This window comes from Crotalus tigris, unplaced genomic scaffold (genome assembly GCF_016545835.1).
Source record: "Crotalus tigris isolate CLP2741 ecotype Arizona unplaced genomic scaffold, ASM1654583v1 scf7180000017646.2482762, whole genome shotgun sequence".
In the NCBI taxonomy this organism is placed as follows: Eukaryota; Metazoa; Chordata; class Lepidosauria; order Squamata; family Viperidae; genus Crotalus; species Crotalus tigris.
In genome coordinates, this window is record NW_024096538.1 from 1,844,554 (window position 1) to 1,988,732 (window position 144,179).

The 144,179-nt window shown below is 37.3% G+C and overlaps 1 long non-coding RNA gene across 2 annotated transcripts; it reads left to right on the forward strand.

Moving 5' to 3' along the window:
- The first annotated feature begins 27,230 nt into the window (after positions 1–27,230).
- LOC120304757 lies at positions 27,231–104,909 on the forward strand. Of its 2 annotated transcripts, XR_005555822.1 has the most exons (8): positions 27,263–27,338; positions 27,705–27,834; positions 29,738–29,898; positions 34,764–34,906; positions 49,103–49,281; positions 64,107–64,369; positions 102,095–102,204; positions 102,595–104,909. It is a non-coding gene; the product is annotated as an uncharacterized LOC120304757 (long non-coding RNA). The 2 variants fall into 2 exon arrangements; XR_005555821.1 differs by having other exon boundaries at positions 27,231–27,834.
- Positions 104,910–144,179: the final 39,270 nt, after the last annotated feature.

The following is a 144,179-nucleotide window of genomic DNA, read 5'->3' on the forward strand; positions in this document are numbered from 1 at the left end:
GAAAGGGAGTGTCTGGCCCAAAGTCATTCAGTGGACTTCATGCCTAAGCCAAGATTAGAACACATTTTCTGGTTTCTAGTCTGATGCTTTAACTACTTGACCAAACAATGGTTATATCTTTAAAATGGGACCACTGGATGGTAACAGTGATCCCATTTTAAAGATATAACCATTGTCATACTAATGACAGTTGGCAATATCTATCTTCATTACAGTTGCTAAGAGCAACAGCAGGAAAAGGTTCTTGTTCTTGAGTCTGTCTTGGAGGATTCATCATTAAGGATTTAAAACTAGCTAGGCCCATGGCTGTCACGCACAGAATATTATTTCAGGATTTACTACCATTCCTTGTACAACAATTTTAACATTTCATTAGGACATACTTTTTTGTAGCAGACTCTCCCTATGAAAAACTGTGGCTTCTGGATCCACATGCTGGATCATGTAAAGAATAATTTTGTTCTTGAGGTGTCCCTAAGCCAGACTGAATACCTTGTTCAGGACGTGTACGGTTTAATAATTTCTCCCCATAAAAAAGCCATTCTCTGCATGCAACCAAAGACCTACTCTTGCAGTTACTGTGACTAGCAGTGGATCTAATCAACTTTCACATGAGGTGGGGAAGCTTTCAAACTAATTCATCACATGGGGAAGGAAGCTATATCCAGCAGTTTCCCCTACTTTAGCTTTTCCCTGCACAGGGTTTTCCCTCAAGCCTGAGTCAGCATGACCAAAGCTTAAGATGGCTATGGAATTACAGAGGTCATAGTCCATCACACCTGGATAAAATTGAGTTGGGAATGTTGCCATATCATTTGAATGAGTTATTGCAATCTAAATACCTTACACAGGAGCACCAAATCTCAAATTTAGGTCACTTCCTCATGAATGATTTATTCCATCTTAAATGATATCCAGTCTTTGCTGTGGCAATATAAAGCCTGTCTTATTATTGTTATAGCAACACAGCAATGCTATAAATCACTACAGAGGAAACAACTTAAGTCTTTAGGCCTGGAAAAGCATTGAGGAAGTCTGTAGGGTTGTAGTTGACAATCCCGGATTTAATCACCTACTTGGCTGAAACCAAGGATAGTAAAAAGAACTCCATGTGTTCTTCAAACAAACATAATTGGAAAAAGCTCCTCTTCTGGTCTCCTGTTCCAAGAAAAATCCAGTTCTGTATGTTAGGAAATATAGCTGTGATTGTTTTGATAATCCTCGCTTGCAGCTGAAAGGAAACCTGTTGAGCATTTGTCAGTGGCCGGGAGAGATTGCTTTTCCTAACCTTGCAGGAATTCTTCCCTCAGCTCTTCACAATCCTTTTTATACAAAGTGTGTAAAACAGCAAGGTATTATGGGCTTAGGCACTTTTTTTTTGAGATAGGTTATTGGGCACAAGGGGTTTTTTTTATAGCTGGAAGATAAACCAGCTGCTAGAAAGGACTGCTTTCAAAAATATACTAAAAACACAGCTTGGTTTTAATTTCTTTCTTCTAAGGTGGATCCAATTGGCTCAGAGATCATAAAGAATTGATTCAGATATTCTCCCGGAACATTACCTCTTTGAAAGTGCTATCACCCTTTATGCTATATTCTTCTTGGGACTGGCTGGTCTCTGGGCCTGTCCTCACTAGTGGTTTATGCAATTCCCAGCCCTTGCTGTATTGGCAAAAAGAACTGGGCTGTCTGGACTGCAATCTCCATTTTGCATTTATAGTGCTTGGCCAGGCCAACAAGGTCTGATCAATAGTATGGCTGGGTGGAATATCTTATCAGCCAAAAACCAAAGCAAAAAAAGCTAACTATACCTTCCCATGGCTTAAAACACATCCCACTTGACTATAGTTATGGGTTTTTCCACATTTTGTTGCCGTAGTCATACTCTGTCAGCATAGGCCAAAGAACATGTCTTCAGATATAGGAAAGTTTAAAATTCTGAGTTAAAAGCCAGCACTTGATCAAGGGTGAAAAATGGGATTTTGTGGTGTTGATGATACTAATATAATCTGCTAATGAGGATGGGGCCTTTGGGGTTAGAATTAGCCTGATGCCACTTCAAAGAATATATGTGTGGGTGTCAAGTGCAAGGATCTCTACCATTAGTTCCAAACAAATTAAAAAAAACACACACACAGAGTTCAGGAAGTTTTAATAAGAACGGAAGGAAGAAAATATTGGCACTCAGTAACGGTTATTCTGCATTCCCTGTTGATGGAGCCAGATGAGATAATGCTTCTGGACATAGAACAAAACTTAACCTTTTCCAGCCTTTCACCTTTGTTTGATTTTTAAAAAATATGCTAGGTTGTGACCATATGCCTTCTTGTCTCTGAATAAGCCCAAGGGAATACTGTGCAATTAATTTTCAGATTAAAAACAAACAAAAACATAGCATTGACTGGAAGCTGACATCCCATAACCATCCACCATGTTGTTAATTATACTGAGTGACATTAGGATGGCAAATGCAAGGTTATTTCTTTTGTTCCTATCTTCTTCAGCTATCCAATCTCCAAATTATCAGATCTGGGCTGTATAAACCCAGAAAGCCCTTAGATGGCAGCAAATAAGTCACATTTTTTTGTTTCATTTAATAGTTATTTCAGATGAATGAAGCAGGAAAAAAAAGACGTGGATTTAATACACAGAAAAAGTGAAAAGATCCCAATTCTATCAGGTTAGAACAGGTAGGCAAGCTTCCTCAGAGATTTATTGATAATTTTGATTGCTAAACTGGCCACTTGTACAGATGCCCATTTGTACAGACCTTTGAAATCTGTACAAGTTGGTGAGAGAATGATGATATATTTTAAAAATAAACAGGAAACTGCTTGAATTTGAGCCTTTCTTTCCATTGAGTCCCATCCCTAATTAGCCTATCTTAGGCTGAGCTTAAACTTGATTTGTGATTATATCTCATTAAACTCGGAGGGAATTCTTGGAGGGTTTCTGTCCCTAATTCAGTGATACTTAAAAGTTGTCTCCTATCAAATAGAGGAATCCTCATAACCCAGTGCCAGCTTCCAACAGCAATGAATTGGAATGAGTGGCTATCTTGTATGAGAAATAACAATTCAACATATTTTGGGGATTCCTGAGATATCAGCAAAAGAGGTCCAACAAAGCAAATACTATTCAGAAAGTAGGGTCACCCAGTTTAGTGTGGTTTACTTCTAGGGATTGGGTCTAAGATTGCAGACAATATGTTTGCAGATGCAGGAGGGAGGAGGAACAGTTATTCTAAAAAGATTAATGGAAGGGAGGGCAGAAGGGTTGATCTTGTATAGATGATATTGAAACCTCACCCATGTTTGGCCTCAGTTAGCAACGCCTCTGCACAGATTCTAAAATGGGGAAAGTCCATTGGCTGGGATAAAGCAGGAAGAGATGAGCAGGGCTCTGAAAATATAGTCATTTCTTCAGGGTTTCTCATCCAGGCTAGAAAACAAGAAAAGAAAGATCTTGATAGGATGAAACAGGCCATCAAGTGAAATCTATCCTTTTTAAATAAACGGATTCCTCTGTATTTTCCCAGGGTTGCTGTAAATTGTTGTCTGCGATATTCCCCTGGGCTTTTCCCTCTGCTCTCTGATTTGGTGTATAAAAGCAGTCCTGAATGATGGATTACAGTGTCATTGCAGCCTGCAAAGGATTAATTTGTTTCATTGATTTCTCTTTAGGCAGATTGCCAGAATCAGCCGCTTCCCACCTTTCTCCAGACTTCCAGCAGTAATAGACAGTAACAGCCTAAGACAAATAAGCCGGTATTTGTGTAAAAAGAGAAAGGCAGAACTCCACTGCTCTTTAGGCTAGGCTGGTCTGTCAGAGGAACACTCAGAAAGTAATAGATCCGGGAATATTTTGAAGGTCTTTAAATAAGTAAACAACAACAAAAATCCGCGAAAAAAGGCCATATTTCTTGTGGTGACTGAGAAGGAGAACTCATTTCGATGAGGGTTTTCAAAGCGCGACCTCCCTCCCAATCTTGAATGTACAATTGAAATGAGAATTCACAAAGAGCACCCGAGCATGTGCAGAATGCCTTTCCTTTCCCCCGCAGAAGTTCTTGAAACAGGTACTTGGCGGAGACACCTTCAGGAAAAAACAAACACCAAACCTCTATCTACTCTGCCATGAAATGAATGGGACCAGCTCTGTGGTTCATCCAGGAGTTGGGCAAGACCAGCCCCAATTAAAGCTCCCACCCCCCTCCCCTCGGGCCGGTTGATCTTGGCTTGGGAAAAACTATTAAAAGGCGCTCTGAAGAACTCCAAGAAAAAAAAAGGGGGTGGTGGAAGCTGGAACTCGCTCTTTTTGTACTGCGCGCCGGCCTAGAGCTAATCTATTGTCGATCGGTCTCCCTCTCATCCGTCCTCGGCACTATTGATAGGCTCGTCGGGCTTCAGCGTTTTTTCTTGCGCGCGTCGCAGCCAGTGAGCCGTCGGGTCGATTTGTCTGGGAGCGTAAAGAGGAACTCGCGCCGGGGCGGGGCAAGAGCGTCTGGAGTGCGAGGTGGCAAATGTGCCCCGCGGGAGAGTCGTAAACGTTGTGTAAGGAGATCACTAAACTGATCATCAGCCTCAACTAGCCCATTCGCTCCCCAAGCGTGGGCAAAGCGCTTTCCAGAAGCCGCATGTTCCTAAGTTTTTGAACTGCAGACATTTAACAGCTTCCGTATACTGTATACTTTATCTGCCATTCGTAGGCTGTCGACCTGTTTTTTAAAAGTTGGTTAGCTGCCTAGCACTTAATTGACACATCAATGATCTCTCTGCCTATGCTTTTAAGGCAGCAGACAATTAAGGAAAGTACATTTTGGGATTTGGGAAAAAAAATCACCTCCAAGGTGATGGAATCAAAAGATGTGTATTGGAAGAAACAGACTTCTCAGTCCAAATAAATATTTTATTTTCTGAATAAAATATCAGGAAAACTCATGACTGCTTCTGGTTGTGCTTAATTGAGGGCTGTATCTACTTAATTCACAGGCTGAATTCCTGGTCTGCGGAGTAGTCTATGGTCTACTTCAGTGACCTAAGCCTCTTTGTTTTTCAAAATCACTTTCTTTGGCATAAGTTATGAATCGATGTTGTTCTCTTAATATATTATAGAGGCCAACTCCTTTAATGGTGGTCCAAGTCAGCAAGAAGCTACTTGCCCCATTTCAGTCCTCAGACTTTTATAAAGTGTAAAGGCATCCCTGAGTCTCCTCACTTCTGATGAGTTGAGATGCTGAAAGTTGATCCTACCCCTAGGAGCTGCCACTTCGTACAAAGCACAAAGAAAAGAAAATATTCTCTCCTAACAGACTGGCTATTTTGCAGACTCTTTGGTCTGCAAAATAGAGGAAGGATAAAACTGTAAAAAAAAAAAAATGCTGAAGAGGAAGGATAAACCTGTAAAACATTTTCTCAATTTCACTCCTGTGCATTTTTCCTGAAATCAGGAAATAGAGAAGGGATGAACCAATTATTCCCACCAAGCAACAGGATTAAAAAATATCAACAGGGCTTCAACACAGATAAATTTGGTTTGTAGTGGTTTCAACTGTGCTGCAGTTGAACTGAAAAACAAATGATCTCAGTTGCACACTGTTGTTGATATCATGGAAACAAAGTTTTCCTTCCCAGCATGGGAAGAAAAGGTAACTTATTCAGAGAAAGGGACTAGATTGCCCCTTCAAGCTTTCCTGTCTTTTCCAGCAGGGAGAAGAATGGCTGGTTGAAGGGCGTGGGCCCAACAAGTTGAGACAAATATGATTGTGTTTATGTGTTTACACAGATAAAAATATGCACAGCGTTGATTGCTCTGTTGCTGCTGACATCTTGACTTTATGAAGCACATCCTGAGGATAAACCTGGCAGAAGAGGAAAGGTGTGATGGTGCCTTGATTTTAGGCAAGAAGGAGTACTTCTTGTGAGAGTGGGGATTTAAAAGGGTGATGCTCATTTCAAAGTAGAGCAGTCATATCTAGCCTTATGGCTATAATAAATTGATTTGATTTGAATCAGAGCAGTGTTCCTCAACCATGGCAACTTGAAGATATGTGAACTTCAACTCATGCTGGCTAGGGAATTCCTGGAGCTGAAGTCCATATATTTTCAAGTTGTCATGGTTGAAAAACACTGGAATAGATCACTATTGTTGTTAGAACAATATTGATGCAGGATCTTCTTTAGAACTTTGTATCAGGTTACATATTGAGCAAAGAATAGATACAAACAAACAGGCAGTGAGAATAATCTAAAAAGTCTGCAGTTGTAATAATGAATGGTAGTGTTTTTGATTCTGGATGTTTGGTTCAGAATTGTATATTTTAAGCAATTCTCATTATAAACCCAATTGAAATGGGTTTTAAAAAAAGATTCCACACTTGATGTTCCCTGAAAAAAACTCTTAGAAAATAATTCAGTATTAACTGGAAGAATGCATATTTTTTAACATAAATATTTGAAGGCAAGGCTTTTTCATAGGTATTTAGTATACTAGGCTCAGTAAAATACAGGAGAATATTGGTGAAATAAACCATTTCTAAAATTGCTCTTTCTTTGGTTCTCTTTATAGTCAACCTAATTCCTTATGCTTATCTTTCTTCTTTCCATCATGGTAAATCGAAGCCATGAATCCAAATTATATATTTAATATATCTTCTGCACACCATTCTTCTGCTACCTACAATAAATCAGTAAGATCAAGGTGATTGCAGTAGATTCAAACCGGAAAATCTAATTGGTAGAGAAGATTAGCAAATATTAATCCATGATATACCACCCTTATGGAGTAAATTTATTGTACTTTTAAAATAGTTTAAAGAGTTGCTTACAAAGCACTTCCACATATGCTAGGAAAAAGCTACATGTTACATTACAATCTGCTTTCTATTAATTAGGAAACTTCTTCCCTATTTTATAGAAAATGCATGTAACTTTAATATTTAGCCCAAAGTCTAATATAACATGATACTACACATATCACGATGCCAGCTCTGATTTTAGGATCAGCTTGTCTTTGGGAAAAATTGACCATCTCTCTCCACATGTCTGTGCTGAGTCTGCACATTGTTTTTACTCATATGGTTCTTGAGATTGTATAGATTTCTTTATATTACACCAACAATAAGGCATCAGCTTTATTGTATGAGAAATTTACCTTTTATCTGGTAAGACTTTCTTAAGGATTCCCTCCTGAAAACACTGCCTTTGAAGTTACATATGTGAAACTCTCCAGTTCTACAATGATGGAAAATATTAAAAAAAATCCCTTTTCTGTGACATAAAAGATATTTTCAATGTTCAAAACAAAATCATATTATTTTGAATCTGGTTAAATGAGTTAAAGCCAAAAGCGGCCCCACTGAGAATTTTTTAAAAGAAAGACAATTCTATTTATATTCATTTAAGTAAATGAATAAAAGCATTGCTTTACTTTTTATGTGAACATAAAGAACCGTTTGAAAGGCCTGTTGATCTCTTGACCGCTAATAAAGACAGATCCGTGATGTGCAGTGAAAATAGTGGTTCTATTGAACCAAACCAAGCAGACTAACCCCAGGCACGGATCAGCTTGTTCAACCGACACAGACCAATGACCAGCATGTACTTGAATCAGACTTACTGTGGGAAATATATTGTGTTCAAAGCCAACCAGGGAGACTGATGATCAGGCTACTTCAATAGTTCTGCTGAGTATGATAAGCCCACAGGGGGTATCTTTGATAGGTTGTAGCTTTTCCTTGTGGACTTCGCTGTACTCTGGTCTTATCCTCAAAGGATATTTGGAATCATTTCCTCAGCCAATTCAATTGAAAAGAACAATATATTAGCAGAGATGTTTATTTCTATCAGCTTGAAGAAGAAAATTTCTTAGGAGTTTATGTTCTGGGCAAGGCACAACTTCTAATCTAGATTTATAAGAACCATTCGATAAACTCTGACATCAACATTTTAAAATTCTGTGTATCATTCAGTACTTTCCAACCACATGGAGAGTTCAAGTATAGTACTACAATTTTCAGCTCTGGAATCTTTTTGCAGGAACATTTAGAACTCAATAAAAAGGTGAGAAGATTCACTGTGGTTTTATGTCATTCCATACCATTTAAATGAAAATCACCCTTTCTAGTACAGAAAAAATGGCTTTTCAGAATGGGAATGGGGACTTCAGAATTCTTCTTGGTTTCAGAAACTGAGGACTTGAACAGCCATGATAGAATTAGATTTAAGAATGTTGCTACTATCTATAATTGGGAGCAACAGTGTCTTCTGGAATTGTAAACCAGCAGGCGTTGAGCAACTCTCAACATACAACAGCATGATTTGCATGCAACACAAAGCCATAGTGTTTGCTTATTTTGGTTTACAATTATGCACAAAACAGATCAGTATGGCTTGTTTTGACAAAATATGGCTTAAATTTTTCCCTGTTGTTTTGTGTGGATGTGTGTATAAATGCAGCTGAAATAGCATTAAGACTTTATGCTGATATAATTTAAGAACTATTATTAATAATTAGTAAGGGAGGAAGAGAACTAATGACCAACACAGAGCAATATATATATCGTTGTAAAGGTATGCAGTATATATATATATATATATATTCAAAAACTGAAACACAGATCAAGTGGGACGGAAACAACACAGCAATTAACTACAGGGGGGAGGGAGCTGAATAGACTGGTAACACGGTCGTTAGCCAAGCTTGGCGTTACAAAGACTATAAGAATGTGATTCTCAATCCTGGCTAGAACTCTGACAATGTCAGCAAATGCTGACAAAAGCTAAGTTTTTAAATAAATTTTTAGTCTCAGTGATCTGTGTTTTAGTTTTTGAATATGAATATATCTGAGACTTGTATCTTAAAAACTATTACATATATAGCAGAATTTGGAAGTTTATATTTAATGGGCTTAACATGTTCCAGTTACATTATACTGTATGTCAATAGCCATGAAACATCTAAATGTATATTTCAGCAGATATTTTGTCATTATAAACCAAACTGTAAAATCAAATAGCATTCTTAATATAATTTTTCACTGCTTTCTGTTGAACAGAAATGGAAAATAACATTGTTGTACTACTCATTTTGTTAGGACTGTGCCAATTTAATATAAGATACTGATATTACAAGTTATTTCCTCCCAAATTATCTGGATTTCAATTTACTTGCAATTATCTATAAGCAAAAGCCACAAGGACCCTCTGATTAAAATGTATCTTGAAAATCTAATGCCCTGATGGGTTTTCATTTTTAGGGAGATGGCATAATATTTACCATTAACCCAGAACTTTAATGGATTTGATATATATAAATGGATGTTTATATGGCCAATATGCAAACACTTTTGAATTATGCCTAGAGAGGATCTATGGTTTTGTGGATAACTTTTAACCTCTGCCATTGCAATGCTTTTATGGTAATGGTAGCAAAATCCATTTTCCTGTTATGTAAGTTGCTCTAGTACTATAAAGACTGAGATGTTGTATGCCAAAGTATATAATTCAGTCAATTTGTTTAGGTTCTGTTTGGGAAAAAAACCCTTCTTTACTTATTCTCTCTCTCTCTCTCGTGTGTGTGTGTGTGTGTGTTTGACACCAGACCCATACTCACAAAAACCACACAGGATGTCACCACCACACATCCACGCAAAAAGCAAACCCAAAGCCACACCGATGATGAGGCACGATCACAAACCAGAAGCCAGACCACAGCTGCATCATTAGCCACTTTAAACCCCTCCAATCCATACATGAAGCAAACTGACACCTACCGTGAAGATGAGGCACGACCACGAACTCGAAGCCAAAAAATAGCAATGCAGTTCACCATTTTAAACCCTCCTGCAACTCAGACTAACCTGAGCACAACAAAGCCCCCACCCAAACAGAACACTTCCCCATCCAATCAGAGCACAGCCAACCCCCCAGCCAATCAGAACACAGCCAAGCTCCTAACCAATCAGAACACACCTCCATCCAATCAGAACACAGCCAAGCTCTCATCCAATCAGTTCATACCCCCACTGGCAGTTAAAAGGAGGAAACAGCTACAATCACACATTGCTCCTCGAAGCACGAAGCCGAAAGCACTAACCTGAAGATGACGAATGAGACTTCGTCGAAACGTCGCCAAGACACTTCCAATTTTACGTGGGAGAAAACACGAATAACCAAAGACCTACATACAAACACCCGCGAAATCCTCAGAAAACACACACACACACACACACACACACATATATAGGTCTTTGGTTGTTTGGGTTTTCCCCGCATAAAATTGGAAGTGTCTTGGCGACGTTTCGACGAAGTCCCATTCGTCATCTTCAGGCTGGTGTTTTCAGCTTCATGCTTCGAGCAGCAATGTGTGGTCTTAGCTGTTTCTTCTTTTTAACTGCCAGTGGGGGTATGAACTGATTGGGTGGGAGCTTGGCTGTGTTCTGATTGGGTGGAGGTGTGTTCTGATTGGTTAGGGGCTTGGCTGTGCTCTGATTGGCTGGGGGGTTGGCTGTGCTCTGATTGGCTGGAGGAGTGTTCTGTTTGGTTGTGCTCAGGTTAGTCTGAGTTGCAGGAGGGTTTAAGATTTTGGGCTGCCTTGCTATTTTTTGGCTTCGCATTCGTGGTCGTGCCTCATCTTCATGGAGGGTGTCAGTTTGCTTTATGTATGGATTGGAGGGGTTTAAAGTGGCTAATGATGCAGCTGTGGTCTGGCTTCTGGTTTGTGGTTGTGCCTCATCATCGATGTGGCTTTGGGTTTGCTTTTTGCGTGGATGTATGGTGGTGACATCCTGTGTGGTTTTTGTGAGTGTGGGTCTGGTATCATTTTTTGTGTTAGGGAGTCGTTTGTCAATAAGGGTGGGTTTCCAAATGGCTGGTAGGTGGGAGGTATCATCTCGCTTGTTCATGCTGTGTGGGCGTTTTTTTATCTCGATGGCTTCTCTGATTATTCTGTTATTAAAATGTTCACTTTTGGCAATGGTTCTGGTATTTTTAAAGTCAATTTCATGTCCTGTGGCTTTAAGGTGTTGGACCAGGGAAGATGTTGGTTCCTCTTTTTTGACTGAGTCGCCAAGACACTTCCAATTTTACGCGGGAGAAAACCCGAACAACCAAAGACCTACATACAAACACCCGCGAAAACCTCAGAAAGCACACACACACACACACACACACACACACACACACACACACATATTAAAATCAATAAATAGTTGAACACCAAGAGAATAAAATTATACAAAAGTTAAAATGTTAAAACTTTTATTTACTAAACCTAGCTTTCGTCAAGAGCTCTTGACATCATCAGGGTGTAAACGGAAGTTGTTGGGAGGGCTTATATGCAGCTTCCAATCATTTGCGCTCGGCTCTTAGGTCGTGTCATAGGTCCCAGCTGTGTGCATTGTAATCCAAGTGTGTGTCCTGCATTAGGGTGTAGTTGTTTCTCACCCTTTCTACGTGTGCTGTTACGTGTGTCTTTCTCGCTAGTTCTAAAATTAGCTGGGGTGTTTCCCCTTTCCTTGCAGTTAATGCATGTTTCATTAGTTTCCCGTTTGTGATTCTGTCTGTCATGGGCAGTAGTTGCTGTTTTCTGCTTCCTTCTAGTTCCTCCAACCATCCCCTCCGAGCCACATTCCAATCCTCCTTTTCTCTCAGATCTTAGCCCCCGTGTGCCATCCCGTCCTGCACCGCTCTCCCTCCTATTCCTTTCCATCACTCCCTTAGATCTATCATCACTCTCCTCCCTATATTCTTGGGAGAAGTCGTTCTGGAGTGTGTGCCTGTCAGTAAGGCATTGCCTAGCTCGTAGCCGGTCAATCCGTTGCTCACTCCATTTGGGGCTTCTGTCCTCATCCCTCATCAGAGAATCTCCCAGGCATGCTCTGTTCGTAGTCTTCTGTCCTCCCAAGGGATCAATCACCACAGAGCTATTCCCCTCCCTCTCACAAACCAGCCCAACTAGCATAACGAGGGTTACGCCAGCTAATTTTAGAACTAGCGAGAAAGACACACGTAACAGCACACGTAGAAAGGGTGAGAAACAACTACACCCTAATGCAGGACACACACTTGGATTACAATGCACACAGCTGGGACCTATGACACGATCTAAGAGCCGAGCGCAAATGATTGGAAGCTGCATATAAGCCCTCCCAACAACTGCCGTTTACACCCTGATGATGTCAAGAGCTCTTGACGAAAGCTAGGTTTAGTAAATAAAAGTTTTAACATTTTAACTTTTGTATAATTTTATTCTCTTGGTGTTCAACTATTTATTGATTTTAATATGAACATACCCAAGAGTCATATTTTTGGAAAAAGGTATAGGGTTGTAGCCTTCCCAAACAATACATTTCTAGTCGTCTAAGCCGAACATATGCCACATTCTGGGAGAGGGGGAGGAGGATGAGGAAATGTTTAATTTTATTATAGGCATCTGTTTTTTGAAAAATGCATTTGACAGAGTGCTAAAAAGTTACTCTAGCAACACTTTGTTCTCCATGCTCCCTGTTGTTCGAATGGTGGGATCTTGAAAATGTATATTTATATATTTGACCAAACTATGAGAATTAGCTATATCCAATTGTATCTGTAACTCTAACTGCATAAAACATCTTAGCAGCTTTTTAGTTTTATTGCATTTGAGGAAAATAGATACCATGAACAAAAGTGGCTCTGAAGACTCTAGGGGTATCAGGAATGTTAATGTGTATAGAGACTTAAACATGTTAGTTCCAATTTGTTCAGGATAGATCGGAAAGTATCCCATCCTATTGCTGATTGGTAACCTTTGTATGAGTTCATACATTGCGTTTCTTAGCAGTCCTTTCATTTCTTTTTCCTTTTTTTTCCGGTAGTAAGCAGGGAAGCAGTTTGGGAAGCTTGGGATCCAGTTGGCAACTGAAATTTATATAAGCTGCATCTATTGTGTTGTACCTGAAAGACAAGAGCCTTCAAATATTATACTTCAGTTCTAAGGACTTTGATATGAAAGCCCAGTCCCACCAATTTCTGCAGAATTTGCTTCAAGTGCTTAGGATCAGAGTTTCAATCATAGCGAACACTTTACGCTAAACTGTTTTTCTTGGAAGTACATCTCATTGATTTTGATGGCATAGACTTGTAAGCAAATGGAATCAGGAAGGTACTTAAATAAATTCTTCGTTTTATTCCTGTTTGATAAAACACTTGAACGTGTCAATCACAGACATCAATGGGATGCAAGAGCATTTGGGAAACAAGCATCAATAATACAGCCATTTAAATTCATAATACATCAAAACTCTCACTATAATATACATACATTCCTTGCCAGTGTGTGATGGCAGAGGGCTGCAGATTATTCTTGCTTTGTGTTCTTCCTGTTCTTTCACACTTCCTGTGTTTCAACTGTAAATCTTCAAGATTATGATCCGGATGTATTGTAAAAGTATTTATTATGGTTACCTTTTGCTTATAACCAACAGAACATAGTTCAGAATATTTGATAACAATTTATGTAACCAAAGCTAAATATCAGTTTCAGATATTTACATTTAGTAAATATTCTTTCTGATTAGTTTTTTATACTTTCCTGTCACTTCCTTTAATTTAAAATACAGGATATTTGTCACTGTCTATTCATAATGTAGCTACTGTACTGATTTCTTAGCACAAATATCTCACTGGGAAAATGCATATTTCTAATAAAAAATAAATTGACTCACAAAAGTGCTTTTAAAGATGAAACTGTAAATTATTATTTCAAGTCTAATTGCAATTTTTGGGGAAAAAAATGCAAAAGTCTTAGCAAGAATTGAAATCAACAAATGTCTATGAACAGAGAAAATGAAAGCCCAAAACATTTAATTAAAATAGAATGTAATTTATTTATATTTTAAATATATTTCTTTGGAGAAAAATACTCATGTTCTATTTTGAAATGTGATGTGTTGTTTATATAATGTTAATAGTATATTTCACGTATTATTGCTGGAGTTAACAATATTTCGGATCAATTTTTATGGAACTTGTATTTAATTTTAATAGAAAGACTGGCTCACACACGGAGATAGCTGATAGCTGATAAGGCAGTTGTAGAATTTACAATCCTTCTGTTTAAAAGATCAGTGGTGCAATTGTAAAATATATTCTACTGAATATATCAGCCATGTTATTTTAAAGGCATTAAAAAATGCCATGTTATTTTAAAGGCATTTAAAAAATAAAAGGAAAAATAAGACTTTGTAGATATGTTTGCAGAGAGCACACTGTAAAAGATGTTCACAGAACTCTGTATCTGATTATTTTTAAATCAATTGCGTTTAGTCCAGTTATGGAAAAACATAAAAACTATTAAAGTAATAATGCAAAAAAGAAATACTTTAAGGTGCTACATAATGCACGAAAAAATAGTAGGTAATAAATAATGCTTTGCTAAGATTTTCCTGTGAACTGTCGGAATCATAATTATCAAAATCTCTTACCCTTGTATGAAAAGAAACCAAATAAAACCAAAATGTTCTTGAAAATACATGAGGGGGCAACACGTGGTCATGGAGTTAAGCTTTCTCTCTCTTTCTCTTAGTTGGAATATTGTTTTTACAGAAATTTACATTTGGAGGGTACATGCTATATAGCATATTATAATAGAATTGTTGATCTTTAACTAAGAGAATAGGATGATGATCTGTAAAGCTGAAGAGGCATGGGAAAGGATGCTGCTGTTAAACAGATGGCATGCTATACAAATTACCACATTTCTATACTTAACACTTGAGAAAATGTACTGCAGAAATATGATCCATGCTAAGATTTATTTCCTACAAAATACTTGCAGAAAAAAAATGGAGCTGAGTTGAAGGTAGTCTGCTTTTCTATCAGTTTTGCATCATTAAAAGGCAGCAGTTTTCAGAGAGGAAAATCTACCTTTGTGTCTTAGTTGAATGATTCCCTTTGAATATATGTTAAATAGCCAGATAGATTTATGCAAACAACTCTTTGGTGCTTAATTGGTTCTACTGAAGTAGAGACAACTACCAGAAATAGCAGTAGAAGTCACATAACCGAAATAAGAATACTAGGAAATCAAGGATTTTAATATGGCCCATTATTCATTCAGTTCCTGGCAGACTTTATGATTACAAATCACTTGATTGACTAACTAGACATTCTCAAAGTGAATTATGAATCAGGTTCATTTTTTCTGGTTGATAGTTGGTACATGTTGTAACTCTTTCTCGTGATATATCAAGTACTTGTAACAGTAATAAGAGATATAATCAACTCTTTATTTCAGAACAAATAAATTGCCTTTTCAAAAAAAAAAAATGAAATGTGGTTGTTAACATTTTAACAGGGCAGCAGTGTAATTCTTGCCTGCTATTCCATGGTGGAAGCTAATGCAACAAAATAGTTTTAAGTATTTTAGCTGAATAATCTGAAATTATTTGGTGAATATTATATTTTCAGTCCATATGTGGCACTGTCACAGACATTTTTGGAAATATTCAATATAGATAAAGAGAATAGGTGATTTTTTTCTGTTGAAATATTAAAACAATCCTAAAAAAACCCCTGTGCTTTTTATAAGGTGGCATATAGAAAGTCTTTGTATGTCAACATATCTGAATGACAATGTCAATTTTGGAATAACGTCCCTTGTTAAAATAACAATTTTAAATTGTTCTACTCACCAGTCTATCTATTATATATTTATCCTATAGTTGGAATATATAGTTACAAATAAAAATATGGAAATAAAGGTATTAATGCATAGAGTATACTTTGAATATAATTTAAAAAATCCACTATGTAATTTTTTATTTAACATTATTATTATTGTACTTTTACAAAGTCAGAGCTGATTCTGATTGTTGCAGCATAGGTTATTTCATATCAGTCCTTTCAAAGTAAGGTTTATGATCAACCATGCTTGGCTGCTATTTAGCCAATATAAAGTTACTTGGACCAGAGAATATATCTGCCTCATCCATTTTGTGAAAATATTCCAAGAAGTTTCAGTAAATTTCAGTGTAGTACGCTCATGCATTCAAGTCAATGTATCTTATATTAATATCTATCCATCATAATTTATGATTATCTAGAATGATTGCAGGTTACAATGTCAGTAATATTGTTTTTGCTGTCCAAGAAAGCTGGTGTTCTTGAAAGATGTTCTTGACAGATGCAAGCAGTTCTGCTGCTGCAAGGCAACTAAAGGAAGGTGACACAATTGTCAGAAATTAAATTGCAGAAGAATTGTTTTTGCATTCTTGATAAATGATGTGATCTCACAATTTTTGTACATCTGACCCTAAAATCTAAAACAGTGCAACATGCTTTGATCTGGATTAGTGACAATTGTTTGTAAGACACTAAAAATGACAGTTGGGTCCTGCCACAAAATGATATGATGTAAAATGCTCTGTTCTGGGTTCCAACCAAGTGGTTAAGTTTTCTTCTCTGCCAAAACACGTTAGTTGTCTAATGCTGATTTCCTGGTTCTTCCTCCATGGTTATTCATTATTTTAAGGACACAGTATGGTCAGTCCTTGATGGATTCTTTTGTTACCCCTCCCATCTTTAATCTCTTTCCCGTAAATATTGTCTTTTTTAAATAATTAAAAATTAACTATTTTGGTTTTCTTCTGAGCTGACAGAAAATCCCATTATATAAATGGAGGGTAGCAGATGTACTGCAAAAGGACGGGAAATGTAGAATGAATTTTCTATTCTGACAGAAAATTTTTACTTCTCATATGGTGCTCAGAAATATTTCATTTTCCTCTGATAAACTTGCAGATACAATCTGTTCAATCCCCTACAAGCATTTACTCCTTACTGTAAACTCTACAAGCTCTATAATTTTTATGTCTGACTACTATGGACAAAGGAGAGCCAAACTGGAGTTCACCGGACTTGGGCAGCCAATATGTTTAAATAAATAAATAATGATAAATATCTTTTATGGAATCATTATTTAGGAAAAAAATATTCCAGATCAGAATCTTGACTTGAGAATTCAAATTATTATTATGTCAAGATAAAACTGTAGACTACCTTTATTACTCTAGGCTAGAAAATAGAGAATACAGTAGACAAGATCTGAAGTGAAAGAATAATGTTTTATTGGATCCAGATGTTCACTGTTCTACTAGCATCCATTCCTAAGCATGAGTTCATCAAACGACAAAACATGCATCATGATATTATGACACAGGCTTTCTTCTTTTTTACTGACATTAGAGTTTTGTTCATAAATATGCAGAGTGGAATGTGCATCAGGATTTTGTAATGCATATTTCATCATTTGTCCCCTCTTGACTGCCACCATGGATGTCTATGCAGGTTCTCCAGACCTTCCAAACCAAAACATAACACTTCTGGAAAATTTTTCCAGAAAAATTACGGTAGAAAAAGTGGCTTGTTCTATCTTTTTCTAAGAATAGAAACTGGTTTAGTACAATAACATTTGCACTAAATAAAACTGCACATAGCGAGCTTTTATGTCATGTTTTATCTTCAAGAAAACAACTTTAATTATTAAATTGGGTTTTTTTCTTCTTCACCTGTTTAATTTTTAAAAGACTCAAATATAAGAGCTTCAATGTATTTTCTCCTGGCAGAAGAGAAGCAAAATGGCTGACTCAGACCATATATTTATAATGCAATATTATATTAGCTTGCAGAAGTAGGCATATTGATTTCCATAGGATTTTCTCCTAAGTGAGTAGAGCCTTAGACTGTGCTCTGTTCAGATCTGAGTGTAAGTCACATTAGAATCAATTGGGATCCTTCTGAGCAAACATATATAAGACTGTGTATTATAGATGTTTCTAGCCTGTTGAACATGGTGGCCTGTGTGCAGCTAGCTATTAGATTGTTGTCTAGTTCCAGGCATGAGTATCTTTCATAAGTTTTTAAAAATTATATTTCTAATTACTATTTGGCCATTGTAAAATGTTGATACTGGTAATGTTAATAATGTTGTAATGTATATGCTTGTTTTGGTAGCAGTTACGGAGTAGGTATTTCATAGAAGATCTCCTTGTCATACTAATCCTAACATTAATTTGTAGATTTGCCATACAATTTTCTTTGCAGGTAGTTTGCTATTGCATTTATGTAGGATTTTATTATTATTTTTTTACATTATGTGTCTTCCTGTATTCCCTTCGGGTCTTCTATCAAAATACCTACTATGAATGAAATAAACCGTACAAATCAGATGGAGTTTACACTAAGAAACAAAAGCATATTATAATTTCATTAACTTTGCCCAGCTAGTATTTTAAAACTATATTACTGTTTAGAGAAAAAAAAAACTCCCTATACTTTTGGAGCTATCATTTTATCAGAGAAGTAAACTTTGCCATGTGTAACAAACCTCACACATTAGAATACCATTGAGAGGTTTAGATTAAAAATTGAAATCAAAGTAATTATACTTGTAAAAGTCAATCAAGCAGTGGTTTAATATTTGAAAAACAAAAATATACCTCTTTATTGCAAAAAATAAATCTAATGGGAAATATGTGCACACTTACATATTTTTTCAGATATGGCAAAAAATCAGAATAGTGTGAAGTTATGATGCACTGAATTGCTCTGTATTGTCTTTTAGTTCAAGTCAGAAATTTGTATGGAAATTTTAGCTTTTCATAATGTTCAGAACTGAGGGTTTATAGTATTATGACTAAAGCTGTGAGTATAACAACACTTATTTTTGTCTCAGTCATGAGTTCAATTCAGCACTTCATACTTTTGTCTTTTCTTTCCTTTGAACAGGGAAGAAAATATTTATTTAATCTACAAGGCTATCCAATTCCAGAATAAGTTTGGGGACGTCAAAATTAAAATGAAAAGAGAAAAACAAGCAAACCAGAAAAAACATATACCTAAATTACCACACAAAACCTATTCAGGCTGACATATATTCTACCCCAGGCCTGGGATTAAATGCAAAAATCTTTGCTTCTAATTTTCTGGATGTGTAGAAATTAGCCAATCTGAGAAAAACTTAAATGTGATAAAATGGTATAACTTGTTTTCCAGAGTCACATATGTTTGAAGACATAGACAATTTCTTACATTTCCAGTGGCCATTTTTTTTAAAAAAAAATTTGATGTGGTCATTTTGTTTCTCTTTAATAAATTGTTTTATGGAAAAAGTCTTGTTAGGATTGTTTTCTTAACTAACAGAAGCTAAGTTAAGGAGTTTACTTTGCTTCTTGGGCCAAGAGAGACATAGCAAGTAGAAATGAGTTCAGGGAAAAGTATAAATTTCTATTGCCTGAATCACTCAAGAGGGGCATAGCTTGTTCTTTGAGAACTTTTGAGTGTGAGCTTTTTGGGTTTGTAAATATGTAGTGTGTGTGTGTGTGTGTGTGTGTGTGTGTGTGTGTGTGTTGTATGGCAACTTCCACCTTCCTCTGGCAACTATCTTATTATATCTTTTGATTTGTTCTTTTGAAGTATTTTGAGTATCTCAAATCCATCTGCAATTGGCGAAACATTTATACATCACTTTAAAAAAGTATATGTATACTGTATGTATTCATATATTATATTTCATTGAAAGGGACACCTAAATTCACAGATTAAAGTGTGTTAAAGAACTGTATGTTCTTTTCCCTATAGCATATTCCTTATTTTGTGTGGTTTCTCTATTTTTCCATTCTGTTATGACTATTTAGCCCTGTGGTTTTTTTCCCCACATTATTTGAAGTGCAGTTGAAGAAACAATTCCTCAGGAGCTCAAGATAATGGTTCTACAGAAAAATAGGTAGTATTTGCAATAAATGAAGTAATTTGTGTCATAAACACAGCAGTTGTTGACTTTTCTCTCAATATTATATATCTATTTCAAACTGAATGAAAACTTGATTTTTGTTATTCTGATGTACAGTAACAGATTACAGTAAATCCCATCCTGATATTTCAATTTTAGAACATGCAATGCTCATTGTGAAGCAAAATGATGTCTTTTTCCTGACGTTCAGTATAAATTGTATTCTTTTAGTTTTTTACCTCACTGTTACTAGCAGTAATTTTAGTACTTTTTTAGTTCGAGATTTTCAGATTCAAAGGAAAAAAATATTTTATCTGAAATTATATTATTTACAGTACATCATTTTCCCATAATGGATTTCTAGTCACCCAGCTATCATTGAGCTATCATTTAGTTATCATATAAAGCCTCTGGAGCTAGTTTAGGATTCTGTCTTTTGCTATCTGTTTCTTCTTCTTCTTCTTCTTCTTCTTCTTCTTCTTCTTCTTCTTCTTCTTCTTCTTCTTCTTCTTCTTCTTCTTCTTCTTCTTCTTCTTCTTCTTCTTCTTCTTCTTCTTCTTCTTCTTCTTCTTCTTCTTCTTCTTCTTCTTCTTCTTCTTCTTCTTCTTCTTCTTCTTCTTCTTCTTCTTCTTCTTCTTCTTCTTCTTCTTCTGTCATTTTCCCATGCTTGATTTACCACTCTTTCTTGCTCTTTCACTGTCCTGCTAGCTTTTTCTTACTTCCACTCTCTTGTTTGTTCTAACAGAATAACAAAGGTGGAAGGGGAATTGGAGGCTTTGTAGTCTAATCTCCCACTCAAGCAGGAGACCCTATACCATTTCAGAAAAATGATTACTCAATATCTTCTTAAAAACCTCCAGTGATGGAGCCCTCAACTTGTGAAGACAAGCTATTCCACTGATTAATTGTTCTAACTGCCAGGAATTTTCTCCCTGTTTCTAGGTTGGTTCTCTCCTTGATTAGTTTCCATGCATTGTTTCTTGTTCTGCCTTCAGGTGCTTTGGAGAATAGATTGATCCCCTCTTCTGTGTGGCAGCCCCTTAGATATTGGAAACTGCTATTATGTCATCTCTTCTTGTACATTCTGTTTCACTTTTTTATGTGCTAACTCTTGCTTATTTTCTTACTGTCTTGCTCACTGCCCATCTTGCTTTCTACGAAGCAAACTGTGAACTGAAGAAGCTTCTTGGATGAGAAGTGAAATGACTTCAAGGAAAAAGAAAGTCCAGTTGCCTCCTGAGAAAGCACCTTTGGGACAACCATGACCTGGATGACTGAGAATCTCCATAGTTATAGACTGGTTGATCCATTTGTATACATAGATTACAACAGATTCATGATGAAGCACGACTCCATTTTTTAAAATAGGAACCACAACAATAATTTTATCCTCTGCTTTTTCTCTGAAAAAGATTGTGCAAGGTACAATCTATAATGATTTATAAGAGAAATAAACATACTGAAATCAGTGGATCTTCTGAGTAGACAGAACCGTAGGATTATACTATAAAACAAAAGGTCAGAAAAAATAGAAATGGATTTAGGGTTAGTGTTCATGGAATACAAAAGTAATGATGATTATATTACCATTATATTATCATGATGACACAATGATGATGCCTGATGCAAGTATATAAGTCACAATATTTGCTTGCTGACATCATCACATAAAGATAATAATTTGCCCTTTGCCATCGAAGCTCCACCTTAGCTACAGCTCTCAAAAATAACTGTCAGAACTTCAATCACACTTTTGTGGTTACCATTTTTTCATAATACCCTGTGGATATTCTGTCCAAAAATTTGATAGTGTAGAAAAACAGAGCATCCTGCAAGGCTAAGTCAGGAAGAAATGACACTAGTTTGCCTTTTAATAGAACATGTGTCTTGTATCTTGTGCCTGGCCATGGCCATCATGACACCTACTTTTGTGGAAGTGCCTATTACCTGCCGACAAAATTTCAAATGTGTTCACTGACCAAGAAAGATTGGAGCTCTTGTTTTATAGATCTCCTTCTCCTAAAACTGGGCTCGCTATCTAAGACATAACCTAATTTGTTTGGTTTTGGCTTACTATGGTAGCTACATTTATTGTGGTTTATTGCATGAATCCAACTAATAGTGGTAAGCAACCATGGTTTCATTGATGATGAATCCAGTGGTCTGCTCTCCCTATACTTTATTTTATCATTGGCCCAGATTGGAGGAACTCAACTTTCTGGGGAAAAAAAATCAAAACAGATCCTGGTGCTGAAGTGTTTTTTTTTCCCCAACAGAATATCCATTTGGCTTAATTATATTTCAGAGCTTATGCTCTGGATATGTCTCTCCGAGCTGTTTCTGAAGAATAAATAGGTTGTTCATAAACAGGACAATCCAGTATTCTGCCAGACTTTCAATAGCATGAAGTAAGAGGAGGATGAAATGTTAGAAGTCAAAGGTCAAGCACCATCTTGGGCCTCTTCTTCTGAATCACTTCATATTGCTGTTTATCCCAAAAAACTTGGAAACAGACCACTGAGAGGTTTCCTGCCAGGAGGTTTATTACTGGACAAGTTCTGACTGCAGCAGGATTTCATTAGAAAAAATCTCTTTATTCTTTTGATGAGTTGCAAAACATCCCAATATCCGAAATATATTTTTAAATACTTTTTTGGGAAAGCACAAATTAATATTTCCAGAAAAACAAATAGGTACAATATAGGTGGTACTTTGCTCAATAGTAGTAACCATGAGAAGGACCTCGGAGTCCTAGTGGACAATCACTTAAATATGAGCCAGTAGTGTGCTGCAGCTGCCTAAAAAGCCAACACAGTGCTAGGCTGCATTAACAGAGGGATAGAATCAAGATCATGTGAAGTGTTAACGCCACTTTATAATGCTTTGGTAAGGCCACACTTAGAATACTGCATCCAGTTTTGGTCACCACGATGTAAAAAAAGATGTTGAGACTCTAGAAAGACTACAGAGAAGAGCAACAAAGAAGATTAGGGGACTGGAGGTTAAAACATATAAGGAACGGTTGCTGGAACTGGTATGTCTAGTTTAATGAAGAGAAGGATGAGGGGTGACATGATAGCAGTGTTCCAATATCTCAGGAGTTGCCACAAAGAAAAGGGAATCAAGCTATTCTCCAAAGAACCTGAAGGTAAGACAAGAAGCAACGGATGGAAACTAACCAAAGAGACAACCTAGAACTAAGGAGAAATTTCCTGACAGTTAGAACAATTAACCAATGGAACAACATGCCTCCAGAAGCTGTGAATGTCCCAACATTGGAAATTTTTAAGAAGAAACTGGATAGCCATTTGTCTAAAATGGTCTAGGGTTTCCTGCCTGAGCAGGGTGTTGGACTAGATGACCTCCAAGGTCCCTTCCAACTTTACTATTACTATTTCATGCAGTATATTTTAAATCTGAATCTATAAATCTAAATCTAAATCTAAATCTGCAGTTCTCCCATCCTCTTACATAGATCAGTGAGAACATCAAAATATTATGGGCAAAAGGCATGGCTGTCTCCCTATTATTCCCTGCTATGTTGTTACTACTATTACTTTTTAGAATCAGAACATTATTCCACAACTCTTGTATTTATTTGTTAAACATAATTAAGAATGCAGCCTTTTTCAGGAATACTTATTAAAAGAATTTTTTGGTTTCCATTAAAATATAAAAACTATTTTACTTTATATATCCTGTTTCTATTAGCAAAGCTCCACTACCTTTTTTAGAACAGACTCTCTGCTTTACCTTCTGCTTTTACTGAGGGGAGGAGCTCAAAAAAGTCAAGGTGGCAACTTCAAGCATGTTGTAGCTGCCATCTTGGCTTTTTAATGCCTCTTCCCTGACAAATACTTGTTACCCAGCTTCTCCCAAAGAAGAAGCAAAACAAAGCAAAGCAGCAATGTAACCAAAGCCAGCAGTTGATTAGCCTGCATCTCTATGCCCATTGGTTGGCCAGAAGGTGAAGGCTCATGCAACCTTTTTGAATCCCTGATTAGTCCATGGACATACAGCAGAATCTATTAGGGCTACTAATGCTGTTCCTCCCTTCATTTTGAAATTGCTTCCTAGGAATAATTTCATTAGATAGGGGAAAAAAAAGACCTCTGCCCCTAAAGAAACTAAAGACAAGATTGACCACCCTGTTGGGCAGGGCCCATTCTAATTGATCAGTCCATACTGTTTTCTGCTCTTTCAGACTTTTTATTATGCATACTGCTGAATTTTAGAACATGCCTAACTTGACCAATCTATTTCTTTTTAAAATGGCTACTTCTTTAATTTTCAAAGGCATCTTCTTCAGTTTGGCCTCTAAATACTATTGAGCATAATTAGCCTATGAGTGGACCTCAATTGATGGTTATTTTTGTAGAAATATAGTGGATTTTTGTTACTTTTCAAAATCACATTCTTTCATCACCATTTCTTCTTCCTAGTTCTTTTCTATACAATAATAATAAAATAATAAGAGAAGGGTTTCAACCAGTTAAAATCTTCCAGCTACATCAAATGTTATTGAGTCACATATCATTACTCAGTTCATTCTTGTTTAACCTCTCAAGGTTGCTATAAAGATTAAATAAATGCGAACAGTACCCTAAAATCTTTTGTAAATCAATTGTTCATAATATCTTTGTACTGTAAGACAGCAACAAGGTTGAAAAGTTAGAAGTTTGGCATAACTACCATATGTATCCCACTGTCCCCTTTGCTCCAGCTGAACAATGGACCTTCATTTTGATTTTCAGGCTGTGCTTTGCCAGTTTCCTGTTCCCACTGATCATTCGCAGGGAATCTATAAAAATGGCCAACAGGAAATCATCTGCATCCTCCTTTTGGATTATCAAAAACCAGTGTGTAATATTAATTCAGGTAAGCCTGTTTGTTGATAGTCTAAGTGTGATGAATAAATAAATAACAAGATGATCTGATGTCTTTCATTTTGGGCTATTCACATATTTTATAAGCTACTGTGGAAAAAAATAGATTATTTTACTATGTACAACTAACTGAACACGATAACATTTAGATATTGTTTCCTCATATAAACAAAACTCAGTTTTTCTATATAGAGAATAGAAGGTTGTAGTAAATTTCCAAACTTTGCTGAATGTGTAGATAAGAAAGAAAAGGAAAGAAAGGCATCATTCCACCCATCCCTCTGCCAGTCTAAATACAATTAAATGCCATTTTCTTTGACTTGGAGCTCTGCTTTTCAATTTTTAAAAATATTTACTTGAAAGTAAGTAAAACTGAGTTCAGTGGGGTTTATTCCCAGGTGAAGTAAGCCTAAGGTTCCAATTTTAATTTTTTATTTAATTTATTAATTTATTAAAATATTTTTTAAATTTTCCTATATTAAATGTTGGTGTATAGTTTTTGAGATGTCACATGTAATCTTACTTGCTTAGAAATCTTTAGATAAAACATTCAAACTTTTGCTTCATTTATATAATTTTATGGAGTGTCAAGATATTGTTATGTTTAATTTCTAACAGACTCTAATCTCAATTAGTTTAGGAGAGAAAAAAAGAATAATTGTAATGTAAGTTGGATTGGCAGCATTAGGACCATCTTCCCAAAGAATCTTTTATCCTTTCTACAGACAATTTTTTTATTTTCACGTGTAAAATTTAAGAAATATGTTGCATAGAAAAAATGGAGGACTTTTAAGCAAACAGCTTCTTTACTGAGTATAAAAAAGAATGAATGGAATGGACATACTGATTTATTTTCATGAAATATTTTCATATTTCCAGGCAGAAATATGCCAATTATGTCTTTAAGTACAATGGCTAAAACCCTATTTATCTCAAAAGGTGGTACTCTACTAGAATGTTTTGATAGCACAATAATGTTTAAAATTTCACTGAAGTTCAGTTCTGAAAATCATATAAAATGAACAGTACTTGCCCACATGCTTTGTACATGCTTTTCAAATAATAAAAACAAAATGAATGCAATTAGTGATTCAACAGCAATAACAACACTTGAAATATATGTTGTAATCTATAATAACTTTGATCAGGTATATTAGCATAAATGTGAAATTGTGTTGTTGTATAAAGCATGCAATTTATATGCCTAACACTTGTAGAAATTTACAAGGATTATCAAAATGATGATAGTCATTTTTTGGCTCTTATCAGTATAATACAATTGAAGTAATATAAACTCATGCTATAATCTATCATTAAACACCTAACTGAACAAAAATGTACTATTTAATGAGGATCTTCCTCCCTCCCTCCCTCCCTCCGTCTTTTTTTCTCTCTCTTTTCTTTCTTTCTTTCTTTCTTTCTTTCTTTCTTTCTTTCTTTCTTTCTTTCTTTCTTTCTTTCTTTCTTTCTTTCTTTCTTTCTTTCTTTTCCCATATCAACAAGTAACAAAATTAAAATAGCATAAAATAATAAGATTGTGGAAATGGACGTGTGCAATCAATAAATGATAAGAACTTGGATTAGGATTGCAGGGCAGTAACAGGAGCTATTATTACGGGTGTGCTTTTTTACTTCATTGTTGTTTTTCCTTCAGTAGAAGTTCTATCAGCTGGGGAGAGTTGTTCTGGTCTTTGAAGCTAGCTCTTGTTTCTCTGAAGTCAGATTCCTTATTCCCAGGACCCCACTCTGCAGTGCCAGCACAAACATACATCAGCAGCTGCACACCACTTTCAAAAGTTAGCGAGGAACTATCAAGCAATTACTTATCCCACTTTAGATCCAAGTCTGTGATTTTATGTTACGGATCTAAGATTTAAGGAATGAAAAAAATCAAAGACAATAAGTAAAGTCAACAAATGCAGAAAAAAAATTCATACCTGCATTTAATTGGAAATATCATATTCTGTAGATGAGTAATGCTAGCAGGATAACCTCAATTAAAAGTTTGGATTAGATGTTTGGATCTTAATCTACAGCTGGATTGGATCCAAATTTCATTATGCTTCCAAAATAGACTGCCAGGATTTCAGATTCAATATCCAGCTTAACTCTAAGTATGATTGAATTGAGATTCATCTTATTTCGCCTTATAGAAATTCATTCTATCTATCCAAGTTAATTCACAAATATTCCAAGTGCCATGGGCACTTTCACATCTATTAGCTTTTTAGTCTTCATCTTAGCTACTTATGCTAAGTGTGAAAGTTGTTAATATTTCCCTCCACACCACTATACCAGTGCAGAACTATATATATACCCCACACCACTATACCAGTGCAGAACTATATACATATCATCCATATACATACATACATACATACATACACACACACACACACACACACACACACACACACACACACACACACACACACATATATATATATATATATATATATATATATATATATATATATATATATATATGTAAGAAATGCCTTGGAGTGCAATGGGTCTTATGCCCACTTGTGTAATGCTGGATTGTTTTCCCTAAAATAAAATGGCATAGAATTGTAGACTTAAAGTCAAACATATTCTGTTCAACTTATTTTTTATATTTGCATTACAGATCAGCTGAAATAAAAATCAGTCTACAGTTCATGGGTGAAATAATCTTTTGACAATGTGAGTTATCAATACAAGCTGAATATTCCACGGTGACATGTGAACTCAAGAAAAGAACATGAGCAGCCATTCATTCTTAATTATATGTACATGAAAGATGTTACAAGATTTTTTTTTCATTAACTGTACATTTCTGGCTGCTTTACTAATTTATTTTAACAAGGAAAGTGAGACTTGAGGAATGCACATAAAAAGTCTGATAAATTGCAGGTGTTAATTATGGCTGCTGCAAGAGGGAGATTATGGTAAAGTCTCCCTTAAATTGAGCTTCATTTTAATTTCATGGGGAAATTCATGTAGTTTTCTTGGCAACAAGACCATGACCTTCTTCTGACATACTTTCTGACTTTCTATTTTTCTCTAAAGTCCTGAGATTCAATGGCATTCTCCTTTCCAAATATTAAGCAGGTCCAGTTCTGCTTATCTTTTGAGCCCAGACAAAGTTGGCCAGATGCTGTACCTGCTGAGAGTCCATGAAGGAAGGTGAATTAAAAATGTAAGACATAAAGTATATAAATAATAGACTTGGGGACCAACACCTTGAATTGCGTCCGGAATTGTATAAGAATAATTATGAAAGGCTGTGGGTCAGGGTACAGAAAGACTTGAAGAATTGGGAGAAGTTACAGTTATCTCTTATGGGAAGAATTGCAGTGATTAAAATGAATGTCCTACCAAAATTTCTCTTTTTGTTTCAAATGTTACCTATTTTAAAGAATGAGGTTAATTTAAATGAATGGCAGAAAGGCATTAATAAATTTATTTGGGCAGGGAAAAAACCAAGGGTAAAGCTTAAAATTATGCAAGACTTCCGTGAGAGAGGTGGACTCAAGGTACCGAATTTGAAATTATATTATGATGCTGTGGTTTTAACATTAATTAGTGATTGGGTAAATTTAACAAATGTAGAAATACTCCATCTGGAGGGTTGGGATTTACTTTTTGGATGGCATGCCTATTTAATTTTTAATAAAAAAGTGGATCGGGTTTTTAAATCTCATATTATAAGGATTTCTCTACTTCGGGTTTGGAGGAAATATTATAAAAGTGATTTTAAAATACCATTATGGGCTATACCTTGGCATGCGATAGAGGGGATAAGGAGAGGAGTTAAAATGGATAGGGTCTCTTATGCACAATTACTCAGATGGGATGGCCAAAATTGACAGTTAAAATCTTTGGAAGATTTATTACATGAAAATATTACCTATTCATGGTTTCAATATAGACAAATAGTGGATAGATGGAAGATGGATCGTAATATGGGCTTGCTTAGAGAAGATGAAAATCTTTTTAAACAAGTAAAGGATCAAAGACGAACTCACATTAAGAGAATTTACGGGGTTCTAGTGGAACTGGATTCAGAATCAGAATTAATCAAAGACTGTATGATTAAATGGGCACAAAATTTTGGTGAACCAGTTCTACTGGATACCTGGGAAACTATCTGGGTGAGGAATGTCAAATTTACACAAGCCCAGAACTTAAGGGAGAATTTTTATAAAATGTTTTATACATGGCACCTTGATCCACAAAAAATGTCTCTTATGTATCCTGACTTACAGCCTAAATGTTGGAGATGTGGTTGCCTCGACGCCACTTATTATCATATTTGGTGGTCGTGTAAAAATATAAAAGCTTTTTGGATTAAGATATGGTGGAATATTCAAAGAATTTTTAGAAAGAGGGTAAAATTTACTCCACAATTGTTTTTGTTAGGTATTGTTACTGATTGTGATGCTAAGGAGGTTATATTGATGTTGAATTTGATTACAGCCGCAAGGCTGTTAGTAGGGCAATATTGGAAGAAGGAATCTTTGCCTACCTTGCAAGAGTGGCTTTTTAAAGTTTCTTATCTGGCGGAAATGGCAAAGATTTCGGCTTTCTTAAAGGAGCAATCGCAAGAGAAATTTTTTGCCGTATGGGAAAAATGGATAAATTTCACACAATACAAATTGGATATAAAAAAATATCATTTAGCTTTTTTATAACTTGTATATAAACTTTGATATTTTATAGATTGCACTTTTTCTCTTTTTTCTTTTTTTTATCTCTTTTCTTCTTTCTTTTTTCTTCTTTTTTAAGTACTTTTTCTTTTTAATGCTTATGTTTTTTTTGTTATATATATCTTATTGTTAATTATTTTATAACTTGTTTAACTTTTTTTGAGGATTTTTAAAATTTTAATTAAGCCTATATTTAGCTCTGGGAAGTTCGGGGGGGATGGAGGGGGTGGTTTGGGAGGGGTTGGGTGAGGGTTGTTTTGTTTTTTTGTTGTTGTCTTTTCTGTTTTTTGTAAAAACTTCTAAAAATTTTCAATAAAAAAAAAATAATAGACTTGGGAAGCTTTCCAGAAAAGCTTCTTTAAAACTACCTTCTTTGTCATTTTGTCTGGTCAGTAGCAGTATGGAAGACACTAAAAATGGCACTTCTTGGGTTTGGTTCAGAGAAAGCCAAAGATTTCAAGCATCACCGACAGGATGCCTCAGTACTGTCATTGATTAAGACTGTCCACTGTCTACGGCGACCCAAGAATAATTGCAGTTATGAACCAAAACGTGTAAGCATGGAAAGTCTGAAAATGTTTCAGAGGTGTTTGATTAAGAATCCAATTTTAAGTATTAGTATTACAAGTGAAAGTAAGACAGAAGCATTATGTTAATATTATTTTCTAAGTGACATTTTCCCAATCTAAAGATGGCCTATATGGTGCTTCATTTTTAAAGTATCAGTGTACATAATAGGACTGGCAGGATTTCAGATTCAATATTCAAAATGTGATCCGGAGCTTTAAAGTGCTCTGGACATTTCTAGGGCAGATTAATAAAAAAAAATATGATAAAGACAAAAGGAAAAGCAAAGAGTTCTTCATTTAGTGTTGATGTGAAGTTCACTTTTAAAAAAATGAAGCAAAGAAAAAGTGGGTATAGAACTTCCAAAATAGACTCAACACATCCTATATAGGGATGTCTGGTGTGTTTAAAAAATTGTGATGACTGTGATTATAAGATCAAAAGCCCAATCTCTTTTTTTAATATGTCATATATTTATTACAGATAAAAAGAGGCATGGCTTTGATTGTGTGGCTGAAGCCACTTTTGCATCTTGAGAGTTTTGGCTGTCCCCTCTGCAGATATTCCAACCCTCAAAAGTAACAGTATCACAAAAAGAATCCTCCTCAGTTCTCAGAATTACGTGAAAAATCCTTGCACTGCCTAAGTTTATGAGGGCACTGTGTCACTGCCATTTCTAAAGCTCCTTTTGGTTGCTGATAACATTTAATAAAAAGCAAGTAGGCTTTGGCTGCTGCAAAGTTGGCCACATCTGATTTAGTTGGGCATTTCATGTGCTACTTCTTTTAAAACCTGCAAAAGTACACAAGATGAAGATGGAGAATTCTTTTCTCTTGTGGTGTGATTGATAGAAGTACTGGAAGACTTTTTTTTAAAGACACTGGTTTAAAGAGAAAAATATTGCAGGAAAGTATGATGTTATAACGTGAGCCTAATGCACTGCATGCTTAGTTCTAGGCAGAATCATTCCCTCAATTCTTCTGACATTTTCCACTACCATGTCTTAAAAAATGCACATTGGAACTGACAATTATCCTCTTCATTGTAGAGACTTTTTCAGCCAGTGAATTATAAGTGTTTGACTCAGTATATTTATTTGGTGAGTTGAAAAGATTTGGCACAATGATTTTTTAAAAGTCCAATTATTCAATTATGGTCACATATCAGGATCAGGTTGCTATACTTGGAAAAATGGCAAGATATTTGTCTGTCTATCACCTCTCTCTCTCTCTCTCTCTCTCTCTCTCTCTCTCTCTCTCTCTCTCTCTCTCTCTCTCTCTCTCTCTCTCTCTCTCTCTCTCATCTGTCTATAGTATCTAGATTTATTCTCTGAAAATTGGATCCATTTATTGCACATTCTCTTTCTCTTATGGCTATAAAAGCATATGTGCCATAGAGTACATCTGTATCTATTTCTACATAATCAGGGTGGAAAATAATTGAAGGCTTATGAGAATCATGTAAAAATTGTGCCATTTGCTGCCTATCAGATGCTTTTCAGTAAAATTACACTGCATTTCAAAACTGCAATATATATTATCCAGACACCAAAAATCAGAATATGAACAAGCTTTATCATCCATTACTGAATAATTACTTATTGTACCAATGTTCTGCCCATCTCATCAGCTTTGCTGGAGACAGGCAATGGTTCATCATAACTTGGCACTTCATTAAAAGCATTTTTACAGGGTCAGATAATTACTGTCTTATCATATCGTGGGGATGCAAATATTGATAAACACCTTGAATAACTGGGTAGCAATTAAAAAATAGATAGAAAACTACTGAATATATGACATAGAAAAATCAAAATATAGAGTTGATTCACATATACTTTGACATTAGTTTTAGCAGTTAGTTTGTAAATAGCTTCAGTTGATATGCTGGCTGGGGTCACAAACTATCCTAGGCTGTAATATGATTTGTTTCATATTAGCTTTGTGTAATATATTAACTCAGTCTCTATGCACCATAAATTATTGTTATAGCATGTAAATATTCTGATAAAAAGTTATGACTAAAATAAGACACAATTTAGCATGAGAATGTAGCTATTATGTTGGAGGCTGAATTTATGCAAACCTAACTATCATGTTGGAAATGCTCAAACTCTACCTGTGGTGGGTGATCTCTTTTTAGCATAGAAGACAGTGTATATTTATGCATGCCTCTTATTCCAAAGATTTGGAATATTTAGTAGCGAAAAGAATGGAGTCCCTATATATAATCCAAAATCCCATCTCTGATTTCTTCTGAATTTAATCATACTGTGCCTCTTGTAACTTTCTAACTAAATTTTATCATATAAGGTACCAGTTTACCCTTGTGAAGAAAATGAATAAAATGAATAGATGTGTACATATAGCATGAGTGAACGAAACAGTACTAGGCACAGAGACCTCAATAGGATACAATATCGGGCAGAGAGTTAATGTTATCATGAAAGACTGGAGGCCAATCCCCTGTAATTTTAGTACTCACTAGTAATCTTTATTGTATTATACTTATTAAAGTGACAATAAGAGATAGAACTGGAATGGAATGCTCACAAACCTTTCAGTTTCTTAATAAAAAAAGCTGTTGGGAGACCTTCAGTACAATTAGTAGATGAAAAATAAATGTGTCAGTTTGATTAGAACAAAAACTTGCTTAAAAAAAAGAACTTTTGTAAATCAGAGAAACAGAAGTAATTGGTGGAATCAAGGAAGTAAGGCAGGAGGGAAAAAAAGACTTGCTAACTTTACACTCTGGATCGTCTTGAAGATTCTTATAGACATGTCACTGTGCTATTCAGGTTACTCCAGATCTGTGTCAGTTCTCAGACATGGCTGTCACCATGCCTCATATATCTGTACAGGACAGAAGAGATCTCGCTCTTCTCCCCAAGCTTCCTGTTTCTGCAGATTAGGATGAGTTCTGGAATCCCAGAGTGTTACCAATAGAGAAAGCATTTTCCAAGTCTAATGGGTCACTATATAGTTGGGTGGCTATATAAATTGAATGAATGAATAATAAATAAATAAAATAAAATAAATTACCTGATATCAGTGAATTTAATGCATTGTTACCCTAAAGACATAAGATGAACCTAGCAGTAGAAGCAAGCAGAGGATGAATTGCAGATGGTACTTTGAAATAATAAGATTGTTCTTTGTTATTTGGCTTCTAATATTTTTTAAAGATGCACAAAATATTTATGTATGCCATATTAAAATAGCCAATATAACATGAATTGTATCTTACAAATCTTGTAAGCTTAACCTTTCTTTTTTTTTCTTTTTTTGCTTTTCATATATCATTGCAATTAGCCCCAGTAGGATGCTTTTTGAACTGATTTTGAAGGATGACATCAGGCAATAGCTTTTCAGAATTGTGCTCCCCCCCCTTTTTTTTTTTGCTAGTTCTAATTCTGTTTCATGAAAGAGAGTTTGTTTTCAAAATTTGTTTCAGAGGAGAATTCAGGGAACTTTAACATAGGAGGATTCTCATATATTCGATTTACTTTCAAAGGTAGTGTAGGAATAACCCTTTAGCAGACCATCTTCTGGCTAACACTATGCAGCTTCCCTGATTTCATTTCCTATAAGTCTAAGACATTGCGATCAACTCCTTCCATTGGACTTTTTCAGATCTGAAAGCAGTCAGTAGGAAGGTTTCAGAATGATAGAATGATGGCTGATAAAAAGCCGAAATGCCAGCAACAACAGTCAATAAAAAAATTCAAAATGTTTTGAGAAGTCAGAAGAAATGTGAAAGGAAAATTAGAGGTCTTAAAAATATGTTATAAAATCAGAAGCTTGATTTACAGAGCTAATTTTATTTTACAGAATAAAAATCTTGAGAAATTGCAAGGTACACTGGCATAATATTTCTTGTGAATGCATGTTTCTAGTTGGATGCACTATTTCTCCATAAAGGAGTGCATACCTTCAGCTTAACATTGTTTTAAATAATATTCTTTAAAGGGATACATAAAGGCTAGCTCTTTAAATATTATTACTTGTCGTAACTCTTGAATTTTAAAATAGAGCCCCAAATATATTGCCTTTTTCATTTATACTAGATTTATGTATTGTAGTAAATAACAGAGTCAGCTCCATTTATGGACACCGGGTTTCTTGCCACCTAACACTCTTGCTTGGTTATTTTAATTAAAGACGAAAAAACATTGGGAAATTGATAAGTTATTCATAGTAGTCCTTTTATGTAGTGCCTTTGAGATGCTCTTAAAATTTCAAATATGCCCATTTGACAAGGGAAATCCTAGGTCAGGCTCAAACAATGTTTGAAGAATTGGGGATTCGAACCCAGCCTCCTGATGTTTTGAAGGGCCACAGGAAGCCCTGGAGTGACATCATTCAATGAGATGGGATTAAAAAAAAAAGCTTGGTTCCTTTTGGGGGAGGTTTTAAGGCCCCTCAGAAGAATAGCTGCCCTCTTTTCTACTCTTGTAATCAGTGCTTTTTTTCTAAAAAAAAAAAAAAAAAAAGGTGCTGGAACTCACACATGTCATACAACCCGCCTTACCTACCCTACAAGTTTCCATCCAAAAGAGATGCTGGAACTCCGTTCTGGGAGTTCTATGAGAAAAAAAGCCCTGCTTGTAATTATCTAGTAATAAAATAAATGGAATGAAATTATGTTGACAAATTCTAGGCACTTTGCTGAGGTCTTTGGTAGCATGGTCTCAAAATGTTCAGAGACTATATTCTGTAACATAGCCATATGTTCTTTTAAATATAGTTTGGAAAACACTACAATGTTCTGAAAAGTTAAATTGGATTTTTTAAAAATGCTGATGAATCCATAGGGTTAATATCTGTTCATTTTTTCTTTTTCTATACACTAGAGCCGCAGTTACTAAAAGGAGTTCCATAATCTTTTCCCAGGCACTTGGATAAAGTTTCCTGTTTTCCATAACAACAACAATTAGAAATTGAAGCTGGTACACACCATGGAAAATACACAAGGGTCAGAATCAGCTGATCCAAGGTATGATATATTCAACTGAAAAACAAACAAGGGGGAATGGAAGCGGAGTCTGGTGTATAAAGGAAGACTGCTCGAGGCCAAGAGCTCTGGATAGTAAAGCCAATAAGATATCCAAACCACCCAATAGGACTATATTCTATCTCCTGAACAAATAAATATTGAAAAAAATGTTTATCTGTTTCTTTTTAGCAGTGGAAAGAGTTTCCAGCATGTATACATTAAGAGAGGATGTATAGTTGTTTCACAGCACTTACAGTAAGACAAATATGAATAAAGGTGGGGGTGGACTTTGGAGGAGGGAAGATTTGGGACTGATACTTTAGCAAAAACATGCTTTAGTTACAGGGGGTCTTGCCTGGGCTATAACGTACCATGTCCCACATGCTGATTACTTGAACAGACTTGCTGCCAAAATAAATTTTCTTTGGACTCTGGAGTTTATGGGATCTGCTTGTCTTGCCAACACAGCAGTTTCTTCCCCACACAAACAGTTCTGTTCTTGTTAGCCAGGATATAAACAGAGAGGATGCTTAGTTAATTATTTGCTTAAAGACAAAGATAGGTGCAAATTGGGCTGAACTTTTATAGCACTCAGATACATTTGTTTCATACTTGTTGTAAACCGCATAACATTATGCCACCTACACATGCAACATACATCTATATACATTGATTTATGGAGAAGCATGTCTTGCATATCCATATATGTAAATTTACAAGTAAATCAGTATTTCTTAGGCTATAATTTCGCTTGAGCTGACTAGTGAGCCAGAATCCGATATTCCAGGCAAAGTGAAAGTGAGGTCCAAGGAAAAGATGTTTTGCAGATGCACACCAGCTCTGTAAACACAGAATGACAGGTAGATCTTCAGAACATGTTTAATATTGATGGTGCTGTACAGCCTGCAGGGAGGGTGATCCACCACCTGCATAATTGTATTCTTGGTTTGCATTCTTTCACTTTTATCTTAAATCATTTATAATTGGAGTATGAGGAATATTACTCACAGCAGCAGCAACAATGTTGTGTGGGAAAATCTTGTGTTAGCAAACCAAGCAAACAATCCTTTCATGCAAAAATCCTTGTTATCTGTCAAACTTTCTTCGTTTCAGCAGCATAATTAGGGGAATAAAGAAGGTATTTTCTGCCGCTCTTGTTGACAAATGGAAATCAGAAATCCTTGCTAAGCTACTATAAATCTTGCAGAGGTTTACTAGTAATATTTCAATCTACTTTCTGCTCACTTCTGTATAGATACTGTATTATATCTTCTTCTAAGAATGAACTTATATATTGTAGATGGTCAACAAAACAGGTCTTGTGAGATATAGGTTTCACCCAATATTCTTGTTATGTTCAGTTAAATGGTAAGTTTTTATTTATTGTATTTATTTCCAAATCTAACTTCATTCAGACTGAAACAAATTATATATAAGGAAATCACTTTAAATTACTTTAGTATACATGTAAAGCAGATGCAACTACTATGTACATCATTGTGAAATTAGAGATTGTTAATATTCCTTGCTGTGTTAGCAAAACTAGTAATATTAAAACGCTAGTATTAAACATTTGAATTACTGTAACTTTGTGGTTTATAAATGGCTCTTCCATATTCCCACAGATAATAAAGGGGGTGACTTTCAGCTCTTACAAGGCAACTATCTTCTTCATGTTTCGTATACAATGAAAACGACTTTTATAAAAAAGAGAAACCCCATCTACCTGATAAATATAATAATAAAAAAACACTCTTTGCTGTCTATTCACATAGTTAATTTGTCATGTGTCTGACTAATGAAACACTTCAAAGAACTTTCAGGCATGGTTTAACCTAAAAAGCCTTTATTAGTGTAAAGGAGTGTCAGCATGGCATGGAGAATGCCAAGATCTGAATTTCCCTTCCTTTGCACATAACATTCCAGGCATTTCCCCTCCCCTATTTTGGGGTCATGATTCACATCTTCCAATTAATCTGGAGGGCAAAGATTCATTCCGTTCCCTTCAGTGGGCCTTTCTCTCCTCTCTCATTCTCATCTGAATTAACTCTAAAAGTACCAGACAGTTCTGCATATTTTGTCAAAGCAAGAATATTCAATATTAGCAGCATTGATATAATTGTTTATAGCAAGGCAAATCTTGAATCCAAGGCAACCCCTTTTCTATCTATTAATATACAATTACTTCTAGGAAATGTATTTATTATAGCCAGTTTTTTAAGAAGGAATCAGTTGTTAAATATAACAGTTTTCTCTTCAACCATCTTTGCATTTAGAACTTACACAAATTTGGTTTTCTCTTTGCTGAGTGTAGGACAAAACAGAGCTGGTTATTGCTCTTTTGGAATAAAAAGTCTTCACAGTCAAACAAGAGAAGATATATGTCAGATGGCTCACCAGTAACATTCCGGCAGTTGATATATGGGATATTTAAGGCAGATTAAGTTGTTAATGTATATTAGTATATTCTTAATTTCCTTTTAATTGAAAAAGACATATTGACTTTAATTAGAACCATTTCACAGGAACTGTCAATTAGCACATGTCAAACAAGTTAATTCAGAACAGAATTCTTTTAATTAGGGCCTGCTTTCCTTTAACTATGGGGCCAATGAAATCAGCCTTTCAATATCAAGATTTTAAAAGTCTATAAGATAGATAATACAAATGCAATCTCTTAACTATTATTAGAAGCCATATGGACAGCATTGAAACTATGATGCAGGCATTGTTGTCAAGCACAAACTGGAGCTTTCACAATAACAATGGGGAAAGAAAGAAAGCTTCAAACAAAGCTTTAGGGTGGCTGTGTCTGAGTTGCAAGAATCCAGATGATCACCAGATGGCAGCAGAGAAATACAGAAAAACTCTTTATTGCAGTCTAATGGATGTCCTGATTTTTTGCTGCCCAGATCTTGTAGCCCTTCTGTTTTAAAGACAATCAGGAAATATATGATTATACAGCAAGATTTTCCACAATGATAGTCTTCACCTGTGTTAAACTTTGAACGTGTGAGCTGGGAATTCTAGAACTGAAGTACAAGATAGATGAAGGATATCAGGGAAGGATATATGACAAATAGGTTCAAATTTATATTTGATATGAGTGCTCAAATAACCAAGTTCAGTCAAACTTGTTTTATGTTCAAACAGCCTCAAAGGAGATTGTCCAGACACAGACTGAACTCTGATCAAGAAAGGAAACAGTCCTGACATCTTTTTTAAATGCAAAAATGATAGTATCAGTAGAGTGTCAGATTGTACAACTCATGCTATTATGCACTGCAGTCTGAAAATTCTGATAAAGTGATGTTGCATTTCCTGTCCCTTTGAGACTAGAAGTATCATTACAATGATAGTCTTGCAGTCAGGCTTCTGAAATAGAAAAGCAGAAGGAATTAGTAAAAGGAGGAAATTATTTCCACACACACTCCTATCCAGTTTCTGGGTTTCACCATCATCTGTATTCTGCATCCTTTTTACTTGTACCACTGATGCAAATATGAGTATGTTCTGTACAAAGTTAAACACTTATCACATTGATTTTTGCGGAAAAGCATTAACAACTTTCTTTCTTCCATGGAATTAATGGGCCTTAAAGATTTTAAAATTTGTCTAGAATTCACCTAGGACAATATCCAACTCAATCCACATTCAATGCAAAGGCTATTCCTAATTCTGTGCTACTGTTATAATAATTCAGACTTTCTCTTTGCAAAATATTTTTTCAGAACCATTCAATCTCACTCCTTTTCCTCTTTATTTAGCTAACTGTCTCCTTTGGCTGCTATTCCAGGTTGGGCTTTTATCTTAATATTTTATTGCCCCAATGAACTATTGTCCATTTCAGTTTTCTGAATCTCTCTCTCTTTCTGAAGGTGAATTTAAAACTCCCACTAAACAAGGAATTTGATTGGTTTTTGAACTGTCATGTATAAATGGTTACAATATAAATTCTAGTGATGATATGAGGGAAGTTTCTTAATTTGTAACATTTATATTCTACTTTCCTTCCACAATAAAAGTCAAGTGGATGGTATACTATTAAATAAGTAATTGTGAGCTCTTTACCAATATGAAAGTGGTTTCATTTTTTTTTCCTGGGATTGTTTTCAAACTATCCATTGTAATGCACAGCCCTGGTATATCCCAGTTATTTTCTATCCAAGTTCTAAATCAGTCTAATATTGTTCAGTTTTTCAAGATTAGCCAGGGAGAGCAAGATATTGACACTAGTCGAGAACCATTACTAGTAAATAGTACACTAAGTTATAATTCTCTTGTATACAAACTCAATTTGTATACAAAAATTAGGTTTTTTTTTAAAGTTCATATTTCAGTTTAAGTACATGTTTACATCTTTCCTCCATTTAAATAAAAGAGATATAAATATGCAAAACTTTAATCAGGCTATTTCAAGAATAATCAAATATGTAGAAAAATGAATGAAAAATTCACATTCAGTTTTTAATCTCAAGTTTGGCTACTATTTTAAATGACTTTTATCAAAAAGGATTAGAATACTTATTAGCAGATTCCAAAGAGGATTGCCTTGTGAGTTGTTTGTATCTTGCCACACTGTTCAACATGATACGAAACTAATGATTGAATAAAGAATGCCTAGGCAGTTTAAGGAGAGGACTGTAATGATATCCAAGATTTATTTAGAAATGGTTAAATGCTGCACATGACTGTGACTTATCATTTAACAAGAATGTAATAGAAATTCATAATGTTGATGTTTAAATGGATATTCAAATAGCTTACTCCACGCTCTGTATTTGCTTCATTGACAAAACATTTTGATATGACACTAGTTTTATATAGGCTGCTGTCTTCTACTAAATCAGGTCCTTAGTTCAGCTAGGCAGATATTGTTCCATAGCACTGGTTTTCAGGCTTTGAGAAGATGTTGCCCTGAGATCTGTGTTTAATGCAACAGTTCTCCCTGTGAACCATGGTTTCTGAATGACTGAGCCACATAAAACAACTTGTGAAAAGCCCAAACAATAAACTGAAATAAGAAGTTTTTAAGTATCACTAGAGATACTTATGCTTAACAGTACTACATTGTTTTGATGATAGGGATATATTAATTTAACTATGTTTAGATGCTAATAAATATCAATTTGATTACAGTAAGAATTTTCCAAATAAGTATACTTCAGACTATAGATATTATTACATTAAGCATAATGTATATGTAATATAAATATTAAACTCTGTAATGAGAGAACAAGCCCTTTGGGAGATAAGGAAATTTATTCTGAATTTTGTTACGTTTCCAGTACAGTTTTAAAATATTACTTATTATTGCAAAATTAGAATATAGTTAATAATCATATTATCAACCTTCTTGTCACTTGAGATACTTGACATACTGTAACATTTTTGAGTTATATTAATATGTTGAATTACACAATTCAACATCTGTTATGCCTTAACTAAACAATATTTTCATTCTTAAATATATAAACTTATGAAAACTGCATTAGTTATTTTGAAAAATGATTAAAATCTCCAAAACAGTAAATTGACATGATTTTAATAGATAGCATGCATATCAAGTAGGCATTGTGGATATTCATTTCACCCAGTGGAAAAGTGCACACAAACTATCTACGAAGAGAGATGCATATTTCTTGGCCAGTATATATAATCTCCAACAGGCTTTGGGGAATGTATGTATCTTGACTGCACATTGTACATTCTCTGGTCATTATTCATAATGATAATACATTCCAAAAGCTATGCATCTCTCACCGATTGTTTCATACATTCTCATATAGTCTCTGAGGAGCAGTGGAAAATGTACTGGAAGTTGATTAGAGCATAAAGTATCCAAGAAATATTTTGAGATGATAGCATTAAGAGTTTCATCAACTGAATGCTCCACAGAGAAAACCAAAGCCATTTTCCCATGTGGAACTAGTTTTTAAGTCTGGGCTGAAAATATGTCAGCAGTTAGCCTGAGATCTGAGAAAAATAGCAACACTGTTATTTTTGATGGCTGGAGATAGAAACACTGGGAGTTGAGTAATGAATGATTGGTTAAATATGATCAACTAGAGCCTTGGGTAGATTTAAGCAATTCACTGATATAATAGTTAAGCATTGATACAGAACTTTCTCTAAGTCCTCAGAAATTCATATACAGGTAGCTTTCATGGGAGATCAGTGAGATCATAAAAGATATAACATTTAAACCTTGGGTATCACATCTTTTAATTACATTAACTTTCACTTGTATTACATTCCCCAAATTTTATAAGCTAATTCCAAACTTATGCTTAGTAGCATACACATTGATATGATTATATGGTCCTTGTGGCAGTTTCAGTTTGTCCAACAAGATAAGCATGAAAAAGACACACTATGAAAAGCACTAGGTTGTATTTTTCTGATTGATTCTAAATATTAAGTAAGGCACTGCCCATTTGATGTGTGCACTCCTTATAACTATGCAATAAACTCTGATTGCAATAAAATCTGAAATGCATTAATGGCTCCGAGTCATTATAGAACTTCAATTGCACTTCAATTGAAGCATAATTTTTACAATTACCCATGAAGTATCTTCCAGCGCTTTTTGGCTCCTGGATCTTCACTACCAGTTCTAAGTTTTCTGCCAACTTTGGTTGGTGGAAATTTTGACCCTTGAAGCATACCCATTTAAAAAATTGTGCTGAAATGCTACAAGCTAAAATGGATTTTGCCCAAATTTATATCAGCTCCTTGAAGAGGCTTTTAATAAAATTTGCATTTTTGCTAAGTGATTGGTTGCACAAATCATGAACTGTTTATATATTGTTCATGAATCAATTTGAAAACCATTTAAAAATGACTAGACATTAGGGAAATCTAATATTTTTTTAACGGATTATTTAAATTACCGGCTCTATGATTTCCAATAATTTTTGTCCAAACAGCAGAGCTACAGAAAGCTTGGTGGAATTTTCTTTGAAAAGAATCTTCCTGATTATACCTCTTTTTGTTTCTGGATTTAGTTTTCTAGACCCCTTCCCCATATTTTAGTTTTTCATATTTAGCAGCTTGACCTTAATAGTGTAGTAATTTAAGCAACTGAAATGAAAAAAATGGTATACATTTACAATCACTTTCTTGTATATTCCTAATATAAAGTTTATAATATAAATATATATAATTATATATTATATTATATTATATTATATTATAATATAATATAATATTATTTATAAATTCCATTCTGATCTTGCTACTAATAGCAAGCAGCTTTAATTACTATGTTGATGTTTTATTTGTTTAAACCTTATCCATAATGGTTTGAAAATAATTCCAGTATTTTATATTGAATTGTTTAACTATTGGAGAGAGATCTAAGATAAGAGATTTATAAGCAGTTGCATTGTTTGATGGAGTTAGAGAGTTAAAAAGGATAAAAAAGAACCAAACTTGGATGTGTTATACAAATCATATTTGGTTCATCACAACCTTTCTTCAACTTTGAGAGTGAGAAATCCATAAAGTTTCCTGAAGTAGCCTAATTCTGTATATATGACCCAATAAAATGGTTTGCTAGAAGTTGTGTCCAGGTTGGTAAAGAGTAGCAATAGTATAGTCATTCAATTGGATTTAATCAGTAATTAAATACAAAATTACTAGATAGAATTTTATTTAATTCTTTAAGAATGTATAATAGAGATGTTCTCAGTATATAGCAATAGCACTTAGACCAGTGGTTCTCAACCTTCCTAATGCCGCGACCCCCAACCATGTGGTCGTAAGTCGAGGACTACCTGTATTTCCCTGCAGGCGGGGCAGGAGGAGGCACGCACGCTCCACCTCCTCTGCTGCAGCTGGAGCGCACGCTGGGCAGGCTGAGGGTGCACGCAGGCCATTGCCCAGCAACCGCCTTGGCCCGGTGCGTGGTACCGCCCCCTGCGCCGGCCAAGTCATAGCTAGCAAGTGGCAGTGATGGCACAGGCCGACCACCGTGAAAAGGGAGTAGCACAGCTAAGGAAAAGGGGGAAAAAAAGGCGGACTGCGTTGTTTGGTGACCTCCTTGAAATGGTCGTTCGACCCCAAATGGGGTCACGGCCCACAGGTTGAGAACCACTGAATTAGACTTATATATCTCCATAGTGCTTTACTCTCTGGGTGTTTTACAAATGTCAGCACATCTTATTTTATTGACCTCGGAAGGCTGGAAGGCTGAGTCAACCTTGAGCTGTCAGGATTGAACTTCTGGCTGTGGGTAGAGTTAGCCTGCTGCATTCTAACCACTGTGCCACCATGACTTCTATTGACCAATATATCTTGTCATTTTCTCAATCCCAAAGTACATTTGCTTCATGAAAATAGCAAAATACTTTAATAAGAGTTACACTAATCTGGTTCTGAATTTATTTTTAAAAACAGCACAATAGCAAGGTTTGTTACCAGACATTATTAGCAATTGATCTTCAGGCAAGGAATGTATTCAAATTTAAATTTCATTTTTGTGTCCATAAGGTTTAAGGATTAAATATTAAAAATGAAATGCAAAAATAACCCACTAGATTTACTTTAAGAGTTTATAAAAGATGGAGCTTTTATTTAAAGCTAAATTTTCTAGTCTTCATATTGCTGAAGCAATCACACTTTTGGGGCTCATAGACATTTTTAGGAAGTATCGGGGTACAAGTCACTATTCACAAAACTGATTTTCTCCTAAAAATTGATTTCCTCCCCACTAAAATCAAGTGATTCTCACTCTACTTCTTTGGGAAGAAATTGATTTTCTTTATTAAAAGGCAATATATTTTTCTTTTAACATTAATAGGTTCTCATTTCACCCACTTTAAAATAAATTCATTTTCCCTTTTGAAATAAGTGGATTCTGTTTCTACAAAAGTATTTAATTCCATCATTGCATAATAGTAGAGAGACTGAAAATAGGTAGGGTTGGTGACAGCAGAGAAGAGAATGAACAGGAGAGTCTGAAGAAAGAAACCCATAATTCCTACTTCCTACTTTCTTTCTTCTCCATGCTGGCCTTCCTTATCCTATTCTTGGATGATGACAAGCAAAGTTGATACTGTCATAGGCAGCAGAACCAGCTTGAAAGCTTCTTCAATATGGAGCTAATGAATGTTCTTCAGGAGCACATCAAAGAAAATGAGAACCAGCAATGTACTCTCCACAGTTATCACCACTATCACCATGTCTTCTGTGTCCTTAAAAGAGGGAGCCATGTCTACCAAACACCATATTGGTAACGGCACGCAACTTTCCAAAACCAGGCGATCCTTGATAAATGAAGGGATAGTAGGTAATCTCTTCCCAGTCCCGATCCTACAGGTGTGCTAATAAGTTGTTATGAGAACCTGAGGCTGTTGTATTGACAATCCAGGTGTTACCGGTGTATGAATGGTTTATCAGACAGAATTAATGCAAGTAGAATATCAAAGCAATTCCACATGCCAAATTTCTCATTAAAGCAGGGGTCCCCAACCTATGGTCCACAGCCCGGTTCTGGGCCACGGGCTCTTGGCCAGTGGGCTTTGGAAATGGCTGGCCAGTGTGCACTCCGGTCCATGAGCCTGGTAAGGTTGGAGACCTCTGCATTAAAGAATGTGCTTGTTTGAAAAATGCTGCTCTGCTATCAACTTGGGATGCTTGCTCATAATATTGAAGAAGTATGAAAATGTCTCATCATATTTTGGCATATACTGTCAGGGATTTGGGTAATAAGGATAAGCAATAGCCTGCAAAAAAGTTTTATGTAGTTCTCTATTGGATTGCAATAATTACATATATGTGATAGGCAATATAAAATGCATGCTTTTCAAACATACATATGGATGCCAAATGTACAGTATATACATTTCTTTTTATATAATTTTTTTTAAAACTGCACCTAGGATACGAAAAAAGATGGTATAACACATATTTAACTCTTGGATCACACAATTGTCTTTATATAATTAGTGCTCAAAAATTTAGCACTGACTAAAGGAGTGAAACAATGTTTCAAGTATAATTGGATGGTCTCATTTATACATGAAACATCTATTTTAAGTTTACAATTTGGCACATTATGGCAAGGTCATAAAATATGCAATCATCACAGCATCTGATGAGGAAGTACTGCACACATATATCTATTTGCCTATTTTCTTATAAATTGATTACATACATTTTATTGAAATGACAATTTTACATAGAAACATGTAACAAAAACATGTTTGCTACTCGTGTAGCATGAGTGTTCTGTGTAAACCACATCTGAAAAATCTGATATATTTCTAAATAATTGATGGAAATGTTTATCTTTATCTTGCTTTTAATAAACAAAATGATAGTGATTAAAATGGCATTTTCTTATGTGATGCAAAAGAAACTTTGGGGCTTTCTTTTTTTTTTGCTTTTGCTTTGAATCCTAAATTCTGTTTGAGCACATTGGCTATTTCCATTTTTATTGTAATTTGCTGAGAACCTGCTAAAATATCCTAAAGTAAATACAAAGGGCATTGAAAAGGAAAGAGGAAGTGTAATTTTTGTTATCACTGAGATTTTCGTGGTTTTTATGCACATTGGGTACCATTGCACTTTTACTAACCTGTACTGACAAGAGTGTCACATATCATTAAGATAATACCAAATAAGTGAAAAAGAAGTAAAAAAAGAGCAGCAAATCTGATTTTCATTATTATGGTTATTGGACCTGTTGTGCATTTATATATATAATATTTATGGATAGAAATGTTTTGTAATATCATATAGAGTTCAACAGTTGAAAGGGACCTTGGAAGTCTTCTAGTCTAACCCTCTGCTCAGATAGGAAGCCCTATACCATTTCAGACAAATGGTTGTCCAATCTCTTCTTAAAACTTCCAGTGTTGGAGCATTCATAACTTCTGTAGGCAAGTTGTTCCACTGATTAATTGCTCTGTCAGGAAATTTCTCCTTAGTTCTAGGTTGGTTGTGCTTGATTACTTTCCATCCATTGCTTCTTGTCCTGCCTTCATGTGCTTTGGAGAATAGGTTGACCCCCCTCTTCTTTGTGGCAGTCCCTTAGATCAGAGCTTTTCAAAGTACCACCAGTGGTACTTTAGCACCTGGCAGGTAGCTCTAGCCAAGTGTAGTGGGAGATGGAACCAGCTAAAGCAGCGCCACACAGACCTGGAGGACATCAGCCGGAGCTGCAGAGCTTGGCAGAAGCCACAGAATTGGGGCATGTGGTGACCTGTTAATTGGAGCTTCCAGAATACCCAGAAGAGAAAAGGAGGAGGAGGGCAGAGAGAAGAGAAGTATAAAAGGGGCAGGTTTTGGCAGGAGAGGGAGAAAAAGAGTGAGAAGACACACTTACCAAAGCAGTGAGGAGAGACAGAGTGGGCAGCCTGTTTTCAGAAGAAGGGTAAGTGAGCAAACAGCCTGTTTAGTGAGCGGCCTGTTTAGCAAGTGATGTGTTTTCAGGTGAAGGGTGCCTAAGTGACTGGCGTGTTTAGCGACCGGTGTGTTTTCGGGGGAAGGGTGTGTGAGCGAGCGGCCTGTTTAGTGAATGGTGTGTTTTTGGGTGAAGGGTGAGTGAGTGAGCAGCGTGTTTAGCGAGTGGTATGTTTTTGGGGGAAGGGCGCATGAGTGAGCGGCCTGTTTAGCGAGTGGCGTGTTTTCAGGGGAAGGGCGCATAAGCGAATGGCCTGTTTAGTGAGCGGCGTGTTTTGGGGCAAAGGGTGAATGAGCAAGTGGCCTCTTTAGCAAGCGGCGTGTTTAGCGAACAACCTGTTTTCAGGGGAAGCATGTGTGAGCGAGTGGCCTATTTAGCAAGCGGCGTGTTTTTGGGTGAAGGGTGAGTGAGCGAGCAGCCTGTTTAGTGAGCTGCCTGTTTTGGGGGGAAGGGCAAGCAAGTGAGCTGGGCAGGAGCCCAGGATCGGTGCACGAGTTAAATATGAGCTTGTTCCTTTCCATGCAAACCTTGGCAGTTACATACAAATATTGATATTACTTGACTTTAAATCAAGGGATAACTTTATCCAGCATATTCACAATCATGGGATTATAGGTTGTCAAACCCTGCGAAGTTGATATTTTCCACTTACCAACTCTATGTTAGTGAATTAAATAAATTATATTTCCACTTGCTGTATCCAGAATAAGATAAATATAATTTATTTTTGTTCCTTTTATTTGAAATTGTTGCTTTTAATCAATTCATACAACCACATTATGTTAACTTTTTCCTGAATTTGTTAGTAAGAAACATGTTTTTGAATGCTATTAATTTTGGGACCTTCATATAAGGTCTTATGCTATTTTCAAGCTGGATTTATACCAGTTTTATAGCTGAGAAAGAACTGGTTTATCTTGGATAGTTTGCCATTGGTGAGTACATTTCTGGTGCTCTGGCTCCTGAACTCAACCCAGACTATCCTCACCTCTCCCAAGTTTCAGCTGTATCTCACAGGAGATGAACATGCAGAAGGGTGAAGAGTACCTTGGCAGCTTTGCAGTTCCACTATAAAAGCCATTGAACTTTTTTGGGGGAGGGAAGTAACCTCCAGAGAAATGTACTCAGTGTGAAAAGGAAATTTGAAAAGGAGCAAAACACTCTTTGAATGCTATTTTCTGCCCTCATGACAGCTGGAGGGAGCACTGATTGGCTCACAATTTCTTAGCTGCTACTAAGGAATTGAGGAGTAGGAATGATAGCAACGTGGAAATGCCCTTTCTTAGACTTTTAAATCTTATTTTAATAATGAAATTTATATCTTCAGTTTACTATAATTCAATAACTGTTCTTGTTAAAACTTATGTTGCTTCATTTTTCATAGAAGCAAATTGCATGTTACACTTCATCAGATCAGCACCATATAAGAAATTATTTTATTAAATTTATATAGAAAGCATAAGAATGAAAGGAAGACACTTTAAGTGATTACCAATATATGCCATCTACAATATGGTTCTAGGAGGAGGTAATAGTAAACATCTTCCGAAAATATTGGCCAGAAAACTGCATGGATTCATCTAGGTAGTCAGCAGGAATCAAAACTGACTTGAAGGCATATGCATCCAATATAGTGCAACCTTTTTACTCAGTATAAAAATAAATCTCCTTTTATAGTGGGTTGGTTTGCTTTTGCCTGTTCTTAGTGAGAACCAGTTTGGTGTAATGGTTAAGGCACCAGGCTAAAAACTGGGAGATTGTGAGTTCTAGACCAGCTTGGGCATAAAATTAATATGGTGACCTTGAGTCAGTTGCTCTTTCTCAGCCTTAAGGAGAAAGCAGTAGCAAATCTCTATCGAAAATCTTGCCAAGAAAATTGCAGGAAAACTTGTCCAGGCAGTCACCACTAGTCAATACTGAAAAGGGCACAATATAAATAAATAAACAAATAAAATCTTAGTACTGTGCAAGACAACCACTCTTCGTTGTTGGATTGATGGCTTCCATGGATCGGGATGCCAGATGTATGTCATGGTCTGCAAAAGAGAGGTCTATATGAATAGTGATCATAGTATATTTTGAAGAGGGTGAGGTGTAGAGTTCAGGGTGGTGCTGCATAAGAGGTTTCCTGCAAGACTCGAAGATTTCTGAGAAAAGTCCTTGATATTTTATGCTTCTTATGTAGCAGGAAGTGCCCATGGGCTTCCTTAAGATAGTACAAGCCTTTGGGAATGAAAAATGTTTCTGAAATCTATTAAGTTCTGATAGCTTTGTGGGAAGCATTTATTTCAATCCTGTTGAAAAATTTAAACTACTGTATGAACCTATGTTCAAAAGAGGTTTACTATTTTTTATAGAAATATTTCAGTGGAGTTGGAAAACTGGCAGCCTGCCTGGCTCCTACTTAAAAGATTATCATTCATGGAAAATAAATTTATCTAAGTAGAAAAAAGTCAAGGTTTTCATGTTTTACTGCAATCAAACTGATATCACAGATAATTTAAACTCTTGCCACATATAATATCTACAGATAATTAGTTACTTTAATCAATCATATATGTAAGACATTTTTTAAAGTCCGTATAAATACCTTTAAGATATTTAATAGTTCAGATTTTGTTCTTCCCTCCTTTAATATTTTATAATATTTTATTGAGCAACAGAGAACTTTGATTTGCATGTATTGGTGGTTTCATTTGGAAATGGTCTCAGTTACAAAATTACAGAAAGCCAGCATAGAACTGCAAACCTTGCTTTTAACATTCCCTTCTATTTTAATTTTATAGATAACCTGTAGTCTGCTCGCCTGTCAAGATGTGGAAATGTGCTGGCATTCCAGCTGAAGACATCATTAGGAGTGAGAAAATGCTCAAGGCCGTTTTTCAAAGTGGGCGCTGAAAGAGATGCTTTCCTTCTTTAACTCCAGGGGATGCTAAGAGCTGCCCCAGCAGACAGGTATTGTAAGGTCAGTAATTGTGTGTATGTGATTGTGTGTGTACGTGCATGTGCCCAAGTATTTATAAAAACACTCAGGATTTTACCTGAATTGGGTAAAGATTTTTTTTTAAAAAAAAAATAATGAAGATGCAGACACAGCAGAAAAGAAGGAATTGACAAGAAAGGATAACAAACTTGCCACGAAAGAGTTCTGGGCAGCACAATACTGGCAGAAGTGATTTTAATATCTGACAGGTTAAATTCCCTAATCTTTGCTATTGATATTGATGGGAAGCTTCATCTGCTTTTAGAGATTGTATCAGTGAAGACATGCTGCACTGCACGCATAACATGGGAACAAGTTTGCTGGAGATCACTGCTCTTCTTCCTCTGTGATAAAAATTGATATGAACTGTTTTAAACTGCTGGCAGATAATTACTCTGAACACTCAATAAAGAAAGCTATATCTTTAGAGTCTTCCTTTATCTTTTTTAAAAAATCCACTTTTTCATCCTCTTTTGTTTCTTTGATTACTTTGAGCCTTGTAATCAAACTAAGCTTAGTTCCTGGACCCTGGGGGCAGTATCTCTTAGTTCCCTGTCAAGCAGCGTTTCAAAACAATCAATCTTGCTCTCGCACTCTCTTGGTGGAAGTGCCACAACACGAAGAGTGCAATGCTTTGCTCTTGTGATGAAGCCTCAATGACAAAAGTTTTTATAAGCAGCTGACTGTATTTAGGGTTATGAATATGCAATGACTCTCATTAGTATTGAAGCATAGGAGCAGGGGTTGATATCCTCCCCCCCTTAGAGCTGCTGCAGAATTGTCTAATGAATTGTCTTGCTCGTTCACTTGCACAGCCTTTTTCTGTTGTTTCCCCCAGTTCCAAGGGGAGTTGCCCAGTTTAAGAATACTATTGACTGCAGAAATTAATTGCCAAGCACTGCTTTTGGTTTTGTTAAAGAATCTCGAAATAGTGCTTAAACTGTCAAAACAGAAAACATGTAGCTCTACGGGAGATAAACTCAACATGATGGAGGAGACCTCTGGACAAGCACTTTGCTCACAATCAACACAGGAATTTGGAAACATAGTCTATTTCCTCCATGCATACCTTCCCAAGCATGAAATTGACATCAGTAGCTGAATTTAAGTTGCAAGTATCTGATTTCTAGTTTGACTTTTTCATAGAAAAAAAGAGAGATGATGAATCTTCATATAATAACTATATCATATCACAGAACTATTTGGTGACCCTTTCAAGACTCTTTCCAACACTTTTTAATCTATACCAGTTCAATGTTTTGCTGTGCCTCCATGCGCAATCTAGCATGCATGTGATACAGATGAAAATGTTTCCAGCAAACTGGTTAAGATAGCCTCTTTGATGTAGAGCATAGAAGAAGCTTCAAAACACTCTTACATATATGGCTCAGCGAGATAAATTAAATTCTTCACTGTATCTTTTTTTAAAAAATCAACCTCATAAACTGACAGACCGCAATTATAAAATGATAAGTTCTAGGAAGGTACAAATAGGAGATCAAAAGTTTGAGAAGCTTCTTTATACATTTAATTTGTAATTAAAAGAGTCATATTTGTAGAAGAAATTGTTAATTTTGATTTATTTGTGGGATAGCAGACAGCAACTTATTTGCTTAGCTCTCAAACCACTTAATCATTGTATATGTATGTGTATGTGTGCTTTATACATACATTTTAAGAATAAACACAGCTGTGACAAATATGTCATACATCAAATACTTGTTTCCTCTGTCTCTTAGCTTTAGTGATTGTACATGACTATGAACAAGTAAGTAATAAAATCTGGAGAAAGATGAAACCAATCAGGACCTTTTTAAAGACCATTAATCATTCTGTGCAACCATGATATTATTAGCGCAAGTAAGCCTTGTTCTGTTTCCCCACCCCAGTTTCATCCTGAGAACAAAATTGCCATGGAAGTAATTTTATGGGCAATATCTTAGTAAGGAACCAATTAGATCTAATCACATAACATGTTACTGAATAATTCAATATTCTTCCTAAATTTGCATTATTTTTTATGTATTAGCCCATACTTCTAAAACTATATGGATTAAAATATATACCCCATCCTGTGATAGTAAGGAGACAATAGAATGTGATTTTACATAACCTATGTATCTTCTAATTATCATTGGCTTCTGCTGAAGTCTAGCACATGTGAATATCCATGTAAAAATATTTGGTTCCTGGACTTTTTCTTTAATTATACTACTATGAAATCTTAACTACTCCCAGCTGTAAAAACAGCAAGCATAAGAAAACCAAAAGTGAAACAATTATTTTAAAACAAAATCGACTATGGTATGCAAATAATAACCAGCATGCCTGGTAGATATTGTAATAAACCTTAGAATTGTATTATATGACAATATTTCAGTTTTAATTGCAAACTGAATAAAGATGATTAGGGATCTGTAATTCACACATACATTCCAACCTCATGACTGCTATGAAAATCCCACAGTATTTATAGAATGATTATCTGAATATCAGTTGATGTTTCTTTTTTCAAACAATACCTGTAAAATCTGATTTAAAAAAGAGAAAAATGATTAGTTCATATATTTCTAATATTAAAGCACCAGTTCCTTCATCTGCTCTAGTATGGACTTTAATCATGTTGTTTTAAATAATATGAAAGAGAAATAATATTTGTTCCAGATAGGGATGTATTAAAAAATATCTATGTGAAAAGTTGTAACTGTCCAAGGAATGGATGTCTGTGATTCATAAAAGATATATTTAAAAGACACTCTTTTTCTGAGCGTTTGGTTGAATTGGTATGGGTTCAAAATATGAAATTCTGATTTTACTGCAATGTGAAACAGCTGTTTGTAAAAAGTAGGGATAGTAGCAGCATACAGATGTAATTTGGAAGAAGCACTCTTCTATCCCCTTTGATACTTACTATGTATAAGTCTGTCATGTTTTTTAATAAAATTGGTCATGGTCTAGGGTTGGAAACAATTATTTTCCCCCATAAAACCTGTTATTATTTTGCAGTGCAGAAAGGTACAAAGGCAAGAAAAGGCAAGAAACTTTGAACATTCCTTGAAACAGATTAAAATTACTGTATTTAGTTCTGAATTTTTGAATATGACTTCTTTGCTTAGAACTATGAGTTGGATGAAAATTAAGAATTTAGTTCTATAGCTCATAACATAAAAGTGAGTTCTATTTGCATGATTATGACTTGCTTTGACCCAGCCTATATGAAATTGTGCTACCCATTGCTCAATGTATTTCAGAGAACACATTAATCCCCTACAGCAGATGTTTAGGGTGATTTAGAGTACTTTGAAACTGAAGCAACCTATAAGCTTAAGAAAATAAATTAGTAAAATAAATGAGTAAATAACATATATTTAAGGGAAAGAAGAAACTGCTCCTTTCACTTCTGCTGATGAAAAAGTTTTATCAGCAAAATTGGACTGTTGATTTGGAGTATATTATGAAACATGCTAACAATCTCTACACAGTAATATGACAAAATTTATACTATCATATTGGTAATGGTTTGCATCCAGTAATATCTGTTTATATGTAGGCAAGATATAAAGGTGGAAAACACCGTCCTCCATATGACCATGGAATTCCATAACTATAGTATTTATACTCCAGTGTTGGTGTTGGATCATGCTCTTAATACAGAGATCTATTTTGTAGCATACTAAAAGACAGTTGTATTATCTATATAGTTGAACAGAAGAATTGTTGGATATATGAAAATATAAACTTCCCCAGCATATTACAAAGAAAGAAAATGTGACAAGCAACTTTTCTATATGAGGACTTTTCTTCTTTTAAATGCAAAGAATACTTGTACATCTACCATTTAACCTAGACATGTGCTTTAAACCTATGTAGGATAGTTTGAGAAAAATTAAACTCTTGATTTTGTTGTCTTTTAGCTGGATATAGGACCTTTCATGACCACTTTTTAATGCTATCTGAGCATTGAATATTGTTCATTTTTTAGAGGTAAAACCATTCCTTGGATCTAGAGCAGGGATGTCAAACTGCCGGCCTGAGGGCCGGACATGTCATCTGGAAGCCGTGCCCACCCCATTGCCGGCAATGGCAAAACCGTCCCAATACGTTGCACGACATCACATGATGTCGCGAGTTTGATATGTCTGGTCTAGACTAATGATCTAGATTGGCACTACATATCATCTGAATGTGGACATAATACAAAAGTGACCAACCAGTACACCGAGTTGGTTTAATCATGGAGAAAGAATGGATTAATATCAAACTGCATAATAAATTTATGCAGGAAGGGTGAATGGGTCTAATGAGTCTAAAGGAAAGAGCTTTGGTTACATAGCACTGATGAGCCCTTGAGAAAGAGAGAAATGAGAAGTTACAAACAATTGACGAGTGATATTTGGATGAGGTAGAAACAAATAGGGTTTGGGTGTATACCTATGTGCCTTTTGCAAATTAATTATCTTACTGGTGAAATGATACATTATTGCATCTTAGTCAAATTAATATGGAGGAAAGTGATGAATTGGGTATCAGTGAGAGAAATTATTTATGTGAATGAATAAAAGCATACATAATTTTCCACAATGGCCAAGACATGTGTACAAAATCCCAAGGAGGTAATAAGGACAGTATGAGAGGTACACTATTATTTTCGAGCATCTTATATTGTGAGATATCATGCCTCTGAAATTGGAATTAGGAGACCATAGCCGGTAATCACAAGGAACTGTACACTCAATAAATTAAGCTAATGATGAATTAAATCAACTAACTAGTGCTATTATCCCATCTTGTGAAGCTGAATTTGATAGGTTAACTGTTCCAAACCAAAATGTTTCTAGTCTCTTTTGAAGATCAGCATATAATAGTTTGCCTACTAGAACTGCTTTGAGAAGCAGGTGGCTATAACTCTAGAAATGACAACCTTCTTTTAGTTCTTCTGATATTTGGTGACAGGGTAAAAATCATGCAAGGACAATACCTTCCAGTCCTAGAGTCAATTTGGAATGTAGACATGGATTGTGATATCAATGTCATGGTGCACATGCTTTGAGAAAGTCATTATGACGAATAATAGAGAGATTCAGTGGGAAGCCACTGAAAGCTGTAATTTAGGGTTCCAGAAGCCACAGTATTACGATTACCATTAAAATTTACAGTGACAGAAGCCCAATTACACATGGTTATTTTCTTTTCTTAAATCAAACTATATTTCTGCTGTACATGAAAGATTTATTTCCTCCCACCAATCACTGTCACTGAAGCCTATTTTTGTAGCTTCTGGTGTCAGAAGAGATGGGTTAGCCTTATCTCTATGACAATGAAAGGATCAATGAGGGTAGCAAAGCTGGGACCCTCTTTGGAGCCGGCGGAGAAAACTCATTTGCATGATAATCAGCACCATGCAAACCTCCACACTTAGCAAAGTACAGCTCAAGTATAACAGCAGTCATGAAACAGAACTGAAGTAGGAGTTTCCCACTAATTTGGGGAAAGCTGGTAGATAAAGCAACAAATTCAGTCTTCAGTAGCAACTCTACTTCCCAGACAAGATAAAAGAGACTGAAATTTCAATTTGAAAGGTTGGTTACTCATGCCCCTTTTGTTTATTTAATTCATCTGGATGAGATGAACTAACCGATTACTTTATTGAAATATTTTTTCTCTATTAGCTATCTTTTTGAGAAATGTATTTAAACCTGCTTCTGTTCAATTCTCATGACAAATTGTATATCAAATTGTCATCTTTTGGAGACTTAATCCAATGCTTCAGTCACATATAAATATTTTATTTATTACATTTTTATTATTTTCTCTAAGGAGCACCAGAAATCCATATTTTTCCTTCTTCCTACCTCAGTATGAACTCATAACAATCTTCTGGGGTAGATGAACAGCTCAGATGACCTACTGAGCAACTTCACTATTGAGTAGAATTTTTTTTTTCTTAACTAAAGTCAGTGGTTTATTATTTATTTTAATTTAAAAATCTATCCATTTACATTATTAAAACTGTTAAAGGCAGATTTCAAAGAGATTCCGCACACCAGTTCTCAGTGTAGTTCTTGCATTAAGTAGCTAGAATATACTTGTTGAGTCCTTCGCGGAAGGCAAGATACGAGAAGAAGTTGTAGTTCTCAGTTTTCTTTATTCTGTGTTCAGCTTACAAGTAGATGGCTTCAGCAGCTCCCAAAACCTCCCAGCTTCTTATATAGGCATTTCCCGGGTCAATGCGATACTTTTCCCGCGCCAGCACCCGCGCATGCGCACGGCGCTGGCGACAGCCTGTCTGGTCCCGGGCAGCTTTGCACCTGCCCGGGACTGCCTGCAAATGCCCCGAGCCGTTTGCAAGGCTCGGGACATAACACCCCTTTCCCCCGGGCTAAAACTACTACCAACATATAATCATTTATTTTATGCAGTGTTCTGCTTCCCAGTGCTCCTATCGCTACCTGGCTTTTGTTTAGCCAGCAATGTTATGTAATCTTCTAAGTATTTAGGAGATTTCCTTGCTCTCTGTGACCTTCTCAGCGCTGGGTTTCTGACAGGTGTTCCCTGACTGAGGGGTGACAAGAGCCTGTTCCCCTTATCATGCCTTGGTGCCTTCCAAGGACTTTGCCCCAATGCCTGGCCTGCTTGCTTGCCCACCGGGCTCGTCAGGCCAGGGCTCCTGTCACTTTGTGACCTGGTTGACCCGCCTAGCTGTAGCCCTCGGGCCCCTTGAAGTGATAGCCACTGCTGGGCGTTTCTGCAGACCCTCCTAAGTCCAACCAAGACCTGTCAGAGGGCTGTCCATCCCTTAAGTCCCGTTCTGTATCCGGGCTTGTGTGGGATTCTGTACCTTCCCAAAATTCAGTTACTTCCTGATTTGGGCTAGAGGTGTTGTAGTCGGGACTTGGTTCCTTGACCACCTCCCTGTATGTTTGACCCCCTGTAGGATTTGGGGTAAGGTCAGGCCAACTCTGGGGATTGTGTGCCAGCTCTCTTGCGGGAAATGATTTGTTGGGATGCTCCCGGGTATCCACCGTGACTGGAGTGCTGTGTGATGTGTGTGGAAAGTGAGTATGCCCCCGGGGTGACTCCCTGGCTGGAGTAGGCGTGAGTGCCTGTTGTGTGGGTAAGTTCCATGAATTCCTGTTCGGAGCACTTGCGGAAGCTTGAAATGGGCCGTCAGTGGCTCCATCAGTGGAGATGGGCAGCAGCTCGTGCCCTTCCCTTTGCTCCAAAGGGTCCCCCTCCCCCCCTGGAAAAGACCCAGGAGTCTCAGCTGGAAGATGCCACCTAGGGCGGAGTTGGTCGATGTGCCTGTGCAGGACACGACCGTTGTCCAGGGCTACCTCGTAGGATAGAGGACCCGTGACCCTGGAAACAGAAGCGGGGACCCATGTATGACCAGGCCCGTAATTGCGAGTCCAGACTGGGGCACCCTCAAGTAGTTGTCTAGGTGCCCTAGGATGTGAGGTAGATGAAGGCAATCTGTCCGGATGCAACCGGTCAAGTTTAGTAGTAAGTTGACGCCCCCAACGAAGTTCAGCTGGGCTTCTCCCTGTAGAAGTGGACGGTGTGGTGCGATAAGAAAGGAGAAAGTCAGCCAACCTGTGATGCCAGTCCCCGTAGGTGAGTCTTTTCAAGGCGTCCTTTGTGATGCGCACCATATGTTCAGCCATACCGTTGGTGGACGGGTGGAAGGGTGCAGACGTGGCATGACGAATCATGTTAGCCTGTAAGAAAGCTTGGAATTCGGAGGAAGTGAATTGAGGGCCGTTGTCAGACACAATGACATCTGGAAGCCCGTGTGCAGCAAAAATCCCCCTCAGTACCTGAATAGTCTTTGCAGTGGTGGTGGATGAGACAGGTACAACCTCAAGCCATTTTGAATGGCTGTCAACAAGGACCAAGAAGAACTGGCCCTGAAAGGGCCCAGCGTAGTCAACGTGCACCCTAGACCATGGGGACCGTGTTTCCTCCCATCTATGCACGGGAGCTTGGGGCATCTCTGGGCGAGATCGTTGGCATAGGTGGCATGCATGCACCTTAGCCTCAATATCTTTATCTAAACCAGGCCACCACAAGTGGCTGCGCGCAAGAGCCTTCATACGAACAATGCCAGGATGACCCTCGTGGAGGGATTCTAAGACCCTAGTCCTCATTGAGGTGGGAATGACAACTCTGTTTCCCCAAAGCAGACAACCCTGAGAAATGGACAGCTCGTTCCTTTTGGACCAGAAACTCTGAAACTCAGGACTAGGGCAGTGCTCAGGCCAACCAGACAAAACCCAGGAACGGACACGTGATCTGTACCTGTTTCAGCGGCAACATCCCTGGCACTAAGAGGGAGCTCGGGCAAAGCTTGGATTGATAGAATGTTGACAGCTGGCACAGGGTCAGCTTCTACTACTGGCAGGGGCAATCTACTGAGGCCATCAGCATGGCCCATTTCTTTCCCAGGCTTGTGGAGTAAAGAAAAATCATATGCAGACAAAAAAATAGACCACCTAAGCATTCTAGGGGAAATGATTTGGGGAGTCTGCTTACGTGTGGTAAACAGTCCCAGCAGAAGCTTATGGTCAGTGAAGACCGTGAAATGCCTGCCATATAGAAAATCATGGAATTTTTTAATTCCAGCAACAACAGCCAGAGCCTCCCTGTCTATCTGAGCGTAGTTGCGCTCAGCAGAAGACAATGTTCTGGAGTAATATGCAACAGGAACCTGAGTTCCATCAGACCTGAGGTGTCTCAGGACAGCTCCTACCCCGTAAGGGGACGCATCACAAGCGATGCACACAGGAAGGGACTCGTTGAAATGTGCAAGTACACTGTTAGAAGTGAGCAAGGCCTGGACTTTGTTAAAACAAGCCTCATGTGTTTGTGACCAGTGCCACACTGCTTGCTTGTCTAGTAGCCTGTGAAGAGGCTCAGCTACACTGGCTTTATGTGGAAGGAAGGAATTGTAGAAATTCAGGAGGCCCAGGAAAGCCTGAAGTTCGGCCTTAGACTTTGGCCTAGGTGCTTCTAAAATAGCAGTTAGTTTGGATTCAGCAGGGTGAATCCCAGCAGCATCAATTTTGAACCCCAGAAATTCAGTAGAAGGTACCCCAATCTTGCATTTGTCTTTTTTGAGCTTGAGGCCTGTTTTCCTGAATCTTAACAGAACAGCCCTTAGCCTTTCAGCTAGAATGTGTGTGGAGTCTCCTGCAATCAAGACATCATCAAAGTAGGGGCAAACCCCTGGTATACCCCATAGTGTGTTTTCCATTACGCTTTGGAAAATCCCAGGAGCGACATTCACTCCAAACTGTAGCCTTTTTACCTTAAAGGCCCCTCTGTGGGTCACAATAGTCTGAGCTATAGCAGCATCATCATCAACAGGCAGCTGTTGATATGCTTGAGCTAGGTCAAGCTTTGCAAAAACACGCCCCCCTTGAGGGAGGCCAGAATATGACTGACCACAGGAACAGGATAGGCATGTTGCTGCAATGCCTTATTAAGAGTGCATTTGTAATCAGCACAAATGCGAATGTCCCCATTTGCCTTTAGAGGCGTGACAATGGGGGTCTCCCAAGGACTGGAATCAACAGGTTCTAGAATTCCCTGTTGGATCAGTTTGTCTAACTCAGTGTCAATTTTACTCTTTAAAGCAAAAGGGACCCTTCTTGCTTTAATTCTAATGGGAATGACAGTGGGGTCTAGCTTTAAGGACACAGGGGGTCCTTTGAATGTGCCCAGCTGGGGGCTGAAAACATCTGCAAATTCTTTGCAGACTTCCTGTAGGTCGAGTGTTTGTAAACTGTTGAGTCCTGTGACGTGTATCCCCAGGGCCTCAAACCAATCGAGTCCTATGAGACTCGTTCGTTCACCCCCTACTACTAATAAGTCTAGTGGACCTTCAAAATTCTTGTATTGTACGTTAAGGGTGGCCTCCCCCTTAACACACACTCTTGAATTTCGAAAATCTGTTAACACAATGTCAGAAGGCCTTAACTTGGCCTGAGTTCCACTACCGGAACAAATCTTCCTAAATGTATGCAAGGAGATAATTGAAAAGGCAGACCCTGTGTCTAGTTCCATAGTAATGGAACCCCTTGTAGCTTCACCTTGAGTGACAGCTTTTTCTTAATGGGCTTGTGTGTGCCTGTCCTGAGGATGCTCCTTCGCGAAGCGCAAAAACCTACCCTATTCTGGCTGGGGACCCTGGTACCTTTCAGGCGCAGTTCTTCCTGAGGTTGTACCTTTCGTCGGCCCAGACACACCGCTGCAATGTGTCCTTGTTTGCCGCATGCCCGGCAGGTAGCGGAGTGGAACTTGCAGTCGGTTCTCCTGTGGCGACCTCCACAGCCGATGCACTTGAGTGGAGCTGAAGAGCTTCCCTTCTGATTTCCTTCCTTCGTGGGGTGGAGACGGTCGACTTCCTCGTCCGGATCCTCCTCGGAGTTCCCTTGGACGTCTTCCTGGTGCACGGATGCAACTTCTGGACTGTTTCTGATCGGCCGCATGTTCTTGACGGCGCCGCCTGCTGCTTCTTCTGCGGTGACTTCTCTTAAGGCATCTTGGAAGGACAATTCTTCTTTAGCAAAAAGCCTCTGTTGTAGATCTCGATGCCTTAAGCTGCACACGAATCGGTCCCTCAGTCGTTCTTCGAGGTCCTTGAACTCGCAGTGCTTGGCGACCTTCCTTAATGCGGCGATGTACTCTCTGGCCGACTCACCGGATCGTTGATCCCTCTGCTCGAAGGTGTGGCGCCATGCGATGACGGACATCTTGGGCTGGAAGTGCTCCTTCAGTAGCTTCTTTAGATCTGCGTAGCTAACAGACTCTACTGGAACAGGTGCTGCAAGGTTTTCTGCGATTTCGAAGGCGTCTTGACAGCAAACACAAAGCAGGGTGGCAGCCTTCAAGCTCTCTTCCCTAACTTGGTTTGCCTTGAAGTAGTTCTCCACCCTTGCTACGTAGGACTCCCACCGTTCTGGATGTGAGACGTCGAACTCCGAAAGCCTTCCAACCTTTGCCATCTTCAGGAGATGGGTCTATCAGCCAGCCTACCCCCGAATGCGCACTGGATTGGCGAGTAGCTGCCGAGTCAACGCCGTTCTGCCGCTCAGGACTCACTTGGGTAAGCTTACACTTCTTCCTTTCCAGGTGATGTAAGGCATCCCACCTTCGTCGCCAGTGTTGAGTCCTTCGCGGAAGGCAAGACACGAGAAGCAGTTGTAGTTCTCAGTTTTCTTTATTCTGTGTTCAGCTTACAAGTAGATGGCTTCAGCAGCTCCCAAAACCTCCCAGCTTCTTATATAGGCATTTCCTGGGTCAATGTGATACTTTTCCGGCGCCAGCACCCGAGCATGCGCACGGCGCTGGCGACAGCCTGTCTGGTCCCGGGCAGCTTTGCACCTGCCCGGGACTGCCTGCAAACGCCCCGAGCCGTTTGCAAGGCTCGGGACATAACAATACTAATGGTATAGAAAGGTACTTTTATCAGAACTAGGTGCTAGCAAAATTTGGGGCCCACTAGATTATGCCTATTGCCTACCATTCTCCTTTCATGACTGTTCTTTTTGCTCCTATGAAGTCGATTTAAACTACATTTGTTCGTCTGTGAATAGCAAGGCTTTTTCTATTTTTCAGAAACACGAGATTATCCAGCTTGCACTGGATAAATGAGGGTTGATGAAGGAAGCAACTCTCTCCTTTTGCCTATAGCTCTTAGTGTTATTTCCCACACTATTCTAAAAGATTTCAGGAGGTACAAGTGCTAAAGTGATGTGTGTGTGTGTGTGTGTGTGTGTGAGAGAGAGAGAGAGAGAGAGAGAGAGAGAGAGAGAGAGAGGGAGGGAGGGAGGGAGGGAGAGAGAGAGAGAGAGGGAGGGAGGGAGGGAGGGAGAACAGATAAAAATAATCTTCTCTTTCTTTGTTGGAGGAGGCTTCTGAACAGCATTCCATTCACTAGAATGGTAGATTCCAATAAAGGAGAATATTTGTAGCTCAGCTTTGAAATGAGGGAAACAAGAACAATAAAAAAAGTAAACAAAACTCCAATCAAGTTAACTGCCAAACAAGCTAACAGTAAACAGACCAACCAAAAAACCTCCAATACTCCTACCAAAACTGATGGGGCAAGCCATTAGAATATAAGCAAACCTCACTCCCTACTAGCATTGATGACATTACCTAGTTTGGGTAATAAAATGTCTGCAAGAAAACAATCAAGCTCAGAGGGCACTAAGGACACCTCAATGATAGATTCAATTTGTTTGCATAATCAATGCTTCTTTTGATGACTTTGGCTTCTGCTTCTGTTCTTTCTTTATTTACTGTTCAAAAATAATTTCACCATATAGTTTCAACTCTAGTGGCTCCTTCGTATTTTTCTGTCTATCACATTACCACTTCTTTCTCCAAAACAGGGGTGTCAAACTGCTGGCCCATGGGCCAGATGCATCATGCCGAAACCACACCTGCCCCATTGCTGGCAATGGAAAAAAAGTCATGATATGTCGTGACATGTCACGTGGCATTGCAAGTTTGACACCCCTGCTCTAAAAGATCATTGATTAATTTCTGTTTCCATATTGTCATTCTCATGGTAAAAAGCAGGAGATAATTGTCCAGTAGCCTTGCATTGTTAGTTTGGATCCAGGCTTCCAAGAAAGAAAGAACAAGTAAGGGGTTATTGTAATGTTTGTTTTTGATAAACATAGCTTAGGTAAAACTTTTGGAAGAACAAAGCTTCTGTATACTTTTATGTTTCTCTGCTCTTGAATTAGTTTATCTAAAAGTTTATCAGCAATTGCTGAAGAAAATAATGAATGTAAAACATGCACCCCTCTTTTCTCAAAATGGAAACAGGAAGCTTAAATAACAACAATAACAATAAAAATAAATAATTTAAACCTGAAGCATATGAGTTAAGGTGCATCACAATTAAGGTGAAATTAAACATATTTTAATCCCCCCAAAACATCCCCCCCAAAGCAAACAAGCAAATATACAGAATGACTGGAGACTAATTAGGCCAATGGCCCTTTCTAAATAATGATGTTCTAAAATCAGTCAATTCTCACATGCCTGTTCATTATTTATAACTGGGTTTCAAATGATGACATGTACCCATCATAGGTTTATTATCTCTGACAGAATAAGGACATCATCTAGTTCTGCCAATTGAAACACATGGCTTTTCCCAGTTACAGTTTTCATCTTCTGGTAGTTATCAAATCTTGAGTAATCAAATGATGAGTGATTAAGTCATGTGCATAAATATGTAAACTATTTATTTAAATGTAATTGAGTTATAATTGATTATGACATGCCTTGTAGAAGATGTACCATGTAATAGGTCTCCCTTGTGTTTACCAGTTCTGAAAATGCTGAGCCTCAAATGTACTTCAGTTTCCTTGAAGAAATGGCATAAAGAAAAGGCTACAATGAAGTCATAGGAATAGGCATATTCCATCTCATCCTCACTGATTCTATCTGATTCTATCTGTGGTAAAACACTCATTAATTTGACTCTATGCTCTATATGTTTCTATGCTGCAAAGAAAAGGCTACCGTATAGCTGTTTACCTTACTATTATCATGTCTTGTGTATGATGATCTTTAGCTAAAGTAAGGTTTATCCTATTTAGGCATACCTTTAGTCTGATAACAGAGAATCTGGTTTTTGATTATTCTGAAAGAGAGAAAATTCAACAATGAACAATTTCTGAAGCACCTTTCTGAGTTTTATTTTTTTAAATCATTATTAAACACTGAAAACTTTCTAGGTAGTGGCATTGCAAACAACAACAAATGAACTGCACTTAAATTGTGACTAAGACTAAATTCAGGAACTTGAATAAAGTGAGTAATTAGACTGGGAGTTATTAAATATTTCTTCCAAACTTTGTCAAGTTATATTCATTCAGAATCAGTCCTGGGTAGTAGTATTAGCACCCACAATTTTTGTTGTTATATTAGTTTCGGATGTTTTTCAATGGTAGATCTCTAAGCAACCATATTACAGTGATTTTTTTTGGTTTCTTCAGAATTTATAATATTCCAGTTTGAAATGAGATGGGATTACAGTGCTGCACTAATTGCTTTTCATTCTTTCTAGATTATGTTATCTCTGAAAAAAACTCTGTAATTCCTTTAAATTTGATATGCTTATATGCATATTTAAAAGTTTATTTTAGTGCTACATATTATTAAACATATAGTATTTTTAAAGAAGTTGGTGAATAGAATATATATTTTAAATCAGTTAAATCCTGAGCTTTTTAAAAGTTATTTAAAAAGACCAAGTACTATCTTTTACTGTTTTTATGTGAGTGTTGTTTTCCCTATTGTTCTTTGTTTTTAAAAGTTTTAATGATTGTAAGCCACCCAGAGTTGTTGGGAGCCCTGCAGCATATAACTTTAATAAATTATTTTGAGTGGAAAATAGAAGCAAAAATTGTGTATAACATTTCCTGCACTCCCACTGCATGTGACCTCACCCTAGATGACATGGGATCTTTCTTTCATCACCTGTACACACATTTTTAAAGTGCCTTTAAAAGATTAGTTGATTAATTATGCTGATTAATTGATGAAAGCTGGAGCTTCATTGCTACAACCATACCAACTAATATGAAAAAGATCTGGGAGAAGAAATGCAATTTTTTTTCTCTTATTCAGCAAACTGATAATAACATGAAGAAAGTCAAGCAATTTTACATGCTTTTCAGCACTTTATACAATTGCCATACCATTTGGCATGCTATTCTCATGTTCCATAATTGCTGAGACCATTCTTTTTAGTGAAAGTTGTCCTTTTTTCTTTTTTATAGATTGGATGATGTGCACAGATGTTGCAGAGGCAAAACTTGAAATGAGCATGTTTGAAACAAAGTCTCCCAAAGCTGTTGGGTCTATGGTCTGCAGCTCCTCCTCCCAAGCACCATAGAAGAACTGGATTGATAGGGCTTGTCCTGTGTTACTGATAACCAAGATTTGATCCATAAAAGTTGGCAGCTTTGTAAGCAATGGGAAAGGAGCAGTTTTACTTTAACTCTAGCCATTGAATCTGAAGAGTAATTGCCACCCTGGAAAGGTAATTACATATGCTATTGTTTATACACATAATAGGTCTGGAATGCATGTTCTGCAGATAGAAAAAAGAAAAAGAAAATCCTGCTTTCAGATTGGGGCAGTACACAATGTATAGTGACAGAATGCCACAAATAGCATTCATACCCTTGCATGTTAATAGGTGATTTCTCTTGGTGTGTGTGTTTAAGGGGGGGGAAAGAAGGGATTTAGAGCACGAAAGGGGAGGGAAGGCAAAAAAGGCTTTTTTATAAAGTACTATGTAAATACAAGTGATTTCCCCCTCTCCCTCGCTCTTCCTAGTTCCTTTTCTCTTGCTGTCTTTCTTTTTAAAAGAATCAAGAAAAATGTTTTTGAAGCTTCAAAGGGATTGCACTGTTCTCTTACCCCATGGGAATATTAATTACTCCCAAACTTTTAAAATTTCTTGAACAATACCATATGTGTTTGTAAAAGAAATTACAGAGAAAGCTTTACTAAAGGGGTCTTGACTTGAATTCGCCTGAAATTGGACTAAACAGTTTGACAGAATATTGGATAGCAGTTTGAAGCATCCTGCTGTGCCTGGAGTGGGACACCCCCCCCCACAGAGAGAGAGAGAGGGAGGGAGGGAGGGAGGGAGGGAGGGAGAGAAAGAGAGAGAGAGAGAGAGAGAGAGAGAGAGAGGGAATTTCATTACCAGACATTCTCTTGCATTTATTATATTTTGATTATTTAAAAGCATTTATTGGAAATAACATATAGATTGCCATGATATGTCCTTTCTGGATGATAAATGTGCCTTTCTAAAGAACAAAATTATATTTACATTGCAAAGAATGCTTCAGAGTATTGTAGGAACAAGAATGGCACAAAGCCAAGAATTCTTTTGTATTTTAATATTGAACCAAGCATTGTTAGGGGCTGAAGCAAATCATCATGGGTTATGCTCTGCTGTGGTGTCCAGTAAATTGCATGACCAACTTGTTAGGCTTGACAAGAGCCCTTTCCTTAACAAAGGCCTCGGCAACTCCTAGCAGCCACGGAATGTCAGAATGAACACATTTCACACACAGATGTGTGACTATAATGGCTGTTAGACGATGCATGTGGTGGAGAAAAGGGGAGGGGGTGGACTGGGCAGGCTAACAGTTAGCAGTAGGGACCCAGCCCTGTTGACCATTTTTAATCAGTTCTTCTGTAAACAATTCAACATTTTCATTGTTCTCCAAAAACTAATAAAGAGAAACAAGCACTTTTCATTCATCTTGAAGTAATTTTCTGTCAGGTTCAAGCCCCTTGTGGCCTACAGCTTGTGCACAGCTAGCTGTGTGATACCACTACTATTTCAATTTATTTTACAAACTCTGACCATTCAAATGTCAGCTAGTGTTCACCAAGCCGGCATCTGAAATTGTGCAGTTAACGAGTTTTACAACACTTCTATCAAGAGAAACTGTTTAGCATAACTGACTCTTAAGGAGTTATTATACCTCTAAAAATCCATTTTAAGGGGCATTATTTAAATAAAATAGAAAAACGGTTCACTGCCTTTTAAAGGGGCTACAAAAAAAGTCCATCAGATCCAGTGCAGTAATCCTCAGCTTAAAGCACTCTCAAGAGCCCTTCTGGGAATTATCAGCATAATGAAATGTTTTGTGAAATGTCCAGATAGATTCCTCTACTCCACAATTTTATGGCACCATATTTATTTTCCACCCATTTTTTTAAAGTGAATTACTTTTCGACAGGATGACTTTACACTCGGCAGATTAACTGAACACATACTATTACCAAGGTTATAGAGTGGAAGGCAGAGCTCTGTTTGCAGCATTGTCTATATAAAACTCTAAGAAAAAGACGGGCCCTTTAAACCACCATAAGGCTTATGCAAATGTGGTGCCTCTTGTACATTATTCCCATACCTTTTAACAATTCTGTTACACAGTTTGTAATCAATCTGTCCTTTGGTTAAATGCCCCCCTGCCCCCAAAGATAAAATGAAACTGCTGAATAAAGAGATATTTCTGGACACTAATGTCAAAAGGAGTAGATCTCGTAAATTAACTATAGCTGCCAATGGCACCAAATTAGTTTAATTATAAATGTCCATAATGGGCAGAGCACAAAATAACCCAAATGTCTTGATAGTTGTAAAAACCACACTAGAAATATAAAAGGCTATAAGGAACTATTTTAAAAGTGTATTCCAGAAAGACAATATATCAATGAAAGCCTTTAGATTTTGGAATACAAATTCTTGTTTTATTATCCTTTGACAAAATGACCTTTATTGGTCATTTTCATAAATACAGAGTAGTTTTATAGTGCAGCTGTGTGTTCCTTGGGGAGCATCCTAGAGTCTATAGATTTATTCAGATTTCCATCAATTTGTCATTTGGCAATTTTGAAGTCAGAAAGAGGGAAAAGTATGCTTGGCAGGGTTGCCATAGGAAATGTCACAAGGGGTCAAAGATCTGTTAGAAATCTTCAAGTTCAACTTGATCACCAAGATGGCTTATATCAGCATGTAATCTATGCCAGCCCTGGAGCTGGTGTGGATTTGTTCCATGCCATTGGTTTTAACTGCTCCCTCTTTCTCTCAAAACAAACAAACAAACAAACATTGCAAAAACTAAACAGGATCAGATGTAGTTAAAATCAGTGCTGCACAATCACATGGGTGGGAAGTTGCAAGACATCCCAGGATTGTAGGTTAAATTGAGAAGTTGAAAAAATATCCTAGATCAGTGGTTCTCAACCTTTTTAATGCCGTGACCCCCAACTGGTTGTAAGTCGAGGACTAACCAACCGGTCGAAAGTCGAGGACTACCCAACTGGTCGTAAGTCGAGGACTTTCCCTGCCCAGGAGTGCCGCACATGCGTGGTGCTGCCCCCTGTGCCGGCCGAGGCGTAGCTGGCAAGCGGCAGAGACGGCGCAGGCTGACCACCGGCTGGGCCACCAGCTGGCCCAGCCCAAGGGAGGTAAGGCACCCACCAGGCCCCACGCGCACCAGCAACCCTCCCTGTGCCCGTCGGCCTCCCACCTCCCACCCCTGGCCTTCTTTTATTTACATTTTTAGTAGTTGCTCAGCAGGGAGGGTGGAAACTTCCAGACAGCTCGCCTTCGCTGCAGACAACTTGCAGCACCATTTGCAGAATGGGACTTTTGGCAGGCTCAGCAGGGCAGAGACAGCCTGGACAATTCCTATTGGCTTTTGAAAGCCAATAGAATTAGACTCTATTCAAGAGAGTCTATTCTATTGGCTTTCAAAAGCCAATAGAATAAAAGGGAGTAGCACAACTAAGGAAAAGGGGAAAAAATGGCGGGCTGCGTTGTTTGGCGACCTCCGTGAAATGGTTGTTTGACTCCAAATGGGGTCCCGACCCACAGATTGAGAGCCACTGTCCTAGATGAAGGCAAAGTCAAATCATTTCTATATTGCTGCCAAGAAAATTACACAAACACATTTGCGAAGGCATCACAAAGAAGGCTTCAAGTCTTTGCTTCTTTCACCTCTGGCAATATTTTATGCCCTCATCACCTCATAATTAAGTTACTGCAAAATGCTCTAGATCAAGGGTCCCCAACCTTGGCAACTTTAAGACTTGTGGACTTTGACTTCCAGATTTCCCCAGCCAGCCAGGTCTTAAAGTTGCTAAGGTTGGGGACCCCTGCTCTAGATGAATTACCTTTGAAGTCTATCTGGAAGCTGCAATTGGTAGTGGAGCATGTGCTAGTAAAAATCAATCTCTCGGAGCTCATTACATTCTGCTTAGACCCGATGTTGATGACCAGTAGACTTCTGAGTGCAAGTCAAAATGTCGGTATTAATTGATCTATGATTTAACACTAGATACCTGCAAGATAGTAATATCCAGCTATAACTGACCATTTAATATGTTCATCATGTGAAAATAGCTTTGGAAGATTAGAAAAACTAAAGGCACTTTTCTTTAATGGCTCCAACAATGTGGAATGGCCTCTTTCTGAATTGTTCCAGAGGTCTTTGGTTGTTGTTGATATTTAATAGTATTAATTTTGTTGTAAGTCGTTATGAATGTGCATGGAGTTGGTGGTATATAAATAAAATAAAGATTTTTCTAGAGATTCTTACTTTGGAATTAGAGTTAGAAATGCTCTGTCAAAAGCAAGATATAAGTAGTAACATTTATTCTGAATTTTTAATAACTAATCACCTTTACCAGGAATAGGTTATGGTATATATTAGAGTCTTATTCCCCCCCTCCCAGTGTTTTCCTGCAATTACAGGGATTCCACTTTTTAAAAATGAACTGAGTGTTGATCCATTAGTTGTGACAGAAATAGACTGATTGGCTTGTTACCTGCCCAAGATCATGGTTAGTGTTAGCAGGCAATGATTCCTTACTATTGGCATTAATTTTGGGCAATCTGAAGAAAGAAAGAAAGAAAGAAAGAAAGAAAGAAAGAAAGAAAGAAAGAAAGAAAGAAAGAAAGAAAGAACACAAGTCGACTTGTGAGATATGAGATAATATGAGATAATTCAGAAATGATAAAAGCACTTACAGTTTATAAATCCTTGAGCATATTATATAAATGAATCGAGCAATTGTTTTAGTTCCCAGAAACTGACAAAGAAACATGATTTCAGCAGGGAATACACAAGTTCAGAGCTCCTTGTCTGCCTGTTCACTAAATGCCAAACCATATTAATTTCCTCCCATTATCCATAGTTTATCATGACTTTGCTAGGTAGCCCTTCTTTTGTCCTTTCTTGATAAAATTAGCTGAAGCTTCATGTATCATAAAAGTTGACAAGACATCCTTTCCGGGCTCTTATAGAATAACACGAGAAAGAAAGAAAAGGTTATGCCTTTTCCTGACCAAAAAATGGATGAGTTACCATCCCTGAGAGACCTGTTATAAGAAAAGGCATGGAATGAGCTCTCAATTCAGATGTTACCTCAGAAACATGAAGTTTAAATGCTCAGGCTACTGTGTATCATTTTCCATCTCCGTCCAATTGCTTTATAATAACATGTCCTGTTAAAATAATCAAAGGCCATTGCTAACTAGGGGTAATGAGCACTCCATATGGAAAACAGTAGGTTGAGGAATTTTTTTAGTTAGAGCATAATATGTGTTTATGTGAAGTGGATTTTTATGTTTTAATTTCATTGCCATTTTGTTGTCACTGCACTTCAAATGTTCAAATAACATCCTCTTTACATGGCTCCCAAGGAAACATTCTTTAATAGTGGTGCTGTGCTTCTCTTTCAAAGGTGAATACATGATCCTCCATTATCATATGAAGCTTTTTGGTGTAAACTAAAAAAACATCCAAACTTTGATGGTCATTCATGAAAGCCAAATATATCATGTTCTAGCTTTCTGGGAAGAAAACAGCAACAATCATTATGTGCTGTGATTTAGAATAGCTGGATAATAGAATTGTAAATTATAATAGAATTGTAAATATAAGTTATGTCCTGACATAACAATCACTATGAATTTATTTATTTAATTGTTAGAAGAAGAGTTTTTCTGCAACAGGTCACCACAAGTAAAGTGAATCAACCATAGTTGGTAGTCAACAGTTTTGTTTTGTTTTGAGCAGTCACATTTGAAATTTTCAGAAAGAATCACAGATACTATAATAGTCAACCCATTTGTACCTACAGTTCATTCAGCCTTTCAGGATCACTTTTTCAAAATTTGTCTCCTTGTTTCCACATTTCCTGCAGTCCATATCCACTCACCCAAATTTGGGGGATTATCTTTTGGTTTAGTCCACAGAAACCTATTATTAAAGTTTTGCACTTAGCAGAGCAGTTATGCCCAACACACAATTTTTTTTATGTTTGTCCAGGCAGTCAAAAGAAAAGCCCAGAATATTGGACTTGACAAGTACTGACAAAATTGAAGGATTGCACTCCAGAGTTTCTCACAGCCAACCTGTCCAAGAAGAGAAGGAAAAATGAGAATGTTTGTTTTTTTTCTTATTGTATTGAAAATATTGGGATTTAGCTCCTGATGAAGAATTTTAATATTATTGCCTCATATAATAGTTTTACCACATTTTTGCATGCATATGTATGTCTGTGTAGATCATTGATCACAACAATGTATCATACCAATGAAGTTCCAAGATGAAATTTGGCCAGTGAGTTAGAATTACAGATGTTCCTTACTAGTAAAGACTTTAAAATACCATATTAGCTACATTAGTGGGGAATGGGGGCAAGAGTTTAATAATGAAAACGTTATCTTTAAGCATTTGTACTTTCACCCCTGCCCCTATATTCAAGCTATTCCTCCTTATGTCTTCAGTTCTCTGAGTAAAGCAATCAGGACTAGGTTTTTGTACCTTTTATTACCAAGAAATGCCATCCAGCTCAAGGGAATTCTTTATATGGAAGATTTCTGCCCCCCTTATCAGTCTTATATTTGAAAAGAACTATATTTCTCAAGAGTTTTAGTTTAGCTTTAGTTAAACTATATCTTTAGAGCAGATTCTTGAAGTTGTGATAACAAGATGGTGAGAAAGGTTAGTCCTATTTGAAAGTTGCAACATTGGAAAGTTTGAGAACCCAGTCTTATAGATAGTGCTGCGATTCAGCTTTTTTAAAGTTGCCTTGATTAGTAACTACTTTGCTATTTCTTATTTTCAAGATCCAGCATTATAACAATTTTTATCGGAATTTTATTGCTCTTTGTGGAGAACAACCCTGCCTAAAGTACTTGCTGCATCCTCTTTCTTCCAGACAGACATGTTCATACTCTGCTTTTTCTCCTCATCTTGCATTCCTTCCCGTCCCTTCCAGTATCTTCACCTCAGTTCTACCCTTCTCAGTTCTGGTTAACAGACTGTAAATACTTTTAAATGAAATTGATGAATTTAAGTTCATGGGCCCAAATTCTTTTAATCACATAATTAAAATGTGAAAGATGATTTTCTCAAAGTGAAAGAAAGGAAAAAGGAAAAACAAAAAGTTAAACTCATTTATGACAGAATGCACACACATAGCACACACACACAGATAACTTTTTGTAATTTGTTGGTTATATACAAAGAGGTTAAACGTGATAGTTAATTTCCTCACTGCAATCAAATCCAAGAATTAGCAACAATAGAAATTCTGTTTTATTTGCATTTAATTTGTACCTTCACACTATTAACTCCTATGTTTTACTTTCAGGAAATGTGGTCTAAGGCTATTATAACCACATTTCATGCTGCTGTTGCACTGTTATTTGAGCTCTAAGGCAGGAAACAATGTACTGAAAAATAAAGCTGGCTTAGTTTATTGTAATTAGTATAAGTTTGTGTCTGCATATACATACACACAAAAAAACATACCTATGCTTGCAAATGTTTTCTATCCTCCTGAAATACTTGCAGACATAGCCTTCTGCCACTCAATGATCTGCAGATATGCTGGACTACACAACAGGGTTGTCAAATGCACAGGATTAGAATCCACCGTAATACATTGTCAGCTCAGCCAATGTTCATTCTGGGTCTCAGTCTCCGGAATTGTATCCAGTTCATTTTCAGTGCACTAGATTGTGGAAAGATGACATTAGCTGCTGAGAGATTAGATAATAATGTAATGTAATGTAATGTAATGTAATGTAATGTAAGGTAAGGTAAGGTAAGGTAAGGTAAGGTAAGGTAAGATAAGATAAAATAAGTTTTATTGTCATTTTTTTTACTGTGATCACATAAACCCACACCCACACCCACACATATATATACATCTACATAACACACACATACACACAAACACACACACACATCTATATGTATCTATATCTATAGTAAAGTCAATAAATATTGATCACCAAGAGGGAAAGTAGTAAAAATTTTAATGAACCAAGCTTTCGTTGGGAACACCCAACATCGTCAGGGTTTAAAAGTAGTCACTGGGAAAGCACCACGCATTGATGTCGGTGGTATATCTGAGATACGGCACGATCAGCTGGGTCCGATGACACGTTCTAGAAGCTGGATACAGGCTGCTAATATCGTATAAAGGCTTCTTCCCAGTGACTACTTTTAAACCCTGATGATGTTGGGTGTTCCCAACGAAAGCTTGGTTCATTAAAATTTTTACTACTTTCCCTCTTGGTGATCGATATTTATTGACTTTACTATGGACATACCCAAGAGTCGAATTTTTAGTTATATAGCTAATCAGTATCTATATCTATATCTATATCTATATATCTAGATATTCTACTCCTCCCAGAAGGTAACAAGGAAAACAGGTCATGAAGAGGATGTGTAGCATCCCAGACAATACTGCGAACCCTGTTCCAGCATCTCTTATATGCTATGTCCTGAATAGAAGGAAGTGAACTACCAATAATCTTTTCTGCCATCCTCAACATTCTCTGCACCTGCCTACCTATCTGAAGCAGTGATGCTTCCAAACCAGACAGTGATGCCCTATGACAGGATGCTGTTGATTGTCCCTCTATAGAAAGTGGTGAGGACGGGGGAAGGAAGATGTACATTTCTCATGCGATGCAGAAAATGCAGACGCTGCTGTGCCCGCTTCACCAAGTGTCTTGCTGTTGAGCGACTAAGCTGTATGATGCCTTTATAAAGAGTCAAAAAATGGATGGGAGATGTAAATCATACAGTTTGCTTGGATTTTCCAATAGCTGTTGATTCTACAGGTACTCCTCGACTTATGACCACAATTGAGCCCAAAAAATCTGTTGTTAAGGGAATCAACAAGTCTAATGGCCAGAAAAAAGAATGTACACACACACACACACACACACACACAGAATCAATATGGATAATAATTATTATATTTCTTTACTGGGATAGTTCAGAGTACTTTTCTCCAAGAAGTCTCTTTTTCTGTTCACATTTTTCCTTCCCTGCTTGGTTTTTATCCTGCAAATCCCATCTGAGGAACAAGGCAACAAAAAAGCAATTTCACTTCTGGAAAAGATATCAATTTTCACATTTTCAGTTAAGAGAAATATAACCTGCTTATTTTTTAAACATCTTGTCTTGAAAAAAACAAAAGAAAACTGGAAAGAGAGAATTGGTGAAGCAGCCTATGCTTCAACAGTTCTTTATTCCTGTCTAGCTTTGAAGTAGTAGAGAGAAAAAAACAAGAGCGTGTTTATTGCCAAATCATTTTTTTTAAACAGTTTTTGTGAATATTTCATTGCTTGCTAAACAGGAAGGAACTGGTTGGGAGATTTGGTTGGATTGAGAATAAAAGTCTGATCCAGGTTTTCCTTAAAAAAGTTTGTGTACATTCATTCTTTTCTAGCCTTTCATACATATACACAAAAACAAAAACAAAGCCCTGCAATTCACTTTGTACATTGCTCTGCTGTGTGGCACAGAATTTACAATCTTAAATCATTCTAAACCAGGCTGATTGGCAGAGAATTCAGCTCATTTCTAATACCAAGGTGTCTGCAGCTGAAGTCAGCACAGGAAGAGGAGAAATCTATCAATGACTCTATTGTTCTTTAAAAAATTGTTGCTGGAAATGTCACCCTGGTGACACTGCTTGGTTGTTTTGCATAGCAGGATTACTAAAAAACTCTCTAGCTCTTTTCATCCCCAGTCCCCTGATAGGGGATTTTATATATGGCATTGTTGACTTATAACTCTGGTTTTCATAACATGATTTTATGCTCCAAACCAGAAGCCTTCTTAAAGTAATCTTAGCTGCTTTGAAACAGCTAATGAAGATTTTGATATATTTTAGGGAATGTAGCATTTGACATAATTAGAGGTAGGCAGATCTGACTATATCCAGGAAAAAAAAAATCTCAGGACAACTGCTTTGCAGGCTACTAGCGCTTAATTTTTGAGCATCAGATCCAGCACATCTTAATTTCTAGAGAATAAATTCAATTGAATTTGCTCTCCAGTTATGCAAAAATTGCTCAGATAAAAACCAAGTGGACACCAATGTAATGAATGTGGTTATTAAATTGTTTCAATTGAAAGAACCCTTTTCTTACACCATCATAATGGGAACTATTTATCCCCACTGATCGGCCTGTCTTTTTCTACTGAGGACTCTTTGATCTTGAAGCATATTGCAGTAGTGTGTCCTATTGAAAAGCAAAACTGGGACAATTTTAATGCTTTTGTACCTCACCAGTGCTCTATTTTTTCACTGTTTAAAAATAGCTGTTAATTATAAGTGCAGTTTAAATGTCTTGAGTGACCCAGAAATACAGGTTGGGTTGAGACAGATTGTATTTCTCATGGAAAACAAATGTACTTTTTCAGAAAATAGTCTTAAATTTTCAAAATGTGTTTTCCTTTCAGGTTGAGGGATGAGCTATAGAACCAACTGTGTTGTGAACTGATAAATATTGTTTTTATTGATGAATGAAAAATCCCTTTATACCTTAAAATATGGGTGCATGTGATTGATCATTATGGGCTTTTGCCTTCTGAATTTAGATTTAAGGGATTAAAGTTTCAACCTTTCATGTCTCTTCATGACATAATAAGCTTTTGTGTTTTAGTATAGATTATTATTTGGTGATCAGAAAGCAGGCACTTCATTTTGGATTGAGTCTGAGACTGTGATTTAGTTCAGAATCTGAGCTTGAACATCTATAACTACTGCTGATTATAACAGGAAAGCAGGACATGAATATAATCATTTTTCTGTTTGACAGATTATGTGCCATCAGGTTGATGATTACCCACTACACAGAGAATTACCAGCCTGGTCCTTCCAATGGTTGACCACTGTTACTGTAATTGAACATATACTTTTTTCCAAGTAATTATATCAAACATTATAATTAAAATAGTAAAAATACAAACTAAATAAGGATATAAAAATAGAAAAGGTGTAAACAATAGAAAGAAAAGAACACAAAAAATTAAGTATATAATAAAGAAAAAGAAAATAAATATATAAAGAAGTGACTTTCAATCTTCATCACAACAGTATAAACAATTTTAGTATTTAGTATTTCACCTCCTTTTAAATTACAATAAATGATCTTTTATTACCATACCCCTTCTATTATTTGTAAACAAATCCATAAAGCATTGTCATTTCAGTGCTGGTATCAGCAAAACTCTATTACGGGTTATCAGATTTTATTCATTTTATCTTTGAGCAAATAAACCAACTTTGTATCCCTTCCTTTCACTTCTAACAATCTTAATCTTTAGTTTATTGAAATAATAGCATAGATTTTCAGACGATTCTTCAAAGTTTCTTTTGTAAATACAATATAGAAAATTATTCAATATCTGTTTGGAGCAGCATATACGTTTAATAAATAGGTGGCGCAGCAGTTAGAGTGCAGTACTGCAGGCCACTTTAGCTGACTGTGTTCAACAGGTCAGTGGTTCAAATCTCACCGGCTCAAGGTTGACTCAGCCTTCCATCCTTCCAAGGTAGGTAAAATGAGGACCCAGATTGTTGGGGGCAATGTAAATATATATATACATTGCTTACTGGTGTACACCGCTTAGAGAGTGCTTCCACTTAAAGCGGTATATAAGTCTCATAAATAAATAAATAAATAAATCTGTCCTTTGTATATCCAAATTTCAGCAGAGTCCTGTTTATCAGGTAAAAGTGTTCTTTTTCCATAGTATCCTTTAGTGGTTCTCAACCTTTCTAATGCCGCGACCCCATAATACAGTTCCCCATGTTGTGGTAACCCCCAACCACTTATACATCACCAGGTGCCAACGGCGTGGCCAAAGAAAAGGGGGAAAAATGGTGGACAGCCTTGTTTGGTGACCCCTGTGAAATGGTCGTTCGACCCCAAATGGGGTCCTGACCCACAGGTTGAGAACCACTGCTTTAGACACAGTCTATCCATAGAGGCAAGTATCACTTTGGACATTGATAATATTAACTTCATTGTCAAAAGTGCTTTTCAATATTTCCAGTGTTAGAATATTTTGTGCCATTCCATACCTTAGTCTAGTTTATGTGTTCTTCTTTAACTGAAATCTTTAGTTCCTATAGTGTCCAATATTTCAAATTTTACTTTTTTAAAAAAAAATCAAAACAAAAACATTTTCTCATGAGAAAGATTCTTTATAATCAATTCCCAAATCTTATTTAAAATTTATCTAGTTATTACAAGCTCCATTTGTGGCTTTCTGAAATAAAAGATTTAATCAACATTTTATTCTTTATTTCAAGGATTTTTTTTCCTTAAATTTGTAGTTAAAACTTCCTTTCATTAAGGATTGAAGGCAAATGCACCAGATACTTTCAAACTTGTCCATCCAAAAGTTTCTAATAGATGAAAAGTAGTTGACAAGCAATTTCAAAAATGATTAAAAAAAGAAGTATGAAATGGCAGGGATTGTAATTGAGTCTGTCCAACTTGCTGCTGGTTGTCCTATTCTTTTTCCATCCAATTCCAGGATTAAAGAGTCCTCTAGAGCAGGAGTCCCCAATCCCCAGTCTGTGGACCAGTACTGGGCTGTGGCATGCCATCAATCGGTCTGCACAAAAAGCAAAGCCCCATCCATAGGATGCAGGCAGCACACAAAACCATGCACTGTCCAGTCTGTGGAAAAACCTTTTTCCATGGAACCTGTCCCTGGTGTTCAAAAGGTTGGGGACCTCTGGTCTAGAGAGTTAGGCTTTCACATAGTATGACCAAAATATGATAATTTGTACCATGTGAGTACTCTATAGTCATTTATTTAATGATTCATTTGTTTGTTTTCTTGGCTATCCACGGTATTCTCGAGAGTTTTGTTCAACACTAAAGTCCAAAAATACCAGTAGTCTTAACCTACTTCTTCAAAGTTCAACTTTCACTTCCATTGAGTGCCACAGGTAACACCCTGGTTTGCATGATTCTGATATTTCTAAGTGTACACACTTAATAGCATTTAAATATCTCTTCCAAGGCCTTTAGGGGTGCTCTACCAAGTGCTAGTCTGCAGTAAGTTTCTTGACTGCTGGTTCTTTTAATGTTGATGGTTGATTCTAAAAGGCAGAAACTATCCACCACTTTATCTTCATTTTCATTCTAAGGCTTATTGTGCTACTTGTCATAATTATCTTGGTCTTTATATTTAATCTTAGTCCCATGCTTTCACTACACTTCTTGGCTTTCATTACCATGCAAGACATTTGATACCAGAGCATAGTGCACGTTTCATCAGCATAGTGCACATTATTAAAGTTCCTTGTCTAATTTTAAAAATATGCACATTTTTTCCAATCTAACTTCCTTCAATATATATTCCACATATTGCTTGAATAAGTAACAAAAGTATAGCATTGTATCACTCCTTTGCTAACATGAAGACATCTTTGATCTTCTTTGAAACAGTTATTATCTGTTCATTGGCATCCTTTATTGTGATTAATTAATGGGATATTCTATTTAATATGAATTTAAACTGATACCAGGTTGCATTTAATGCAAGCCAACAGTCAGCTAATGTGAGACTAGTGCATGCATAATTCAGGCTGATGCATGCACAGTTGTGGTTTTCTATGCTGCTCATTCTTTGAACAATCAACCATATGCATCATTGGAACTTGTGACAGCACTGAAAATGAGTGATAGTTATAACTAGTCTTTATAACTGTGGCCATTGCAGTATCCCTGGGGTCACATGAACACAATGCACAATGCTTGTTGATTAGCTCCCATTATATCATTGCAGCATCCCACAATCATTTGATTGCCATTTGAGACCGCCACTGCCAGCTTCTGACTAGCAAAGTCAATGGTGAAGCTGGCAAGTTGTTGAGCACATGATGTCACATTTGATGATGTCATAGTATTTGCTTAATGATGACAACTGGAAGTGCTGTAACTGCGGTTGCTATTTGGCCCTGTTACTTGATATTGCACTTTATGACTGCATCACTTAGTAACAGAAGTTACATTCCCAATTACTGTAGTTAAGTGAAGACTATCTGAAGATTAAAATGTGATGAACTGAATGGCATAAAAGTGATCATACCAATGCTACAATAGGATTGGCTGTGTCTTTGCTGTTATAACCAACCTCTTTCATCTCTTTCAACCAACAATATAGCAAATTTGATATATGTGTACCCATCTAGTGATATCCATTTATACAACCATTATGCTGGTTGTTTGAAGCCTGTATTATCAATAAAGCTATAATTGGATTGGCAGAAAATAGTAGCCATTCTCTTGCTTCATTCATTGTTCTAGGACAATGGTTCTCAAGCTTTTCTTCACCATGGACACTCTTTAAATATCTGCTGTGGCCATGGACCATGGCCACAGACCCGCAAGATTCAACTCAAGATTTCTTCAAGATTTTGGGGACCCGCTGTGACAACATCAACCAGGGGTCCGTGGGCCACAGATTGAGAACCATTGTCATAGGCCAACTTTATTTTGCTCCTTAACATTTCTAAATTTAGCATTCCAGTCTCCAACCATTAATAGCACATTTTGTTTGTATGTTCTGACAATTTAAAATTGAACTTGATCATAAAACTTATCAAATGCTTCTTGTTATGCATAATCTTAGATAATCATCACATTAAAGGGTTGTCTGCAAAGTATAATTAATGTTATTTGATTATTGATTGCCTTATAGTCAAGTATTGTTCTTGCTTTACTCTTCCTTACTATGAAAGCAAATGGTTTCCTTTTTGTTTTTCATGCCCTGAATAGTAAACAGTGTGATCTTCTGACTGAAAATGTCTAATTCCTGTTATCTCAATTTACTGATGTCAATTTATTTCATCTTTCACTGTTAAGCTTTTCAGTGTTTATACTTCTTACATTCAATGTTCCCACTCTAATTATGTCTTAGCACCTTCAGATCCTTCTATTCCTGCATGTCAACATCAGCAACTAGATATCCTGAAGGCATTAATTTAACCAGGTCATAAATGCCATTAGTATTCTGAAAGATCCTCAGCTCTTTTTCAGTAGCATATTGAGTGCTATCTGATCTGAAGGACCTATCATCTGGCACTATATCATTAATCATTTTATATTTTCTATCCATGTGGGCTTTCAGTAAAAATACAAAAGTGGTTTACCATTGTCTTCTTCCATACAATATGAATGGATGCCTTTGAATTTGTCATTAAATTATAATTATAGCAACACCTCAGGAGGGCTAGGTAATTTTATTGCAAACTTAGTGAGGCAAAGTAAGCCATACAGTACAATGTGACAGCTAAAGGGTCATCTCTAAAAGAGCACCTAAGAGATAGAGATTGGAATTCTATTACAGATAGTTGGGTTCTCTAAGGTAGAAAGGGATATAAATATTCTACAGCTTGGCTTGATATTAGGCTGAAAAGGCTGTGGAATGATCCTGTATGTTGATAATTTTCTCATTAAGTTGCATAACTTCGCTACTTTGTAATATTTGCATGCAGCTATAATGTTGGAGACAGAATTGAATTGCTTAAGGTAATTTGGTAAGGCTGTTAGCTAGTGCACGCTTATTCAGGAATAAACTTCACAGAACACAGCTACATCTGCTTCTGCATAAGCAGGCAGAGGCTTAAAATGCATCTGTGCATCCCCCAGTAGTCATTTGATAAGAATGGTAAGTTAGTTTCCAGACAACATGTAACCTTGTTAAAGACCTGAAGACCATAACTGAAAATCTGAGGTAGCTGAATAAATATAACTGATTCAGCATTTTTGCTTCTCAATAAGAACTTTTTAATGCATATGAAACAGAAAACAAAGATTTCACATCGTACTGAAACAGACATCTCATGAGTTAAAAGTAAGATCCATGGAGGATATCACCTGACCAATTGGGATTAAATTCTACCAATTATCTCAACAATATGCAGGATTCTAGGATGTCTAACTAACTAGTCAACATGATTTATGGAGCTGGACTCAGACTCAAATGGAAGACTCCAACTGGAAACACAAGACTAGACTTGGCCAAAATTAATGTTAGAGCTTTTTGGGGTACAGCTCCAAAGCCATTAACTAAGAGATGAAATAAGAATGGTTTGTGACCTAAAAGGATGATAAAAAGAGAAGAGGTATCTGTGAATGTGAGGATATGGTTGGCTAGGAGGTAACGTTGTTTCACAATGTTTATTGGGGAAGATTACGGTTGGAATAGAAAATATCAATAAATCAATGAAGATAAAAAGAGATAAGTTTCTTTGGTAGTTAAACATTTCAAGGTGGAATGTACATCCTGGCCAAATATAACAATGTGCAGATAATTAAAGGAAAAAGCTAGCAGGCCTGTGAAGGAAAAACTACAAAACAGACTTTAAAAGCCATAAGCACATGATGCAGCATATTGTAAATGACAGTGAACAGGAAAAGCAGAGAAAACTTGCACACAGTTTGCAGATAGCAAATCGGTTACCTTATCTCAGGAAACAGCTTGTTAATATATCTCCTAAATAGATATTTTATTACTGTGTATAGGGCATAAAAGTATACTTAAAATCTGAACCAAATGGTTTTGGTAGCATCACTTAAAATCTTGTTCTCCTTCCCCCCTCCCCAAGTTCCAACAACAAAATCACCATCATCCACCACTGCAAAAACCCCTTCCTTCCTTCCTTCCTTCCTTCCTTCCTTCCTTCCTTCCTTCCTTCCTTCCTTCCTTCCTTCCTTCCTTCCTTCCCACCTACCAACCAATCTCCTTCCTTTCATTCCTCTTTAAATTATATTGAAACATACAGAGACCAATACATTCTTTAAAGCCCTTCAGGACTTGGGACAGCTATCTTTCCTGGCTGTTTCTACCCATCTGATCTGGCTGGCAGGGTGGGTACAGTCCAGGTTCTATAGCAAAGGAATGCTGGCTGGTGGGTCCTAATGGTAAGCCTGTCCTCTGGCTCTAGGCCTGGGCCTGGAGCCTTGACTATGTGTGATTGAATATTATTGCATCTCTCTCGGCTGCTCTGTATTTTAATTTGTCTAGTTGCTATTGTAATTGTTAATTTTTAATATTTTTCATCACTCAGAATCTCTTGTTGATATGAGTGACTGTGTAAATTGATTAAACAAATGAACAAACCACAGAAAATAAAAATAATTAAAAAGGAGAAAAAGGAGAGAAAAAGCAGAAAATACAAAAATAAAACAAATCAAAACTGCCAAATCTACAAGTGATCAAGGAGGAACCCTGCTAATCCAGAATTATATTTTATTTTCAAAATATTATTTTTCCACTCTGCCCAAACAGAAATGCAAACAAAAACATATTTTTTCCTCATATTCCATATACAACGCTATCCAGAAAAGGAGACACATATATATTTTATGAAGCATGTGTTTGAGTTTACGATATTTTATGGTAGGATTTATGACATAAAAGGGTCTCTCTCTCTCTCTCATACACACACAGCACACATATACAAAGTTAAGTTTTGAGAATTTGAAACAGTTTGATACAGCAGTTAAAGGCACCATGTTACAAAGTGGGAGATTGTAAGTTCTACTTCTGCTTTAGGTAACTCATGACTTTGGGATAGTCACGTTCTCTCTGTCCTAGGAAGAAGGAAATGACAAACTACTTTAAAAAACTTGCCAGCAAAACTGCAGGGACTAGTCTAAGCAATTGTCAGGAATCAAGGCTGATTCAAAATCTGTCCACACATACACATTCTTCTGACAGAAAAGAATAGTAAAAATGTACACTAGTTTTAGAACATTTAGTTAAAGCAGAGCTACCATATTTCAAATGTGAAAATATTCTGTGATTATGTTTTGATTTTCTGCTAAAACTTTGCTGCTTGTTGTGAGAATAAGCAAAAGATCCTCACACATGTGGAAGTAAATCAGGCAGGGAATACAGTCCTCTAGGTATTTATTTAGTGACCGTTCATAGTTACAACAGCACTGAACAAAATGACTTATGACTGTTTTTCATACTTTTGACTGTTGCAACATCCCCATGGTCATTTGATCAAAATTCAGATGTTTGTCGCCTGACTCATATTTATGATGGTTGCAGTGTCCTGGGGTCTTGTGATCAGCTTTTGCAAGCTTCTGACAAGCAAAGTCAGTGGGGAAGCCAGATACATTTAACAACCAACATAACTAAATTAACAACTGCAGTGATTCACTTAACAACTGTGGCAAGAAAGGTTGTAAAATGGGGTAAAACTCAACAACTGTCTCACTTAGCAACAGAAAATTTGGACACAATTGGGGTCCTAAATTGAGGGCTATCCCTATATATAAAATAACTATTGGATTCATAAAGAAAATCTTGCAAGAAAACTACAGGGATTAAGACTAGATGAGGCAGTCATTGGGAAACAAGATTGACTCGAAGGCATCCTTCCCTCCCCCCAAATTTTAGGGTTAATGTAAAAAATCAAAAGTGTTTAAAATCTCCTATGTGCTGGGAAATTCTTGGCCAACATATACAACATAGTGATAGAATTCTGAGTGCAGAAATGAGTGTTCACTTTTTAAGAAAAAAACTATGATACAATTGCCCTTGGTATGCAGACTGTTTATAAGCTTTGAAACGGCAAAAAAAAAAAAAAAAAAAAGTACATGCAGCTGCACAGAAGCCAGTTACATTATCCACTACACTGGGCACCTAGGTATCATCCAAAAGGATTACCAGATGAATGGGAGGAAGGGCATCTGTGAAATGTGAATGTTCATCAAGTGCTGAATGGGCCAGGAGCTCCCTCCCTCAAGAAATAAAAGGAATTTTAGCCTCAGCTGAGGAGCAAGAGGCAGTGTGAGCTCTGAGCTTTTGTGTGCCTCAGCTTGAACTGTGATTGAAGGTGACTCAGCAAGCACAAACATGGCAAATTGTTGTGTCAAAGATGAGCCACATGGAGTCTGAGGATTAGAGGCCACAAAGAGGCCAAACGGAGGCAGAGGATTAGGATGTGAAAGACCCAAAAACCAGGGCAGTCAGGCAGATTCAAGATCCAGAGGTGTTTTCATAAACAGTGAAATGACACACATGAGCAGTGGATTAATCACCACGTTGCTTGCCTCTAGATCATTTCGAATTGTTCCCTCAGCAACTTTATGATGTGTGATTTTGACTCCCAGAATTCCTTAGTCAATTCTAGGAACTGAAATCCGCCCATCTTAATATTGCTGGGACAGAAACACTATTCTAGACTGAGAAGATTTAGGCCATTAAATCTAACGTTTGTTAAACCAGTGTCCATCAAATTGTTTCTAATTTCTGTAAAAACATTTATAATTCTATCATCAAATAATTTGCAAATTTATCATAATTTTGAGGTGATTAAAATAGCACCAAACATTTTTCAGTGTGTACTATACTGATAGCAATTTGAACACGATTTTTCAATAATTTTCAGCTTTGAAGTTGTTCACGTTTTAGTTAGGATTCACTTTCTGGACATGCTACTGCTGAAAATATTGCAAAATACACTGAAAATATCACTAAGATTTAGAATTCAGCCTTAAGAGGTGTTTTGTGTCAGATGATACTTCAGAAATGATTGGCAAGCAGAATGAAATTCTGAAGCTACTAAAGAAGAAATAAAATGAACAGTAAATATATGACGTTGGTTCCACATTTAGCATAGCTAGGAGCGAGATATAGGACAAAGACTGTCTCTTTTGATCTACCAATTTTCTGTAGATCTCTATGAAATAAGTTCCAACAGAAAGAATTTCTCAAAAAAAAAAAAAAAGCATTTCATTGTGACATACAGTTAGAAAAGTTCTTAGGCTTGCTGGAATTTAGTGATTAAGCATTACTGATTGCTCCTGAAAGGATCCTAAATATTAGACATGACCTTAAATGTCATTTTGTATCTCACTATGTTATATGCTGAAGGGTTCAAGAAAATTGATCCCTTTAAAGGCCAAAATCTCTTTGCAATGGATCTTTTATATCTTTTTCTTCTTACTCAGTCCAGATTGATAAATCTCATAAAGGATGCTGCATGATTGGTTGAACAAGATACTGTGTTTAATTACACTAACCCTGACTTATAAGTGGATAATTCCTTTCAAGCCATCCATACTTTTCAAAGAATGCTGTCTTCTGCATCCTGATAAATCTTTTAGGTCCATCTCTAAGAAGAAATTGGAAGCTTCCTATCTGTTGATTTTGGCAATTAGAAGTGAGACTATGACATATTTAATTGTTTTAGCTATATTTCAATGGAAGAATCTTTTGAAATTGCCTTGTAGCATGCTGAAACAAAGAAATTTGACCAGAATATCCTAATTTGTACAAAGCAAAAATTGCCAGTCAATTATTCAATTGATGGCAATAGCTATATCTGATACGTAGAAAAAAAATCTGACTTCTAAATTGAGATTCTTTAGAATAATTTCCTGATACATTATAACAGAGCTACCAAAATAATAATTGTATAAAGCTTGTGTTCAGCTACTGTTTAACAGATCTACCTGGTCTGGGCCTAGAAATGAAAATTGTCAGGTTGTCATCAGTTCAAACTGCCATAACTAGCTGTTGGGCAACCAAAGATACAATACTTTGTGTTTTCTTCTTTTGTGAAGTATTGCTTATTCTTCATTGTCAGGTTTCCTGGGAAGGTTAGACATTTCTTAGGGAAGAAAAGAAGGACACACTGGAGCATAATCAAAATTAAAAACAGTTTCTATGTATATTGACATCCAAAACCAGCATATTGAAGAAATAAAGTGCACTGAATGATCATTGGCTCTTGAGGTATACCCTAAAAAAAATCTGCTACATGTGCAATTTTTCAGAAAGGGGACAAACTTAATTGATTGTAAGACTAATCAAAGACAAGTCCTGCTTCTGCCCTTATTAGTTCTTACTTATTATTTGGATTTACTTCTTAATTTGGAAAATTAGTGTCATAGTTTTTTTATTTATTGTTACATTTATATTCTCCTTTTTCTTTGGATCTCAGAGTCTCCTTTTGGTTCCCCCCTATAATAACCTAGTGAGGTATACTGAGAAAGAATAGCTGACCCCAAATATTACTTTTACTTTAACTTGCTTGAATCTTGCTAATCACACCAACAGAAAAACCTAAGCCATTATAAATTGGTTGAAATATATTAGTTCAGGAATGATAATATGTTTGCTCTACCGGTTAGTCTTTAATCTGTTGGTAAGAGAGTCAGTGCCACTGATGGCATTTATTTTCTATTTTTAATTTTTCAGTAAGGACTTTGGGCCCCATATTCATGTTTCAAGAAAACGATTTTAATAGAGAAAAGTTGACCTGATGTTCTTTCTTTTTACCAGCATTGGACCCAGTGAAGTAAAATATAGATGTGGCACATCATCACTTTTTTTCTACTTACAAAATCTGGATTGTCTAGGATTTTACTACTTAATCCTATCCTTTATCTTGTGACTCTCCTACTTTTTATTCTAGATCAGGATGAATTGGAATTAGAACTGAGCAATTCTGAGAAATGGAGTCATTTATTTTTTAAAAAACATAAATTTGTAAATATATGCAGTCTGCAAGATTTACAAAGCCAGGAATTTCTTTTCTTATGATGCATCTGTTATAGGAATTACTGTCAGAGCACTTTGTTTTTAAAGTGCCTTATATATAGCTTCAGGTTTATTATATCGACCTGACTGTGCAGATGAGGGCCACATGAAAGCAATTCTTCTGGCATAACACAAGAAAGAGAACTAAATCCTCTACATTCATTTAATAAGTAATTTACTTCTGTAAACCTATGCCATAGTTTGTAAGATATAAAGCTATATTATAGCTTGTATCATTGAGTGGTATCATATACGTGAATGATCCATCAGACACCTGAAATGCAGATAGAACTTTTGTACTAGCTCACATTTATCCAAACAATAATTTTTGGTGTCACTTATAAACTCAGTTTATCAGTGATACCAATCATTGCTAGCAGCCAAATAATCATGACATTCACATGAGTGTATACTTTCTTGTAGTATGCTATCTAAATAAAAACATGGCTACTTATATAAAATCTCCTTATACTGTATAAAGCAGAACAGATTATTAAGTATATCCAGAATTTTGAAAATGCTTGTTTACAGTTCATATTCAGCAGACAAATGTTTACCTTGGTTTTTTTAGCAAAATTTCTGTTCTTTCAATGCAGGGTTCCCCAACCTATAGTCCTGGGCTGCGGGCTTTTGGCCAGTGGACCGCGTAAACGGCTGGCCAGTGCATGCACATGTGGGCTCACATTCCCCCCCCACTTGTGCTAGTGCTCGTGGTCTTGTTTGCACACGTATGCGGGGGCGAATGGGGACGCTAGCACAGAGGGGGTGTCTGCAACCCATTTGTATATGCGCCGCTAGCCCAGGTAGTTTGCACGGCTCATTTGCACATGTGCAAATGGTCTGCTAGCTGCCGTGGGAGTGTGCGGCCATTCATGCATGCATATGGCACCAGTGCATGCTGCATGTGCGAACAGGGCTGCTAGTGCCATGTGCGTGTTCTTCTGTATGTGTGCGTACACCAATTTTGAAGCTACTCTCCTTCACTTCAGTCTGTGAGCCCGGAAAGGTTGGGAATCTCTGTTTTAATGCATATATAATGCTGTTTTGATACAGAAATAAATATGTTTCAGTTTGCAAATGAAGAATATGATTAATATGATGCTGAAACAAAATAGTGCATTCTGTATAAGTTGAATGAGCTTTATAGGTCTCCTCTTGGTTATTCTGGAAGGGAGAAGAATGCTGTTACTTTAGCAACTGCAATAAAATATGGTACTTGTGTTCACAGCGGCTTCTGCATCATTGCCCATTGCCCAATCCCTTTCTATTCACATCTAGAATGTTTCCCAGAAGAAATAAATATCATCTTGCAGAATTCCTTCAGGACAACCAGACATCAGTCAAATAGAATCTTTTATATTTCCAGAAACAGAATCTTCATGTTGCTGTCATTTCATTTTTACTAAAATATCAATAGTATGAGCAGTCTTACAGCATTTTAACAGGGACTACGCAGAAAAGCAATTTCTTTCAGAATTTCAATGAGCTATAGGCCAACATAATCTGTAGAGGTTGGAGGGCTGAATATAAACAAAGTACATGTTTTAAACACAATTTTGAAGAATATGCCCCCATTTATTTCCACATTTTGCATAAAGCAAATTCTAATACTTTTGTCTGTAGGTGCCACACTAAAAATGTTTTTTGATCATGATATTCTGTCATGATGAGATACCCCAATATTGTTTTGTGTTTCATAGCCATCTTAATTTGTCTTAAAACTCAACAGATGTATTTGATAGAGATGAGAAATATAAATCACCTATGATTAAAGGGGAGTTTGCTTATTATTCTGTTCAAACCAGCTAGTTTCATGGCCACAAATTATATTCTCTGTGTAGGAAAATATTAGAAGCTGCCTTATGCCAAGTCAGTTTGTTTCTTTTGTTCCATATTGTCCATCTTGACTGGTGATAATTCTCTTGATTCTTGGATAACATTTCTTCTCAATCATATCTTGAGCAAGACATCTTTCAAAGTAAATTTCTGACTTAAAATGCAAAACTTGTTACAGCCATAATTGTAACAGGTTTTGATAAACAGTCAAATTCCAAAACTTTGGCATATAGTTAAACATTACATTAACATTTGAAAATTTTCCTATAAATTTAGTTGCATATGTTAATACACTATCCCAAAAAGATACTAAATGATCACACAATCATTTCATTAGCACATTTAATGTGATAACTTATAATTAATAATATTGCAATCTGCAGGAATATATAATATTACCAGTTTGGTGAAATAATGCTATTGCTTTTGTCAAGAGTTTCTGTCAATTCTATAAATAAAATCTGGGTAAAAAGTATAACTTGAAAGTTATAATGGCATTGCCTGAACCTAACAGAATCCAGGTGCCCAAAAATACAGAATTATTATTCCTCAGTGGCTTTTCTAGAAATGAAAAGGATGACAGTTATTAAAAACTGACTCCCAGTTCTTCTCAGAGGACAACTATTGTATGGGCAATAACAGACAATTGAAATTATAAACTAGAAAGCAAATTATATAAAAGATAAGGGATATTATGAATGTAAGATCCATGTATAACAGTGTAATTCAAATATGTCCATTTTTTCCATCCACTCTATTTATTTATATAATCAATTTTGAGGCCACATATCTGAGTAACTTACAGATAAGAAGAATACATGGAAAAGGACACACAATTTATTGGGAGACAAGGACACCAGCAATAATTCTTCCAAAACATAATGGAACTAGATAATCACCCAGTCCCCTAAACTTGGAGAATTTTAATTTAAACTATTAATAGTAGTAATATTAGTAGTAATAGAAGTAGTATTATCAATCCCTTAGAGCAGGGATGTCAAACTGCCAGCCTGTGGGCTGGATCGTCATGGCGAAACCACACCTACCCCATTGCCTGCAATGGAAAAAAAGTCATGACGTGATGTTGCGAGTTTTACACCCTGCCTGAATATGGTTAAGCAAACTACATTTGCTTAGCTACTGCCCTCACAGCTTCTCCAAAATTTGCTGCTGAACAATAGTCTTAATGGAAAAGACGGCCCAAAATATTTCAATAAATGAAAAAAAAAGAAAGAAAAAAGGATAGAATGGGAATGGAGTTTAATTTTAATTAAAGCTACATCAGATTTAAATTTTGTCCTGGTTCTGCTTGCCTCGATAGATACAGCACATAGTTAACCATTTCTGTACTTAAAAGTTAAGCAGGTCCAGTCATGTTTAGTATATACATGAAGATGCCAGGAGTTGAATTTGATTCAAAATATACTATTTTAATTGATTCTGTCTAGGTGCTTTTGTCAAGAAATCTACTTTTGGAGTTTGACTACCTAACCTTGACTCAAACGTTAAATGCAACACTAAGTCAAAAGAAAGTTGTATATTCCCACATAAAACAGAGTGACAATTTTTTATGGTCTGAAACCTAATGTCAGAAAATCCTACGTGTATTATCATATCAGATCTACTGAACTTAATTTAAGGTTAGTGCCAAAACATCAGATTCAGCAAGTTTAATCTAGTTCAGGACTCTGCTGTTCAGTAATTTTTCCAGGGGAGTTCTCTTAGATCCGGAATGCTCAAAATACTATCAGTAGTACCACTATACCACCACCATCAACATAAGCAATATTTTCACTACTGTTTTGTCAGTACTAAGAATGGAAAAGATTGGATGGAAACAAAATGAACTGCAATGGCATCATCGTTCACTGAACATAGTTTTTGAAATAATTATGGTTATTTCATATCTCTTTTGGATCCAGGGACATTAAGAGCATGAGTCATAGAAGTAAAGATGATAGCTGCGACATTAGTAAAAGCCTTCCTTTCTGTATGTGAAGAGCATGCATCCATGTCTGGATCCCTACGGGAATGTCAGAAATTAAGGAATCAATGTAACACATTGAAAAATGTGGGCTTGTGCATGAATAAATAAAAATGAAATCCAGATAGCTGAAATATCTATTCTCAAAAGCAAAAACATTTGCCTTGGGGGAAGTTGCAGAGAGAATGGGTACAGTGACACTGTTTTATAGGGGAGCTTGTGTGGAAGTGTGTATGCGTTGATTCTAGGGGCACTAACACTTGAGGGGCATGTGTGTATGTGTGTGTAGATACATGCCATCTGTGATGTTTTTTCTTATCAACATGCAGTTCCACTGGGAGGCCATTTTAATTAAATCTACTTGTGTTTACAGACCTTCTCCTTTGATATGTGAATTAGGTCTGGGTAACTTATTTGGATGTTTGAGGAAGTTGAGTTTCCCCCATTTGCTATTTTTACTTGATTAACTTAGTTTCAGTTTGACTATTAATTATCTAGTGGAGATGCTGATTCTCAGTCCATTGTGGATTCTGTTAATATTTAAGAGAAGATGGAGACTGATAAAGAATAAAATATATTTTGATATAAAACTTCCCACATACCTTTCAGGTATGCTTAGACTGTAGCTCCTATTATCTTAAACTTGCTATCCAGTGACATCATTGTTTTAAATGATTAGCATTATATTAATGAAATAATAGATTGGGAAGAGCTGAAGTAAAGTAATTACATATATTTTACTAAACTGGTAATATAAGTGAACATTTCATGTTTTAAGACTTAAAGACTTGTCTCGGAAAGGATTGGTTTAAAATTTGCAGTTTAAAATATTGTAGCAGTATTTTATTATCTCTCAATCAAATGATTTCTTCTATTATGGAGTTTTTCTCACAATAATATGCTTAGTCAATATCTAAGGATCCTGCATATGTAAAGTTTTGAACTTCAATTTTAAGTATGCAAAAATGTATTTTTGCGCTGTTGGTGTGTCTTCCTGTCATCATTTGTCAATGGAGATGACAATATCAGATGATAATTGCTGAGGTAAATAGTAATAAAAACAATTGTAGCTCAGCGATTCCTGTAAAAAGCACCAGGAATATCTAACAGCATACTGAGAAAGATTTAATCTGCTGACTGAGACAACTACATTTGAAATGTTATGATGAGTTATTAACATGTGAATACTATTTGGATTTAAAAATATTTTTTCAAAATGTACTTTATTATTTAACCACAGTTTAGAAACAGATAAACTGTAATTTTTCTGCCTTTAAACTTTCAAATATATTGCTACTGTACTCCAAAATAGGTATTATATAAAAATAACTTTCAAGAAAAAATGATGAGTTTTTTTGTTTGTCATAGTTCGCCATATTTAAAGCTACTTAAATGTTTTTATGATCTGTCAGAATGCATTAGTAAAAAGGATCAGATTAAAGTTAAGCTATATATCTCTTGGGAGAGATTGGTGGTCTAGAAATGTGAAATATAAACAAATAATTATAGATAAAATAAATATCTAAGAATGTATCAATATCTTCTTAATCACCTGTACCCTATATGTTACACGTGAATGGAATATCAGCAATGTTGTGTATCTGGAACTGTTGACTCTTTTTTTTTTATTGAAAATTTTTTATTTTTTAAAACATACAATCATTTATAAAAATACAATAAAATTTTAAAATAGAGAACCCCCCCCTTTACCCTCCCTCCCACCCCCAACCCCCCTCCCTTCACTTCCCAGAGCAGAATACAGGGTTAAAAAAAAGAAAATTATAATAATTAAGAAAAAAGAAAAAAAAAGAGAAAAAAAATATCATAATTAACCTTTAACTCCATAACCTATAAAACAATTCTCTATAATATTTGATATTCATTCATAAAATAAATGAAACTTTTTAATTCCACACTTTTTCTGAATATAATCTATCCACCTTCCCCATACAATAATATATCTTTCTTGTGTATGATCCTTTAAATAAGCAGAAATTTTTGCCATTTCTGCAAAACTAGATACTTTAAATATCCATTCTTCTAAAGTAGGCAAAGAATCTTTCTTCCAATATAAACCTACTAGTAACCTTGCTGCAGTTAATAAATTCAACATCAAAGTAGTTTCTTTTTCATTTAAGTCAACAAAAATACCAAGTAAAAATAGTTGAGGAGTAAACTTTATCTTTTTTCTAAAAATCTTTTGAATGTTCCACCAAATCATAATCCAAAAAGCCTTTACTTTTTTACAGTTCCACCAAATATGAAAGTATGTCGCATCATTATTGCCACATCTCCAACATTTGGGCTGTATGTTGGAATACATACAAGATAATTTTTTAGGATCTAAGTGCCATCTATAAAACATTTTATAAAAATTTTCTCTCAAATTTTGAGCTTGTGTAAATTTAACATTTCTTATCCAAATTGTCTCCCATAAATCCAATGAGATCGGCTCCTGTATATTCTGAGCCCATTTAATCATACAGTCTTTAACCAATTCTGTTTCCGAATCTAACTCTAATAAAACATTGTATATTCTTTTTATATGAGCCAGACCTTGGTTTTTAATCTGAATAACCAATTGTCTACAATCCATCTATCCATTATTTGGAACTGTTGACTCTTGAAAATAGATTATTTCCTCCCATGACTGCTGAATACAGTATAAAAATATTAGCCAGGTCATCTTTAGGAAAAAGTCTATGTGAAAGCAGATTTGGTTACATGTAGATTCCTGTATGATTGGAACACTAGTTTCATTCATAGAAAATGAAATATCTTGAGTAATGAAAAATTTACTCAACAGTAAAAGGAAGGAGATTCATAAATAATGACAATTACTCTCAAGAATTATAAGTAGGCTTGAAAATGAGAAAGAAAGAAAAAGGAACACCACTGATTTCTACATCTCAGAAAATATTGATAATTTTTCCCTAAATTTATATTTACTAAGTAATTATTATCTTTCATTGTGCTCTTTACATCTATTTAGTTATTCATGCTTGCTAAATTATTTATTTAAATCTGGCTGTTATAACTACTTTTATATTACCCTATAGTCATATTTTCAGACTGCTTTACAACTACAGTAACTCTACCCCATATATGGGAATATTTTCCACATATGGGAAAACTAACAACTACAAAATAAGAAAAGCAACAAAAACCAGGATACAAAAATAAAACTGCTTCCAAAAATGTTTGGGATTTAAAAAAATCTTCTTTGTCAAGCATAGAAAAGGAAAAGAAGTTAAGCAATGTTGGCTGGCAAATATTCAACAGTCAGATACCACCATTGGAAGTCCTTCAGCTTCCATTTCGAAAGGACATCATGATATAAATTCTAACCTTTCAGATGTGCATTATGATATTGCATTTAGGTACATAAAAGGTGGAATTTGCATTATGACATTGGGACAGTTCACTTTTCAGTTTTCCTTTGCTCACTTCATGTAGATGCTTATAGTAGTTATGTTTTTTTTTTCTGGTTTCCATGGGAATTTGAAAAAAATGTGGCTGCTTGAAGTACCTTCCTATGAGTTGACTCATTAAATGCACAGCTGGTGCAATGGAGTCTAACTAAGGTGACTGAACTTAGTGGGTATAGCAAAACAAGAAAACATGGTGATGAATGAACGGATGCTGAAAGATTACTGGCTGAATATAAAAAGAGTAATAAAATGAATAAAGGATTGTCTATAAAACATACAGTATGTAAGAAGAATGGGGTGGGAAAATTAAAGTTTTGTATGCATACAGTTTATGAATATGGTTGGTGAAGTAAAAAAGCAGAAGTCTGAAAAACAAAGGACAAAATATGAACAGTACTGTATATGGAAGTGGCAGCGAGAATTTACACGTGACATTGGTATAAGATAGCTTTAGTTAGGTTTCCTTTTTTATCTCATACTTTTAATTTCTTTTGATTATTCCTATGCTTTTTCCTTTGCTATATATAATGTTTCTTATCTTTAAAAGGAATAATGTAATAGATATATATGTATGTATGATAACCCTCATCCTAGGAAGTTAGCAACATACCTTTGAGATCTAAGAAAAACTTTTAAATAAAGTTCCATTGGAATAAATAGTTACTGCCATGACAAGAAAGATAAAAATATTACAAACTAATAGAAAAGAAAAACAAGAAAAGAAAAAAGACACAAAAAACAAAAAAGAAAAAGAAAAGTCCAATAAAGCAAAAAAGAGTAAAAAAAAATAGAAAACAAAACAATCAAACAAAAAACAACCAAGAAGTACGGTAGCTCCTACATTTTTAACAACAGTTATAATTATAAATCTGCCCTTTATTCTATGATTATAGCTTAACTTTATTCTTCCTATAATCTATCCTATTTAAACATCAAAACCATAAATCATAAGTTCATTTTTCCCCCTTTTTACACGGAATGTCCATGAGGGATTTCTGGTTAGCAATAAATGTAGATATTGTCTTTTCTTTTATCAAAGAAGTCAATTTAGCCATCTGCCGTGGGATATCTTTTAATTGTATCAATCATTTTAAAATTCTCATATTTATTTACTTATTTTTCAACGTTTATCTGAACCACATCTAGGGAATTAAAACACTATGAGTGTAAAAACTATAAGAGGAATAATGTATAATAAATACTTTTTATCCAATATGTATGTCAAACTTAAGCTGGGCTTGAGACCTGATTGGCTTTAGAACAAGAATTCTAGTATCATTCCACACAGAGGATTGTCTATATATAACTATATATAATGATTTGTCTTAAAAAAGATTAAAAGATTATTGCATGGAGAATGAAATTTTATGTTCTATTTCCAAATCCAGTACTGATCTATCATGCTAATTCTGCCAGAAAAATAATAGTAAAACAGTAATTATTTATTCTATATCTATATGCAGGGAATATAGACAAAAAAGCTTATTCATAATATTTTGTACAAGTGTCCTGATTTATGGAAAAACCTCCATTTGACAGCATTGTATCTAGTGTGCTCCAATCACGTACAAGGCAGGAAGGTGGGTGGATTATACCCTTCAAATTAAAAAGTGACTTCAGTTATTAAACCTAACAAGAATGCATATACCGGAAATACTGCTGCTTGTTTTCTTACCTTGTTTAATGTGTTGTATGAAAATTGCCAAAATGTGCTTGGAGTGAACCCAGATATAGACAGATGAATCTGCTGCCCTTATTTATATAACTAAAATTAATACCTTAAAAAATAAAAATTCCCCCCTCTATTTCCTCACATGATATAACAAATTTAGTTTAATCTATTTCTTCTTAAAATTCAATCAATCCACAGAATCATCCCTCCTATTGTTGTTGTTGTTGTTAATTGCGAAGTCGTGTCCGACCCATCGCGACCCCATGGACAATGTTCCTCCAGGTCTTCCTGTCCTCTACCATCTTCTGGAGTCCATTTAAGTTCACACCTACTGCTTCAGTGACTCCATCCAGCCATCTCATTCTCTGTCATCCCATTCTTCTATTGCCCTCAATCTTTCCCAGCATTAGACTCCAGTGAGTCCTTCCTTCTCATTAGGTGGCCAAATTATTTGAGTTTCAACTTCAGGATCTGGCCTTCTAAAGAGCAGTCGGGGTTGATCTCTTCTAGGACTGAGCGGTTTGAACGCCTTGCAGTCCAAGGGACTCGCAGGAGTTTTCTCCAGCACCATAGTTCAAAGGCCTCAATTCTTTTGCGCTCAGCCTTTCTTATGGTCCAACTTTCACAGCCATACATTGCAACTGGGAAAACCATGGCCTGAACTATACGCACTTTTGTTGGCAGGGTGATGTTTCTGCTTTTTAGTATTCTGTTTAGATTTGCCATAGCTTTCCTCCCCAGGAGCAAGCGTCTTTTAATTTCTTGGCTGCAGTCCCCACCTGAGGTGATCTTGGAGCCCAGAAAAATAAAATCTGTCACTACCTCCATTTCTTCCCCATCTATTTGCCAGGAATTGAGAGGGCCGGATGCCATGATTTTGGTTTTCTTAATGTTGAGTTTCAAGCCAACTTTTGCACTCTCTTTCTTCACCCACATCAAGAGGCTCTTTAGTTCCTCTTCACTTTCTGCCATTAGAGTGATATCATCTGCATATCTTAGGTTGTTGATATTTCTCCCGGCAATCTTAATTCCAACTTTTGATTCATCTAGCCCTGCCTTTCTCATGATGTGCTCTGCATATAAGTTAAATAGGCAGGGCGACAGTATACAGCCTTGCCGGACTCCTTTTCCAATTTTGAACCAATCAGTGGTTCCGTGTTCGGTTCTCACTGTTGCTTCTTGACCCACATATAGGTTTCTCAAGAGACAAATGAGATGGTCTGGTACTCCCATCTCTTTAAGAACTTGCCACAATTTGTTGTGATCCACACAATCAAAGGCTTTAGCATAGTCAATGAAGCAGAAGTAGATGTTTTTCTGGAACTCCCTAGCTTTCTCCATGATCCAGCGTATGTTGGCAATTTGATCTCTAGTTCCTCTGCCTCTTCGAAATCCTGCCTGTACTTCTGGTAGTTCTCGATCCACATACTGCTGGAGTCTAGCTTGTAGGATTTTAAGCATAACTTTACTAGCATGTGAAATGAGTGCAATGGTGCGATAGTTTGAACATTTTTTGGCATTGCCTTTCTTTGGAATTGGAATGTAAACTGACCTTTTCCAATCCTGTGGCCACTGTTGAGTTTTCCAAATTTGCTGGCAAATTGAGTGTAGCACTTTTACTGCATCGTCTTTTAAGATTTTGAATAGCTCAGCTGGAATACTGTCACCTCCACTAGCTTTGTTGTTGCTCAGATTTTCTAAGGCCCATTTCACTTCACATTCTAGGATGTCTGGTTCGAGGTCAGTGACCCTCTCATTGTGGTTATCTGGGATGTTAAGCTCATTCTTGTATAGTTCTGTGTAGTTTTGCCATCTCTTCTTAATCTCTTCTGCCTCTGTTAGGTCTCTGCCATTTTGGTCCTTTATCATGCCCATCTTTGCATGAAACGTTCCCTTCATATCTCCAATTTTCTTGAAGAGATCTCTGGTCCTCCCTATTCTGTTGTTTTCTTCTATTTCTTTGCACTGTTCATTTAAGAAGGCATTCTTATCTCTTCTAGCTACTCTCTGGAATTCTGCATTCAATTGGGTGTATCTTTCTCTTTCTCCTTTGCCTTTCGCTTCCCTTCTTTCCTCAGCTATTTGCAAAGCTTCCTCAGACAGCCATTTTGCTTTCTTGCATTTCTTTTTCTTTGGGATGGTTTTAGTTGCTACCTCTTGTACAATGTTGCGAACTTCCATCCATAGTTCTTCAGGCACTCTGTCTATCAGATCTAATTCCTTAAATCTATTTGTCACCTCTACTGTATATTCATTAGGAATATGATTTAGTTCATACCTGAGTGGCCTAGTGCTTTTCCCTACTTTTTTCAATTTAAGCCTAAATTTTGCAATGAGAAGCTCATGATCTGAGCCACAGTCAGCTCCTGGTCTTGTTTTTACTGATTGTATACAGCTTCTCCATCTTTGGCTGCAGAGCACATAGTCAATCTGATTTCTATGTTGACCATCAGGTGATGTCCATGTGTAGAGCCGTCTCTTGGGTTGTTGAAAAAGAGTGTTTGTTATGACCATCGTATTCTCTTGACAAAATTCTATTAGCCTGTGCCCTGCTTCATTTTGTACTCCAAGGCCAAACTTGCCTGTTATTCCGGTTATCTTTTGGCTTCCTACCTTAGCATTCCAATCCCCCATGATGATAAGGACAGCATTTTTTGGTGTTAATTCTATAAGGTGCTGTAGGGCTTCATAGAACCGGTCAATTTCATCCTCTTCAGCACCAGTGGTTGGGGCATAGATTTGGACTATTGTGATATTGAATGGTTTGCCTTGGATTCGAATTGAGATCATTCTGTCATTTTGGGGATTGCATCCCAGTATTGCTTTTCCTATTCTTTTATTGACTATGAAGGCTACTCCATTTCTTCTGAGGGATTCTTGCCCACAGTAGTATACCTGATGGTCATCTGAGTTAAATTCACCCATTCCTGTCCATTTTAGTTCGCTGATTCCTAAGATGTCGATGTTCAGTCTTGTCATCTCTTTTTTGACTACGTCTAGCTTGCCTTGATTCATGGGTCTTACATTCCAGGTTCCTATGGATTAAAAATCTTTACAACATCGGACTTTCCTTTCACCATCAGATATATCCACAGCTGAGCGTCCTTTCAGCTTTGGCCCAGTCGCTTCATTCTTTCTGGCGCTACTAGTACTAGCCCTTTGCTCTTCCCCAGTAGCATATTGGACTCCTTCCGACCTGAGGGGCTCATCTTCCAGCGTCATATCTTTTTGCCTTTTAGTACTGTCCATGGGGTTTTCATGCAAAGATACTGGAGTGGTTTGCCATTTCCTTCTCCAGTGGATCACATTTTGTCAGAACTCTCTGCTATGACCTGTCTGTCTTGGGTGGCCCTGCACGGCATAGCTTATAGCTTCATTGAGTTACACAAGCCCCTTCGCCATGACAAGGCAGTAATCCATAAAGTAATCCTATTACATCTACATAAATCATTCCTGCTTTTAAGCTCCACTAATTTCAATTAAAATATTCCAATTGATCTTAAACAAATATATTAATAAAATTTGGGGTATCCCTTCTACAACACACATATTATTCCAAGAGTAACATTCTAATTTCATATATATTCCATCTCTTAATTCAATACTTTCTTCTCTTATCATAGATCTCTCTAATTCTTCTGCTATTACAATATAGTTTTCTATATAAACAAAGTAAAAAAACAAAAAAAGAATCATTTCGATCTGTTAAGTAAAATTTAACTCTCAACCAAATTAACTATTGTATCTAAAACAAACATATTATTACACCAATTGTTATCTTATTGCTTTCATTTACTCAATTAGATTGTCCAATCAGTCCAAATTTCTAAAGCCTTTTTGACCCAATAATTAGAATTTTTAAATCACATTTTTAAATCTAACTCTGGCTTTTTTTCTATACCAAGCTGGTTTCCGTAATGTCGCTTCTATGTCATCAAATCTCAGTATTTGAATACTAATGTTTATCAACAAATCGAATTGATCAAAATTCTCTTTCCCTTCTTCCAGTATCGTATACGCAATATAGTCCATTTTATTCCATATTATAATTTCAGCTTTCTTATCCAGTTTGTCATAACTTTCAATCGATTGCGTCTGGCTGTCAATTCCTGTTAATTTTGGCAATGGGAGAACTTCACTTATAGTCATTTTTTGATCTTCAAAATTCTCCATTTGTACATGGACTTGTGAAATATCCTCCTCTGTAGTAGTTAGTTGATTTACAGAGTAATTATTTAAGGTCTCAATCTGGGATTTTGAGTTCAGAATTTTTCTAAAGTTCAGTTGATCAGTGAGTTCTTCCATCTCAAATTGTGTACACTGTTGCATATAAAGTTCTTCTTGGCCTGTAGATTGGTCTTTTAAAATTTGGGGCTCAGCTTGTGATTCTAGAAGATGGTCTTTGGTTTTTCTCCATAACTTCATCTTCTCTGTCATTTCCAATATTTTTTCCAATATCAGCTCATAATCCAGTCCAGAATTCAATTGATCAGTAACTTCTTCTTCCATCTCAGGTTGTGTATACTTTTGCATATAGGCTTCTTCTCGGCCTATAGATTGATCTTTTAAAATTTGAGGCTCAGCTTGTGGCCCTGCAAAACAACCTTTAGTCTCTCTCCATAACTTCATCTCTTCTGTCATTTCCAATACCTTTTCCAATATCAGCCATAGTCAAGCTGTGGGCAAAGGTCCTCCATTTCCACAGCAAAAAAATCTTTTAAAGTTTTTGTGGAAACTATATTTATTAAAAGTCCATATACATCCGCCTCCACAATTTTCGAATCACAAACACAACCCACAGCTGTTTCCAAGTCTTTATCTTTTCTTACCTAGAAATTTCTTGGTAAAGTTCACATAGTGTAAAGAAGTAGCTTTCCTTTCAGATACCAACTTACCCTACATAAAATATGTTCATTTTCATGCATACATTATATATGCAAAAAGTCTTAGTTCTATACACACAAGATAATAAACTAATAACAAACATGCAAACTCTTTCTGGGAGCAGATCTTATATGTTGTAATTACCATATATAATCAAATACCAGGTGATTCATGCTTCCTGGCTTTAACTTAAGGTAAAAGCATACATTACTATATGTCAATCTGTGCAAGTAAATTTTACATATATCAAGTTAAATTATGTGGCATAATTTGTTTTATGTAACTGTGGAGGTATTTGAAATCAAGACATCTGTCAAAAAGATATTTTAAGGATATGATGAGTTGGATAAGCCAGAGTACAATTTTATATGATTGCATTGTAGTCTCCCTTTTCATTCTGCCTTCTAGGTCATAGGTTCACCAAAAATAAAATGAAATATTTCTATTCAAATAGTGTTACCTCAATTCTAATCAAGGACTTAATTGTATTAGGGCAGTTTACTAAACTGTGTAACTCTTCCACTGTTCCTTTCTTGAGTTCCTAATATTTGCTTCATCCTGAGAGCATAAGAAAGTAAGAAAACCTGCCGGATCAAACCAAAGGATATCTAATCCAGAATTGTGTTATTAAAAATGTATAATACATTTACATGTAATATATATACATATACACAGTGCCATAAAACAGATAATACAGTAACATAACTTACATTAAAGTTATTTATAATGTAAATATATATTTAATTAAAATGAAAAGATTGTCTATGCACTGTAGATCAAGAGTTCCTTCACTGAAAAGAAATAGCCAAATACAAATGCTATTTTTATTTCACAAAATTTGCTTTCCCCCCTGCCCTCAACAGTGTTTTATATACAAAGAAAAATATAGTGCATTATACTATGTTTAATGATGCAAAGTTAGCTCCAGTTAGAAGGAATCCCACTCTTTTTTGGGATATGCTCAATTAAGTTTAGAGTGCAATGTTCAGAGAGCATGTGAGCAGGTGGACTGCATTGCTACATCAACAGAAATAAAGTTTCCAACTGACAGGAACTAATTGTCCCCTTTCTTCTGTGTTCCTCAGATCCTACCTTGTATCTACTATTGGGCTGTACAACTTAAAGCAATTCAGAGAAAGAGAATAAGGATGATCAGGTTTTTAGAAATACAGTCTTACGAAGATAGAATGAAGGAACTGCAAATGTTTAGTTTTGGGAGCAGAAGATTGAGTGTGGTGGGGGAAATATAATAATATTTTTCAAATAGCTAAAAAAAAAAATCCCACACAGAAGGCAAGATCTGTTCTCTATCACCACAGAGGGCAGGACCCTGAACGATGGTTTTATATTACAGGAGTGCAAATTCCAGATGAATGTTAAGAAATATTTTCTAACAATAAGAACAGTTTGATAGTGAAACTAGCTACAACAAGGGGTGGTGGGACCCCTTTTCTGAAAGTATTCAGAGATTGATCAGCCATCTGTTTTGAATGCTGCAACTGCACTTCTTTGAGGAGCAGGAAGTTAGATTTAATCCGAACAACCCCATCAAAGCCTATAATTCTATCATTTCTCTAAAAGACCTTGAAACTGCCCTTACCAATGAAACCTCCACATGAACATATATGAGAGAAACACTATCTAAAGGCATCTAATAATAAAGTGATATGGTACATTTTATCTATGAATAAGCTCCATGAATGCCTAAATATACTATACACTCAAGAAACCTGTTTAGAATTGTCCAGTGAATGTTTAATGCCACAAAAAAGGAAACTTAATATACTGTTTTTTCTTTATCAGTGTCTATTACATTGATAATATCTGTAAATAGTAAGATGCTATAATTGTCATTTTAGAACATCATAGCTCACACCAAAATTGACAGAATGAAATATAGAAAAGAGCTGAAAATGTATCTTTAATCACCCTTTATTGTAGATCCAGATATAAGGTACCATTTTTTTTTCATAATTCAATTTATTTTGCTTCAGTGACTCTTTACCTGATAGCAAATATACACATGTTTTAAATATGTGGGGGAAACAAGGAAGACCAGTATATTTTATTGGACATGTCTATGTTGAAGTTTATTATTTCAGACTATGTGAAGGTGAGGTCTGCTCCTCCTAGTGGTGCCGCTGAATACTGCCCATCTGCCAAGGCGGTGCTGAGCTGAACACAGCCCAAACTGATATCAGGCCCAGGCGATAAATCCGTAGGTCAATTTTTTTATTGTAAGCTATGGATCTTCAGCCGACTCTGTCAAAATGCAGAAATGATCTGCATGCTGCATTTGATCATGTCAGATGGTGTTTGTCGATCCAAAAAGCGGATCCTGCTCCTGTGAGAAAAGTATTAGGAAGATGATTACGATGATTATTATTTCAGACTATATATGGAGGTCAATTGTTTTTGCATATCAACAATAGTATTGCATATAAAAAATTAGTGGATTTAATCATAATAATTTATCCATTATAGTTACTGTATATATCTCTCTTTTTTTTTACAGGCACTCAAGACAATGAACACAATCCTTCACTCTGCTTCATTTTATCATCAAAATGAGCTCCCCAAGATATTTTAGACTAAGAGAGATAAGTATTGCTGTCATCTAACAAGGTAGGTCCTTCTGCACAATCCTTAATCTTTTTGATAAAATCAATAAATTAACACAATTTCTCAAAGAAAACAGACCCTGCCCCTTCTACCTGTTATTCAATTCTCATTCCTTTTAAAAAAATCTGCTATTTCTCCCACTCCCCTCAAACAACTTGGTGTCTTTTAAAAAATAAGGATACACAGGGTTGAACAGTGCAAATAATATGTTCAACATCATCTAAAATCTTAACTGCCTTTTCCAAAAATATATTTCACATCTCCCTTTTCTGACTCTTTTCATATGTGTTCAAAACTTTTATTTGCAAAATTGATATTATAACATTACAGTAGTTCATAGTAAGATTCTTTTCACTAAACTCAGTCCTGATATTTACTTTCTCTGATTCACAGCACACTCTGTTGTCTCAACATTTCTTATTTAGTGGAATCAAACTTGAAGAACAAATAAAGATATCAGATATGAAGTATAGATAAAAGGCAGTAAAGAAAGAACAGCAAGACTGTTGCATCTTTTCAGCTTTGGATTAAGTGATGCTACAAATGACAAGCATTCTTCTCTGAGCATTTATTTCTGTAATTTAAAGCAACAGAATGTTAAAAAAAATGCATCTGATTCAGTGATCATATATATGCTTCTCAAAATGTATACAGTCCATTGAATATGATGTTATTGTTAGTTAATGTTGCTATTTAATGACTTGTCCAATTGCAAATGAAATTCAGTTGTTTTTACAGTGCAGGTATCAGGATTTTAATCTTGGCTAGCATTACTTGTAATAGGAAATGAACTGGGAGTTTCTCAATGGAACATAGAATCATCCATGAACTGTACTGATATAAGTCAAATGAAACAAAAATAACAATATGAGAACTGTAATAAATATATGTCATTTGGTCCTTATATTATGTTTCACTCTATTATACAGAATGCTGTATCTTGAGTAACTTCTTGCCTGATTTGTAGACCAATATGAATCCACAAAAAAGCTGCTGAATATTTCAAATTCCTTTTATAGTTGTGATTTCATATTTTCCTTTTAAACAAGTTTTCATCACAAAAGATGAATATACCAAAAAAAACCCCACCAAAACAAAAACAAAGGAACAATTCTGTTTATGTTTAAGAAAGTTTTCAGTACTTTGCAGAAAGTTTTAAATGGCATTGCTTTTATAATATTGCAATAAAGGAGGAGAAAAACTAGAATGCTTCAAAGATTTGCCAAATATATGAAAATTAAAGTGACAAAAATAACTTAGGCAATTGTATTATACATCAAATAGTTATATGTTTTTCCCCAAAAATTAGTTTTCAAGGCAATTCAGTTGGAGATAGGCATGTATTTTATGTATATATGTATATATGTTTACACGTGTATATATATTTGAATTGCAAATGAAAATTAAAAGCTATATTTATCAGGATAGTCAATGAAAGCAAATCAGAATGAACAGAAATACTTCTCACATAGTAGAAACCTATTTTTGCATCACCTCTGGTAATCCTATAATACAGAATGTTTAACGTGTCTTCTGGATAAGTTGAGTTGTCATTTCTAGAATTCCCAACCAACATAGAACAGTGTTGCCTAATTTACAATTTTTCAGTTTTAACTGGAATTGTTGAGATTTGTTCAAAAGTACAAACTTCATAACTATGCAAGTTTACAATCCCACCAAAAGGGACTTTTCACTAACACTCATTTTTAATAATAATACAATTTATTACTTAATAGATTGTGATTGAATTTTATTTTTATTATTGTTTTAGTTTACTTTCTTAACCTTACTGCTTTCTTAGCCAATTTAAGACATTTTTTATGGTTGAGAATGTGGATATAAATGATCACACAAAGCAAAAGTAAAAGTAAAAAACAAAAGCCAGGAGATTGTACATTTTTTTTTATTGACTAGATACATAAGTCCAATTGTTATCCTCCAAATGTTATCTTAGGGCATCTGTATACATTTCCTATTATTCTGTAGCAGAAGAGAAAGCTCAGTTTCAAGTCTGATGAACTATTTTGAGTTTGAAATGGTTTGGATTTGAAAAGGTTTACACACCATTGCCACCTTGTCTTTCTAAGTATTGGGTAAAAGGGAAAAGAATCTTTGGGTTCTTTGCAGATATAATTACTTTAGAGAATGATTTTCTGCACAATTCTTGCTAAAAACCATGAAAGACTCTGTACACAAGCACACATACTGTGCTTGGTTACAGAATAACTAACAGATGCAAGCTGAAATAAACTGTGGCCAAACATGTACAACTGACTCTGTGTTAACCCACAATCCACCTACACAGCCACAGCATCTCCTGTCAATTATTTGACTCAAGGTTTTAATAATCACTTTTCCCTTGAAATGAGCAGGATTTGCAGATAATTATGCAGTACATGCATATTATCACATTCACTGTTGTAGTTATATTTTGGGGCTCTCATAACATATATGTGAGATTGCCAGTGTTTGCATATGAATGCTGATGTATTCCAAGTCTGGGATTTGTATTTTAATAAATAGTAACAAGAGTCTCAATTTACTCATCATAGAAAGAAGAAAAAAAAAACCTAATTAAAACGTAGTCGTATCTAAGCCAATTTGTATGTGATAACATGCATTTCTTTGTAAGCGTTGCTTATTATTCATACAATCTTTTTTTGGGGGGGGGCATTTAACTGTTCTGGTAAAATAAGATTGTGTGAACATTTATTTGAAGGAAACTATACTTTTACTTGTTCCAGTATCCTGAGTCATAATTCTAACCTCACCAGTATGTACTTTAGCACTACCACTAAGTACACAACAGGGATCAAAATTCATTAAAAAAGTAATCTGAGTTATGATAGCAGTTCCATTTTCAAGCTATATATGACTTTTTAAAGATAGGTATTCATACACTATATGCCCATTTTACAATTTATACAATGATACATATATATTTTCATATTTTTTGTTTATTAAATAAGTATGCAAACATTTATTTAGAGCAAGTGGAACAACTTACCTCCAGAAGTTGTGGGTGCTCCAAACTGGAGGTTTTAAAGAAGAGACTGGATAATAATTTCTCTGAAAAATGATATAGGGTCTCCTACTTGAGCTGAGGGTTGGACTAGAAGACCTCCAAGATCTCTTCCAACTCTGTTATTCTGATTTTTATGAATGAGATGTCTCAAAATCTCAAACATTTGTGTAAGGGAATGTAGGATCAGTCTAATCACACACATGTTCTTCTTTGTTCCATATCTTCTTCAACACCTTGCCAGAGTAGTGTGGCTTTCAGGGAAAAATAGTTCTATTGAAGAACTAACACAGAAACTGAGACAAATCTTTTAACTACTTTTACTTCATATTTAGGTATATATTTAACTTGTTTTCTAAAATAAGTGCATATTTCTGATACATATGTTTGGTTTGGTAGAGCTCAGAATCTCATGAAAACCAACTAACTACTCAACTTTTAAGAAACCTCCGCTAACAGAGATATAATCATACCATTTTGGCAAAACCCTTTTTTTTACACAGCTGACTTTTGCTACACTGTTTGAGAAGAAGATAATGAAGGTGCACTTCATAAATAAGCCATAAAATTATCATTTTGCTTATGCTGTGTAATTCAAATTTATTATGGCACATTAGATTGATATCTAGTGGAACACAATGAAAACATTTTCAGCAGTCTGTATTAAAATTAAATTCAGCTCTGATAGCTAAATCTCAATGTGAACTTTTAATGGCTAGTAAAGTAGTAAAAATAAAGCATTTTTATGGGACTAACATATATATTTTTGAGAACCAGTTTGGTGTAAAAATTAAAATACTGGACTAGAAATCAGGAGTTCATCCCACTTTATGCATGTGACTTTAGGGGAATCATTCTTAGCGTTAGGAAGGAGACAATGGCAAATCTTACCAAGAATGACTTGAAGGCACTCTCTCATAATTTCATACAATTTTTAATCATTCCGCATACTATGAGGTGAAAAATTGCTTGGGAATATTTTAGGTATGATAGAATAAAGTTTTATTGCTTTAGGAGTAAACAAGATATGAATTTTGCCCAATTGTTTAACTCAAACTAAATCTGCCTTGCGCTAGGTTACAGATTAACCTTAAACAAAGATCTACCATTTCTACAAACACATGTCTCTTTAACTGGTCCTTAAATTAAATCCTTAGCTGCTGAATCCTACATTCATAACCACTGGCAGATTACATATAAAAGAACACAGACACTTTATTAACTGGGAGAGCAGATAGCCAGAGATACTATATTTAAAACAAGCAAATAAAAAGCATGAGATGTTTAATAGTGTGTTTGTGCATTCATGTCTATGTCTATGTATACATATAGACAGAGATATATTTTCACATTTCTCACTTTTTTTGTAGATTCACTCTTATACGTATCCTGTGTAAGATTCACAACCATAGTTATGATTGCCTATGAATAAAGGTGAATTTCATAGATATTTCTATAAAACAAGGATATTTGCAAACCTTGGAAGTTTGGATGCTCTTACCCAAATATTTCCACTTGTATTTCTTACATCTATGGCATATATCAGATGCATCTGAAACCTCTAGAAAGCATGAATTGCAGATAGTTTTGCAAGATAAATCTTATCTGCTACATTTTCACATCATGAGCCTGTTTCTTTTCTAATGGTGAAATACATTTTTTCATTGAAGCATATACTGTTTACAATGGTAACTGAGGCAACTGAGGCTCATCTAAAAGGGGTGGAGATACAGTGTAAGATGAGCAGAGCAAAACCTGGGCAGGCCTTCAAGATTTTGCTATTATATCTGCTCTAAAAATGAACAAACATCTTTGTTATTTTTTGTCTGCTGTTTTAAGCAAGTTTGTAACTTTTTGTATGTATGTTAAAAAAAACCCTGAACCAAGCTGTTAAGTCCTCGAGTTAATGGAGAAAGAAGAGCACGCATTCTGTAGCCAACAACTGTTTATTCTTCTTCTGCTCACTCCAACACAACTCAGAGGCTCGCAGGCCTCTCTCACATTAAATAGAATTCCCGGGCAAAAAGGTTACAACAGAAAATGGCGCGCTTTCATGCCTTGCGCATGCGCTCAGGCTGGCGCCACTTAGTCTGGCCCTGGGCAGCTTGCAACAGCCCGGGACCATAGCAGCGTCCCGAGCCTGCTTTTGCAGGCTCAGGACACAACACAAGCAATCTGATTACATTTGATAGATAGAGAATACAGTATGTCATTTAAAGATAAATAACTTATCAGGGTTAAGGTTAGGATTAGATTAGATTTAAGATTCAAAAAAACTAATTTTGCATCATAAACATTGTTGTACACAAGTTTGGATGGGACAGAGAATTTAGACACATTCTGAATGACTGAATATGCTAAATACCACTTTAGATTTTTCTAGGTTATGCATTAAATTAAAGCTATATCTTTATTAAAATGAGGCTTGTGAAGGATGCTAGGATAACAACAAAAGTTTCTTTTAACATGTCCAGAATAAAAGGAACACATTGGTATACCAGCTTCTCAGTAAACATGGTGAAATGCTAACAAGTAACAAAGAAAAGACAGCACTACAGAAGTTCTTTTTTGGCTCGGTATTCCCCAGCAAGAGGTATGTATCACGCAATACATACAATTGTCAAGAGCAGAATGAAGGAGTAAGATTGAAGCTTGAGACTCATAGTAACATAGCAATTTTGAATGTGTTTAAACCTCCAGAGTTGGATGAATTGTATCCTAGGATCGGGCTGAATAGTCTGACTGAAATATTATGTATTATCTTTGAGAAACCCTGGAAAATGACAAAGTGTGCTTCACACTCGAAGGAGGACAACTATTGTCCCTTTAAAATGGGGAAAAGGGACTACAGACAAGTAATTTACTTGATCATTTACAGATCAAGCAAAAAGAGATTAATCTCTAAGACCCTGGAAAATAATGCAGCTGTTAATAGAAATCACCATGAATTTGTCAGAAACAAGTTTTACTAGACTAACCTTATCTCATTTTTTTTAATTGGTAAACTTGGAAGAATGTCGAATAATTTGCTGAAATCCAGATATATTATGTCTAAAGCACACCCACAAAGTACTCCGTGACATTCTGATTAGATAGCTAATTAAGTATGGACTGGATGACAAGACAAGAAACTGGATACACAGTTGGCTTAAAAACCATACCCAAATATTTATCCATTGGAGTGCATACTTTAACTTTATAATTCTATGATAAGCCCTTTCAATGTAATATTGAAATGAATTGCCTGTTTCCTTTTTTGGCATTCCATTTTTACAATCTTAAGAACTTTTAATCTTGCTTGTAAAAACATGTCTAAATTTTATTTAATTATTATAGAAATATGAACAAACAAAATAATTATCCATCCCTAATCTGTCTCAGATCCCACTGAAGAATAACAGAAGGAACTACACAGTTTTTAAAGCTACTTCTTGCATATTAGCAGAACTAAGCATCTCAAGAGCTTGACAAAACTGCTTCTATCATGGATTATTTTAGAGATTGCAATATTTTAATATATAAGAGGTATGTAAACACAGGGAATCTATTGTTTGACGTTAATATAATATATAGTGATTGGATTTTAACACTGTCTCAATTGGACAGAAAATTCCATATTGAGTTACACATATATTTTGACATTATACCACTTTCTTTTCTCTTAAACATTTTTATACATCTATCAAATTTAGAAAACCACTCATTCTCCAGCATGATTGGATGGAGAACCCACAGATGGGTTGTCTTAATCTATTTGCTCCAATTAGACTAAGTCTGAAATTTAGTACCGCCCCCTCTGTGCCAACTGCACCCCAGTTTTAGACTTAGTCTCTTTGCCCCAAGACGCGTTTTGTCTTCGCTCCTGGAGCAGAAGACTATTTAATTCTATTTAATTACTCAGCTCAGGCTATTATTATTATTTGTTATTTTATTATTGATTCAGAATCGATTATATCTAGAAGAAAGATCAATTATCCCAGTCTGAAGCCTGTTCAGGCTGACAGACTCACAATCCTCTCCCTCTAGGGGGGGGGAACTTTTCCCTTCTTTGTTTTCCCTCAGTTAGGGACAGCAAGATCAAACCTTTGATTTAGGTCGTTTTCAGAGCCTCATCAAGCCTGGAGAAAGCCTTCCCAGGTCCCTCAGCCCCAGCAGAGAGCAGCAGGTGAGAATTTGGGCGCGGCCCAATTTTCGGAGCCGGGAGGGCCTGTCAGGCCTTGGATGACAGCTTTTCCAGCCGGCCTAATCACATGCCACCAGCTGCTTTAGGAGCCCAGGCGATTCACCCGAACGAGGGCTCGTTGCACCTTAGTCGCTAGGCCTCAAGGCCTTCTTCCAACGGCCGTTTTTTAGGGCGTGAAATTGGCGGCCGCCATTTTGAATTGCCTCCCAGAGGCCATTTTGGGTGTGGCTGAAGCCCCCGGTGGCCATTTTGTATGTGGTTGAGGCCCTCGGCGGCCATTTTGTGAGTGGCGGAAGTCACTGGCGGCCATTTTGTGGGTGGCTGAAGTCACCAGCGGCCATTTTGTGTGGGGCTGAAGCCTCGGCGGCCATTTTGAGTGTGCCTGAAGTCACTGGCGGCCATTTTGTGGGTGGCTGAAGTCACGGGCGGCCATTTTGTGTGGGGCTGAAGCCTCGGCGGCCATTTTGAGTGTGCCTGAAGTCATCGGCGGCCATTTTGTGTGTGACTGAAGCCCTCGGAGGCCCTTTTGTGCGTGGCAAAAGCCCTTGGTGGCCATTTTGTGTGTGGCTGAGGCCCAGACTGCCTGGAACTTTCTTCTGAAGGCAGTATTACATCATCGGTGGCAGGATCATCGAGAGAGCAGGTTCGACCGGGGAGGGCCTGATCGATCCCAAGTGATCGGGGTGCCCATTAACTCCCCGCCCATCCCCTTTTGGGCTGAAGTATCTCTGTAGATTCCCTTGGTGAAGTACAGCGCCGAGGGGGGGGCGTTTTGCCAAGGTTGAGACCAGAGCAACTCATCATGGCAGAGAAAGGCAGCGAGCCAGCCAAGAGGAGTCGCCAATCAGAGGCAAGTGGTAAGAGCACCACCAAGCGAGCCCGGCCAAGCAGGGAGCCACAGAGGGAGGAAGGGTGCCAAAGACTGAGAGCGGCCTCCCCAGATCTGACAGGCACGATGGGAAGGTCTATATTTGAGCCCCTTTCTTCGCACAGTGCCTCAGCCCCAGGGGCCTGGTCTTCCCCCAGGGAAATTCCTGAGTCAGATTCAAACCTAACAGTGGCTTCAGGGAGGGGTATAACCGGTCAGGACACCTCAGGGCCCCAGGCCACATTCACTCCCACTGCAGCAGGACTTCGCCCTCCTGAGAACCAGGCCCTGAACCCGAACCTCCTCCAGTCCATGATAGCCCAGGCTGTGGCTCAATTTATGGCCTCCAACACCCCACAGCCACCCCCACAGGCCACACATCATTCACAATCTCCGGATTGGATGGATGATCCCGCATCAGATTTGGAATCTACAGGAGCTGAACAAGCTGGCCTAATTTTGTCTGAGGACGAGGGCATCGCCCCATCCGAACCCATCCCTCCTGTCAGTCTCTTTGACCATTCCTTCTTCAATTCCCTGCTTCTCAAGGCCTGCACCACTGCAAACCTTGCCCAAGAACAGGAGAACCCACCAACATCCCAGGGTCCCCATGCCATATACACTGAGCCCTCTGTCTCACAGAATCATATTCCCTGCCCTCCCCTTTTTCTAAATATAGTCCAGAAACAATGGGAAAAACTAGGATCCCCCTTAAGCCCTGGTGCGGTAGAGAGAACATTGTTCAATGTTGCTCCTTCCCTGACCTCCCTTTTGGAGATTCCTGAGATTGATGAGCCCTTGAACTCATTGTTTCCCAAGTCCAACATCCCTGGGGACATAAATGAGGCACTAAGGGCAGAGGACAAGAAGATTGAGTCCGCCCTATGCAGGTCCCACCAGGCATCAGCCTGGGCAACGAGGGCGGCAACCTCCATGGCCTTCTTTGCCAGGGCTTCGGTCCTGTGGCTACGGGAGCTCCAGGACATGATCCCTCCGGACCAGCTCAGAGCCCACCAGAATCTGGGTAAGTTGGTGGCCACGTCCCAGTATCTAGCCGATGCCTCCTTACACACGATCAGATACACTGCCCGGACCATCGCGGCAGACATTTCAGCACGAAGGCTCCTTTGGCTCAGAAACTGGCAAGCAGACACCAAGGCCAAGTGGCGTCTGGCCTCTAAACCTTATACAGGTGGACAACTCTTTGGTAAGGCGCTAGAGCCATACCTAACCGAAGGTAAGGATAAACGCAAGACCTTGGTTAATACATCAAGGAAGGGAGATAGACGCTGGGGGAACTTGTCGCAGAGTAACTACAGAAGGCAGCCCTTTCGGCCAGCGCCAGCCTGGGACTGGGCCCAGGCTCCTCGCCCCTCCTTTCAGAGACAGGAATGACAACAAGATCGTTCAGCATACAGAGGCAGATCACAGTTCCAGACCAAGCGGTCCTTTCGAGGTGCAGGGAGCCGCTCCTTTAAGCGAGGCAAGTGAACCTGCAGCCTCACCTCCCATAGGAGGCTGGCTGGCCCTCTATTCCAGCATTTGGACGGCCACTACTATGGACGCATGGGTGTTAGACACCGTCTCCCAAGGTCTGAGACTAGAATTTTGTTCCCCTCCACCTAACAGATTCCGCTCTTGTCCTATTTCAACGAACAGGACCAGAGCTGAACTTATGTCAGAGGCAATAGCTCATTTATTGCAAATACAAGCAATTGAACCAGTACCACAAGACCAAGAAGGACGAGGGTTTTACTCAAACCTTTTCGTCATTTCCAAGACTTCAGGGGGCTGGAGGGCGATCTTGGACTTAAAAGGTCTAAACCTCTACTTGAGATATAAAAAATTTAAGATGCAATCACTTCAATCAATCCTGGCTGGTGTCAGGCAAGGTGACTTTCTTACCTCCATAGACCTGACTGAGGCATATTTGCACATCCCAATTTTTCCTGGACACCGCAAATTCCTCAGATTCAGTTATGCCCGATGCCACTACCAGTACAGAGCCCTTCCATTTGGCCTCTCATCTGCACCGAGAGTATTTACAAAGGTACTGGCAGTGATTGCAGCCCACCTTAGACAAATTCCCATCAGAATTCAATGCTATCTAGATGACATTCTAATTCAGTCATCATCATGGCAAGGTGCCTAAGCAGACCTCGCCCTAGCCATCAAAGTTTTGCAGGAGCACGGTTTTTCTGTGAATTTCCAGAAAAGTCATACTGTACCAACAACTCGGCTCCTCCATTTGGGTGCAGTTATAGACACAGGCAACTGCACGGTCTACCTATCTCAGGACCGACAGAACTCTATTCAGACCCTTGTACGTCGGATCCGAAGGGACAGAGTAGTCACATTGGCCTCCCTTTCACAACTACTAGGGAAGATGGTGTCCTGCGTGCAAATTGTGCCATGGGCACGTCTCCATGCCAGAGAATTACAGTGGCTTCTCCTTCCATTTCAGAGACTTCATACCAGCACATCCCACCAGAAGGTCCGAGTTCCACGGTCGGTGTTGAACTCCCTTCGTTGGTGGGACTCTCCGGCACTGTCACGGGGAGCAGAATTCAAAGAGCCAGACAGGATCACCATCACCACAGACGCAAGCCTATTTGGGTGGGGGGCACACCTCCACACACACTGGGCCCAAGGTCAGTGGTCCAGGCAAGATCTAAAGAACAATATAAACTGGCTGGAACTAAGAGCCATACACATGGCCCTAAAGAGATTCAGCAGCTTAGTACAGGGCCAGCACATCCTGGTCTTAACCGACAACATCACAGCCAAGGCCCATATCAACAGACAGGGGGGAACAAGGTCCAAGCCTCTCATGCAGGAGGCCAGATTGCTGGGGTCTTGGGCGGAACTGAATCTTGCCTCCATCAGGGCGGAGCACATATCCGGAGTGGCCAACCAGCAGGCGGACTCACTGAGCAGAGCCACCGTGGACCATTCCGAATGGCAGCTGGATCCGAAGATCTTCAGAGAGATCGTGGACAGGTTTGGTTCCCCAACCCTAGATCTGTTTGCCTCCCCAGCCAACTCACAGCTTCCCAGATTCCTTTCCAGGTTCCCATCTCCATCAGTGGAAGGAACAGATGCACTCCGCAGTCCCTGGCCCAGGGAACTGCTCTATGCCTTTCCTCCCCTGCCCCTTCTACCTGCCACGATCAGGAAGATCCATTGCGAACAAGCAGAGGTCCTCCTGGTCACCCCGCATTGGCCGAGACGATCTTGGTTCGCCGACCTGATGGAGCTCTCCGCATCCCCTCCATGGAGGATTCCAGCCAATCGGATCTCCCTCATTCAGGGGGAGTTACATCATCCGGACCCTCAATGGCTCCAGTTAACCGTCTGGCACTTGAGAGGCAGGCCTTAGGCCTAGACTCATATTTGTCAAGGGTCATAGCCATGATCCAGCAATCCAGGCGACCCTCAACGAATAGAATATACGATGCCACGTGGAAGAGCTTCTGTAATTGGTGTTTAGCTCACAAAATTGAACCCTTACAGGCTGCAGTGCCAGTTATCTTGGAGTTCCTGATGGACGGTTTGGACAAAGGGCTTTCCACAAGCACCATCCGTAGGCAGGTAGCAGCACTCGCCACGGTTATTTCCTGTGGCAAGGAACCCTTAACACAGCACCCTATGATACGCTCCTTCCTAAAAGGAGCTAACAATGCCAGACCACCAGCGGTACATAGATACCCCTCCTGGAACCTTCATCAGGTTTTACAGGCTCTTGTCTCACCACCCTTTGAGCCAATTGACACTTGTTTGCTCAAACTATTATCAATGAAGGTGGCATTTCTGGTTGCTGTAACTTCAGCCAGAAGAATCTCTGAGCTGGCTGCCGTGTCAGTGAGAAAGGACCTGTGTATCTTCCATAGGGACAGGGTTACTCTCAGGTTAGATCCCTCTTTCGTGCCCAAGGTCAACTCCTTGTATGATAGATCACAGGACATAGTTTTGCCGGATTTCTGTCCGAACCCATCTAATGACATAGAGGCTCAGTGGAACAGATTGGATGTTCACAGGGCCTTATATTGCTATATACAGAGAACCTCATCCTTCCGCAAGACTGAGGCTCTGTTTGTGTCATTTCACCCTTCGTCGTTAGGACAGAAGGTTTCCTCACCCACTATAGGCAGGTGGATTAGAGCTTGTATTTCTCTGGCATACCAGACTCAGTCACTACAAGCTCCCAGCCATATCACGGCCCATTCCACCGGGGCGCAGCCACTACAGCAGCCTGGCATCCATAGAGGAAATTTGTAGGGCAGCAACAAGGGCATTGCCCTCCTCCTTTGTCTGTCACTACAAGATGGATATATATGCATCTTCTATGGCTTCATTTGGCCGCAAGGTCCTAGAACACGCATTAACATTGGGTGGGAACCAGGCCCAATCTAATTCCCCACCCTAGGGACACAGGGCTTTGGTATGTCCCATCTGTGGGTTCTCCATCCAATCATGCTGGAGAAAGGGGCGTTGTCTTACCTGAACGCCTTTTCTCAGCATGATGATGGAGAATCCACTCCCTCCCATTAGGTCAGTTGGCCTGGTCCCCATTTGTTCAGACGCGTCGGACTAAAGTCTGGTATCGCCTTAGCCTAAAACTGAGCTGCAGTTGGCACAGAGGGGGCGGTACTAAATTTCAGACTTAGTCTAATTGGAGCAAATAGATTAAGACAACCCATCTGTGGATTCTCCATCATCATGCTGAGAAAAGGCGTTCAGGTAAGACAACGCCCCTTTTTCATCAGATTAACTCTGGTGGTATAAAAACGTAAAAGCTAAAAATATTATATGAAGAGGCAATTAAAAACAAGAGTAAAATAATAAAAAAATTCAAAGTTAAGGCAGGGACTTCAAGGCATGCTGTATGCTCCATGCTGTATGCTCCTTTGTGATTCCCCGAGCAAATTGACAGAGCCGGGCCTTCAAACATTTCTGAAAGGCCAGGAGAGAGGTGGCCTGCCTCACCTCTGGGAGAAGCATGTTTCAAAGGGCAGTGACAACGGCAGAAATGGTTTTGTTCCTGACATTGCCAGTTGAAATTCTTTAACTGCTGGGGTCTGCAACATATCCTTGCTGCCTGACCAAATTGATGTAATGGGATGAAGATGGTTCTGCCAGTAACCTGGCCCCATGTCATGTAGGGCTTTAAACACTTTGAATTGTACCTGGAAGCAAACTGGTACTCAACGCAGTTCATGCAGCAGGGGTATTACTGTACATCACCAGTAAACCTTGATTAACAGGACATGTCCTCTGCAGTCAGTACCTGCACTTCCCTTCCCACCATACTTTAAATGCTTTAAATAAGATGTTAAAGAATATTGGATCAAACCAATTTAGCCAATCCACAGTTTTCATTATATTTGGGGGGAACACTCTAAGAGAAATTAAGTAATATTAATAAATCATAAATTAGAATTTATACCTGATCGTTAATTAGAATTAGACAACCTGTTGCCCACTGGGTCATCCTTTCAGCATATTTTCTTACTTAAACAGAGAAACAGAATGACCAAGGACAAAATAGTAGTGGGAGTGGAAGCAACTTCTGACTTCCTGCCAGTTTGATTGCAGTTGACTGCCCTCTGGCAACTAATGGCAGAACCAATTTACTGAACCTCCAGGCATGGAGCAACAGGATAGCAGCAATGAAGCAACTACAATTTTGCCAAATTTAAATTTTTGGGAGTTATAGATCCTGGATTTTGGACACATTCTATAAATTAGCCCATTTGTAATATTTTGGATCAAAAAATTTTGCCCTATGATGCACTATTTCACTCAGTTAAAGGTTACAGACACATGAGTTTTAGTAGTATATAGATCCAAAGCTATTTAACATTCTAAGGTCACAATTACTTCATCTAAAATTTCAATGTTTCTAAAATGACTATACAATTGTATTGTTCCATTTAAATATATAATTATTGATATATTTCTATTATAATATTGTACTGTATAAAATATTCATATTTACATTGTGTATATGTCTAGATAGTCATGCATGTATAATTTTATTTTGGAAGAAAATAAATATGGGAGCAATTAAGTGCAGTGACATCCACAAATTGAGTTGACTACAATTACAATGTTTAGTTCTATGTGAAATGTTGGATTATTCTGTGTATATATACATAAAGTGCTACAATGGGACTTAATGTGTTTTAATATATTTTCAGAAGCTGGTTTAGATATGGTGCTACTCTCTTGCATGTAATGTTTTCTTCTCTTAACCTAAAAAGTGATTTATGAACAAATGCAGTTTCAGTTTCTTTCCCTAAAATTAAATATATTCCAGTGAAAGTTCTCTAGGGGGCTTCTCTGCAACTATCTCCTTCAGTAAGAGTTAAATTTGTCATAGAAGAATGTGGACTTAAATCAACTGAACTTCATGTTTATTAAATAAATTGCTAATTTACCAGACATAGCAAGAATTGTTTTGTCATATAATTAAAAAAAAACAATTTGTCTAAAGAACGTGAAGTAATACAAAACTTTTGGGTATTTCCAGTAATAATACTTTGGACTAGTATAACTCCTGCTACTGGAGAATATAAAATGAAGGAAAGAATGACAGATTCAAGATTTTACTGAAGTTACCCTTGGGAATTCAACAGGCACCATAAAAAGAGAAAAGAAAGAGTGAGAAGGTATTTTTCAGGAGTTCTTTTCCTCAGTGAAAGTTCTCTAGGGGGCTTCTCTGCAACGTGTCGAGTAGCTATGATTTAGTCATCCTAACCTAATGACAGCCATCAATGAAACCTGGTATCTTTCAGCTGTCAACGTGAAGAAAGAGTCAAATGTAAAGGAAAGATTAAAAAAAAAAAATTCTAGTTTATGATTATGTGACAATTATTTTGCAGAAATTTAAACTAATGCCAAAAAGCTGCAGGTCTGGTATACTTATTCATAAAAGCTAGTGGGGAAGGATGGCAAGGTAATGAACCCACGTAATGATATAAAAACAGAATAATCCTAGTTTAGATGTCATTTCCAAAAATAAGGGACAATTTTTAAAAGCATGGCTTTTTAAAAGCTGGCTTCATGGTTTTCCTCCACTGACAGTATTTGTAAACTTCAAAACTGTGGCTTTATTTCAGTTCCAGTGCATATACAATGCTCTCTATTCTCTTATATATACTTTTTATTGAAGATTTTAATTATAGTATTAATTAATTTTACTAATGTAAAATAAATTCAGAGAAAGAAAGTAAAGTAAAAAGCAAGTAAAAAGTCCCTCTATGAGGGAGATGGGCAATTAAGAAGTTTGCTATACAAATAAGTACATGAAAATAAAAAGTGCAAAGAAGGAAAAGAAAAAAAGAAGAAGGAAATAAGGAAAAGGAAAGAGTGAGACAAAGAAAATAAATATATAAAGAAGTGACTTTCAATTTTCATCAGAGATAAAAAGGGTTGTCAAAACTTTATAAAAACTTATCTTATTCTAACCTTGATAAAATAAACCAACTTTATATTCTTATCTTTTACTTCTGACATCTTGATCTTTAATTTGTAGGATTTGGTCGTCCTTCAATTGTTCTTTTTTCACATCCCAAAGTTTTCTGCAAGGTTTTAGCAAACCTCTCTTGTAAATCCAGTAAAAAAGTCATTATTCAGATCACTCTCTTTTAGCTTATCATTTTTCCTTTAACTGTTAATATTTCAGCCAACTTCTTTTGTACTGTATATCCAGTGAAGAATCCTTATCTGACTCATTTTCTTGGTCTGTGACTTGTATTTTCACTTTAAAAGCCTTCTTGGTCTCAGAATCCATACTTCCCCCTCTCCAGTATGTCTGATTCTACTATTTCTGCATCAAGCAAGATTTGTTTCACATCTGTCATATATTCATTGACACCTTTTGAACATAGTCTACCCATAGAAGCAAACCTCAGTAGTGATATTGTTGATATTGTGGCTACTAATTTTTGGCCCCACACTTTGAAGACTTCATTTAATATTCCAAATATAACATTTTGTACATTTTGTAAATCTTGATACTGATCAAAACAAAAAGGTTTACACATTTTTTTCCCTTTTGCCTGGGATCTTTAGTCCCCCTAGTGTCTAATTTAAATCATAAACTCTGTTATGTTTATAATAGATAACATAATTTTGGTTCTCATAAAAAGCTGTTTATTTTATATAGTTAATCCCAAAATCATATAGCAAAACTTTCAATTTTCCAAATCTGTCTGGACCCTTAATTTGTTTATAATTTCCTTAGTTCAAAATTTGCATTTATTTCAATTTTTTAATGTTCTTAAACCATAGTTAATTTTACTTTTCTTCAGGTTTATAGCCTCATTAGGTTGCTTTTCAACTTTGTCATTCCAAAGATCTGCAATAACTTTAAGATGGTTAAATAAACAATTTCTGAAAATGATTAGCATACTTAGTATCCTTTAAAATGTTCTGACACAGTTGTGAGCTTGTGTCATGGATCCACCCTTGGACCCCTCTCCAGATGCGAGTTCATAGGACGAGGGTGAGTCTGCAGAGGAAAGCATGAGCTGAGTATTGGGTAGGATCTGCGCTCAGAGAATGTTAGCCTGATGGAGCAGCCTCAGCTGGGTCAGTTGGATGAATGACAGGCTGAAGTGAGGGAGGTGAGCTACAGCTGCAGCAACTTGGCCAGGAGGCTCCAGGCTTGAACTGGGAGCAGCTGTCACCCATTAGCAATGAGGAGGAGGTGGATTCCACACCTCCTCCTGATCCAAGGACACATAGAGTAGAGAGGAGATAGGTACAACGCTGGTCAGCTAGATTACTCATGAGAAGGCAACCTTGCCTCTCATAAAGGGTTGCACCAGCATTGTCTACTGAAACCTGTGCTGAGGACTTGAGTGTTGCTGAAGCAACGTGCCCAGTTCTGTGCCTTGTATCTTGGCCTCTTTGATTCCTGGACTGCTTTCCTGGACTTTGCCAATTGGACTTGGTTACCCAGTGACTCTTGCTGTACTGAATTTGGAATCCAGACCTGTGCAACAGGGATGCTTTCCAAGGACCTGATTGGGGGATTGGAATAAACACCTGTAGAACTCTTGCCATATGTATGTGTGTGTGTGTGTGTGTGTGTGTGTGTATGTGGGGAGTGGGGCAGCACAGTGTCAATGTTCTGATTGATGAACCCAACTGAGCAAGCACCATCAAGACAATCTGATCTTTTCATGCAAAACTTTATTGAGTACATTATTTTGGCAAAAAAGAATCAAAACCAGCTCTGGTTAATTCCTGTGCAAACCGCCATAATTAAAATATAGAATTCTCCTAGTGCAGGCCATATGGTCCAATTGAGTCCCAAATTATTGTTATGAGAAAATGTCTTTGTGGGTTTGCAAACATCTGCTAAAATGTCCTTGGTCCACATGGGCTGACTTCTTATCTGGAGCCTGCATTCCATTTCCCCCTCTCCCTCCCTCAGTGCGTTGGCAAGCTGTGAAGCAATAATGGTGGCAATATCGCACATGCATTTTAAGCTTGACACACAGCTTGATGACTGATCGCTTCATCTGCTGATGCTCAAATCATGGGAGACCACTATCCTATGATCTCCTGATGAGCAACAACTGCCTAGAGCAGATGTGGGTGATTTCCTGTCATCTTCTTATTCAGAGAGGTTATGAAGAAATAGTCTATTCGTTGGTTCTTTGGTATTCTTTCTTTTCATGTTCTGTCAAAGAAAATTTGGGATTAACTAACCATAAACCCTATATAGTTTTATTTGAGAATATCTACTTAATATTTTTATATTCTTATCCTTCAATAACTTGTACAGATAATATTTTTTTAAAAAATACATATATTATGGGAAAGAACCATCAGTGAAATACCTTCAGTAAAGTTATAAGTGACTTATTGAAATCCATCTTTAGGTTTGGCAGATTTCAAAGTGTAGATTGCCTGCCCAAACATTAAAACTTTTTTTCACAAAGGAGAATATTTGTAGCTCAGGGTTGAAATGAGGGGTCCTTGGTGGTCTCTGAGCTTGGTTGTTTTCTTGTAGATGTTTCATTATCCAAACTGGTAACATCAGAACAGAACAGAATAACAGAGTTGGAAGGGACCTTGGAGATCTTCTAGTCCAACCCCTTACTCAGGCAGGAAACCCTATACCGTTTCAGAAAAAATGGTTGTCCAATGTCTTCTTAGAAACTTCCAGTGTTGAAGCCTTCACAACTTCTGGAGGCAAGTTGTTCCACTGATTAATTGTTCTGTCAGAAAATTTCTCCTTAGTTCTAGGTTGGTTCTCTCCTTGATTAATTTCCACCCATTGCTTCTTGTCCTGCTTTCAGCTGCTTTGGAAAATAGCTTAATTCCCTCTTCTTTGTGACAACCCCAGAGATATTGGAACATTGCTTTCATGTCATCCATAGTCCTTCTCTTCATTAAACTACACATACCCAAAGCCAGCAACTGTTCTTTATATGTTTTAGCCTCCAGTCCCCTAATCATCTGTGTTGCTTTTCTCTGCTCTTCTCATATGTGATAGTAAGGAATGGGGTTTGCTCTCAGTTTATATTCTAGGCTTGCCCTATCAGTGTTAGAGGTCTTAGAGGTTCTTTGGTTAGGCTGTTTACTGTTTACTGTTGGTTTGATGGCAATTCCTTGGTTGGGGTATTGTTTACTTGATTGATGTTAATCTTGGAGTTAATATGTACTCATCTGGGTACTGATTACTCATGGAAGGTGTTTTGCTCTTTTGGTCCCTTTTTGTTCCCTCTTTTGCACATTATGTATATATTGTTTATGTCTATGTATCTATTGATGGCTAATTTGTCAGAGTGCCAGGCTTCTATAAATTCCCCTAGCATTTTTGGATTTGGCTTGCTCTAGGATGGTCACAGTTTCCCAGTTGAAATTATAGTTAAGTCTGTCCATATGTTGTGTAATTAAAGAGTTTTCATCATGTCTTTTGACTGCTAGTTGGTGTTCATGAATGCATTTTGCCAGTCTTATGCCTGTTTGTCCTACATAGTGGCCGTTGCAATCATTACACTGCATGTTGTAGATGACTCCTGTTTTTTCTTCTTGGGATGCTGGTTCTTTTGGTTTGTTTCGGATGTTTTGAAGGACTTTAATTGGCTTGTGTGCTATGCTGATTCCATGAGGTTGTAGTAGCTATGGGTGGTTTCTGAGATATTCTTTATATATGACAATGTTTTTCTTTTTAGGGCTTGTGTTGGTTGTGCTGTATTGGGTTGAGTGTTTAGCACTTTTTGAGAAAGTTAAGTGGATATCCATTTTGTTGGAAGATGTTTATAGATGTTCTGCTTACTTCTTCTGCAGTTCAGAGTTGCTGCAATAAGATTGTACTCATCTAAACAGAGTTCTTACACAGTTTCTCTTAAGAGAGGTTGGGTTGTTGCTTTGGTAGTGGAGCACTTGGTTGGTGTGGGTGGTTTCTTGGTACACTTGTGTTTCTAGTTGCCATTGTGGTCTCTGCTCATCAGGATGTCCAGGGAGGATAGTGAATTTTTGTTTTCTTTTTCTCTGGTAAACTGGAGTCCTTTGAATATGTTGATGATGGTTTTGTGAGTGTTCTGTAACACTGGTCTACAAATTTTGGGACATTATCGACCTCTGAGATAAAATGTATTAATTCTTACAAATTTTGACTAGGTAAATTAGAAAATAGGTGATAAAGGTGCTGGTTGGCTAAAGTTTTCAAGATATTTCACAATAAAGATTTATACACAGGCGAGTATATTTGCCTATAAGGGAAAGAGGTGTCTAATGATCATGATGCCTTGTAACTTCTCAACAAAGTATGGTAGAACAATGAAAATGGTAACACATGGAAGTGTACAAATTTATCTTCACTTTGAGACTAAAGATTATTATCTAACTGTAATTTATTGTTCTTGTATTGCAAGGTACATTTGTCTTGGTCAGATCTATGCATTATACAATTATATCTGATGGCTTGTGAAAGTGTTATTGCCTAACATTTCCAAGGAACAGTTGTGTGATATTTTCCCTCAGAAGCCAAGTTGCCACAAAACTGTGTAAACAATGCAGATAATTTCTGCTACTTTTGTGGTGAGGTTACATTTGCCTCTCAAAAGTGCAGTATGACAGCAGTGGTAAAAAAGGAATACCATCTATATTTTGGATGCAAAATAGGGGATCAGGACAAGATTTGGGCCCCTCATTATTGTTGCATTACATTACATTATCTGCATCATTGGCTAAACAAGAAGAAAAAGTCCATGCCTTTCACAGTTTCAATGGTGTGGAGTGAACCCACCAATCAAAGTAGCGACTGCTCTTTTTGCATGGTTCCCTCAATTGCAAAAGGGATCTCAAGGAAGTGGACTATGAAATATCCAAACATTCCATGCGCACTGAGTCCTGTACCCCTTATGGTGAGGACTTGCCACTGCATCCTGTACCCCTTATGGTGAGGACTTGCCAATTCCAGATCCACCAGAATCCTACTCTCTAGACTTAGGTGATGATAAAGATGATGAATAGGACACAGCTGGTCAGGGGCTGTTGATGTCAGTGGACCCAAACTTTAGCCCACCGTATGCTCCTCCTGAGTGGAGGTCATTTAGTTCACTCTCCAACCACAGAGTGAACTAAATGACCTAGTCAGGGATTTGGAATTGCCTAAGAGTAAGGAAGAGCTACTAGGCTCCAGATTACAACAGTGGAACCTTGTCATTTAATCTGATGTTAGAGCTTGTCAGTTTTTCATGGAAAAAGCATGAAAATGTTACAGGAAAAAACAATAAATGAATGGAAAGTTACGTTATTGGTATCAATAAAAAGATAAATTTATAATGATTGGTGTGGCACCATTCTCATTGCTATATGACATTTTGCAGAAAAGGTATGGAGCATAATTGCACATCCCACTCGTAATTTTGAATTGTTTTGATGCAATTTTGACCTGAAGCTGTATCTTGGGAACTGGAGCCAATTAATACTAGGACTTAATTTTCCTTTATTAGTGATCCAATTCTGGTAAAATTCAGCTACTTTCATTTCCGAGACTTTCTCCTTGTAGACCAGTGTAATTGGTCCTTTTTTGGACCAACAGGCTGAACTCAGGTATATATAAACCTAGCACCACTGAAGAAAATCCAGTTCTTAATGCTGATATACAGAAGTCTTTGGGTTTCTACAGCTATGCAAAATGTATAGCAGGCATTTAGAATCTGATACCAAAGTAATGGCAGAAACAAATAGAAAAACTGAAACTTCTATGGAATTCAGCTTAGTTCCATATTCTGAATTCTATCTTTGTCCAGACTGTTTCAATATCTCCCAATATTTTCAAAACTGTAACATTTTTGAATATTAGATAAAAATGATTCACAAGGCAAGCCTCTGTTTCATACATTTTTAAAATAGCTTATAGGAAAAGATAAAATAGTTAATGTATTTTAATATTGATGAATTCTTGCAGGTCTCCAATTAAAATTTATGCTACTCCTATTTCCTTTGTTTATAATTTATTTAATATCATTGCATTTAACAGATGCCACAATTCAGACAATTCCTATAAACAGGAATAATCAACCCATTTAAAATTGGTCTGTATTCTGGAGCAGCTGGCTTTATCTACACATGTATTTTTCCTGGAATTACAACACACATTCTGTGGCACATAGAAACAAGTGATTAACTTGAGCTCATGAATCACTCTTTTTGTTTTTCAAATTAAAAGTACCTAGATTTATAATAATTGGGCACACTCAAATATAAAGATTACATTAAAAGTTTTCAAAATGTGCACTAAAAAGATGAAAAAGTGGATGCTAAGCTAGGCATTGCTCTATTGAGAACCTGTCATATGAAGAAATATTTGTATTTTAAATATGTATCATCTATCATCTATTTATCCATCTATGTCTATCCATCTATCCATCCATCTTTCATTATCTGTGAGACATTTGAATAAATATCTGTAGTAGCTTTTCAGTAACAATTGCTCCATAGGATAAACAAGAATTGTAATAAAAATGTCTAATAATAATGCGATAAGCAAACTTTTTGGAAATATAATAATTTAAATTAAAAGAAGTGTTGAATTGTTAATCAACCTTTTTTTCAGATTATAGATGACATCTATCTATCTATCTATCTATCTATCTATCTATCTATCTATCTATCTATCTATCTATCTATCTATCTATCTATCTACCTCTCCCTATCACAAAACACAATTTTTATCTATTTTGTGTTTATTATATTATGGATATTTTAAAATAGTTATTAAATTTTGAAGGTTTTTTTGGTTCCACAGCTAGCTTAAGGATAACACCTTATTTGTTCCATTTTCCACAAGAAAATGGTGAGAAACTGTGCTATTAATATTCAATTATTGATTTAATTTAGAAAAGTACTCCTTTTTTGGTGTGAAAAAATGGAGTTCATGGAACTTGACATATTATGACAGAAGGGATGTAGAATTTGCAGCAGCTAAAGTTTCCAAATCATTAAAAAATATATTCTCAAAAAGTACATTACAACCATCAATTTGATATTCAAAACATTGCTTAGTATAGGATACTCTCCATCTAGAAATGTAGCTTGTGCAGTATGAGTACTTAACAGAAACATGTTTAAAAGACAATAGCAAGCTATTTTTCATGACTAAGTGGTAAACTGAAAGCGTAACAGCCATCCCATATGGTCGGCATAATTAAACATCCAGAATAGAAGAATATTTTGTTAGTCTAAATGGGCCTTATTTGGAATACGTGTATTCCTAAGCTTTATCTTATATGTTAGAACACGGGTGTCAAACTTGCTGTGTCACGTGACATATCACGACATATCATGATTTTTTTTTTGCATTGCTGGAACTGGGGTGAGCGCGATCTCCATACGATGCAACTGGCCTGCTGGCCCACTTTGACACCCCTATGTTAGAAGATGCAATGACAATCTGCTGTCTCACTATAACACTCAAGGAATAAAAAATATGAAATATTAAAACTTTCTACTAATATTTTCCAAAAGTTCTGTCATGGGTATTCTACACTCAATAAAATAAAAACATTGGCTAGCTTCAGATATCATGTTCCTTATATTAGTTTGTCGGTTTGCTCTTAGGATTTTCCATCCAAATATTTGTCAGTGCACTTTGTCATCTATTTGCAGGTGTCCTTTTTGTTTCCCTGTGCCTTCCACTCTTTAGCAATCATTACTATTTAAATATTAGGCCCAGGACAGGTCAGAGGTCATTAAGGTCAAACAGAGTTGTTGAAAATTTCTGCCCATATTCATAGTAGCCAGCATGAGAGAACTCAGTTCAAACCAAGTCTTTAATTACAATGGCCTATTCGTTGTCAGTGATTAGAAGTTTCTTTCTACTTAGCTATTTGAAAAACTAAATATTTATGCATTTAATATGATTCAGTCTAAAAATTTTAGGAAAATAGTTGAGGGAATTCAGTGAATAATTTCTAATCAATTTGTCCACATTTTATTTGTCTATTTGTTGTAGCTTCTCTCTCTTTTACTTATCCATACAGTGTAAGAGTTTTGATATTTATTATTTATTACAGTCATTTATATGATGTCTCCTCCTATGGAATTTAGCCAGATGTCAGTTAAATCATATGGATACTTTTTAACATTTCTGTACTGCTTATTAGATACACTGTCAAATGAAAATAAGTGTACTTTGATTGTTTGAAAATGTAACTCATTTCATTGTAGTACTGCAATAAACTCAATTTTGATGGCTTTATTGGCCAAGTGTATCCTAAATGTACGATATAGAAATAACATCTTTGAACAATTAGATGTCACAAACTTAAAGTTTTTTTGCTAAATTGAGTAAACCTAGCCATTATGTTGAACATGACTTTGAGAATATGGTAGTTGAAATGCATAATCAGGAATGTTTTAATTTGGATTTCTGCACCGAACAGGAGGTTTGAATCAATGATTCCATATAGATACAATTTGGAGCAGTAGAATATGTTTTTGAATGTAATGCTTTACACTGAAATATATAGATAAAAATACCACCAATTAAATAGGCTTTGAATATAAAGAAAGCTTTATTTCTTTTTAAAAATTGCTTTTCTAACAATAATGCTAAACGGATGAAAAACCTGCTTATACAATTATTAAAACTGTTAGAGAAATCCTATTTAAATTTTAATAATACTTTACAACAAGGAGTTGGATGAGTCTCCCTTATGAATTAAAATTATATATACAGTAATAGAACTACTTACTTGTGAGCATTGCAAACAACTTATCACAATTGTCCCCATCACATTTCCCTTCCAATTGTTGCAATTGGTATATCCAGAACTCTTAGCACCTGTGATCTTTTATCAGCTTGGCTAGCAATCTTGAGAATTGTAAAGAGAGCCTGACTTGGGAAGCTGGATTTCTCAGGATACCAACCGTTGAAACCTGTTCATAGACAAGACCAACTGAAATAACATACACAATGCTCTTCTGCAGCTCCTGTGCGTTGTAATGTGAGTTGCTCAGGAGAACTTCCCAATGGATTATACCTCATAAATCTATTGTTCCATTCTACATTGACACAATACATCTCTCTTGCCTTTTTAAAAGGCAATTGTTCAAAGGTATCAAGTGCCCATCTTGTAATTCCCTATGTTGCTATCACAGCTTGTTTAAGATGGTCCTGTAATTATAACCAAAAGGAATTTGCAGAAAGTCTCCCTCATTCCCCATAAGGAAAATAGTAAAATGCATAGATTTCTCTCTCACCAGCCTTTCTTTCTTTCTTTCTTTCTTTCTTTCTTTCTTTCTTTCTTTCTTTCTTTCTTTCTTTCTTTCTTTCTTTCTTTCTCTGTCTCTGTCTCTCTCTCTCTCTCTTTCTTTCTTTCTTTAAATAAAGCTGGAAATGTCTATGACATGCAGGTCAGTGCTGGTGAAATTCCAAATAGCAAATGAAAGAGCTGCCCGGTTCCACAATTAAAGAATAACTGACCCCTGGTGAGATTTTTTTTAAATTGCAGTGTTTATATCAAAGCTTCAGTAATCTATAAATTACTGCAAGATGCCAGATCACTTGTGATCTTGATACCACTCCATTTAGCCTTTTGAAGTATGGCGGCTTCTCCTGGAGACTGTGGTTGCAATCTCCAAAGCCCAGCTGCTACACAGCTTCTATTCATTCAGGGGGTTGTCATGTAAGCCTCATTGAAGTGCACAAGGATGTTAGGGCTGCAGGGTTTGGTGGTTTGCACCCGATGTGAACAGATCCTTCTGGAGAATAAATGTTTTCTTTTGCTTCTCCTTAGGGTGACCATTATCTACGGTTGGTTCTATAGACAGTAAGTCATTAATTAAAGGCAGTTTCTTTGTACATGGCTTACTTCAAGGCTGGGCTTATTTCTCCTTGTTCTCCTTCACCAAATGATCCCTCCCCCTCCTTCCAGGAATCCAGCGTTTTAAGGATTTCTTTTTTAAGCATTTTTCTTCAATCTCCATTCTGCCACAAGTATTCATCTTAAGAGACAGGGAAGTGAAAGGCTAGGTTAAGAAAAACACAGCCACCTCCAAAGTGCTAAAACTGCAATAAACCCATCACCTCAAACAACAGCGAAGCATGAAAAGATAAAAAACAGCCTGCCAAGAATGTACTAACCACCCATTCACTTTTAAATGCTCTCCACACTTCAGTGCACAGACCTAATTACTTTTCTGCATTCCCAAATCCACTTTGCTGCACTGCAATCAGAAACTTGGCATTAAAATATTTTAGACTCTAAGGATCAAGGCTAATTATGGGCCTTAGCAGCACCTTTTGGTTTTCTTTCTCCCTCCATTTCTTATTCTCTTCTTTGGGGCTACTTTAAAGCACGCTCCACTGGAAGAAAGGCTGCCCAATCCCAGTTGGGGGTGAAGTAAAGAGAGAATAAAACAAAAAGCCACTCAGTTCAATTCAGTAAGCTTCAATGAAGCTGGTATATTTAATGTGAGCCCAGGGTTAGCCTACAGAATGCAATATTCTCAACAAAAAAGAGGTGTTTAAGGTTGGGCAAGGCCCCATAAGGCGGTTGTTGGTGTTTAAATAGTACACCAAGGTATTTAGCTCCAAGGGTTTCTAAACATTCCAGCTGAGAAGAACACCACCTCTTTACAGTAGCTGCTTAAAGATTGGGGAGTGGGTGTTTGGGAACGTCCCTTCTCCCTTGTATTGAAAGATCAACAAACAGAGGAAAGATCATGACATAACAAAAATGGAACCTTTTATTAGAGAGTATTATGATAGCTAATGGCATTATTAAGAGTAACTGCAGATCTATATGAAACTGAGTAATTGCTTAAATAATATCACACTCATTCATGTGAGAAACACTTCTCATTTTGTCCAGCATCAAAATCTTGCCCGGGAAATCCAAACCACTATATAGTAGATAGAGTAGGCAACCCCCTCCCGCTATCTTCACATTGCTTCACAAATGCAGTACATTTATACTACACAGAGTTTATGTTTCTTGGCATTTATCAAAACTATTACTGTAGGAGTATGTTTCCCCTCTAGAGTGGGGTTCTGAATTTTTTTTCCTACTCATATCCATGAAAACTATGGCCAATATTTTACCTTTAGAAAGTATTATTTTCCATGTATTTAGTAATACAAAATAATAACAAAACCTTTTGTTATTATCTTTTCCCAAAGATAATTCATATAACTAAAATTACAGGAAACTGACACAATGCACCAGCTACTTTATGGAGCATGAGGATTAGACTGAATATTGCAAGCTTCCTATAATTAGATCCAATTAACCTAATATGTATATTTAAAACATGTATATTTAAAACATGTGCATGGAGCTTTAATGGGATATGTGGTCAGTTTCATACTAATAGTCACTGATCAGCTTCTAATCAGAATGTAAAGTAAAATTATAGCAGCTTTAAAAGTAATAACTTGTAGGATTATGACAGTAACTAGCCACCAGAAAGAGAGAACAAGCATATTTAGATTAAGTCCGGATTCCTTCCTTCCTTCCTTCCTTCCTTCCTTCCTTCCTTCCTTCCTTCCTTCCTTCCTTCCTTCCTTCCTTCCTTCCTTTCTTTCTCATAGATGCTCTATTTATTTATATACACAAAAAGAAGAAAATATCCCAACAGTTGATTAAAATTAACAGTACTTGGCCTGCAACTTTAACTAAAACCAAAACATATATCTTGATATGGTGGTTTTGAAATAATAAGGGATTATACTAAAGAACACATACACTGGCCTTGCAACTAACAATTAAAACTCCTTGTTAGGCAGGTAATTTATTCTAGTCATCAGCATCAAATATCAGGCAAAAAAGGGGCAGAAACAGTAATTAACTTCATAGAATTCAAAGACTTGAAAGCTAATAATTCTAAAGAAATAAAAACATGGTGCTTTTAATATTTTAAAGGTTGTAATAAGAGACAGGCCCTAACTGTGACCCTTTATACTTCAAGGTGAAAAAGTAGGTTAAAGAAAGCAAAGACACTAATCACAAGACTTTTCTACATAAAACAGTTTGTGAGCTAAGGTCAAAGATCAAACATGCAGGGATATTTCCTGTGTCATAAAGAGATCTGATGCAAAGTAGAAATGGAAGAAAAGATAAGACAGTTTATAAATTATAAAATAATTTGGCAAATATGCACCACAGTACATTTTGATGAAGAAATTTTGGCTAGAATAAAGTTCTCCTTTGGGTTACAAACACTAAAATTTGGCCATTATTTAAAACACTTTCAACTCATCATCCATCTGCAATATTTTATATCATCTGAAAGGAGATATATAGGATCTTTGGTTTCTTTTTAAACTTTGTCTCATTCTGTTTTTGTAGCTGTAATAATTTTGACTGTAATTTCAATGGTAAGACATTTTAGTTTTGGTTATGTATGGTTATATTTCCAGTTCCAGAGATGAAAAATCAACCTCAGACATATGAGCATCTATGTATTTCAATTAACAATACAATTTATCAGGTCCCTGTTTTCTGGAGGAAGGGTCTCCCTGAGATCTGAATGGCCCACACTGCTGTTGTTTAGAAAAATTGTGACGACTTGTCTCTTCTTCCCAGGCTATTGACTAGAGAGATAAAACCTTTACTTTATTTCCATACATACATACATACATATATCTATATATATGTTTTTTGAGGTTTTCGCGGGTGTTTGTATGTAGGTCTTTGATTATTCAGGTTTTCTCCTGTGTAAAATTGGAAGTGTCTTGGTGACGTTTCGACGAAGTCCCATTCGTCATCTTCAGGCTGGTGTTTTCAGCTTTGTGCTTCTAGGAACAATGTGTGATCGTAGCTGTTTCTTCCTTTTAACTGCCAGTGGGGGTATGAACTGATTGGGTGGGAGCTTGGCTGTGTTCTGATTGGGTGCAGGTGTGTTCTGATTGGTTAGGGGCTTGGCTGTGCTCTGATTGGATGGGGGTTGGCTGTGCTCTGATTGGATGGGGGAGTGTTCTGTTTGGGTGGGGGCTTTGTTGTGCTCAGGTTGGTCTGAGTTGCAAGGGCATTTGAGATGGTGAGCTGTGCTGCTGTTGTTTGGCTTCACGCTCGTGGTCGTGCCTCATCTTCATAGTGGGTGTCAGTTTGCTTCATGCATGGATTAGAGGGGTTTAAAGTGGCTAATGATGCAGCTGTGGTCTGGCTTCTGGTTTGTGGTCATGCCTCATCATCGGTGTGGGTTTGGGTTTGCTTTTTGCATGGATGTGTGGTGGTGACATCCTGTGTGGTTTTCGTGAGCATGGGTCTAGTGTCATTCTTTGTGTTAGGGACTCATTTGTCAATAAGGGTGGGTTTCTAAATTCATGCTGTGTGGGCATTTTTCTATCTCAATGGCTTCTCTGATTATTCTGTTATTAAAGTGTTCAGTTTTGGTGATAGTTCTGATCTTTTTAAAGTCAATTTCATGTCCTATGGCTTTAAAGTGCTGGACCAGGGAAGAAGTTGCTTCCTTTTTTTTGACTGTTCTTCAATGCATGCACTTATTCTTCTGTTGGTTTGTCTGATGTATGTGGTGGGGCAAGCAGTGCATGGGATTTCATATACTCCTTGATTTTCTAACTCAATTTTTTCTTTGGGGTTCCTTAGGATGGTGGATATTTTTCTGTTTGTGCAGAATGCTGTCTTGAAGTTGTGTTTGTGGAGGATCTTGCTGATTCTGTCTGTAGTGCCTTTTATGTATGGGAGGAGGGCTTTGCTGTTTTCTTGTTTTCTGTCTTGGATTTTAGTGGGGGTTTCTTTTGGGATTAGGTTGGTAATCTTATTTCTTTGGAATCCGTTGGATGTTAGTACATTAGTGAGAGTGTGTAGTTTGGTTTTTAGGTGTTGTTTGTTAGCTAAGCATTTTATTCCGGAGATGAGTGTCTTGGCTACGGAGTTGATCTGTGCTGGGTGATGGTGTGAGAGTGCGTGCAGATGGTGGTTTGTGTGTGTTTTCTTCTGGTAGATAGTGTGTCCTAGGGAGCCATTGGATTTCTTGTAGATTAAGACATCCAGGAAGAGAAGTTGGTTATTAGTTTCTGTTTCCATGGTGAACTGTATTTTGGGGTGTAGGCTGTTGAGGTGTGTGAGTAAGTTGTCCAGTTTTTCTTTCCCATGTGGCCAGATTATGAAGGTGTCATCTACGTATCTGAGCCATCTATCTATCTATCTATCTATCTATCTATCTATCTATCTATCTATCTATCTATCTATACAACAACCCATATTTTTGTACCCAATGCAAAGTTATATTATAAAACTAAGATGTATTAAATAAAGGTTAAGCAGAAGATATATTTGTGCCCAACAACAACTTTAAATGATAGTCAGGTATGAGTCTACCCTCCTCACCACATGCCACTGTGATTACTTAAAGGGGAATTCTTACACAAAGATAACATGAGTCCACACTGAAATTAGATATTGAATCAGTGAAATATTATTTCCCCCCCTATAGAACTTGCTTAAACATAGTACTTTGTGTTGAAATGACAAATAACTAGGGAACTTAAAGAAAAAAAAACAAGCCCATCTATGAGCAAAAGTATTACCCTTTCCTTCTGAAAGATAAACCTTCTAAAAAGTGACTGTTTCCTAAAGGTTCATGAATGAAAACATTATAAATTTTAGTAAAACAATAGTAACTTCAGGAGCAGAAATTGTCTGAGAAATTCTATGGTATTATAGCCCCATATTCTCTTAATAAATTAGTCCATGTTATAAAACAGAAATATTAACACATTCGACCATGATTCAGTTTGCTTTGACTGCTAGCTAGCTGCTTTGTATAATTTATATTTTCCTATTCAGTTTGAAAAATGGCAACATAAAATTGAGAAAAAAATCTCTGTCCTAATTAAGGACATAATGCATATATGTTTCATTTGTAGAAATTGGCTTATTTAAACAGCTATAGTACTTAGGCTACCAATATGGAATTCAGCTAAGGCTAAGTAATAACAGAAGCAAGAGACCAAACTAAGAAGATGCTGAAGATCCAACTTAGAGACCTTGAGCTGATTATCCATGGCCAGCAGCAAAAACAAAATCAACAAACAAATGAACAAACAAGCAAATCAGAATGTGGTAATAAATAACAGCTCCAATGTTTGCCATTCTATATAATTAAAAAAGCAAAAAACACATGTACTTTCATATAATTAAAATTGATGTTATGTATGATAGGGTTCCATAAATCATTTAACTCATGAAGGCATGCAATCCAAAAGCTTTTTGAGTCTTTAGGGTAGAAATGTCAAAAGTAGGGTCAATTTTTTGGGGAGGGGGCAGCCTATTCCAATTCATTAACAACTCTTTACACGAAGGAGGGCTTATAATTTAATAATGGCAACCTTTGATATTTTTGATAAATTTGTGGCATTTTCTTCATAATCTAAGTATGTTCTCAACCTTCCTTTGGAAAGAAATAATCTACTTGCAAATGTAAAAAGGTTTGACATATTTATCATGAAGCAATAACCCGTTAAGAAACTCCAAGGCTTTTTTTTTGTATTTTTCATTGTATGTATATAGAAATATATTCTGCCTCACTAAAGAATCTTGATTTTAAGAAAAGAAATATAAAACAGGAAACTTTGTTTATATGTTCTTGGGTTGGGCCTTTTTAAATTGCTTTTTCTTCCCACTTTCATCAACTCAATCTGTCAGGTTTTTGGTCCGTCATCTCTCTGAACTCTGCCTTCTGCCCTATTATCTCTCTCACTCTAGTTTTTATGCAGAGCTAAGAAGAATAAACAGACCTGTTGAGAAAAACTTGTCCATTTGCATTCAGAACCTCTAAGGGCTGGTAAAGGTTACAGGCTGCCTGTTCCCCAACTGTAATGGCCAGAATAATGTTTATATGAGAACAAAACTATTATTATCCCTAAACTTCAGATTGTATTACTAATTTTCCTGAGATCTGAACTGAGCTTGCTTAGGCTTTGTTCAATCATACTGCAGCTTGATAGACAAATGCTTTGGATATTGCTTTGGGTTATTTGGAATGGATTTTAGCTGTAATATTCTGCAAAGTTATTTGGAAGAAAGTTTTATTAAAACCAAGGGAATTTCATTGCAAGTTAATTATAGTTCTCATTAAAGCATCATTGTATCAGATAAATTTGCAACCCAACTACTAACAGTATGGTATTTTCCTAACTAGAAAGTGGTATACAATTCAGCACTTTAAAAAAATTCCACACCAATATTATTCTATGTGTATGTTCATATAATCTTGTACTTCTCAAATATATTGGAACTATAGTTCTCAGAACTGCAAGTTGGTATGTTCTAGATCAGTCAGATGCCCTTCAAACCTTTTGCTTTAGCTAATATAGTCAAAGACACAGGCCTAGAATTCTAATTACTCTTGCTTTAGGTGTTTTGACTTATTTGAAAAATACTGTTTTCTCAACTAAATGGTCTCAACTAAAAGACCATGTAGGCATAACAGTTTACTAATATGTATTATTTTCTGTTAATTTTAATACTCCATTTTAAATTAAACTTACCTTAATTATACTCATGACTCTAGTTGTGTAGCCTGTTTGATGTAAAAGCTTCAGAGCTTCTGATAAGGGAGTTAATCCAGCTAATGCAACTACACCTCCTTCTCTCTGCTAACAAACTGGCATCTGAAGCCTAAAGAGTGCCTAACCTGACTTATTGTGTCTTTCCCATCAGCAAAAGAGTCATATCATCACTGGGCTAAAGATGAATTGCCTAGAGACACCATTGGAATGAATTTTTTGCAGTCCCATTTTGTCAGATATTCAAACCACTTCATTGGTTTTGAAGAGTGGAGACCTTTAACAATGTCATGTTTGTATATGCTCAAAATACTGGGGAAGGATACTTGCTGCCAATCTGCTCAGATGAATGCACTGAAATACACATTCCAGAATAAAAGAATTTCTCTGGCATGTGTATTTTTTTTCTCCAATCATAGATTTTGCTTGACAAGATTATTATTTCAAGAGGAAGGAAATATGGAAGATGACAATTGTGCTGACACCTTTAACTTTATTCCTGAAGTTGAATATACCCACTAATGCTTTCAAATGCATACATTGGAATGTTGATATTCATATACAAGGATTAGTTAAGCAGAAGGATTGAAGTAGAAAGTCAAGAACACAGACTGGGTTTCTGCTTCTTGAACCTGCCAAGATGCTTTCTATGGTTGCCAGTTTTTCATTGAAATGTTGCCCTATATTTATAGTTTTCTTAATCCCTACAGCAAAAGAGCCTAATATTCATTTAAAACCCAATAACAATTAAAACCCCCAATAACAATTAAAACCTGCAATGAGCAACTGCTCCAGCTTTGTTTATTGCAGACATAAATAATCATACTCCAATGAACATGTTAGCATCTATGATCTTTTCCCCGAATTAAGGTTGCCTGGAGACCGCTTGCTTTGGCTACTGTAAATATGACATGAATTATTTCCAGGAAACGGTGTTTTACATGCTGGGTTTGAAGTAAATTATTTTCTTCTAATATACCTACACAACTGTCACAAGAAATTACACTGCAGATTTAGTGATGTTAAGTGTCAATTGTAATTTGGTGACAGCCATTTTATTGGCTATGAATATTGCTCTGCCAGGACTTGCTTCTCAGTATGGAGGCCACCGTATCATTAAAAACCAGTGATCCTTCACTGATGACATAATTTGACTGGCAGGGAGAGGAGCAGTGAGGGGCTCACTTCCACCTGCACAGAATCTGCTGTGTGTCAGAGATGAATTTGCCTTCAAATTAAAAACAGCACAGCAGACTAGTGGCGGTGATTTTGCTTGATTTCTTTTAAAGAGTTTCTCTGGAACGGTTACTGAGCAGCTGATAGGAGTCTGCTTTAATATGTCAGACATATATATTGTACAGCCTGTAAACATTTCAAATATTTTTAGCCAGATGGCATAAAGTGAGTTATCTGTGAAATAGTTTTCAGCTGAATTGAGTCACATATCTTTTTTTTCCCCTCCTGTTGCCTGCATACTCATCTATCCGTCCCTTCTTTTGTCTGTAGTACTACCTCTGCAATAGGCTCAGGGTATTAAATTTAATCTGTTAAAATGGGAAAAAACATAAAAACCAGTGTTTTAACAGATAAGATAAATCATGAAAGCAGCATAAAAATTTACAGTAAGAGCAAACCCATAATCGTACATTCTGAAAATTTTATAAACTGACAATTCAAGTTATGTGTTTTATGCTAATATACAGAACAGCAAGATCTAATAAACTCTGTTATACTCATAAATAGTGGAAAATCTGAATAGCGGAAATCACACGAACACATAGAACATGCACTTTGCCTGTGAAAAAGGAAATAGATTCTAAGACTTAGTAAATTTAAATCAATACAGCAGCATTCCATTTTCAGTATTTAAATTAATTTTTTTGCTGCAAGGCATTGGAAGGAACAAAGCAAAGTACCTTAAAAGAAAGTGTTTCCCTGGTAATTTCACCTAATTTCACACCTATTTGGCAGCTTCTCTTAGCCAATTGGTTTAGTTGAATATGCTGACAGTAGTATCCCCTTAAGAATGATCTTGCTGCATAAGGTGTTTCCTCCTTTGATTTACTCTTTAAATATAAGCACTGAAAATAACTTTTCCTCCAGTTTTACCACCATCTTACCATTTAAATATTTTTGCGATTGCCATTCTACTTAAAACAAAACAAAACCCCAGATCATTTTTCTGAACAATAAATAGCATAAATTATTCAGCCAATTTCAGTCCGGTGACATAAATCATTTTCTAGTCAACACACACTATTTATGACAAATGCTTTGTCTAAAAGACACATATCATTGAAAGTTTAATCTTTCTTCATTCTCTCTTTTGGGAAGGTATATCTATTAAAAAGCAGAAAAGTAAATAGGAATCTCAAAATGTTTATGTGAGCCCACATAAGGGGTCCACATAAGGAATAAAAAAAGTCAATACAATATTGTATTGCATGTAAAAAAGGGCAGATTGCTGATACCAATATTGACTCTTGATTTTTTTATCTCCTCTCTGAGTATGCCTCCATGCCCAATTATCTTGTGATCCTCTTATTTTGAAATAATGCCCGAAGCCTGGAAAGCCATTGTGATGTGGAATGGCATAACTTTCTAAATGTTCCACTTACAGTAAGTGGAAGATAATCAGGGTCAAGCCATTCAACTCTGAATCTTTCTTGATGACTTAAGGCCAGATATTATTTCTCACTCTAATTTACCTCAAACAGTTGTAACGAAGACAAACAATGACAAAGTCATATGTCTGCCTGCATTCATTTTGAGCGGCACTGAGTCAAAATAACCAAGATGTTAATAAGCGACTTGGGATTAATATAGGTATCGGCCTAACATTAGCTCCTATTATAAGTTCATGAATGATATGAAAGGTTTGATTTTATACACAAAATGGAATTTCTTCCAGGCTGATAATATATAAATTAAACTCCTAATAAACTCCATCTTGTAATTTTTTAATTACTGTATCCTCAGTATTTCATAGTACAATACTTAAGATCAGGTATGATGTATGAAAACATTCGTTAAATCAATATAATTACAACATAAAACACACATACACAAAATCGACGTGTACTGTAATTGCACCCATAGTAATAAAATGTTCACCCAAGATTGACAGAATCAACAGATTATCTTTATTTTCTCTTCTCTTCCCTCAGATAGTAAGAAGCGCTTCTCAGAAAAATGCACCTGCATCTACAGAAAGGCACTGGTTTGTTGTTCAAGAGTCCATTGCAAGCAAAGGTTTAGTCGTCATTGTTTCATGTTTCATAGATCCCTAAGTGATCTGCAATTGACATAGTTTTATTATTTACTCTTGGAAAGGAGCTGTATTGAGAAGCTTTGTTGCAGCTCACAAAACAAGAATTCAATATCTAGTTCAAGTGAAAATATTCTGGCATTTTCTTCCAAGTTCTCAACTGTATTGCTAAATTTCATTCACACTGAAAAGCTTTTATTCTTTTTTAAAGAAAGGATACTTACCTCTCAGCTTTTTGAGAAATTTTCCTGCTATCAGAATTTCCTGCTATCAGGTATGGCAACTTGTCACTTTTGTCAGAATGATGTCAGTGGTATTACAACACTGTGGTGCAAACTCTGTCTCTTCTGGATCTGTGCGATGATGGAATTCATACAGGACGGGGCACAGCATGCATCAGGATGATATGACCCAGCTAATATCTGCTTCCTATTGCCCTCTTTATGAATGCTATTGATATCTGTTTTTTTGAAATCATAATATAAATTCATAATGTGCATATAGGCATTGCAACATTTTTTAAATTTGTGAAATGCGTGGAACAAAATATCAGAATTGTTATGTCCCGAGCCTTGCAAACGGCTCGGGCGTTTGCAGGCAGTCCCGGGCAGGTGCAAAGCTGCCCGGGACCAGACAGGCTGTCGCCAGCGCCGTGCGCATGCGCGGGTGCTGGCGCGGGAAAAGTAACCCATTTACCCGGGAGTTGCCTATATAAGAGGCTGCGAGGCGTTTGGGCTGAGCTGAAGCCATCTTCCTGTAAGCTGAACGCTGAATAAAAGAACCTGAGAACTCCAGCTGCTTCTCGTGTCTGTTTTCCCGCCAAGGACGCAACACTGGCGACGAAGGTGGGATGCCTTGCACTACCTGGAAAGGAAAAAGTGTAAGCTTACCCAAGGAGTCCTGAGCGGCGGAAGAGGAACGGTGTTGACTCAGCAGCTGCCCGCCAATCCATTGCGCATTCGGGGGTAGGCTGGCTGATAGACCCGTCTCCTGAAGATCCGAAGATGGCGAAAATCGGAAGGCTTGCGGAATTCGACGTCTCACATCCAGAGCGGTGGGAGTCCTACGTATCCAGAATGGAGAACTACTTCAAGGCAAACCAAGTGAGGGAAGATAGCTTGAAGGCTGCCACCCTGCTTTGCGCTTGCGGCCAAGACGCCTTCGAAATCGCAGAAAACCTTGCAGCACCTGTTCCAGTAGAGTCTGTAAGCTACGCAGACCTGAAGAAGCTGCTGAAGGACCACTTCCACCCCAAGGTGTCCGTTATCTCATGGCGCCACACCTTCGAGCAGAGGGATCAACGGTCCGGGGAGTCAGCCAAGGAGTACATCGCCGCGTTACGGAAGGCCGCCAAGCCCTGCGAGTTCAAGGACCTCGAGGAACGACTGAGGGACCGATTCGTGTGCGGGTTGAGGCATCGAGAGCTACAACAGAGACTTTTCGCTAAGGAAGAATTATCCTTCCAAGACGCTTTAAGGGAAGCCACCGCGGAAGAAGCAGCAGGCGGCGCCGTCAAGAACATGCGGCCGATCAGAAGCAGTGCAGAGGGTGCGTCCGTGCACCAAGAAGACGTCCGACGAAACTCCGAGGAGGATCCGGACGAAGAAGTCGACCGTCTACACCCCGCGAAGGGAGAAAATCAGAAGGAAAGCTCTTCAGCTCCGCTCAAGTGCATCGGCTGTGGAGGTCGCCACAGGAGAACCGACTGCAAGTTCCGCTCCGCTACCTGCCGGGCATGCGGCAAACAAGGGCACATTGCAGCTGTGTGTCTGGGCCGACGAAAGGCACAACCTCAAGAAGAACGCCTGAAGGGTACCAGAGTCCCCAGCCAGAATAGGGTAGGTTTTTGCGCTTCGCGTAGAAACATTTGTAGGACAGGCACACACAAGCCCATGAAGAAAAAGCTGTCACTCAACGTGAAGCTACAAGGGGTTCCATTATCTATGGAACTAGACACAGGGTCTGCCCTTTCCATCATTTCATTGCATACATTTAGGAAGATTTGTTCCAGTAGTGGGACTAAGGCCAAGTTAAGGCCTTCTGATATTGTATTAACTGATTTTCAGAACTCAAGAGTGTGTGTTAAGGGGGAGGCCACCCTTAACGTGCAATACAAGAGTTTTGAAGGTCCACTAGACTTGTTAGTAGTAGGGGGTGAAAGAACGAGTCTCATAGGACTCGATTGGTTTGAGGCCCTGGGGATACACGTCACAGGACTCAACAGCTTACAAACACTCGACCTACAGGAAGTCTGCAAGGAATTTGCAGATGTTTTCAGCCCCCAGCTGGGCACATTCAAAGGACCACCTGTGTCCTTAAAGCTAGACCCCACTGTCACTCCCATTAGGATTAAAGCAAGAAGGGTCCCTTTTGCTTTAAAAAGTAAGATTGACACTGAATTAGACAAACTAATCCAACAAGGAATCCTAGAACCTGTTGATTCCAGCCCATGGGAGACCCCCATTGTCACGCCTCTAAAGGCAAATGGGGACATTCGCATTTGTGCTGATTACAAATGCACACTCAATAAGGCATTGCAGCAACATGCCTATCCTGTTCCTGTGGTCAGTCACATCCTGGCCTCTCTCAAGGGGGGGCGTGTTTTTGCAAAGCTTGACCTAGCTCAAGCATATCAACAGCTGCCTGTTGATAATGATGCTGCCATAGCTCAGACTATTGTGACCCACAGGGGAGCCTTTAAGGTAAAAAGGCTGCAGTTTGGAGTGAATGTCGCTCCTGGGATTTTCCAAAGCGTAATGGAAAACACACTACGAGGTATACCAGGGGTCTGCCCCTACTTTGACGATGTCTTGATTGCAGGAGACTCCACACACATTCTAGCTGAAAGGCTTAGGGCTGTCCTGTTAAGATTCAGGAAATCAGGCCTCAAGCTCAGAAAAGACAAATGCCAGATTGGGGTGCCTTCTACTGAATTTCTGGGATTCAAAATTGATGCTGCTGGGATTCATCCTGCTGAATCCAAACTAACTGCTATTTTAGAAGCACCCAGGCCAAAGTCTAAGGCCGAACTTCAGGCCTTCTTAGGCCTCCTGAATTTCTACAATTCTTTTCTTCCACATAAAGCTAGTGTAGCTGAGCCTCTTCACAGGCTACTAGACAAACAAGCTGTGTGGCTGTGGTCACAAGCACATGAGGCTTGCTTTAAAGAAGTCAAGGCCTTGCTCACTTCTAACAGTGTTCTTGCACATTTCAACGAGTCTCTTCCTGTGTGCATCGCTTGTGATGCATCCCCCTACGGGGTTGGAGCTGTCCTGAGTCACCTCAGGTCTGATGGAACTCAGGTTCCTATTGCATACTACTCCAGAACATTGTCTTCTGCCGAGCGCAACTACGCTCAGATAGACAGGGAGGCTCTGGCTGTTGTTGCTGGAATTAAAAAATTCCACGATTTTCTATATGGCAGGCATTTCACGGTCTTCACTGACCATAAGCCTCTGCTGGGACTGTTTACCACACGTAAGCAGACTCCCCACATCATTTCCCCTAGAATGCTTAGGTGGTCTATTTTTTTGTCTGCATATGATTTTTCATTACTCCACAAGCCTGGGAAAGAAATGGGCCATGCTGATGGCCTCAGTAGGTTGCCTCTGCCAGTAGTAGAAGCTGACCCCGCGCCAGCTGTCAACATTCTATCAATCCAAGCCTTGCCCGAGCTCCCTCTTAGTGCCAGGGATGTTACCGCTGAAACAGGTACAGATCACACACTTTCACGTGTCCGCTCCTGGGTCCTGTCCGGGTGGCCTGAGCACTGCCCTAGTCCTGAGTTTCAGAGTTTCTGGTCCAAAAGGAACGAATTGTCCCTTTCTCAGGGTTGTTTGCTTTGGGGAAACAGAGTTGTCATTCCCACCTCAATGAGGGCTAGGGTCTTAGAATCCCTCCACGAGGGTCATCCTGGCATTGTTCGTATGAAGGCTCTTGCACGCAGCCACTTGTGGTGGCCTGCTTTAGATAAAGATATTGAGGCTAAGGTACACGCATGCCACATGTGCCAACGATCTCGCCCAGAGATGCCCCAAGCTCCTGTGCATAAATGGGAGGAAACACAGTCCCCATGGTCTAGGGTGCACATTGACTACGCTGGGCCCTTTCAGGGCCAGTTCTTCTTGGTCCTTGTTGACAGCCATTCAAAATGGCTTGAGGTTGTGCCTGTCTCGTCCACCACCACTGCAAAGACTATTCAGGTACTGAGGGGGATTTTTGCTGCACACGGGCTGCCAGATGTCATTGTGTCTGACAACGGCCCTCAATTCACCTCCTCCGAATTCCAAGCTTTCTTACAGGCAAACCTGATTCGTCATGCCACATCTGCGCCTTTTCACCCATCCACCAACGGTATGGCTGAACGCATGGTGCGCATCGCAAAGGACGCCTTGAAGAGACTCACCTACGGGGACTGGCATCACAGGTTGGCTGACTTTCTCCTTTCTTATCGCACCACACCGTCCACTTCTACAGGGAGAAGTCCAGCTGAACTTCGTTGGGGGCGCCAACTTACTACTAGACTTGACCGGTTGCATCCGGACAGACTGCCTTCATCTACCTCACATCCTAGGGCACCTAGACAACTACTTGTGGGTGCCCCGGTTTGGGCTCGCAATTACGGGCCTGGTCATACATGGGTCCCCGCTTCTGTGTCCAGGATCACAGGTCCTCTCTCCTACGAGGTTGCCCTGGACAACGGTCGTGTCCTGCGTCGGCACATCGACCAACTCCGCTCTAGGCGGGACTTTTCTGCTGAAACTCCTGGGTCTTTTCCAGGGGGGGAGGGGGACCCTTTGGAGCAAAGGGAAGGGCAAGAGCTACTGCCCATCGCCACTGAGGGAGCCACAAACGGCTCGTCCCAAGGTTCTGCAATTGCTCCGAAAAGGAAGTCTTGGAGCTTACCCACACAACAGGCACTCACGCCTACTCCAGCCAGGGAGTTACCCCGGGGGCATACTCACTTTCCACACACAGCACACAGCACTCCAGCAACGGAGGATACCCGGGGGCATCCCAACAAATCATTCCCCGCAAGAGAGCTGGCACACAATGCCCAAGGTTGGCCTGACCTTACCCCAAATCCTACAGGGGGTCAAACATACACAGAGCTAGTCGAGGAACCAAGTCCCGACTACAACACCCCTAGCACAAATCAGGGGACACCTGAGTTTTGGGAGAGTACAGAAACCCACACGAGCCCAAACACAGAATGGGGTTCAGGGAATAGACAGCCTCCTGACAGGTCTTGGACTGACCTAGGGGGTTCTACAGAGACGCCCAGCAGTGGCTATCACTTCAGGGGCCTGAGGGTCTACAGCTAGGTAGGACAACCAGGTCACAAAGCAACAGAAGCCCTGGCCTGACGAGCCGGTGGGCAAGCAAGCAGGCCAGGCATCGGGGCACAGTCCTTGGAAGACACCAGGGCACAGTAGAGAGAACAGGCTCATGCCTCCCTCCAGTCAGGGGACTTATGCCAGTAACCCAGAGCTAAGAAGGTCACAGAGAGCAAAGAAATCTACTAAGTACCTAGAAGATTACATAACATTGTTGGCAAGACAGAAGCCAGTAAACAGTGGGAACACTGGGGAGCAAATTGTCGTGTAAAATAAATGTTGTATGTTGATAGTAGTTTTAGCCCGGGGGAAAGGGGTGTTATGTCCCGAGCCTTGCAAACGGCTCGGGCGTTTGCAGGCAGTCCCGGGCAGGTGCAAAGCTGCCCGGGACCAGACAGGCTGTCGCCAGCGCCGTGCGCATGCGCGGGTGCTGGCGCGGGAAAAGTAACCCATTTACCCGGGAGTTGCCTATATAAGAGGCTGTGAGGCGTTTGGGCTGAACTGAAGCCATCTTCCTGTAAGCTGAACGCTGAATAAAAGAACCTGAGAACTCCAGCTGCTTCTCGTGTCTGTTTTCCCGCCAAGGACGCAACAAGAATGATACATTGAAATTATTTCTGAAAGAACTGAAATAGACAATAGACTATTTGAAAACTATTCAAAAGCCATTTTTGAAATAAATGAGGCTAATTTAATTTGAATCTTAAGATTGTAAATAATTTCCTCTCAATTAACACATTTTGCCTTTACATATTTGTTATATAAACACATCTAATGTATGGAACACAACAGTAGTACTTATTTATTTAATTAATGTATTAATATTTTAAAGCAGCCCAATAACAGAACTCTCTGGGAGGTTTGCAATAAATACAGTAATTAATGCAGTCTGAATTAAAAAAAAACCCATATGTGATAATATCAAACCAAATGCAAAACAAAACATGTATAAACTAGGCAGCAACAAGTTGGTCGTTCAAAAACTAAGAATTAAAATACAGTTAAATACAATTAAAAAGTTGCCACAGTTCTTTTCCTCATAGAAGTTCATGTCATTTCACTTGGCCAGGTGATCTAATGTGGGAGGGTGGCACATTGGATGACCTTAAAGTTCTGGCAGTTGTATACATACAGGAAAAGGCATTCCTTTAGGCAACCTAGTCCCAGGCTGTTGAGGGTTTTAAAGCTAAAAACCCAGCACTTTGAATATGGTTTGGAAATAGACTGGCAGCCAGTGCAGATGTATATTCATATTGGCCTGTTGGAAGGTAATATTGCAGGTGGTAAATCAGCC